The 116,031-nt window shown below is 42.0% G+C and overlaps 1 protein-coding gene and 1 pseudogene across 2 annotated transcripts; both read left to right on the top strand.

The window, feature by feature from the left end:
• The first annotated feature begins 5,237 nt into the window (after window positions 1–5,237).
• Window positions 5,238–5,894, top strand: LOC307194383 (E3 ubiquitin-protein ligase RNF114-like; annotated as a pseudogene). The gene has a single exon. The product of its transcript is annotated as an E3 ubiquitin-protein ligase RNF114-like (transcript).
• A 4,900-nt stretch (window positions 5,895–10,794) lies between these two features.
• Window positions 10,795–101,436, top strand: TPH2 (tryptophan hydroxylase 2). Its single transcript, XM_079937610.1, has 11 exons — window positions 10,795–10,917; window positions 13,254–13,406; window positions 15,967–16,150; window positions 16,261–16,361; window positions 21,145–21,212; window positions 40,289–40,485; window positions 46,129–46,264; window positions 62,066–62,192; window positions 90,353–90,448; window positions 99,318–99,451; window positions 99,566–101,436. The coding sequence occupies exons 1-11, from the start codon at window positions 10,813–10,815 to the stop codon at window positions 99,738–99,740; spliced, it is 1,476 nt and encodes a 491-aa protein (XP_079793736.1). The 5' UTR covers window positions 10,795–10,812; the 3' UTR covers window positions 99,741–101,436.
• The last annotated feature ends 14,595 nt before the right edge of the window (window positions 101,437–116,031 follow it).

Raw genomic sequence — 116,031 nt, 5'->3', positions numbered from 1 at the left:
TGTTTTTTCAGTAGTTGATATTTGAATTACTAGGAATTTTGTTTTTTTGATTATTATGAATAATGTTGCTATGAACATTTATGTACAAGTTTTTGTGTGGACATATGTTTTCATTTTAGGTGTATACTGAAGAGTAAAATTGCTGAGTCATGGTAACTCTAGGGTTAACTTTTTGAGGAAATGCCAAATGTTTTTCCAAAGTGCCCACACCGTAGTAACATACATCTAGGAGTAAGATTGCTGGGTCATATGGTAACTTGATAGTTAACATGTTGAAGGACTACCAAACAAAGTGGCTGTATCATTTTTCAATCCTGCCTACAATGTATGAAGCTTGCAATTTTTCCACTTCCTTCCAGTACTTGTCTGTCCTTTTTATCTTAGCCATCCTAGTGGTTTATAAAGTGGTATCTCTTTTTGTGTTTGATTTGCATTTTTCTAATGACTAATGATGTTGAACATCTTTCCATGTGCTTATTGTCTATGTAGTCTTTGGAGAAATGTCTGTTCAAATGCTTTGTCCATTTAAAAATTGGTTTACTTGTTTTTTCATTGTTGAGTTGGTAGAGTTCCTTATATATTCTGGATACTGTCTTCTTTCAGATACATGACTTATAAATATTTTCTCCAATACTGTGGGTTGTCTTTTAATTTTCTTGATGATGTCCTTGGAGGCACAAAGTTTTTAATTTTGATGAAATCAGACTTTACATTTGGTTGCTTATGCTTTTATCATATCTAAGAAAGAATTGCCTAATCCAAGGTCGTGAAGATACTCCTATGTTTTCTTACGAGTGTTACAGTTTTAACTCTTAAATTTAGGTCAGTGATCCATTTTGAGTTAATTTTTGTGTATGAAGTAAGGTAGCGTAACCGAAAGCGGGGCCCGGCTGCCTGCCGACTGCTCGCTGCTCAAAAGCCAATAAAGAGGCAATCTTCAATAAGTGGTGCCGGGAAAACTGGACGGCTACATGTAAAAGAATGAAATTAGAACCCTCCCTAACACCATACACAAAAATAAACTCAAAATGGATTAAAGACCTAAATGTAAGGCCAGACACTATCAAACTCTTAGAGGAAAACATAGGCAGAACACTCCATGACATAAATCACAGCAAGATCCTTTTTGACCCACCTCCTAGAGAAATGGAAATAAAAACAAAAATAAACAAATGGGACCTAATGAGACTTAAAAGCTTTTGCACAGCAAAGGAAACCATAAACAAGACAAAAAGACAGCCCTCAGAATGGGAGAAAATATTTGCAAATGAAGCAACTGACAAAGGATTAATCTCCAAAATATACAAGCAACTCATGCCGCTCAATATCAAGAAAACAAACAACCCAATCCAAAAATGGGCAGAAGACCTAAACAGACATTTCTCCATAGAAGATATACAGATTGCCAACAAACACATGAAAGGATGCTCAACATCTCTAATCAGAGAAATGCAAATCAAAGCTACAATGAGGTATCACCTCACACCAGTCAGAATGGCTGTCATCAAAAAATCTAGAAACAATAAATGCTGGAGAGGGTGTGGAGAAAAGGGAACCCTCTTGCACTGTTGGTGGGAATGTAAATTGATACAGCCACTGTGGAGAACAGTATGGAGGTTCCTTATAAAACTAAAAATAGAACTACTATACGACCCAGAAATCCCAGTACTGGGCATATACCCTGAGAAAACCATAATTCAAAAAGAGTCATGTACTACAATGTTCATTGCAGCACTATTTACAATAGCCAGGACATGGAAGCAAGCTAAGTGTCCACTGACAGATGAATGGATAAAGAAGATGTGGCACATATATACAATGGAATATTACTCAGCCATAAAAAGAAACGAAATTGAGTTATTTGTAGTGAGGTGGATGGACCTAGAGTCTGTCATACAGAGTAAAGTAAGTCAGAAAGAGAAAAACAAATACTGTATGCTGACACATATATATGGAATCTAAAAACAAAAAACAAAAAAATGGTTCTGAAGAACCTAGGGGCAGGCCAGGAATAAAGATGCAGACATAGAGAATGGACTTGAGGACATGGGGAGGGGGAAGGGTAAGCTGGGACGAAGTGAGAGAGTGGCATGGACATATATACACTACCAAATGTAAAATAGCTAGTGGGAAGCAGCCGCATAGCACAGGGAGATGAGCTCTGTGCTTTGTGACCACCTAGAGGGGTGGGATAGGGAGGGTGGGAGGGAGACGCAAGAGGGAGGGGATATGGGGATGTTTGTATATGTATAGCTGATTCACTTTGTTATACAGCAGAAATTAACACACCATTGTGAAGCAATTATACTCCAATAAAGGTGTTTAAAAAAAAAAGACAGTAAAAAAATTAAAAAATAAAAATAAAGAGGCAAGATCAGTGGAGAGCAAACTGCTTTATTTTGGATGCCGGCAACTGGGGGATGGGGATGGGGTGTAGGATGGACGTCTGTCCAAAGGCCAACTCCCCCCTACTGACAGTCAGTGGGGAAGAGCTGTTATAGGTGGAGGGAGGGGCTCCATGCAGAAACAGCACAGTGGGCTCAGACAGTCATCTTGAAATTGGTCATTGGTGGTCTGACCAGCATCATCTTGATTGTTTTAGGTACAGTTAATCTTCAGTTCCAGGGTTGGTTGGTTCCCATTTCCTTGAGGCCAATTCTCGGAATTGTGGCAGCTTACGTCATGGCTGCAGCCTGGTCATCATGTAGTTAACTTCTTCCAACTGCTGGAGGTTTCAGTATCTTTAAGACAGCTCACAGGATATGGCTCAGAATATTATCTACAGCCCTTGAGGAGGAACTAAACGTCCTTGACTGTGCTTAATGACTGGACTATTATTGTTTGATCTCCTTTGACTGTTTTCCTTTGTTTCTGCATTTTCTCACTTCTCTGATTAAACTTATACTTTGGCTAAAGTTTTTCCACAGACAAAAGGCAGGTTGAGGATGTGGGGGGCAAGGACCGTAGGGTCCTGCTCTGCTTCAGTAGGAGTCTAACTTCATTGTTTTTCATGGGGATATCCAAAGTTATTCTTTGGCTATTGAATTGCCTTAGCACTTTTGTTGAAAATCAATTGACCATAAATGTAAGAGTTTATTTCCGAACTCTAAATTCTATTCCGTTTACCTGTATGTTGATCGTCTTGTAGTACCACACTGTTTTGATTAGTCTAACTGTTGTTAAGTCTTGACATTTTTTCACAGCTTCTTAAACAGTCTTTGAACCATTCTTTTTCGGTCTCCTCCATTTACCTCCACTTCTAGAGGTATTTGATCCTTTAGGGGATTCGACAGTGTTAACTGAGTTGCTTCTCAGTCTTCTTCATTGATAGCTTCGGGTTCAGCTTTCTCATGTCTGCAGAGTCTTTGATCATTTGTTCATCTCCTTTTAAGCTCTCAGTTTTTTGTTGCTGTTGTTTCTCCAATTTATGCTACTCTTCTGTGCCTTAAAAAGGAAAGGAAGTCTTTTACTGTTGCTTTAGTAGGATTTCTGGAGGAAGCAAAAATAGTGAAATCTACACTCAGTTAGAAAGAGTCCTTTAAAATCTCATACGAATGATCTAGACCTATTGCCTACACTTCGGCACCCACACCCTTTAACTCCTGTAATTTGGGTTTTATTTCCTCTCTCTTGTTAAAACTGCACTCTTTAAGGTCACCAGTGACAGTTTCATCACCAAATCTAATGGTCTTTCTGTAGTTCTCATTCTTTTCCTCTTCTCTGTTCTAGTTGAAACCGTTTACCACAAGTTTTATCTTATCTCCTTTCTATGTATCACCTCCTTTAATCATCTTTTTACTTTGATGACTTCTCTTTTTCATTCTACCTTTAATTGTGAGCATCTTTCGTGGTTTAGTTCCTGGGTTCTCTATTTATATATTTATTATTAAAAAAATTTTAGATTGTGGTAAAATGCACATAACATAAAATTTACCTTCTTAACCAATTTTAAGTGCATGGTTCAGTGGTGTTAAGTACATTCACATTGTTGTGCAACCAACCTCCAGAACTTTTTATCTTGCAAAACAAACTCTGTACCCCATTTTCCACTCCCCCCAGCCCCTGGCAAGCTCCATTTTGCTTGTGAGTTCAACTACTCTAGATACTTCATATAAATGGAATCATACAGTATTTGTCTTTTTGTGACTGACTTATTTCACTTAGCATAATGTCCTCAAGGTTCATCCATGTGACAACATTTGTCAGAATTTCCTTCCTCTTTATGGCTGAATAACATTCCATTGTATGTATATACCATGTTTTGTTTATCCCTTCATTCATTGATAGACACTTGTGTTGCTTCAGCCTTTTAGCTCTTGTGAATAACAATGCTATTAACATGGGTGCAGAAATATCTCTTTGAGGCCTTGCTTTCAGTTCTTTCAGAAGTGGGATTGCTAAATCGTATGGTAATTCTGCTTTTACTTTTTTTTTTAATAGATTAATTTATTTATAGGCTGCATTGGGTCTTCGTTGCTGTGCGCAGGCTTTCTCTAGTTGTGGCGAACTGGGGGGCTACTCTTCGTTGTCTTGCAAGGGCTTCTCATTGTGGTGGCTTCTCTTGTTGCAGAGCACAGGCTTCAGTAGTTGTGGCTGGCGGGGCTCTAGAGTGCAGGCTCAGTAGTTGTAGCACACGGGCTTAGTTGCTCTGCAGCATGTGGGATCTTCCTGGACCAGGGCTATGAACCCGTGTCCCCTGCATTGGCAGGTGGATTCTTAACCACTGCGCCACCAGGGAAGCCCCATGCTTTTACTTTTTTGAGGAGGCGCTTTACTGTTTTCCGCAGTGGCTGTACTATTTTATGTTTCCCTCAATAGTGCAAAAGGCTTCCAATCTCTCTAGAGAGGGTTTTTCTCTATATATATTATTTTATTTGGAGAGTTCATGTCCTGCATCAGCAAACATCACTGAATTACTCTCAAATTACTGTTCCCAGCTCTAATCTATTTCCCAAATTCCAGTCTCACATTTATAATTGCATGCTGTTTAAAGTCACTTGATAGTACTGCAGTCAACTGAAATTCACTGTCCCTAAAACTCCTGTTTTTTCCCCAAAACGTATTCCTTCTTCAGAAATAGTGGAAATACTACTATTTACAACATGAAAGCTTGATAATTTAGTCTGTTTCCTATATGGGAATTCACCTATTTCAGAAGTAATACGTCCTTGCCCCGCTCCCTCCCGCTTCGCCCACCCCCCACCTCCTGCCTTTGCCCTGCGCCCCCGGGCGGCAAAATGGTGGCGCAGCCGCAGGACCGAGATAGGGTAGTGTGTTGCTGGCCAGGCCCGGGCCCGTGGCGGAGGCCAAGCCCCTGGGCCGCTTCCAGTGTCCCATGTGGCTAGAATACAGTTCAGGTGCCGCATGGACACGTGCTTTGCTCTGCATGCCTGCAGGAATGTCTGAAACCAAAGAAGTCTGGAGTGTGTCACAGCACTCTAGCACCTGGCTTCGGAGCCCTGGAGCTCCAGCGATAGATTGACAGCACAAGCACAGAGACTTCTTGCCATGACTGCTCTAAGATCCAAGATCTGGGCACACGTGGCTACATGTTCCAAATACCAGAATTACATCGTGGAATGTGTGAAGACCACCGCCAAGGATGCATCGCTTCAGCCAGGGAATGTCCCAAACCGTTATACTCTCCTTGTCCTTACTGCCCCGAGAAGAATTCTGATCAAAAAGGACTTGTGGAACACTGCAAGTTATCCCATAGCACAGACACCAAATCTGTGGTTTGTCCAATATGTGCCTCGATGCCCTGGGGAGACCCTTTTGTTCCACTACCTTCTGCCATTTTTTTCAGGCAACTTCATAATTCCCTTTTCCCAAAACTTTTTATCTTTTTGAGCAAAGAACTTTTCCAGGTGCTATTTAGTCTTCCAGGAAATTGAAATTTTTTCCATTAAGAGAATTTTCTAAAGACCGAAATAAATGGAAATCCGAAGGTGCAATGTCTGGTGAATACGGCGGATGAATCAGAACTTCCCAGCCAAGCTGTGACAGTTTTTGCCTGGTCATCAAAGAAACATGTGGTCTTGCGTTATCCTGACAGAAGATTATGTGTTTTCTGTTGACTAATTCTGGATGCTTTTCGTCGAGTACTGCTTTCAGTTGGTCTAACTGGGAGCAGTACTTGTTGAAATTAATGGTTTGGTTCTCCGGAAGGAGCTCATAATAGAGGACTCCCTTCCAATCCCACCATATACACAACATCACCTTCTTTGTATGAAGACCGGCCTTTGGTGTGTTTGCTGGTGGTTCATTTTGCTTGCCCCACGACCTCTTCCATGCCATATTATTGTACAGTACCCACTTTTCATCACCCATCACAATTTGTTTTAAAAACAGAATGTTTTCATTACATTTATTCGTTTTGGTCTTTTAAAATTTATTTATTTTATTTATTTTTGGCTGCATTGGGTCTTTGTTGCTGTGTGCAGGCTTTCTCTAGTTGCAGCGAGCGGGAGCTACTCTTCGTTGTGGTGTGCGGGCTTCTCATTGCAGTGGCTTCTCTTGTTGTGGAGCACAGGCTCTAGGCACGTGGGCTTCAGTAGTTGTGGGACGCAGGCTCAGTAGTTGTGGCTCGCGGGCTCTAGAGCGCAAGCTCAGTAGCTGTGGTTCACGGGCTTAGTTGCTCTGCGGCCTGTGGGCTCTTCCCAGACCAGGGCTTGAACCCGTGTCCCCTGCATTGGCAGGTTCTTAACAGCTGCGCCACCAGGGAAGCCCTCATTATATCTAAGTAGAGAATCACATGCGAAAATATGGTCAAGGAGGGTTTTTTTTTTGCTTAACTTATGTGGAACCCAAACATCAAAGCGATTAAAATACCCAAGCTGGTGCAAATGATTTTCAATGCTTGATTTGGATATTTTGAGTATTTTGCAGGTTATCTCCTGCGTGGTATAATGTTGATTGTTCTCAGTTAATGTCTCAATTTGATCACTACCAACTTCAGCTGGTCTACCTGACCGTGGAGCATCGTCCAGTGAGAAATCTCCAGCACAAAACTTTGCAAAGCACTTTTGACACATTCAGTCAAGTCACAGCACCTTCTCCATACACTGCACAAATCTTTTTTTGCATTTTGATTGTGTTTTTACCTTTCTTGAAATAATAAAGCATAATATGCCAAATATGTTGCTTTTCTTCTTCCATCTTCAATATTAAAATGACTACACAAAAATTCACCAATTTTGATGTCTTTTTTAAAATACATGCTGATGTGACAGCTGTCACATACAATCTAACAAAATTGTTTTAAATGAAGTTAAAGACACCTAAGTGCTACTACAGCCATCGTATAGAAAAAAACCGAATGAAACTTTCGGCCAACCCAATACCTTAGGGGAGTTGAAAGAGGCTTCTAGGAGGTGTTGCCTGAGCTGAATATTTAAAAATAAGTTTGTATTTGTTAACTGGAATGGAATGGGAGATAGTAAGGAGATGATTCCAGGTAGAGAGAATTAATATAAGAAAATATATAGAGAACTGTTGTTGCTCAACAATGATGGAGTGTGGGTTTGGGGCAAGGGTGCCAGTGAAAGACAGACTGAAGAGGAAAGTGGGATCCAAATCCTGATAAACCTTGAATGGCATTCAGTGGGCTTTTCACTTTATCACCTTATCCTGTAGGGGAAAGAGATCAATGGGAAGGGCTTTGTGCAAAGCAATAGCATAACCATACTGGTATTTTAGAAAAGTAGCAGCTCAGAGGAGGACTTTAAGACTGAAGGCCTAAACCACTTAGGAGTTGAAATATAGCCAGGAGATTATGACCTGGATGAAGGCAATAGCGTTAAGCATGCAGTGAGAAGAAAAAGAGATGTTAAGGTGTAAAATCCATAGGACAACATGTCTACTTGGATGTGGGAGCAGATAAAAAGGTGCCAGAATAACTCCCAAGTTTCTGACTTGGGGGACTGGTTAAATTATTGTGTCATTCATTGAACCAGACCACACATAAATAATAGCAATTTAAGGAAAAAAAAAACTCTTCGAAGTTAGATCTTATACATATTGCATGTGAATGGCCAAGTGAAGCTGTCCAACAAGCATTTGAGTATATGGGTTTAAAACTTGATGAGACCTAAGCTGGTTATAGAGATTCAGGTATTGTCAGATAACTGAATCTATGTGATATAGCTTCACTCACAATATATTGTTTGAGAAGAGAGTCAAGAATAAAACCCTGGGGAACACCAAATTTAAGAAGCAATTTAAAAAGAAAAACACAAAGAAAATAAGAAAAAAAATTGTCAGAGAGGTAGAAAAAGGAACACTAAGGGAAGATAAGTTTTTGGAAGACAAATATTAAACTTGAAAGACAGATTGAAGGACTGATTATTTGGAAATTTGAATGCCAGGATAAAAAATTTATATCTACAAAGGAAGCATTTATTATTTTTGTATTGGGACTATAGCCTAATGAAAATGATGCCTTAGTAAGATGTAGTCTAGGCAGGACAGTCTGTTAGAGGGAAGAAAATTGATAAAGTCTTCAACTAGAGTGGTGGCAGTTATGACTAGAAAAAGGAATGTCAAAATAAAAATCAACAAGTAGTTGGTGACTCGCTGAATATTATTTCTTTTTTTGGATAAATTATGAAATTTATTTATAAAATTTTTCCTTTTAAAAGCCAGAACATAACAAATATCACTTTCTGGAAACTCATCTTATTAGAAATATCAATAACATTGAGCAGTCTGTCCTCTGTGCTTCTAATGTCTTCTGCAGAGAATTCAGTGTATTTTATTTCACTTATTTATTTGCACGTATATTTCTTTCAGCTAGTCTGTGATTGCTTGAGGGTAGGTACTGTATCTCATTTATCTTTGCATCCCCAGGACTCAGTTTCAGTGGCTAACAGAGTGAGTGCTTAGCAAATCTTTACAGCTTCCCAAAATTACACAGCTTCCCAAATCCTGTTCTAGCTGAAGTAATCCATGTATGGTTTCTTGAGCCTACCTTGAGGGACCTTGTTACCTACTTTCTTGAAAGTTACCTACTTTCTTGAGTTACCTTGTTTGGAATACTCAAGGGGCTGTGTAATGTAATAGTTGAGAGCGTGGATTTTGGAGCCAGACTGCCTGAACTTAAATCCTGCCTCAGCCACTTTTTAATTGTGTAAACCTTTGGCAAGTTACCTAAATTCTTTGTGCCCCAGTTTCTCCTTATATAAAATGGAAACAGTAGTTACTGCATTGTAAGTGTGGTTGTGATGATGAATCACATTTTTATCTAAAAAAGTGTTTAGAATAGGAATTGGCAAATACTAAGCACTCAGTAATATTAACTATTATTATTATTACTTCAATCAGTGTATTTATTTAATGTTTATTTATTTATTTTATCTATTTTTGGCTGCATCGGGTTTTCTTAGTTGCGGCACGTGGGCTCTTCATTGAGGTGTGTGGGATGTTTCGTTGCGGCATGAGCTCTTTGTTGTGGTGTGCGGGCTTCTCTCTAGTTGTGGCGTGCCTCTTCTCTAGTTGTGGTGTGTGGGTTCCAGAGCACGTGGGCTCAGTAGTTGTGGCACGCGGGCTTAGTTGCCCTGCGGCATGTGGGATTTTAGTTCCCTGACCAGGGATCAAACCCACATCCCCTTCATTGTAAGGTGGATTCTTTACCACTGGACCACCAGGGAAGTCCCAACCAAAATATTTAAACTTCACTTTCCTATTAGGTTATCAGAGCTGATTTTTAGAGGAAATTCAAGCCAAATATTTAATATTTCAAAAATTAGATCAAGTAATAATTATGTCCCCTCCAGACTCCGGAAACAATTAAAATCCAGTTAATTTTTGCTCAGCCATTCCTGTTTTGAAAAATTTTCATCCTGTTTTCTATGTAGACAAGTAGTGCCAGTCCTAGGTTTTGTTTAGTTTTACAGTCAAACAAGTCCATTTGGTCAAGAGTCTTCCATCCTTCAGGAGGCTGGTAATATTTTCCATGGTTATTTTGTGGCTTACTGAAGTTTCAATAGTAAGTACATCAACTGATATGTGCATTTCAAATTGTTGGACTTGTTCTAGTTTCAAGTCATCAAAGGAATGACTATATGGGCATTTCATTTCCTTTTCCTTCCCACTTAGGAAGATTCTAGGGTTAGTGTCTCAACTATATCTATATGTGGCTAAATCACAGCCTCACATTTCCTTTACAATACAGTTGCCTGAACATCATTGCATAGTGGCATCACATGATTGGAAAGCAGTGTATTTTATGAACGCCATCACACACACAAGTGCACACACACAGTCATAACACATCAGATCAGAAAAAGCTTATTAACATAAAGTACAATGGCTTAGGGATTCTGCATTTGCTGATCTTTCTTGAATTATTTTCCTTGGAAAACTTTGAATTCATAGTTACCTAAAGGCTGAGGTTAACTTGCCAGTAGCAGATTTGAGAGATGAGAGCTAATGTCAGGGGATAGATGTTTTCTTTTACAAATAACACCGTTAGATATTGTTCTCCACCACCCATGCCCAAACTGCTACTCGACCTATGAAACAAATAGCACCACAAACACAGATAACCCCAGGCTTCAGGTCTGTAATCTGACTGTGGCCATCAGCAGCCAGAAATGAGTTTCTTTCTAATCAGCCTTCCATCAGTCCCCAGTCACTCATATAAAGGAGCCTGGGGAGGGGAAGATTCACATTGCTTTTTCTTCAGCACCAGGGTTCTGGGCAGCGCCCTGAGAGGTCCACTGCTCGCACGCCTCTTCTCTCAATCTCCACCAGCGCTGCTACTGCCTCTCTAGTCCCCCCCTGCTGCAGAGAGAGAAAATTACATCGGAATCCATGCAGCCGGCAATGATGATGTTTTCTAGTAAATACTGGGCAAGGAGAGGGCTTTCTCTGGATTCAGCAGTGCCCGAAGAGCATCAGCTGCTTGGCAGCATAACAGTGAGTACTGAGTAGCTGGCACTCTCTAGAGGAGTGTTTTCTAGGGTAGCGATAGTTATCCTTGCCATTTGGACACCTGCTGTAAACACCTCAATTCTTTCCTCTATCGTCTGTCTACCCTGCCTCCACTCTTCCTTCTCTCTCCATAAAGTAAAGTGGGTGTCCTGATCGCTACGTGCTAAACTTCCTTTCCTCAAAGTTTATAAGTTGAAAGTAAAGAAGTTCCCGAACATTATGAATGAGAGGTTGTATAAACCAATGTCTTATATCAAAACCAAAAAAAGTGTGCAGAATTTTGAAAGACCATTTATTATGAGTTGGAACAGGGAGAAGAAATTAAATAGATTTCTGTGGTTCCTGCAAGGTTATTGTGTCTTCTGTACCCTCTTCCATCTACAAAACCTGGTCTTTAAACACAAAGTAATATTTTCTGTTTTTGTCTATAGGTGCTGGTTGTTGGAATAAGAGAAAGATCAGATTCCTCTCAAAAGTTTTCCTGTGTTCCTTATTACTCCATTATTTTTCAGTTTAACTGATGGAGTAATGAAAGCAATACACCACTTATTTCAATGTTTAAGGCAGTTTCTGTGTTTAAATAATAACAGAATAAAAAAGTAATATTTTGCAGGATTTTAGATCCTGATATGGGGTAATAGTCATAGGATTTAATAAAAAAGATAGTGAAAGAAAAATGTATTCAGATTTCTAGTTATTAAAAATATTAAATGATATTTCATTACTGTCTACCAGAGTTTATCAACCAATTGAAATTTAGTCTGTATCATAGAAAAATCTGTTTTAGTATTGTAGCTCCGAATATGTGCCAGAGGGTTGTATTGTACTGGTATATTATTACTCCTAAAAATGTTGAAAAGTAATCAGGGCAAGTTTTGGAGAACTGTTTAAATCAATTTGCAAAAATGAGTCTAAAAACGTACATAGGTTTTCTAACATTTAAATAACATGTATATTTGAATGCGATATTACAATGAGGAATTCTGAAGCCACAATGAACTGCTAGAAGGAAAACAAGGAAAACTCAGAGTTATGGTTAATGTATAATAATACTTTCATATAAAAAATGCTACTTAAATATATAAGATCTGTGGCAGATGTTGAGAGTACTACAACATTTGAGCTTTTAATGACTAAACAGACTGTCAAATGCCAATGCCTATATAAACTTCTTCTCTCCCTCAAGTCATAAATTATAAAATATTTATTTCTATGACATATAAACCTAGTGAGTGAGGCAGTAGAGACTGTGTGAAAATAAAGCCAGTAGAGAAATCAGAGGAAGAAAATAGCAAAGCACTATTCACTGGGTTCCATATCAAATGTACATTTTTCAGTTTCATGAGGAAGTAATAGATTGGAATGACTGCATTCTGTTACTCTCTGCCAGGGAGAAAGTTCTGTTTGCCCAGTTCTTCATTTGCATATAAAGAACACGAAAAAGTACACTCTAATTTGATTTGTCTGTTAAGTAAAAGTTTCCAGCTTTTTAATTGTGTATTTCTGGCAATATGATCTGAGTTTCTGGAATCTGCCATTTTTGTCTTTAGCTAATAGACTAAGAGTCATTACTTAGTCATGTATTATAGTATTTGACTGGCCAATAAAGTGGTAATCTTTTCCAGTTTCTCAGATTCTACTCTTGGCTCCTGATGATGAGCTAGTTCTTTCTTTTCTTTACTTTTTTCTTGTGGCTGAATTTTAATAGCCACTTTTCAGATATCATCTGCTGACACAGATGGCCTTAACTGAATACACTCTGTGGCGAACTTCTGCAGATAGATTCACATTGACAGTGTGGATCTAATTACAGAATGTAAGGTGATCAATTTTAGTGCCTGTCCTGACATATTTCAGAACAAAATGAATATTTTATTTTTAAGATTTAATCGAAACAAAAATTATATGTTTAGTCTTAATTTTGTTACGTTTAGTAATTAATATAGCTTCTATATGATTCAGCTAGGCTAACAGATCAGATTTCATCCTGTAAAATAAACCTAGAAAGAAAGACAGGAATTATTCATACATGATACTTTATACTTTATGATGATCAGATTTTTGTTGCTATTAAAGTGAAGCAAGTATGATTCCCCTTTAATTTCAACCACTGGTGATATCTTTGAGCATTGGAAAATAGTGTCCCTGAGTAAATTAGACTTGTACGAAAGTTATGAGTGACTTGGCAACTTCTCCTCAAGCTTGTGTGATTGCTGGGGCTTCCAGCGTATAAGTGGAATGTCTGAAAAAGAATCTAGTTGTAGAGAACTCTGGAATCCTAACTAATATTTGTGTGTGTGTGTGTTTCTACATTCTTGAAGCTAAATAAAACTAACACTGGCAAAAATGATGATAAAAAAGGCAACAAGGGAAGCAGCAAAAGTGACACTGCTACCGAGAGCAGCAAGATGGCAGTTGTATTCTCCTTGAAAAATGAAGTTGGTGGATTGGTCAAAGCACTGAAACTCTTTCAGGTGAATGTAAAATATCATTATCTAACTTTAAAACCATCTGTGTGCCGGGTTACAAACTTGTCATCTGTTATGAAATATTACTGAACCATTTCTGGGTAATGTGTTGCAAATTTCAAAGAAACCAACCTTCATGAGGCTTTACAAGACAAGTTGGTCTGTCAAACAAAGAAATAAGCAGATTCGTGGAAATCGTGTTTTATTAATTCAGCGTCAGCCTATTAGTAATTCTGCACACTGTTGCCAGGTGAGGAAGTCGGTAATTAAAAAGTGTGAGCCTCACACCTGGAAATGCAAACACAAAAGCGGTCAAAGAGGGTATCTTTAAACATCAAGAGCCTGCAGCCTGATCTGATTTGTTCATATTTGAATCGTGCACATGTCCTAGAGCACATTTATTGCATAAAATGAGATCTATTAGTATAGGTACTCGATATTCCCCGAAGCCCCATTGTTTCAAGAACTTAATGTGTCTTTTGTAAAGATGAGTCATTCTCCTTATATATGAGCTAGGGCTAGCTCTCTTTTTATCTTGTAGAAATGTAGTAGCCTTTTCCTAAGCCCAGGTGGGTGGTTTGTAACCTCAAGAAAGAGCCCCGTTGAGGGGGAGGTTATAAAAGGCCAGAGAACTGTTGCCTTTTGGCCAGGGCACACCTGATGGCTCCCCTACCCTTCAGCAAGCACCTCCTCTGCCAGTGCATTTTGTTTGGGGGCACAGGCTGTGATTAGAGCTGTAGGATAGGGAGCCTAGCTCTGCATGGTGCCTTGGGCTGCTGGTGCAGTGGAAAGAGGGTTGGAATTGCAGTCAGAGGATTCAGACCTGTGTTCTCCTGGCTTGGCTAATCACTAGCTGCTTCCTAGGTTCAATTGCTTCATTTGTAAAATAGCAGTAATAATTCCCACCTAACAGGGTTGTTGTGATGAAATAATATGAGTGGAGGTGCTTTGTAAAGGGTACAGATATGAGGCATTATTGTGATGCTTCTCTGATGACCATAGAGGGGGAATTAGCAGCCTGTTTTTGCAAATATTTCCTTGTTCTCTTTTGACCTTGAAGAAAGGATCAGGCACCATAAACAGTGGTAAAGGAAATCTGGGGAAATATTTTACGCATAATTATATCATCCAGCATTGTCTCCATACAGTTCCCAAAGGCAGGGCAATTCAATTAGACAGCTGGGTGCAGTGGAAAAAATCACTGGAGAAGGAGTGAGCAGCCATGAGTTTTCACTCGGCCATCAGCTAGTCATGGGGTCTTAGTTAAATCACTTAACCCATCTGGACCTCAGTTTCCTTGTCTAAAAATATCCACTTTGCTTCAACCAAAGGACATTAAGAGCCCAAAGTGACACAGTGTGTGAGAAGACTCTTGAACTTTGAACCTAATGTTAGTCTTACCTTTATTATCTGCTGATTTAGAAAATAGGGCATTATTGCAAAAGTTATTAAAAACAGAAATAGAGCATTTAGCGTCCTGGTCAAAAGACTAGTTTCTTTATACAGAAAAGGATGCCATCAGATTTTATCTTAGTCTGGTACCGGAAACTGCCTATCTGCTGCTGTGCTGAAAATTCTGAGGTCATCCAGGATTGGATGTGGAATTATGCTGATAATCAGAGTGTATCATGGAGTGATGGGGAGGGATCCGCTTATTTGGGGGTAGGTTAGGGTGGAGAGGAGAACTTAGTCTTCAGTTAACTCAGGACAAAGGAAGACTGTATCACTGGGAAAATTTAAACCTGAGATTTAAGTATTAAATTTCTGCCCTTCTACGAACACCTTATTGTAAGGAGATTTTAGCCATGAAATCCATCATGATAGTTGCAGCAACATATCCTTGGATGAAGCTAGCCTGGAGGTTGCTGAAAGAGACCAGTTACTAAGTGGTCCCATTAAGGATTCTTCTTTTTCTTCTTCTTTTTTTTGCCTGCAGAGATCCTTTTTTAGCTACTTTTCTTGCTTCCTTTTTTTTGTTCCACAATGGGGCCACGCCTTGGCCAGTGGTTCCCCAACTTCAGTCATTTTCATATCACCTTCCCAGTTTCTGTCTCATTTGCCTGCTATTCATACGATTAATTATTTTTTCCAAGATTTTAAGCTTTATTTCAAAAAGAGATGTTATACTACCAGAAAATCAGTAGTTTGAGTTTTAGGTTTTTTTGGAATATATATAAAAATAAATAAATAAATCTGGGGATTATATGACAATAAACTAATTTCCTCCCAAACAATCATGCATACCACCAGTGGGATGTGGATTGATCTGGGAAATGATAAAGTTCATAATTATCACACATTTTATAGGGCCCTTTATATATATTAATGTCCTCCCCTTGTTAAAAATGAGACAGGAAATCCTACACATAGTTACTATTCTTATTAATAGAGACAATGGTTGGAAAACATTTCCATGTTTTAGTCAAGCAAACGGTGAGAAGGTTGTCTTTTCCTCTTTTGTGGGCACTTGGTACCTTTTTGCTTACAAGTTGGACAAGAGCAGCCCATGGCATCCCTTTTATTGTGCCCTGAAGGTGATTAAGAGATGTTGCTTATATTTCCACAGGAAAAACATGTCAACATGGTTCATATTGAGTCCAGGAAATCCCGGCGAAGAAGTTCGGAAGTTGAAATCTTTGTGGACTGTGAGTGTGGCAAAACAGAATTCAATGAGCTCATTCAGTCACTGAAATTTCAAACCACGATTGTGACGCTGAATCCACCAGAGAACATTTGGACAGAGGAAGAAGGCAAGGCCAGTTTTTGCTTGTCGGGTGATTTTGCAAATCTGACAGATGTTGCAAAGGGGAAAATACAATCTGTGAGCTAATATTTTGAACCTGCACTGTGTTTCCAGCAGAGCTAGAGGATGTGCCCTGGTTTCCCCGGAAGATCTCTGAGTTAGACAAATGTTCTCACAGAGTTCTCATGTATGGTTCTGAGCTGGATGCCGATCACCCAGTAAGTGTGCAGTAAAATCCATTCCACATGTGCTCTTCCAGCTCTGCCCGTCTGCCAGGCAGTGTGCCATCTTCTGTGCTGTAATGCTGTATTATAGAGCAGTTTATTATTTATTCCCCAGAACTGAGAGCAGACTTTAAAATGATAGTTTCCCTGTACATAGGCGTTGGCTGGAAGCAGGTTAGAAGGATGGCATTTCCACCTAGCATTTATTTTTAAAAGGGTTGGAGAGAGGAGGAGGGTATAAACCTTGGAGAATATTTCAACAGAATTAGACAGCCTGAAAAATACTTGAAGATGGTGACCCTTGGAAAAACAATGAACTGAAATTGATCACCTCGTTGGGAAACTGGGAAGGACTGTAGGCATTAAGGGGCTCAGTGAGAGAGTAAAATTCTCCTTGCTATTTTCCTTGATTGGAGGTAGTAAGGGGTAGAGTAATGTGGTGGACTTCAGTCTCAGTGGAAAGGCAGAGGGTGATAGAATAAGACCATAATGGAAGATGCCTCTCTTTCCCCATCTACCCTGAATCTATTTATCGCCATCTCTCCTCTACTCCAATAAAAATGACCACCTTTAAAGAAATATGATATGTAGTAAGCATTTCCCATTATTCCCTCTCTCCCCCTTTACATCAGTTTTTATTTAATACAAGAGGCCTGGAGCTTCTTTATGGTCGGAATGAAGTACAGTTAATAGTCTGGGAGAAGCAATCAATATACTCATTTGTTACAAGCAGCTCCTCCCCCCCCCCCACCCGGTGCCCCTTCTTTAAAAATGAGCATATTAAAGGGTGAAACCCAAGCAGATTGGTCATGCTTATAGGAGACTTTGTGGTCTGAGGGTAATGGTTTTCAGATACTCATTTTATTTAAATGGAGGATATCTGGAAATCTGATAGTGAGACTGTAGGCAGTGGTTCTCTAAGTGTGGTCCTGGGACCAACCACATCAGTATCACCTGGGAGCTGGTTTGAACAAGCCCACACTTCAGTTTGAGAACCATTGCTTTAAAGGAAACTGACAACTTCAGCAAGAGGGAATTTCTCAGTGGAACCAGTCTTTTGGCAAAAATACAAATTCAAACCAATTCATAGCATACCATTCAAACAAATGGTCAAAAAAACCTAATTCAATTTCATGATTTTCAAAAAGCTGAATTCACTCAAAGACACAGTGTGTTATATTTGCCAGCATAATTCCCAGCAGTTCACTTGTAAGCTCCTGAACTTTAGAAAAATACTCAGAAGTGTTTTTAATAATCGTCCATTTGTTTATCTTCCCCTTCTCCACCTCAGAGGAGTCAGAATTAGCACAGAAGCCTGATTTAAGAGCTTAGCAGTAACAGGACTGCCCAGACACCAGCTGTTAATTTGGAGGATGACCTTGGGCAAGTTCCTTTACTTCTGCAACTCAAATTCTTTATGTAAAAAGGGGAAATAAAATGCTTATTGAGCTCAAAGGGGGTGTTTGAAAAGCCTAGTTAATAAAACAACTGGAAAGCATTTTGGCAAGAGTGAATGCTTAATTCCAGGACAGGAAATGCTGTATTAAATCATCCTGATCAATGCCTGAACAGTAAAGGATTTTTTGCTAACCTCTTATTTCCAAATGCTCCCCTTAGTCTAGTTTGGAAATTACTCAGCCTGGAGAAGGGGGTCAGAACAACCACAGGAACCACTGACCTTGCTGTGAAAAAATTTATTCTAATACCCAGCATAAATTTTCCTGGGCTTAATTTTGTTCCATTACTCCTAATTACACCCACCTTATGATACCTTCTCTTATTTTCTATGCAGCCATTTGAAATAATTGCAAGTACTTAGCAATCTCCTACCTCACTCATCATTTTTTTTTTACCGTATGTATTTCTTTTATAAGCACACCAAATATTCATTATGCACAATTTGATATTGGTAAGTTGGTGGTTTTTTATAAGTTATTATTTGATGAAGATAGAAAAAAGTTTCTAAGGAATTTTTGTGCTTGGGAATAATTCCAGTCCTAAGGCAGGGATGATTACGTTAGGATGGCACTCGTGCTGAGATGGCTCAGAAGGGGCTTGGAATGTGTCAGGCTGCTGAGGCTCCCTAGAAAGGGTTAAATATGTAGGTCCAGCCATCTTAAACTTTAATGGACAAACAAATCACGTGGAGGATCTTTGCAAAATGCAGATGGGTGCACCGGAGATTCTGCATTTCTAGTGAGCTCCCAGTTGAGGCTTACAGTGGAGATCTGCGGACCACACTTTGAGTAGCAAGGATCTACACTGAGAGGGTCTTTCAAAGTGTGAGTCAACGTCCCTGCATAAGGTGCTTATTAAAAATGCAATATGTTGAGGCTCATCTGAAGCCTACTGAATGAGAACTTCCAGGGACAGACCCTGGAATCTGCATTTAAACAGATTTGCCAGAGATTCTGATGAACTCTAAAGTTTGAGAACTAATGTCCTAACTCAGTGATTTTCGGCCCTAGCTTTCCATTCAGATAATCTCTGGAGAACTAAAAAATTTCCTGTGCCAGGATCTCACCTCAGAGTGCTTAAATCAGAACCTCTGGGAATGTGTCCAGGTTTGGAGTGCTATTTAAAGCTCCACAAACGATTCCAGTATTCCCCCAGGTTGACTTTTTGGGATAGCCAACGTACATTCAGCTGAGCACTTTTGGGTACCAGCTGGGTCTTGATTTAAATCAAGTTCCTCTTGATTTAAATTGAGAGAGGAAGGGTGCAGCAGATACTCTCTGGGTGCTAGTGTTGCCAGATTTAGCAAATAAAAATATACGATGCCTAGTTAAATTTGCATTTCACATAAACAACAAATTTTTTTTTGTATAAGTATGCCCCAAATATTGCATGGGTGTTCTCTATTTTTATCTGGTAACCTTATCCCTGGCATCAATTTAGAATGGCTGGCCAAGGAATGCTGTGTCTCTGTAATCGCTAGTGTAGCTAGCATCCCTGTCTTGTTTTGCCAGTCCACAGTTCAATGCTGGAAGCTCTGGTTCACCCATAACACTTGTGTAATCACCGCCACACTAGGCTGATGAGGCATGATGAGTAAATCACTCTCTTTCATGCCTGGAAAAGGTGCAGGTGTTTGCCAAGGAGAGATACTCGAGATTCTCTGGGAAGCCCAGCAGATTACGGTGCTGTTACCATGGTGTCCGGTTGGGCAGGAACCAGGGAACAGATGCTGAGCTTTTCACATAACTCTTTTCCTTTTGTCATGGGCTGCTTTCTTTTTGAGTAATCAAGGTGCTTGGAATTCTTGTTTACCACCACCAGGTTGCTTGGTGTGACTAGTGAGTGTTGAAATTCATACTTTCTAGCGACCATGTATACCCTCTATGGCATAAGACCTTTTCTTAGCTCACATACCCATTTGTAAAGGTGGTCACACATTTTGTAACTATGGTCACGAATTTTGCATATACACATTTGAAGGCTCCGCAAGCCTGCCTATGAACTCCTGTTTAAAAACTCCCAATTTGTAGCAGAAGAAAGAAAGTTCTAGCTTTAAGGGCGGGGGTACTTCACTTCTGCAGGGCCTTTGGGTGACCTCAGGGCACTCGCTGTCTCCCTCTGTTAGTGACCTTTTGTCTTTCCTGAGAGAAAGGCTGTTGGCAATGGACGTTCTTTGTTTCTGTTCAGCATACGGTCCTGTGAAGATTTCTGACCGCAAGGCCAGTTCTCCTTCAGCTGGAAGAGAGAACAGAACGAGTTTCTCTGAGTTGAGGTTCCTCTTGAGTAGCCCCCTTGCGTAAGTGTCTGAGTGGACACTGGGTGAGCAGAGGTAGTCCAGGCCTTTGTAGGCCTGTCCCAGTTCTCCTTCCAGAGCCCACGACCCCTGCAGCTTGTCTCCTTGCCTGGCCTCCCTTCTCAGACTGGTCAGCACGTCCTGGTTTCCCTTTGGGTTTTCAGGGTTGAGCAGGTAAGAAGTTAGATTGAAACAACTCCTGCTGGGCTTCCAGCTGTCTGAACAAACAACCCTGGAAAGAACTGATTGTCTGAAACTACCTGAAGGAAAAGAAAATGGAAAGTCTGTTGACTAGAGGAGATGATTGAGTAAACCAGGAAGTCCTCTTAGAAGGATTCCACTTGATGGGAGAATGGCAGACAGGATGTTTAATTTCCCAAGTGCATGATGATGGGTAAAATCTTGAACTTGGCTGAAGACTAGTCAGAGCTATAGGAACTCAGGGGAATGGAGCTAGCCTGCTATCGTGCGTGGATCCCTTGTAATCGATTTTGCATTTGTGTGGCTGTACTCATAACATACAGCAAAACCTCTTTATTCATCCTAATTTGGGGTGTTGATGATTATTCTGAATGATAGAATTTTAATACATGTACACTTATTGGTAATTTACACAAAGCAATTAAATTTAGGTTCTTAGTGAAAAATCCATGTTAAAGGGACCTATTTTAATGAACAGATAAGATTAATTTGTAATTAAGATCAATTACATGTAAATGATACTTGAAAACCAAAGGATATTTTTCACAATATCAGTTTGCTTAACTAAGCCGTTCTGCCTACTTCATGGAAAGGTTAACTTTAGTCTGAATTCCCACACATCCCAAATTAAGACAGCCCAAATTTAATGAGGTTTTACTGTAAGTACAATTCGCTTCTGCCTGTGTCATCAAGGTGGTTATCCAAGGGGAAAAAAATTACATTTGAATTGGACACTCAATAAACATCACAGTGATTTTTTTTAGGTCTTCTGCAGCTAATTTTTTTGGCAGTCTGTTAAATAACTTAATCTCTTTTCTGTTTAAGGGATTTAAAGACAATGTCTATCGACAGAGAAGGAAGTATTTTGTGGATGTAGCCATGGGTTATAAATAGTAAGTACCTGTGTAACTCTTTCCTGTGACTTGTTGCTGGTGAGTTAGGAAAAACACATGCTGCGTTAAACAGACCTGTCTTCTCTTCACTTTAACTTTTGCAGAAAGTAGACATGAACCATTTTAAACACTCACCAGCTCTGTAGCCAACACGGACATTTGACATCCGGGATATAATTGTAAAATAATGAGAGCTGCGGGCCACATACCAAGTGCTACGTTTTCACCATTGTACTCATAGCTCAGCTAAGGCAAGGAGCCATCTTTGTACACTCTTCAGGGCCTGGAAAGTGTTTTCATTTTACTTTTTTTTTTTTTTTTTTTTTTTTTGCGGTACGCAGGCCTCCCACCGTCGCGGCCCCTCCCGCCGCGGAGCACAGGCTCCGGACGCGCAGGCTCAGCGGCCATGGCTCACGGGCCCAGCCGCTCCGCGGCATGTGGGATCTTCCCGGATCGGGGCACGAACCCGCGCTCCCCGCACCGGTAGGTGGACTCCCAACCACTGTGCCACCAGGGAAGCCCTAATTTTACCTGTGTTTTTTTTTACTTTCTTATTTTTTTTTTGCGGTACGCGGGCCTCCCACCGTCATGGCCCCTCCCGCCGCGGAGCACAGGCTCCGGACGCGCAGGCTCAGCGGCCATGGCTCACGGGCCCAGCCACTCCGCGGCACGTGGGATCTTCCCGGACCGGGGCACGAACACGTGTCCCCTGCATCGGCAGGCGGACTCTCAACCACTGTGCCACCAGGGAAGCCTCCTAATTTTACTTTTGACTTGACTTTTCAGTAACGCCCTTCCATGTCCAGCTTCCCCAGTGAAAGTAGAGGATTCAGCAAGAATGGTGAAAAGACTCATGTAAGAAGCCATAATAGAAATGTCTTTGCTTTACAGGAAAAGGAAAGCTTCCCATAAACTGGAGGGTTTATGGAAGAGTTTCATATCCAGTCCGGGATCAGTGTTGGGGTGGAACTGGAGAGCCTCAGGACTGGGCTGAGGACTGTGCATAGTGCACGGTGCTAAGTGGCAGTGACAGGAGGTTTGTGACCGGCAACAATGCAGTGGTCGTGACCGCAGGCCACACATAGAAAGCTGGAATGGATGTTAGGCCTCTATTTATTCTGCTCACACTAATAAAGCTTACAGACGGTTGTAGCACAGTCACTGTCTTTCCTTTGGTATGTGATCACCTACATGAATCTTCTGATCAGAACAAAACGTAAATCCATACCTGGTAGGGAAGTGCCTTTCTTATTCTAGTTGAGACTAGTGAGAATCTTGACTGTCCTGTAGGGCAGGTTTGTCTTTGGTGAGAATTTAGGACATTACACGTGTTACAGCCGGTACCAGTGTTTGCTTTTTTTTTTTTTAAAGGAATCTGACATATAGGTGCTTAAAGCAAAGTGAGAGGATTCCCAACCACACCTTTGATTGACAGTCATTTGCTCATTTCTAACCTCCTCTGATGCTTTGTTGCTCTTCTCTTCCTTCTCCCAGACATCCTTCATTCTTTCTCCACCATGCTTATTAGCATGAAAACCAAGATTCTTTGGCAGACGCTTTTCCATGTGTGTCTACTCCAGCCCCATCTTCTCTGTTCCAAGCAGGCTCTCGACCCTCTTTAGACAACTGTGACTTTCTGCCCCCTCACAACGTCAGCATGCTCACGGCTTGTCCTGGCCCGAGCCCAACCTCATGCCCCCTTTTTACCCTCAGCACCATCACTCACTAGATCCATCTCCCAGTGTTTCCCAGGCAAATGCCAAGAGAGGACTCTGATTGGCCACATTCACTTTTTCACATCAGGCCCTGATAAATGGAGCTTTAATACTAGTACCCCTTGGATCACAGATCCTCCCTGTGGAATCAGGTCATATCTGCATAGATGAGTGTAGGCGGGACAGGCCTTTGGGGCATGACCTGCCTAGGACTTGAAAAGCTCAGTTCTTGGCAGAGACTTTCTCTTTAGATAAAACAGATAGATAAAAATGTATTTTGTACATAGATGCTATATGTAATGTATCATATATATAAGAACAAAATATGTATGTATGTACATAAAAGATTTTGTTAGCATGGTGACCAAGGGACTACCTCAAATATTAGTTATTTCTTCTTACTAGAGCCAAGAAACTGGACAAGGACAAGCTGGTAATGTGGTGGCTCTAATAAAACTGGTATGTATGAGTCAACCAGTTTCAAGGAACATTGATAATGGGGGGTCTTACGGTTTTAAAGAAAACATACTTATGTGGAGAGGAGAGGAAAAGAGCATATAGTTAAAACAATGGAGGGTGAGGCCCTCAAAGTGTTAACAAGAGTTTGCATTTGCCATTATCCCTTAGTTAAAGCGTGAAATTGAGGTGTGGTGTCTATGGAAGACAAAAGTAAGAACTGGAGGTTGGATGTGGTGGAGGTTTTATACAAAGGAGGGCTGCATGCAGGTAGAGCATTCCAGGATCTGGTCCCGGTTTGGAGGGACCTGACTCTTAGTTCAGGAGGCTGAGGTAGGCAGGGCACCACCAATTCATCATTACACAGGGAGAAACCACTCTCACAGCATGCACAAGACTCCCCCAGTCATGACCCCAGAGAGGCCAAATTACACTATTCGGTGGATACAGAGTCAAAGCAAAGGGTGTTTAGCTAAGGGAGTTTGGAATCCAGGGACATTAACCCTCTCCCCTGGACAATGCTGGCTGCGTAGAGTAACAAAGTGATTAAAACCTAGGGTTTTGGAGTCAGGCAATGTGGGGTTCAAGCTGTAGCTCCACTGCTTCCTAGCTGGGTGAGCAGCCTCACTCTGCCTCTCAGGTCCTCCATCTGGGACGTATGTCAGGATCACGAAAGAGAACGCATGTGCTGTGTTGGGCACGGAGATGGCACATGATTTGTGATCATAAGTGCCTGTTACTGCTACTACATCCTCCCTCTCCCTTTCCTCAGGCTGTCTTCAGTTTCCTGTTGATCTACTGGTTTATTCTTTAGCTATGTTAACGCCATTGTTTATGCTCCACCTTAGCAAATACTATAGCTCAAACATCCGTAGAAGTAATCCTTGAAAGGAAACTCCTCCAGTTTCTCATTTAAAGGCTGCTCATATACTGATACTTTTCGTGCTGACCAACCTCGCTCTTTATGGAGAGATTTCATAGAAAGCGATCGTATTCCCATTTGTGTGTGCGGGAAGCTGCCAAGATAGTGAGAACAGATCGCCCGTTGCCTTAGGTGTTTCTTGTACGTGGACAGTGTGAGCAAAGTGCCTGCCAGGAGTGGTTAATCCTGGAAAACACAAACCTAAGACTTGAGGGAAGTAGAGAGAAAAGGATCATTCCTTAGTGCCTCTCATGCCATCATTGCTGTGGCTTCTCTGAGTATGACCTTGAGAATGGATAAGGGCTAGCCATTGTGTGTGTGTGTGTGTGTGTGTGTGTGTGTGCGCGCGCGCAAGCTCATGCAATAGTGCTGGTGGGGTGGGGCACAGGTGCTCACAAAACCCAAGTGGGTCTGAGCCACGGTCTCCAGTGTGCCGTGCAGTAAGGAAGGTTTCCTTTTGGTTTAACAGAAAATAAAGATGCAATTTCTAATTGCAATACGTATTTTTCTAGTGCTGATGGCTTTCCGAGTGAGCAAAGGAAAAAGACGTCAATACAATAATTACTTAAAATCAGCTCATTTGTGTGGCTTCTGGCAGCGTGCTGCGATCTGATTTTCCAAACCAAAGCTTGGAACCACGCTGGCTTGAAGAGAAGATTATCTGAAATTGGGGTGGTCCTGAAAAATCCAGCATGCGCCGTCTCTGCAAATATAGTTTGGTAATACTAAAATTAGGGACTGTTTGGACATGGGGAGAATAACTCAATTCCCTGTTGGTAATTCGCTCGGGTTTATGGGCACTGAGAAGAAGTCCAATATATGGTGGTGTATTTGGTGGTGGTGTTGTAGCAATTGGCAGGATGGAGTCTGAGGTGTCAAAAGATCAAGAGAAGGAAAAGAAGAGAAATACAGAATAATGTATATTGAAACCACGGCCAAGAAGCCCTCTGGGGAATTCATGTTGAGTACTGTATTTTCTATGATAGTCTTGAGAGGATAAAGCAGGGGGAAAGAATCAACACAAGCAGAGAAAAATGAAAACAAATTCCACTCCATGATGGGACAACAGCAGGCTCAAAGTCTGTGTTACCATGAAACCTAAAGGGGAGAGGGAGTGGGGACGTTCAGCCTGCTGGGAACTGTTGATAGGTGCCACTCAGGGGAGTTTCTGATTGACAGCGTTGCCAAGAAACAGGATTGATTACCCAGAGGCCTGCAGACAGACCTGAGCTGCGGGGCCACGAGGGTCTGGAAGGCCTAACTGCCTGACCAGTAACAGCAGAGGAAACATTCATTAATGTAAATATCATTCTCCATAGCAGACCTGAGAAGGAAGGCTGTGGATGGGGAGGGCACTGTTTCTAAAATAATCGGTGAAACAACGGGCAGATCACACCCCGTCCTCCTCCACCCAAATAAAAGAAATCCTAGTATAAACAGAAAAAGAAGCCCCTGGTGATTAGACAGTGTGAAGAGCCTATAGATGTGCAGTTCAGATGAAATGGAAGTGCTTGGGGGAGGGGGACTGTGATAGTGTAGCTGTTAGGTTTGTCTGAAACCCTCCAGTTCTCTGCCATTGGCACCTTCAATTTTAAGCCTGGCATTAGCTTTGCTACATTTCTGTATGTAGGTTTCACCATTGCTGTATTGTTGGGGAAGAAAACTCAGTAATATATATTTTTTCAACTGACTAGATATAAACACCTTTTTCTTTGGGAGCTACTGTAATGATTATTCCTCAGCAATGGGCATGCATATTTAATTTAATTATATCTTTGGTGGGGGTAGCCGTAGTTATTTCAATCCATCTTACTGTCTTGGAAAGAGGCCCCGAGCTCTGACTTTAATTTTGCCACTCTTGTTTGCTTAAATTGAATACTACTGTGATTATGTTTTGTTATGAATGTGTTTTCTTCTGGTTGAAATCGAGGTGGTATATGAATCTCATGTTCTTTTCATGGGGTTGCTTCCTCTTTGATTTATTATTTTGTTAGCCCATGGAATCTGAAATGTAAACAGGTAAATGCAAATATCAATGAGTAAGGTAAACAAGGGAGTTCCAACATATCAGAATTTGCTTAAAGTTGAAAAATTCCCTAATTTGCCAAGAAAACTCATTTGGTTTCAGGTTAAGGGATCCAAGTGATTCCTTAACATCGCTCAGCCTCAGTAAAATAGAGACAATAGTATCTCCTCTGTAAAATGGAGATAATAGTATCTCTTCTGCCTCTCTCCCGGGAGTGTTTTAAGGGTAAAATGAAATCAATGGAACATTGCTCTATGGTGTACTTTATTATTACCTTTATCAAAACAATAGTGAAGGAATCTAGACCAAAAGCTTGGGGTTTACTCAGACCCCTGATCCACTTGGAGGGCTTTTGTTGCTTTCTCCAGTTTCTCTTTTGATCTGAGAGACAGTGTGTGGAGTGGTTAAGAGTGCAGAAATTGGAGCTGGACTGCCTGGGGTGAATTCCAGCTTCACCACTTACCAGCTGAATGACGCCTGCAAATTATTTGTCTTCTGTGCCTCAGTTTCCTTATCTGTAAAGTGGGGATAACTCTACCACTGCTCTGTAGGATTGTTGTAAGGATTAAATGAGCTAATATATCAACAACACTTTGAACACTGCTCAGGAACTGATGTATAAGTATTTGCTACTACTGTTACAATATTTTTCTCACTTCAAACCATGTCTCCTTTTTGTCTATCCTCATGCACCAGATCTTTTTATTACCCTTTGGTGAATACTCTTCTTCACTCCCCTTGGCCAAGGCTTTCTTTAAGCCCTGACTTCCGTCTGATTTTTGTACTGTATCATTCATTGCTGTGTAACAAATGACCCCCAAATTGGGCAGCTTAAAACAACAAAGTTATTATCTCACAAAGTTTCTGAGGGTCAGGAATTAAAGAGCAGCTTGGCTGGGTGGTTCTGCATCAGGGTTTCTCATGAGGCTAGAGTCAAAGTGTTGACCAGGGAAGCAGTCATCTGAAGGCTGGACGGGGGCTGGAAGATCTGCTCCCAGTATGGTTATTCACATGGCTGTTGGCAGGAGGTCATAGTTTCTTGCCTGAGTGTCCTTAAGATATGGCAGCTGGCTTCCTCCAAATCAAGTGGTCCAAAAGAGAACAGGGCAGAATCTACCATGCTTTTTATAACCTAGCCTCAGAAGTGACTTACCATCACTCCTGATATACTCTGTTGGTTTCATAGCCCAACTCTGATACACTGCAGGAGGGGACTACGCACAGGCATTGATACCAGGAGGTAGGGTTCATTGGGGACTGTCTTGGAGGCTGGCTACCAAATACATTTAAATTGTGTTTAATTTTATTTCTTTAAGACCCTCCCTAACTGCTCTACCACAGTGGGTACTAATGCATTTTCTGCAGAACTAATTCTCATGAAAGCAGAGGTAGCATGGTGTAGTGGAACATGTGGCAGAATGTATAGGCTTTGGAGCTAAACAGAACTGGGTTTGAATTCCTGCTCCATCACTTACAAGCTCTGTGGCTGTGAGCACTGACCTAGTCTCTGGGTCTCAGTGCCCTCATCTTAAAATAGGCACAATATCTACCTTGTATGGTTGGCAGGATTATGAATGATTACAGGGCTGATTGGTACAAACTGGTGTTGAATCTGTGATAGATATGATTATTATTATCAAGTGTTAAGTAGCTGATGGTTCCTCAATTCCATGTAATCGTCTGTTAAGCTCACCTAAAATGAACAAAGTATCTTAAGGAGTGAACGAGTTAGGGAATTTCAGGCTCCATGATGGACTGGGTTAAAGGAGCTTTTAAAAAAATATGTGTGGGGTGTGTGTGTGTGTGTGTGTGTGTGTGTGTGTGTGTGTGTGTGTGTGTGTGTGTGTGTACACTACAGTTTCAGGTAACTCATGCACACAGCTTGCTTCTTCAGTCTGAAAAATTGACTCTCTCGAATGCCTTCGCAGGCCAGTGAGTCTCAGCTAAGGTTAAAGGGAGCAGATGGTGGCTGGGCTGTGTTGGACTCATTTCTGAATGGCTGATGGTGGTAGAAATGTTCACCAAAGCTGGACTTCTCAGCCGTCAGGCTCAGGCAGTTTTAGCTTCCTTTTGTTAAATTCCTGCTGCATGCTGGACATTGTGTTAAACACGTTGCTTATGGTCTCTCATTAGCCTCACAATAAGCCTTTGAGATAGGTGCCATTACTGCTCTCATTTTGAAGATAAGGAAACTGAGGTTCAGAGACATTAAGAAACTTACTAAAGGTGACACAGCAGATTGTGTCACCTGCATAAACACCAGTTGTTGATGCTTTAATTTCTCTGAAATTGAGTAGTAAATTGAAGAGTAGAATGAAAGTAAATATTTTGTAGTTCTAGTTTTATTTCCCAGTGACCAGAATAGTTTCTGAATAAGATCACTTTCACGGGTACCTCTCTTATAGAATCTAAATGTCTTTCTTTGCTCAAGAAGGCACATCTTTTCTTTCCTTCTCCTTTTTGGTCTGGAAGTGGCCATAGCACTTCCCTTTGACATAGGTGGCATCATACACAGGTTGACTATAACAGTGACAGAACGAAGGGACTTGGCATTTTAAAAAGTCATTCTTCTCTTTACAGAATTCAGCATATTTGAAATGCACATTTCTTGTGTGTACTTAATACACTTCAGACTCTATGGAGCCTGTCTGACTTCAAGGCTGCGCTGTCTCTCTGAGGCGCCCAGGAGAGGCGCCCAGGACATCTGCCTGGCCCTGGCGTGTTAGAGCCACGTGCTCGCCCTGCACAGCGACTTTGCTCTGCTCTCTCAGGCCCTGTGCTCATCTCCTCCCACCCGAAGCCTGACCCTCGTGGGATATATATCAGCTGGAAATAAACACAGCTGGGCTGAGGCTTGAAAAACAATTGCCAGGGCTTTGTCCCTCTCTGGCTTTTTCTAGTTGCTAGCCTATTTATTTCTTGATTTTTTGATTTACAAAATTGCACCCTTTGTGATTCATTTGCTTGGAGTGTAAGTACACAGCTAAACAGAGACTCTAAAACAAAATAGCCCCAAATGGGGACTAGCATATTTGAAAAGTGCAGTCACCCAGCCCAGCAGGCTCATTCAATTTGGGCGAGCTTGTGAATTTTCTACTCAGCCCCATCGGGGAGAGAGAGAGGGAAAATTCTCTCATTCAACATGGAATAGTGATGATTCTAACCTCCTCTCCCCATCAAAGCAGAGAGGGGCATTTTCTTACCACCTTCTTTCCTCCCACCCACAGCCCCAAATACCACGTGTTGTCAAGTGAAACCCTCTGGGGCTAAGATTCAGTAATATGCGGTGCATTCTAAGATGTTGAATAGATACATAATTGTGGAATGGATTTGCCTTGGAATAAACATATTGGGCTTCCAAGCCAACATCTCACTTCTCAGGAGGTCTCCTCAGTTTTCCCTTCACTAGGTGGCTCAGCAGGAGTCAGCCATAGGTTTGTACAGAAAAGGAAGGTAATGGATGATAGAGACAAAGGCTCCAGACAGATACGGGGTAGAGCTGTTTGCTGCCCCTCCTCTTACCTCCGGATGCCCAATGCTGTGCATACTGGGGTTTCCCTGCTCATAGGTAGCTGTGATGATTTAGTTTACGTGTGAGCTGGAGGATTACTGATGCTGAGTTTTTCCTAGGAGGCATTTGCAATTATTGCAAATTGCAGAAAAATAACTGGGGTGGCTCCACCTCTCCACCTTTCTAGAAATTTCAGTTGACCGTAGCATTTCTCATTTCATGCAAGAAGAGGCATGGTTTATGGATCCTGCTTGGTTTTAGAACGTAGCTTAGAGGAATACATTACTAACAGGGCTCGTGAGTGCCACATTACCGATTTTTAGACAGACAGATCTTAATTGGAAGCATAAATAGAAGGTAGAGGAAGAATGAAAGGGAAAAGTTATGCTTCCTTAGTGGGAAAAGAACTTAACGGAGGTTGCAAGTTTTATCCTTAATAACATTTTCCTTATCAGTTTCATTGGCAGATGGTCACCTTGATGAATTGTAGGCTTTATCGTGATGGGGGACCAAGTTTTAATTTTTTCTCTTCTCTGCCCGTTTGAGAAGAGGCACCCGAGAAGGCAAATCTGTTTTCTCCCCGACTGAGCTAATTTTATCCCGTTCCATTATCCTCCATTGATTTGCTTTCCCAGCTTTTGAACGAAGCTGAGATGTATGCGGCTGTTGAGGTACTTTGTGAGTCCTGCATAAGCACCAGTTGTTGATGCTTTAATTTCTTTGAAATGGAGCGATAAATTGCAAAGCAGAACAAACCCAAATGTTCATCGTGCTAGGGTCATTTCCCAGATGACTTGAATAGTTTCTGAGGAAGGTCACATGAGGGATTTCAGGAGTCCCTCTCTTGCAGAATCTAAGTATTTTTTCTGCCCAAGAGGCAACACTTTTTTCTTTTGGTTTTCTTAAAAGAAAATCTGCATAGCTACTTCCATTTGACATAAGTGGTATTATACACAAGTTGAAAACAAGAGCAACAGAATTAAATGACATGGGTTTCTAGAAAGTTATTCTCTGTATAGAATTCTCTGCATATTTGAAGTGCACAGTGCTTGTAAGTATTTAAAAGACATCAGGCTTTATGGGAGAATCATTTTCATGCCAAATGTTTCTCTCTACCTGGAGTTTGACTCAATGGCTGAAAAGGAAGGGAGCCTGAGAGTCGCAAAGAAAGACAAAAGGGAAAATTGATTTGGAAAAGGTTTCTCCGTTCCATTTTCGGGGCTTGGTGGGTTTTTTAGATGTGCGTCAGTGCCTCAGTAGGATGTTGTCTGATTATAGCACGGCTCCCACAGCTGTGGAAGACATTAACACAGTATGGCTTACTGACAAGGACAGAAGTTGCACCAAATTCTAATGTCTTTCACGGAGAATGAGGTATGAGTATTTTTACCTTGAAATGATTTCCACAAACATGAAGGATTAAAATTACTTTCACAAGTAATGTCTCAGAGGTGAATGGATTTATACGGAAGAATGTGGTTTTTTATCTCCAGACCTATTCCCGACCCTGCAGGGAAGTGATGACATTTTTTTTTTTTCGTTTCTATATACCTGGAGGAAGTGAACCAACTATATCGAGTACCTGTTAGGTACTAGGCATTGGCCCTGGCACTTGGCTGATGATGTCTCATCTGATACTCTGTTGTGTGGTTGTCTTACTTCCCTCAGTTTCAAATGAGGAAACAGAGGCCAAACTCAATGCTAGGTACTCAAGACCTTGCTCTGAGGTGTGTTGGTTTAGAGTGGGGTCTCTAGAGCTAGGCTTCCTGAATCCAAGTACCTGCTATGCCACTTACTAGCTGTTTCATCTTGGATAGATGACTATGTCTATAAGCCTCAGTCGCAACCATAAACAGTCATTTAATTGCTGTATAAGGTGAGCACTATATGACAAAATCCATGTCATGTGCTATTATATTATTGTTATTGCTACAGTTAGATGGATGGATGGATGGATGCTATTATTAGGCCTGTGAACTGTAGGAAAACTGCATTCCCTCATCTGCTACCGAAAGAGGGAGGTCAGGGCCCAGTGGTCAGCAACATTTGGTCCCTGTTGATCAAGATGCAAGATACATGGGATTGAACTTGGAGTTCTTGGAGACCCTAGCCTGTGTCTCTTCATCCTAGTGGCCTGAGATTGTTGGCTGCTCTTAACGCTTAGTTCTTTTCTGGATTGCATTCCCCGAGTTCCCCTTGTATATGTTGAGCATGCACGTGTTGGTGAATGTTAGACCCACTGTTGCTGCTGTTCATATTTAATTTCATGGTAGTTTTGGCAGAAGAAAATCACTCCTCTAGAATGTGACAAGGGCTTTCTGCAAGGTGAGAAGATGGTGAGAAGCCCTATCCTGGGGTGCACAGGACAAATAAAAACAAATAATTTCCAGGAGTTAAATCTTCCCTCTCCCTGAGGCTCCTAGGTGCAGTAGTTTATTTTCATTTTGTCTCTTGTAAAGGCAGCACCAATATTAACAATGTGACCAAAACAAACTAACGTTTCTGTTTGCTACCATCTGAAAGTTCCTTAGGGCCCATAGACTCATTTACGAAAATTCAGGTGCGCAAAACTCATTTGCAAAAGCAAATAAAATATGTGATCATAAATGCTCTTTACCTGACTAGCCTAGGGGACTTGCTGAAAATGAGTTTGTGCCTTTACGTTTTCTTTCTGGTGTAATTTAGCTGTCCCAGTCTGCCCAATCTCCTCATCAAATGAACCCCTTATCAAGCCACTTAATGTCAGATAACTTGAATGGTTTCAAATCTTGGTATAGCTCAAGATTTGGTTTGTGAGTTTCCTTTTTGAAAAATAGCATTTAATCATCGTGCCTGTGGCTTTGAGAGTTCATTCATTAATATATCTAGCCAAGGAAACATCTCTGTGTTTATTTATGTCCCTTTGGGTTTGCATAGACTGCTTTCTTTCCAGGTGAAAATTTTGGCTATAAGTGTGATGGGTGACAATACCTAGAAAACCTGAATGAGAAAATTAGAAAAGAGAAACCCCTACCTGTAAAGTAAGCAGGACATAAGGTTAATCGGAAGGTACCAGAAAACTTCTTAAAATCTTAGTCTTTTAAGAGTTGCTTTTTCCATAGCAATTAAAATACATGAGGTAGGGATGAGGTAAGACAAATGCCTATCTGCCAGACTTCCTGATAAACAATTATACTTTTTTCTCAAACTTTAAGTGCGTGGCTTGTTTTGGTCTTATCGGTTGATTTACATATTCAACGAATATTATTTATTGAACACCTATCTGTTCTAGGCTTAATTCTGCGGGGCAGGGATATGAAAATGAACAAAGCAAACAAAAATCCCTGTCTTCAAGGAGTGTACATGGTAATGGGGGGATAGATTTAGCAGAATAGTAATTTTGGACATTTTACTTGTTCTTTTCCCCTGAGTATTACTGATAGTATTTTATCATAAAGTTATTGAGTGTCCTCTGTGGCCTGAATTCTGAAGTGTAATTTTATCAAATTCGAGAGCCTTAGACTTTTCTCACTGACTCTTAAAAATCAGTAGATAAAAATGGCATTTGCTTTCTGGTTAAACTTTAATGGAATTCATCCACTCTACTGGGGATTTTTTTTTCTGGCTTGTAGCAACATTTTTTTCCAGTCTCAAAGGCGTAAGCCATCGTCTTGTGGAACACTTACTGACTATATGGCTCCACTCTGGTGACACCTGGCTGCAGATGATACTGTTTATGAAGGGGGTACCAGCCAGCATAGTACTAGGTGACATTACGTCACTGGCTATGGGTGAGAGTCAGTACTCAGTACTGATTGAAATTTCTACACGTTGGTGTGTCACCTCCGTTGTTAGAAGTATAACAAATGCTGGGTAATAATTAAGTTTTGTGAATGATGAATGTTTCCTTTTTAAAATTACATTAGATCAAAATCCAGATTATTTTTAGAATAATGTTGGAATCATGTCAGTCTCACTTTTCTGTATTCTTATGTGCTTTCTAGAATGAGGAGAGAGGGTGAATTATAGATCGCTCCCTGGAAATGATGCAGAATTCAGGGTATGCCCATTGAGGAGTGCAGCACACACCTCTCATAATTCGAGGAAGGACAGAGACCTCCTGCCTTCATGTTCCAATAATCGTTCTCCAAAGTCTTTGTCCAAACCCTTAGAGGAGCCACTAATTGCTAATGAGTTGCGAAGATGGTGGATTTTTACATATTTCCTGTTTTCATTTCCCTTCGGCACCCCAGGTAGAAGTGTCAATCACAAGAGAAATGCCTAAGGTGGGGAAGGAGAGAAAAGATGAGGCGGAGATGAAAGGGACGGTTTATTCCAGGCAGATAAACAGGTCTTGAATAAGTGAGGCATCTCCAGCCCGGAGGAACATGTAATGAAATAAAATAGAAAATGAGTTCATTCCTAACTGTTTCTACGAGATTCACTGGTCCCCCCTCAACCAATTCTCAGTTTCCCTTCTGCTCTGTTTAGTCCTTGCCACTGAGGAAATCCAACTGTTTCCAAAGAACACAGTCTGCACTGTGATTCAGTCAGTCTTGCCATTTTGATGTAAATACTATCAACTTCAGCCTGTCTCGTCTTCCTCCACTGAATAGGGGACTTGCTTCCCCGCACTGGAGTTCCTTTAAAGATAACACAAGCAGAGAAACTGCATCTCACATTAGGAATTCTAGCAGCAAGGACTCCAGGAGGTAGCCAGGCTGTACCACCATAATCAAAGGTTTTCCAGTTCCCCAAATTAAAAAAAAAATATGTATAAGAAAAGGAGCTTGCTGTTGGACCTGCTGGAGGAGAAGATCAAACAAATAATTAAAACAAAAGCATTATTGCTTATTCATCTGGCTGGAGAGAGAACTCCCATAATTTCAGCCCCAGTGGGGTTTATGTCCCTGGATTTCAGTGTAAAAATGTGTTTGTTACACAGCATTGTTCTAACAAGCTCAGGACTTAACATAGAGTAACTCTATCGGTACCTGCCCCCAGTTAGGTTTGTCTATGCACTTTCTACTTTCTCCTCTCTGCAGGGAATGCGCAGGTTTTTCAGAATCATCGCCCTACCTCTAGGAAGAGTGGGATTTAACCTTACAGGCAGAAAGATGCCTCCCACAGTCTTCAGTATTTCCAGAGAAAGTTCTTAGTCATCTCTTAGTCACATATTGCACCGGGAAGCTTTTCCTATTGTCGAGCTAAATCCTGACAGTGAAGGTTTCAGCCCTTTTCCTTGTACTGTCTTCACTGAGCAATGGTTCCCTGTCGTGTTTGTAAAGTCTTAGTTTGCCATTCTTTGGCAAGAGGGCAGAATCTGTGCTGAGTGGAAACTGCTGAAAGTCACATCTGTTTTTCTCCAGTAAATTAGGAATCTGTGAATAATAATTTTGGTGGGTGTTAAGAATTCTGGAAGCCCAACTAATTCCATGTAAGTGGAGGAGATTCCCTAGAGATCTAATGATAATATTCACTTGTAATTAGTTTGTTGAGGAGTCTCATCTTGTTGGGGTTTATACCAACGTAAAATGGTTTTATTTTCCCTACTCACTGCTTTCCACTATATTGTGTTGAATCCTACTTTCCTGCTGGGAAGCAAGTTCCTTAGCAACAACTAATTTCCTTTCATTTTCAATTATTAGTAGAGTCTCATTGGGGTATTTAAGACCTAGTCCCATTCATTTAAAAAAAGATTAATCTTAAATTTGATTCAAAGTGTATTCTCTTCCTCCTCAGTTCTTTGGAGTGTGTGTGTGTGTGTGTGTGTGTGTGTACGGTTCTGAGCTACCTTTCCTTCTCTCTTCTAGGACCTAGTTCCTCTGGAGTTGGGAGCTGAGAGGAGGCTGAGGGCTTTTGGCAGGATCGTGAGAATGTCAGGGGTGGGCAGGCCTCTGGCCACTCTCACCCTGGTTTGGACAGGTTCTTTCTGATGCGGTGGTCTCTGTTGAAATGGTCTCTGCATAGTGTTGTGTGTAGTCTTCTTGGGGTAAGACCATTTCCTCCACTTCCACCCCTGCAGATAAGCTTCCTGTCCTCCCTTGGCCTTTCAGTGCTCACAACATCATCCTTTTCTCCAGGTTGGCCACATCGTAACTTGGGTACCCCTCATGCACCTGGCCTTTAGTACTTCCTCGCCAGGGATGAGGGGAGCCCCTGGAGCATTCTTCTGTCTCCTGAGAACTGAGCAGACCTGGATGGGGTGGGGCCTCCCCATCTTCCTACCAGGCACACCACATTGGGTCCCGTGGGAATTTCTAGATTTCACTGGGCATCAGGCTCCATGTTCACACAAACCTCAAGTTTCAGAGGACACCTGTCAAGGGTCCCCTCATCTCCCCCATAGCACGCCGTACTCCTGGGCTTCCAGACGCTCTCCCAGGGCCTGTCTCTATTGCTCCAGTCTGGTGACAGCACCAGGGGGAGCAGGGCGTCCTGCTGCTACGCAAGCCTCCAGATGGGAAAGGAGAGGCCAGACCCTACTTCTTGAGGGCGCCTGCAGTCCTTACAAGTGATTCTTGTGGCGCAGCCTTCCCTCCTCCAAGGAGAAGGAACGGGGCCTTTGCTTCTCACCCCAGCCTTCCCCACAGTCCTGCATGTCTGATTCCCTGTTGGACTGGTAGGTGAAGTTTGGGGATGGGGTGGGAAGGGTAGTACGAGGGGGGTTTGTTGGTGGTAGAGCCATTTCTGCCGTTTCTTCACAAGCCCTGCAGGGAGATGGTTGGCTCCAACTGCTGAGAGCTTTCTCTAGAATGTGGAGTACTTAAGTGACTTTAGTTGTAGGCCAGAGCAGTTTTAGGACACTGGGATATGATGCTTATTACATACATGTTATGGCATGTACTCAGAGATAGATGCATAATGATATGTGGGTATATGTCCTAGGCCCTAGAAAGATCAGGACACGCCTCTGTCATTCTTCTCATGTATAATTCACAAAAAGCCCGCTAACCCACAACAAGGACAGAGAAGTGCAACACAGTTTGATTTTTCCCATGACAATTTTTATTTTTCCAAATGTCACATCTCAAAGTTTTAAAAAAAATAGGTGTCCCTGCATTCCTGGTACCCCAAGCACTACCTACCGGTCTTACTGAGAAGGTTAAAGGAGTGAAGAAATATGAAAGTATTTTATGAGATCTATACAAATACATGCGAGTATCATAATTACATGATTGTATACGAGATTTTCTGTATATAAGTACATATACCTATAAGCCTTATTTTAATTTGGTATGTGAAAATTAGCTGGTGCCTGGGATACATTTTTTATTTCATTGGTGTACACTAATCAGTTAGGACCACAGCTGGTCCTGAGCCTGACAGACTGGGTTTTAAGCTTGGCACCATGAGTTTAGTCAAATGGCTTAGTTTCTCTGAGCCTTAAAATCCTTATCTGTAAAATGGGGGGGGGGGGGGTCTACCTCAATGGAGTTGTGAGAATCAAATGGGCTAAGTTATATAAAAACACTTAACTTTAAAAAAGTGTCTGGCCAATAGTAAGTTCTCAAAGATGAGCTATTATTATATACCTTGATTAACTACATGGAAAAGTGGGAAATTTCTTATTTTTTCTGTATTTGGGATATTTTTTTAACAGAAATTAAATGGATAAAAGTAGCCTTTACTTTGTGTGAAGTTGATTTTTAAACATTTACCTTAAATAGTTACCCGGGATATGGGGGTCAGAGCGGTGTGAGAAATCTCTTGGCGTGACCAGTCAGACCCGTTCAGGGTAGCTGCAGGGCACTGCACCAGCTATTAACTTAAAGAGCAGGCTCATTAGTTACCCAGGCAGGACAGACAAGTGGAAACAGATGAGACTGTATGCGTGGTCATTTGTATTCCCAAGGTTGTGATGCTAGGAATTCATTATTAAGTAACAGATACGTACTGACAGGCCCGTCTTAGGATGATTCCGCTTCGCCATGGTGTGAAAGTGAAATGCGTTCAGTAGAAACGTACTTCGAATTTGGATCTTTTTTTTCAGTGCACTATGCGGTGTAATTCTCTCTTGTGATGCTGAACCGCGGCAGGGAGCCATGGTCAGCCCCCCCTCGATCGCCAGGGTGAACAACTGATACACCTACAATCATTCTGTAGCTAGGCAACCATTCTGTTTTTCACTTTCAGTACAGTATTCCATAAAGTACACGAGATATTCAACACTTTATTATAAAATAGGCTTTGTGTTAGATGAGTCTGCCCAGCTGTAGGCTAATGTAAGTGTTCTGGGTACGTTTAAGGTAGGCTAGGCTGAGCCATGATGTTTGGTATGTTAGGTGTATTAAAGGCATTTTCGACTGATGATATTTTCAACTTACGTTGGGTTTATCACAAGGTAACCCCATTGTAAGTGGAGGAAGGTCTGTATAACTCCTTCTTCCTACCCAGACTCACACTCGTCTTTCTTCTGCAGCTTCCTGTTGTCTACAGTCAGTTCCCCTTTGAAACGCTGCATGTTTGCAGACTGATATCGAAGGGGAAGGTTTGACCTAATGATTCTTTTCAAATGGCTTCTCAGTATTTCATTTATTGTTTCAGCCTCATCGCTTTCCACCTTCTGATTGTGCACAGCCCTTATCAGCTTTATTGGCTTCCCCAACTCAAATTGATTTTGTTGAATTTTCTGGTACCAGAGGCAGACCGTTCATGTTTTTATTTCCTTACATCCTTTCTATTTTTATCTTTCCATTTCCAGCTTTCTTCTAAATTCATCACAGAGGCTAAGCCTTAGCGGTCTTGATCTTCTCAGCAAATATTTGTCGGGTTGTAATTTTTTATTTGTTATCAACAGCCATATTTAAACAAGGCTAATCTTGTTCTAATTCGGTTTGTCATAAGCCCTAGTCTTGATACGTAGAGAAAATAAATGTTAATTTGTTTTTTTCTTCAGTACGTGTTGTTCCCTCATCCCTCATGTACTGCAGTTAATTTTTTTCGGTAAAAATAATTTGAGGCAGTAGGAATCACATTTGGACCTGAACCTTCAACAGAAAAGATTTCGGTAAGAATACTTTGAAGTGTGCAGAGGGCTGGGGACAGGGCTCTGCTTATGAGCCTGATCTTGTTACTGTCCTCCTGCCCTTTTTTCTACCTAAGGGGGCACTTCTGAATGACCCCAGCTTGCTGAAGGTGCCTGAGGCTGCAGCAGCCCTGAGGGCCAGTTGCTGCCTATGCAGGCTGGGTTACTGGATTACATAGCTCACAGGGGCAGAATCCCTAGGTTTATGTGTATATATTGGACTTCCATTTGTCGTGTGGGTCTTTGCTGACTGCAGGGGCAGACTCTGTGACAAGTGGCCAGGGAGGGCAGTGGGGGACTACTGCAGGTTACTGTTGAGCGGGTCATGAGAAGTTTTCACTTTCAGGATAGGTTTCTTAATCAGAGGCTAAATTCAGATTCTGGCTCTTCAAGCCATAGTTTGCAAAAGCACGTGTACATATTCTCTCCTTTCTCCTGACCTCACGTGGCCTCAGGAGCTATGGTCCCTGCTCATGGCTGCTGGCTGCTGTTAGAAGAGCATTTTTAAACTCACCTTTCCTTCTGTCAGGGCACCTGCAGATCCTGCCTGGCCAACAAGTCTCAGCTTAAGTTGTACCTTCTCCAAGGAAGCTCTCCCTGACCACCCCAGTCCAGGGCTGCCTCTCAATATTCCAAACCAGGCACTGGCTCCCTATGACTTACAGGCTGAATCTGGTCTGTTTTTGTAATGCAAGTTTTATTAGAACATAGCTATGTTCATGTGTTTACATATTATCTGTGGCTGTTTTCAAGATGTAGTGGCAGACGTGGGCAGTTTTGATAGAGACTGTATGGCGCACAAGCTTAAAATATTTACCTTTTAGACCTTTATGGAAAAAGTTTGCTGACCTCTCTCCTAACTGACAGGGCTTAATGTGTGCACCTCTCAGCATGATGTATAATAAATGTTCCAATTTTGCACTTTGCAAAACTCTCACTTAAGTTTGGCATAGGCTTTTAGTATTTCTCAGACATTTCTCTCACTGAACAAATAACCTCAAAATTACACTAGGAGATTGGGGTGAGTTCCCTACAAAGGACAAAGGGGACCCACAGGCAATTTTATTTTCAAAAGACAACATCCATTTATTACTGTTGTCAGGTGATTGCAGAAAAGGTTCTCAGAGCACAGCTTTGGACCTAAACCAGTTCCTTCCAACCCAGAACTCTTGTTACTGATCCCAGTGTCAGAACAAGAATCTTATCAAATGTCCATAAGGATGTGTGAAGATGTAACTTAAATCATTTATATGAAAGTTTAAACACATACACAAAATTAGGTTAGCATTTTCTTCAAAAAATAACACTTCGTGGGATCCTTTTGGACACTCAGGCATCCCACTTTACAGGAATCTGACTCACATAGGTATGAAGGTGAGAAAACACTTAGCCCGGTGACCCAGAGCCAGATTCATTCATTTCTCTTCTCTCCTGCCTAGTGGTCAGCCCATCCCCAGAGTGGAGTACACAGAGGAAGAAACTAAAACTTGGGGTGTTGTGTTCCGAGAGCTCTCCAAACTCTATCCTACTCATGCTTGCCGGGAGTATTTGAAAAACTTCCCTCTGCTGACTAAATACTGTGGCTACAGGGAGGACAACGTGCCCCAACTTGAAGACGTCTCAGTTTTTCTGAAAGGTAAGCTTCACACGGGCTCTCTCTTCCTACCGCACATCCTCATGGGCCGTCTAAGGACACACGTGGCAGCAACCGCCCTTTTTCCAATTAAGAGCTCCCTTTGATTTAAAAAGAGGAGCACTGCACCAACAGTTACCTGGGCCACCTGTGGGAAGCAGAGCAGGGCCTCTGGGCGGGGAGATGGACTCAGCTCTTCACCCAGCCCAGGGCCTTGGTGAGGTCTCTCCGGTGGGCTGTTTTATACAGCGAACCCCAACCGACACTTGCAAGTTCAGCTTTGAGCTTTTTCTGATCCGGGAACGACTCTGTTGGGCTACATAGGCATGGAATGATCTCAAAGGTAGCTTTGTATTTGCTTTGCTAAGAATTATGTACTGGATGAAGAAATATCACGGATAATGTTGAGCATGGTGACTTTCCTCTGGGGAGGAGGGCAGTCAGTTAATCAGATCGCTATTGTAAAGTATAAATCGTGCCGGGAACGGTAGTGCTGGTGTGAGAGCAGGGAGCGAGGTGAAGCAGAGTCCCTTGGCGTCCACGTTCTCTGTGTGGTCACTCTCCTCAGTGACCCTCCTGGGATAGCAACTGGGAAAACTTCAGTCTCTTGCGAGGATGGGGGTGGAGGTGAAGTTTTACAGCGGCCACCCTTCCTTCTGTGTCCTTCACGGCGGGTAAGTCCTCGGGTTCTCCTCTTTTCTCTCTCTTCCCCATTTCAAGCATAACAGTTCTAAAAGCTAAAGCCTTGCCACCTACCTCTTTCCCTGGAACTCCTTTCCTCACCTGTCTTCCCTGTTTCTATCGGTGATGATAGATTCTCTAGACTCATCAGGCTCTAGGGATTCCTGTTGCCGAAACTTGGCCTCTGTTCACTGGTGCCGAATAGAAACACGGAGACAGAGTTCGAGGTGAAGTAGAAAAGAAGAGGTTTATTGCTTTGCCGGGTAAAGGGGGCCACAGCGGGCTAACGCCCTCAAGACTGTGTGCCCGCCCTGGAGGGGGTAGCGAGCAGTCTTACAGTGTTCAAGGAGCAGGGCGTGGTCGGCTCGTGGACGTTCTTCTGATTGGTCGGTGGGGACTTAATTGGGAGCCAGCATCATCAACCTTCTGGCTCCAGCCGGTCTGGGGTCTAGAGCTTGTGGACAGCATACAGTTAACTTCTTCCACCTGGTGTGGGTTTCAGTATCTGCAAAACAGCTCAAAGGACGTGGCTCAGAATATTATCTATATAGTCCTTGAGGAAGAACTAAATGTCCTTGACTTTGTTTAATGGCTAAAGTATTATTATTTTGTCTTGCTTGACTGTTTTCCTTTCTTTCTGCATTTTCTCACTTCTGATTAAATTTATTCTTTTTTTAAAATTTAATTTAATTAATTTATTTTTGGCTGCGTTGGGTCTTCGTTGCTGTGCGTGGGCTTTTCTCTAGTTGCGGCGAGCGGGGGCTACTCTTCGTTGCGGTGCGCGGGCTTCTCACTGCGGTGGCTTCTCTTGTTGCGGAGCACGGGCTCTAGGTGCGTGGGCTTCAGTAGTTGTGGCTCGCGGGCTCTAGAGTGCAGGCTCAGTAGTTGTGGTGCATGGGCTTAGTTGCTCTGCGGCATGTGGGATCTTCCCGGACCAGGGCTCGAACCCGTGTCCCCTGCATTGGCAGGCGGATTCCCAACCACTGCGCCACCAGGGAAGCCCCCTCCTAGGGTTCTGCTCGGTTACACTCCTCCTCTGAAGTCCTACCCCCACTCCCCTCCCTGCCACACTTAATCAGCCTTTGTATAAGCTTCTTATTCAGCTGTAACACATTACCGCAAACTTAGTGACTTAACATGAATGTATTATCTTACAGTTCTGGAGATTAGAAGTCTAAAATCAAGGAGTTGGCAAGGCTGTGTTCCTTCTGAAGGCTTCTGTTCCCTTGCCTTTTCAGCTTCTAGAGTCTCTACCCACAATGCCTTGCCTCGTGGCTCCTTTCTTACCTCACTCCAGCCTTTGCTTCCATTGTCACAAGTCCTCTGACTCTGACCCTCCTGCCTCCCTCTTATAAGAATGCTTGTGATTATATCAGCCCCACCGAGATAATCTGGGATGATCTCCCCAGCTCAAGACCCTTAACTTAATCACATCTGTAAAGTCCATTTTGCCATCTAAAGGAACATATTCCCAGGTTCAGGGCATTAGGGTAGGGGCTTATTAGGAGGGCCTAATTAGGACTGCGCTTACCCCAGTCTCCAGGTATTGCCACTTGTAGCTTTGTGACCCATGGTGAACCTGTCCTTTTCTTTCCATTCCGCTGCTACCATCCACATTGAGGTCCCCATCACTGCATCCTTGACACCTGTTTCTTCTCCTCTCTACTCGCCTGCCCACTGTTTCCAGATGAAGCTTCCTAAAGCATCTCTTCGTTCCTGACATCTCTGCTCAGAAGCTATCAGTGGCTCCCCTTTGATTTTACTGGGGTTGGCGAACTTTTTATTTTTTTGTAAAAGGCCAGATAGATAGTCAATATTTTAGACTTTGTGGGCCAAGAGGCAAAATCGAGGCTATTAGGTCGGTACTTATTATAACCGTTTAAATGTGACCATTAAAAAATGTAAAGGGAGGGCTTCCCTGGTGGCGCAGTGGTTGAGAGTCCGCCTGCCGATGCAGAGGACACGGGTTCGTGCCCCGGTCCAGGAGGATCCCACGTGCCGTGGAGCGGCTGGGCCCGTGAGCCATGGCCGCTGGGCCTGTGCGTCCGGAGAGAAGCCAGAGCAGTGAGAGGCCTGCGTACCGCAAAAAAAAAAAAAATTAAAGGGAGTTCCTTGGTGGCCTAGTAGTTAGGATTCCGGGCTTTCATTGCCATGGCCCTGGATGAAATCCCTGGTCGGGGAACTGAGATCCCACCAGCCGTGCGGCGTGGCCAAAAAAAATGTAAAAACTATTCTTAGCTCACAGGTTTACACAAACAGGCGGCAACCCGGATTTGGACTACAGGCCATAGTTTGCTGGCCTCTGGTTTGTACGCGCAAGTTCTGAACTGCTCAGCCTCAACTCACGGCCCTGACTCAGCTTTCCAAGTGTGTCTGCTGCTGTGACTGCACCGCACAAACCCTCTGTTCTAGCTGTGGGTCTTCATACCACTGCTTAGGCTCTGTGCCTTGCTAGAAAAGCCATTCCTTCACCTGCTCAGATTCTACCTGTTCTTCAAGGCTCAGAGCAAGTCCTGCCTTCTTTATGAATCCTCATCATAGGAGCCACCACAGTTTCATCCTAGCTCATGTGTGTATCAGGAGAGAGGTAGCCATGGCCTGACAGCTGGTCCACTGAGACCCACACTTAGCATGATGGGAGGGCCCCATGCATGGATGTCATCCATGATACTTGTTACCGAGAGAAAGAGATTGAGGACCACTGATCAGTGTCATTTAATTAGCGCCTAAATGCATAATGCCTTATGCTGTTGTTTAACTAGATTATATTCTCCCTAACGGCCCTGCCTCTGGCATGTCCCTCTTTGTTTCCCATGGAGTTATGTGCGTATTACATATTTACCATGGTCTTGATTATTCCTATGTGGGGATGCTTTTTACTGCTTTGTTTCTCAAACCCCAGGAATTAGATTACCGTCTCATAAGTTTTGCTGTATCTGTCACCCAACTTAATATTTTTATGAGGGATACAGTACAGTACAGTACAGTTTCTGGATGCAGAATGCCTGGGGTTGAGTCATGGCTCTGCCGGTTCCTGGCTGTGTGACCTGAGATAGATGAATTACCTTAACTTCTTTGTGCCTCAGTTTCCTCTCTGCAAACAGAGATAATAATTTTATCTACCTTATGGGGTTGGGAGGGGAAACTAATTGATATACCTTAAAGCCCTAAAGTTATTGCTTGACACACATTAAGCATAGCAGAGTTTTAGTTACTATTACTACTATTATTGTTATTGATATTCACACCTTTGATGAACTGGGTACTGGGCACTCAGTTTGCATCATTCATTGGTACACAGCAAGCACAATGTAAATGTGTGTATTTTTATTTCTTTTAATTGACTCACTTTTAAAATACCAAATTTATTTTAATAGGAAACTTTTAAGCAATGGTAGTCACAAATTCAAATTTCTTGATGTGATAGATACATATATTTTTAAATTTATAAGAAAATAAAATACATAACTATTAAACTAAAGGATGCTTCCCCTGTACCCCACATGTGGGATACTGGCTTAATTGACATAAAATTCAAAAAGAAAAAAATACACTTATCTTTTTGATTTTCAGTGGAGAGCAATCAATCCACCTGAGAACTTTTGGAATGAACTGAACGCTGTTAGAATTACAGGTCTGAGGAGGCCTGAGAACAGGGTTATTTCCTTGTAGGTACCCAGAATCCCAGAGTGGACTTGTTTTATATGCTTAATTGGTTTTTATCTTTCAAAACCATTTCTAATCATTCTGAGATGCTCTTCTAATGAGCTGAGGTTTTCAGAATGGGAGCCTTTACAGTGCTGATATCAGAAGACGAGCCCCTCCTGTTGAAATTTTCTGGGCCTTAACTGGGTTAGCAGTCTAGGCTGATTTCATAGATTTTATTGTATTCTGGTTATTTTGTTTTCTTCCTCTTACCATAAACCAACAAAGCATGCAGAGCCTTCGAGTACCTTTTCAAACTGCGGTAATAAATATAATTGTTTTCATAATATCACAGAAATGGGATATTGCAATGTGGAATGAAGGGGTTAGGTGGTTTTGACAATAGAAAGCTGTGGTGTGAACTGATTCCAGGATGCCCGTCAAGGGGGTGAATTAGGTTTGTGTTCACTGACCACATACACGCAGAAAGAATCCCTATCTAGGTGTGTCTTTAGAAAGATATCAGGTAATCTGTAGTAAGCATCACTTTATTTATTTATTTATTTATATTTTTTAGCAGCTTCATTCATTGAGGTATAGTTGACATAACATAAAATTTACCCACTGTAACTGTACAATTCAGTGATGGTAGTAAATTTATAGAGTTGTGTAACCATCACAGCAATTCAGTTTTACAACATTTCCATCACTGCAAAAAGTTTTCTTTTGCCCCTTTATGGTCAATCCTTGTTCCTACCCCTAGCCCTGGGCAACCACTGATTTACTTTCTATCTATAGATATTCCTCTTCTGGACATCGTATAAATGGAATCACAACATGTGTAGTCTTTTGCATCTGATGTATTTAAAAAAAATTATTTCTTATTGAGGTCACATTGGTTTAGAATATTATATAAGTTTCACATGTACAACCTTATATTTCTACTTCTATGTACACTACCTTGCGCTCACCACCAAAAATTTAGTTTACATCACTTTAGATTGTAATCTTCTCCTGTGTATTTGAGCTTTCTTATCCTAATTCAAACTCTGAATTTAAATCCTTAAAGGTTTTTTTTGCTTTTCTTTCCATTTTAATGAATGTCTTATGCCCCTGGAAACCATCATTCGTGAGTGTATTTTAGTCATCCGAAGCCACAAACACGATAGCTGTTAACAGTGTATGTCATTCAATTGTCAAGAGTTTCAGGACGTTGATTACTTTGTTTCTAAAACAGCCTTATAATAATAGGAAGCCCTGCTTGGGCCATCAAGTCCTGTCGGGTTAATATTTAGTTGAGTCTTTCTGTTGCCTCTTTAGAAAGGTCTGGCTTCACAGTGAGACCAGTGGCTGGATACCTGAGTCCTCGAGACTTTCTGGCAGGACTGGCCTACAGAGTGTTCCACTGTACTCAGTACATCCGCCATGGCTCGGACCCCCTCTACACCCCAGAACCGTGAGTACCCACACTGTAAAGCTGGGCTGGATGGAGACCGCCACATTGGAAAGTGGTCAGGGCTCACTTCACTTGAGAGTAAATTGGGTCCAGGAACGCTAAAGACCACTGTTCCTTAGGCCACCGAGGTTATCACTTTGCTTATGATGCTGTTTTACCTGAATAGTCTTATGATTAATGGGCTGCCAGGGTCTTCACTGGGGAGCAGAGAGCAATAAAGTAGCTGATGGTGACAGAAGTGGGCGGGGATTAGAGCTGAGTCTCTGAAGCCCCCTCCTCTTCCTAGGGGACAGAGGCTCACTGACCAGCTGGGTACCCGGCAGGGTCACTACATTGTTCTTTTCTTTTTTTAGCTCCTTTCAGCATCCCTGAAAGTGTTTTCAGGGTAAACAAAGGTTACTTATAGGACTCCAGACACTGGGAGAGAAATGCTTCTTAGAGTGGATGAATGCTCAAAGGAGAGCTGTCAGAGCTAAGAAAGGCAATCTCTAAATCTAGCCCAGAGGGTTTACAAATAGCAGGCACTTTGTTAGTTGCCTTTGAATAACTGGCCCTCCTGAGACCCGTGGTAGCTGCCAAAATGTATGCAAAGAGAGAGGGCAAAGAGATGAGATTTTAGCCACAGAGGTCTATAAAATTGGGGGAATAATGTGTTACATTTTTACCAAAGTACTTTCAACCAATTCATTCAGCAAACATTTATGTGCAGTGCTAGCACGGAGGTACAGCGGATTCAAAGATGAATAAAATGTAGCAGCTGTTTTCTTAAAGCCTCTCGCATTCTGGCAGGGGAGATAGAAACATAAATAATTATGAAAGAATGTGTTTAGGCCTGTAAGGGTGTGTGTGTGTGCAGAGTATCAGAGGAGCAAAGGGGAGGGAACAGTCCCGAAAGGCATTTCAGAGAAAGTGAAAAATTAGTGGGGGTCTAGAAGGGTGGGTAGGAATTTCTTTTTTGGATAAAGCCGAGTGGGGAGGGAGGGGAAAGCTTTCAAGTCAAGGAAAACAACCAGTACAAAGATGTGGAGGCACAAAAGAGGCATAAATGAACAAGGCTTGTTACTTCAGAGGGGCGAGAACGTAGGTATGTGTTAGGGATGAAATGACTCTTCTGTCCACAATGTAAGCAGTCATTTGTCAAAACGGGACCTTTGGGCTTAATTCTGTAGGCAGCAGGGAGCTGTCCAAGGCTCCTAAGCATGATCAGATAATCGTCTTTGAGAAGGATGATGAGGGTGGGGACTTGGAAGTATGGAGAATGAACCAGCTGGAAAACCAGCAGGAGCTCCCATTCCAGTGAAGGAATACAGTTTATAAGCCATCAGTGGGATAGGACGAGAGGTCACCTCTGAGAAAGATCATCATTCCATCAAGATGGAATTAACAGTATTTGGTGACTATAATGAGGGCCAGGAGATGAGAGGGTCCCTAAGGCAATGCTAAGGTTTTTTTTGTTTGTTTGTTTTTGCGGTACTCGGGCCTCTCACTGTTGGGACCTCTCCCGTTGTGGAGCACAGGCTCCGGCGCAGGCTCAGTGGCCATGACTCACGGGCCCAGCCGCTCCGCGGCACGTGGGATCTTCCCAGACCGGGGCACGAACCCGCATCCCCTGCATAGGCAGGCGGACTCTCAACCACTGCGCCACCAGGGAAGCCCAATGCTAAGGTTTTTATCAATAGATTGGGAAGCTGAATGGGTAGTTTTTTTCTCAAATATTGGAGGGGGATTAGGCTTGGAGGCAAGAGGGAATAAAAGAGGGAGCAAAGAGGAGGATTTGGGTTTGGAGCATCCTGTCTTTGAGGGGCCCATGGGTGGGACCTCCAGTTGGAGAAGCCCCTGGCAGTTGGAAATAAGGGCTGAGAGTTCAGAAGTGAATTAGAGCTCCTGCTAGCAATATGAGTGTTTTCTTCTTCCCTGACTCCTCTGACCACACAGGCAAGAGGAAGCTAAGTCAGAGCATGGAAACTCGGGATTCACTACCTTGGGGTTGTTTTGGCAGGCTCCTTTTTGTGGGTTTTATATCATTCATTTGATTCTTAAATTATTGTTATGATTTTATGAGTAGGTAACACGTGCACATGATTTAGCATTCAAAGCTTACGAAAGGGCACAGTCTGAACAGTGACTTTTTTCCCTCCTCTGCTCCCTTGACACCTGTTGCATCCTCCCCAGGGGCAACCACCGCTTTACCGGTTTCCACTGCGTCCTTCCAGATATACACTGTGCAAACACAATTCTCTGTAAAGATCCCTTTAATCTGTATGTATAACAAAGTCCGAAGTCTCTTCCCAGCCACATGCTGTAGTTTGAATCTATGAAACACTAGATCGGGAGTGCTGTTTCCTGCCCAAGCACTTTCGCAGGCATTGTCTTTGAAATGCAGTCCCATTTCCTCTACTGAGAGCCAAGAGGGCAGCTTCTCCAATTGGTGAAGTTCAGCTTGGCTCCTGTGTTTGGTGCTTGTACGCTGCTTCCAAGTAACTGCTTCTAATTGCTGAACTGTTGTAGTTGAGGCAGCACTAATGAGACAGAGGCGGGCCCTGAAGAGGCAGCTAGAAATGGGAGTGAAAGCAGCGAAAATACATTATCCGAAAAAAGAATTTTGTTATTTTCCTCTTCAGTCTGGGAAGAATGTATTTTGATAGCCTAGCTCTCAACACATATGGGGTGTTAAACATAGGTTGTTTTTACCATTTTACATTTTAAAACTGGTCAGGTACTGGGGCTTGAATTTAAAAAGCAGTGGTAGATTGGGTCGCTTCCCTGGGGAGGTGCTGGCCTGGAGGACAGTAGAGAAAGTCCTGGAGAATCAGTGACTCCTGATTTTCTTGGTGGGAAGAGTTGCTTTTCCATGTGTTTCTACCTGGATTGAAAGGTCACTGATTCTGCTAGAAGTGAGGCTCTTTCTCCCTTGGAGCACTGCCTGAGGCAGGGATTCTGCACACTGTTGTCGCATAGCTACTTATTTTGATCAGCTGTGATCGCAAGCGACTTTGTCACTAATCGAGTATTGAAGTTTACAAATGATTTCTTAAAAAAAAAATCAGTTGGGTCAAATTCAAGGTTATTCCAGTAAGAGCATCCCTCTCACTCAGTGGAATGACAGGGAAAGAGACAGAGCTCTAAGTTACATGGGTGTGCGAGCATCACCTGGCATGCGAATAGTGGCAGGACAAAAATTTGAGAAGCCATCCCCCCAATCTCCTGCTCTCCTCTTTGCTTCTCTGAGAAGTCCATTGTGGTCTGTGTCATATTGCACCCTCTGGCCACTTTATCTTTCAGAACAGGGTTTCTCAACCTTGGCACTGTTGATATTTTGAGCCAAATAGTGCTTTGTTGTGGTAGGATGTTTAGCAGCATCCCTGGCCTCTACCTGCTAGACGTCAAGAGTACACTCCCACCCGTGCCAGGTGTGACAACCAAAGATGTCTCCAGAAACTGCCAGATGTCCCCAAGGGGACACATCTTCCCCAGTGAGAACCACTGTTTGAGAAGAAGCAATTTGGCAGGTCATTGTTGTTCTGTCTGACAATTATTTTTCTCTTAGAAGCAATCTGTAGACTTTGTTTCCTTTCTAAAACACCAATCTGACTGTAGCCTTCCCTGGTTTGACCTCTGTTGGTTCCCTGTTACATACAAGGAAAAAGTCAAAAATGTTTGATATCATCAAATCACATCTTCTGTCTCTCTTTCTATCCCCTCCAAAACCTTATGCTCCAGCCATACTGGACTTCTCACCATCCCCATGAGCCTGTTGGTTCATGCCTTTGCACAGGCATGAGCCAGCGCAGGTGGTTCATTTGGCCTGGAATGACTCTTGTGAAATCATTTTAATTCTCAGGATTACAGCTCAGTAGCAACCTTTTCTGTGAAGACTTTCCCAGGCAGAGCTAGATATTCCTGTAGTACTTTTCCTTACTTGTATTTTAACACTTACAACACTGCATGGTAATTATTTGTTCATGTGTCAGTCTCCTTCATCAGACTGTGATTAACTCAAGGCCAGCTGGCAAAGGCAATACGGGAACAAGAAGATCCAGACTGAGGTTGGAGTGGATCCCCGAACCTGGCATATAAAGTAAAAACTGAGTACACAGTGGGCTGAAGCCGTGAATGCCACTGCCACCAGAAGGTGCCAGGTTTTGAGACATGCGCAGAGTCCCAGGCTCAGTCTGAGATCTGTGGAGTGAAGGGAACAGGGGAAGTCCCGGCTGCACCCTGTGTGGTGGTAACACCTCCATCTGCAGGGCTGCAGCCCCTCCACGGCTTCCTGCAGCTCTACTTTGATTTCAAGAACTGCTGCTGGACACCCCTCCATCAATAAGGCATTTTTATATATTCAGTGTCTTCAGGCAAAGTCATGAACCATTAATGGTGGGATTTTAGACACCAGTTGAGGCTGTGAGGATAGGTCACTTGGACCAGAATAAATCACACCCAGGAGGGGCAACCTGTTTTGCTCATCTGTTTTGCTTTGGGAATGAAGATCATTTCAAAAGAAAAACGTGGTTGTGCACTGTGAAGCTGAAGGAGAGGAGGGAAAGGAAATGTGAAGCTTGTCCCCACCTCCCCCTTATGCAAATAAGAGAGAGAGAGAGAGAGAGAGAGAGAGAGAGAGAGACAGAGGCAGAGGGAGGGAAGGAAAAAGAGAGAGACCCAACTGCACTTCACATGGTGCTAAGAAGACATTTTCCCCCTTTGGGTAACAAACCCTGAGTATAGTCTCACCTTAACGGTAGCAAAGCTCATTGCCCTCTCTTAAAAAACAGTGTCAGTCTGTGATGTGTTCTGAGTTATATTTGAACTTCTTAAATGTGACATCAAGAAGATACACTCTGAAATTGGCAAGCAGTGGTGCAGGTCCCTGCAGGACTGTCCTGTGTGTGGGTGTGCTGTGCATGTCTGAAGTGAGGGGGAGGACAGTGCACCAGAACAGTGGTAGGAGCATCTCTGGATTTGCCTCTAGAAGATTCTTGCTGGAGAGGGGCGGTGGAGATCCAGTGTGCTTCCTAAACTGGTCTTGGGCACACTGCAGGGAGAAGAGAGTTGGAGGGAGGTATCTTTCCCTCACTCCTTGGTCTTGTCTGGCCTGGTCTCGTCTCTGATGTCAGCCTTCTGGTGTTCAGAGGGCGCTTTGGATTTTCAGCTGTCATATGCATCCTACCCGCCCACCCCCAGTTCCTCTTTAGTTCGTTTGGCTTTTCCTCCCTGGACACTTCCTTCTAGGGGATCTGTGGTCTCTATTCTTCACAGTTTCAACAGACTTCTTGAATGTGTTTTGTGCAAGGTGGATGTTAAATACTTGCTCACTGAATTTGCATGCGCACATGTACTTGTGTATATGACTTTCAATTTTATCTGTAGTCCTGACAGCCAGTGGTATCTTAGAAATGCAGAGCTCTTTAATAAGAAATACGGTTTAATCAAACCATATTTTCCTGGGGCCAAATCTCATGCTTTTCTTCAGAAGCTGTGTGGACTGACAGAGGTCTTGGAAATGAAGGAGGGTAAGGCAAGAAGGTCCTATTTTCTAAGGTATTATAATCCAGTCTTGCTCTCTCCAGTATAGGCCAAACCCACCCATCCCATCTAGATTTCTGGATGAAGACCAGAGGTGGCCAGATGCCTCAAGGTTCTGTACCTTTGGAACATAAAACATTGCCCAGAGCAGTGTTGAAACACACATCCATAGCACAACCCTCTTACCCCTTGTCCTCTGCTCAGGGAGAAGCAACCAGGCATTTTCAATATAAACATACGTTCTTCAACATCAGTTCTTGGAGGTCAAGTCAGTACAATATCTGTCTTTCCAGTAGAGCTATCGCCAAAGTAATAGTGCCGTTTTGCACCAGAAATCCCTTTAAAAAATGTTTTAATGAAAACATTTAAAAATATGCTTTCTGTTTTGTTTTTCAGATGTTGTGCTTAATATACTGGTAACAGAAATATCCTTTGCACAGCATAGCATAAGCTTATTCAGTCAGGGAGTTTCGGATTCAGGGCAGCATTGGGATGATTGATGATTCAGTACAGACTGATGCAGATCTGTCTTCTTCTGCTCTTTCCCGCTGTGTCACTTCTCAAATCAGAGGGCAAACTTTCACCACTAGGAAAAAAGTCATGTCACCGTTAACTCATACTGCAGTGTTTACTGCCATAATGCAACTAAATGCATCTGCGTTAAGGAAAATCTTTCTTGTCATAGTTGGACACTTTAGGGGCAATTAATGTTATTTTTAACTATAACTGTTTTAAAGTTTAAAAAAGGTTTTACAGTCAGGTGATTTTTCTTATCATTGCTGCTGTGTTCCACTTTTACAAGAAAAATAAAAGTGAATTATTTCTAAATTTAGTTTTCATCTATTTCTAAGCTAAGCAAGTGAATTTGATGCTTAGCCCTTGCTTATTAGAACAGAACCCGCTCTAAAACTGGCAGATGTCATTCATTTCCTTTTCCTGTGGCTCAGTCATTAATCCTGACATTATCTGTTAAATAACAATACCAGCAGGTGAAGACACAGGCTTTCAAATTTATAAGAAACATTGACTGCCCCTCTCTTGATCGAAGAGATGCCTTTCACTAGGTCTGTCATGAGAGGGAAGATAGGACCTTTCCTTCTCCGACTTTCCCTCCTTGCTGCCGTCTGAGGGATTCTGGGTCTGTGAACTTGTCTGATTTAAGCCCTGACCGTGATGGGTGTTTTTAATATTGGGCCTTGCTAAAGTCACATCTGGGCAAGGTCTTACTGAAGAGCCAGGAAGATAAGCCAGAGCTTTATAGAGTTTCACCTTCATTCGTATGAGCTCTGGCTTAGCTTAAACTTGCTCTTTCCCACAGATCACCCTCATCCCTGCCAAGCACAGCGCCGAGCTTCCTGCCCAGCCAACTGGCTTCCTCCACAGTTCTATCATCATTTTGCTGTTCAGGAGAGCAGAGCAGCATCGTACCAGCGATTCTTAGAAAATGGCATGTTCTCAGAAAGCTGATCCCACCTGGCCTCCCTTTCCTGAGTTTTAACCTGGAGCTCACACTCCAAGCTTAGCAGCCGTCGTCTCCCTCGGGAGAAACTTGGTTTGGGCTACACCCAGGGTCAGTTAAGACGTTAGAGGCCCTAAGCCGAGAATATTTTCACCCCTTCCATTCTCCAACATAGATAAGTTCAACAACAACAACAGCAGCAGAAGCAGTAATAATATATTTTTTACTACTAATAGCCAGCATGTATATATCAATATGTGCAGGCACTATTTTAAGTGTTGTATGTGGATGAACTCAATAATCGCAACAACCCTCTGGCTTGTGAGTTACTATTATTATTCTGAATTTATGGATGAGGAAATTGAGACACAGAACGTTTAACTAACTTGCTCAAGGTCACACAGCTGGTAAATAGGGGAGTCGGGATTTGAACTCAGAGAGCAGTGCCAGCATCTTTTGGATTAACCACTCTTCTATATTCAAAAGTAATACTATAGAGGAAAACTCAAACTTGTATATGTGCTGAAGTTGAATAGCTTCTTTCTTGCTTTTCCAATTATAAATCTTATGTAAGATAGTTGAGAGTGACACTTTCTTTCTTGAATTTGGTGGCCCTGCTTTGCCACAACCCTAAGTACCGGATGTGCTTATTGGATGGTCTAGTGCTGTGCTGTCCCATCCAGCGTTCGGTCCAACTACCAGGTTTTGTTAGAAGCCTGCTCTCCCCTTTGATCTTCACAGGGCCACCATTAGTCTGCCCCTTTATCAAGAGGAGGCATCTTTTTGTTTGTTTGTTTGTTTTTGTTTTTCCGCGGGGGGGGGGGGGGGGGGCCCTCACCGGCCACGGCCCCTCCCGTTGCGGAGCACAGGCTCCGGACGCGTAGGCTCAGCGGCCATGGCCCACGGGCCTAGTCGCTCCGCAGCATGTGGGATCCCCCCAGACCAGGACACGAACCCGCGTCCCCTGCACCGGCAGGCGGACCGCCAACCACTGCGCCACCAGGGAAGCCCTAGAGGAGGCATCTTTTATTTCACTGGGAAAAAGAAGGGGAAAGTGCCTCACTACAGAGCAGTGATGCATGCTTCTGTCTGCATCCTCAGGCAGAAGGCCCTATGGACCACATGCCCAAACTCCAGGCCCCACTATCAGCTCTCAGTGTGACTGTTGGTAAGCCACTTAACCTCCCTGTGTGAGGGCTGATGAAATAATGCTTTGATCTTTGCAGAGAAAAAGGCTTTATATAAATACCAAATAGGTTTACTCTTCCTTGCCACCTCTTACATTCACGTGGAGGCTGAGGTGCCTTGTAACATTCCAGAGCATCCTTAGTTACAAGTCCCACGTTCCTAGACCTGGACTCCCAAGTTTTCAATCATAATACTGTGTCTAGTTTTGTGAGGTGCCTCAAAGCAGAAATAACCCCTAGGACTTTTTATGGGAGCCTTTTGTCTCCAAAGCTCCGAGCACTCTAACAATAGACATTCTATAAAAACCGCCCCCCCGCACACAACCCTATACATTATTTAAAACCTGTGCATTTTGAAACCAAATTTGTACCTAAGTGCCTGCTAGAGCCCTGTTGTTCTCTTAGGCTGTAATGGTAGTGACTTGGGATACAGCTTTCAGCTTGTGTATGTATATATTTTAGCAGACTCAAAGCAGGATCCCTTTTTTTCCCCACCGCTCCACCCTCGCCAAGGTTTGCCTTCCTTGTGTGGTGCCTGTAACCCAAAATTAGCACTCATAAGCATCCACACCTGAGTCACAATTCATAGTCCCTCAGTGCCATGTCCTCGGGGAGAAGCTCACTTAGGTACTTTCAGGTGTGGAAGACGGAGGTGACCTGGGAAAAAAATTATTTTAGGAATATTTGCTTTTTAAAATTGCAAGTTCAGAAGAAATTCAAAGTGAATTTTAGGCAAGGAAGAGGTAACCACTGGCTGTACCTCTTCACCACCATGTCAAGAATTATATCTATTGACAGGCAGAGAAGCCACCACAGGAGAGAAGGAAAAATGTCCTTTCTGACGTTTCCCACATGTGCTCTGTTCGGCTGACGTCATTCCACTCATGGCTACGAGGTAGGCAGGACTGTCACCATTTTACAGATGGCAATTCCGAAGATCAGTGAAGTCAGGTCATTTCCCTATGGACACACAACTAGAAAATACCAAAACCGAGATCTAGTCCAAGCCCTTATGCTACACTGGAAATTAGGAAAACTGTGCTTGGGATTCCTTTAGATTCACCTCTGTATGGTACAGTAGAACCCCACCATCTCTGTTTGATTCTGTTGAGTTCAGAAAGCAGTTACTGAACATCTATTGCGTGCCAGGCTTTCCTAAGCACCAGGAACCCAGAGATGAACATGGCATGGCCTGTGTCCTGGAGAAACTTACTGCTGCTTATTGAAGTGATAAAATATCTTCCAAAAGGGCAAAACCTACTGAAGTACAATAGACTTAGCTGTAAGTATAATTTAATGTGTGATAATACCTAACTTGTTGGGAATTTATGTTTCTAATGCATTATCTTACGATACTGTTTAAGAACTCCATGAGATAAGGACCCTTATAATCTCCAGTTTACAGACGAAAAAACAATATATCCGTGCTGTCCAATATGGTAGAGATGTGACTATTTAAATGTATTAAGTAAAATGAAATAAAACCATAAATTTAGTTCCTCAGTAGTGCTGGTCACATTTAAGACGTTCAATAATCACCTGAACCAAGTGGCTTACCATATTGGACGATGCAGATACAGAATATTTCCATCATTGCAGGAAGCCCTATTGCACATCACTGCGCGAAGTAACTTGCCTACACAGGAATGTGCAACGTGGACTTAGGGCTGACTCCTGACTATATACAGTTCTTATAACCCTTATGTGATATTACCTCCTTAACATCTAGTGAAAATTTGGGGAGGGGGAGCACACGGGGAAAGAGTTAAAAAATCTCTTATTTATTCAAGAGATAAGAAATATCTGAGACGAAGGGGAACTGGAGACCTATGGACAGTTTCCCTTGAAGCCCTTTTGTGGTACTTGTAAGAACTGGAAACTATTTCTTTCACCAGATCAGGAAAGTTAGTACTTGCTGTTTGCTCTTTTATGGAACCATGAGGTAACTTTTGCTAAGGGTTATTCTAGGATTATGTCTTATTTGCTTTTAAGTCTCAGTTCCTAACATAGCACTTGGTATGTAACAGGTACACAAAAATGCTTCTTGAACTAAATTCCAAAAAAAAATAAGTGTAATATCTTCTGCTAGTCTTAATAGAGTTGTACTGAAGAAGAGTAGCATTGATGGCCTTCGTTATGATTCCTAGGGGGAAAAAAAGAAAGAAGATTTCCACCAGGGCAATATCCAGGTGCTTGGCTTCATAAAAAGAGGGCCACATATGTATTTATCTATAACCTGACAGGGACATAAGGCGGAGTGACCCTCAGAACTGCCTAAAACCTTATCTTATGGGCCAGATTTTACAGTATGCTATTTTAAATCTAAAGAAACTCTGTATATGGCCCTAAAACAAGCGCTGAAAACAATTGCCTCAGAACCAAATTAATTCCTGTTATTATCTCCTCAGTGAAGTGAAAACAAACCAAGTCACCCCCTTTTCAATGCGTCCCAGTGTGTTATCCCAGATTACTCGCACTTGCCCACCAAAGGTTGCGTGAAAGCTGAAAAAATACCCTATTTTGGCTTCCAGGTCCTCCTCCAGCTTCTTTTCATCAGTGCAACCTCCACCCCCCCATCCCCCAACCCCATCTTCCTTTTCCTCTCTTCATGATTTAGCTAAAGTGTTGGCTTCCCTGTTATTTAGAACAAACAAAACCTATAGCAATAGGGTTTCAAAGACAGCTGTGCTGATTTGGGATGGGAAGCAAAGGCTGCATGCCCACTCACTGCTTCTTAAAAGCTTTAATTTACAGCAAAAATAAAAAGTTGTTCAACGCGGATGAGTCAGCTTTGAAAACTGATAAGAGGAGAAGAATGCCAGACCCATTTTGAATTTGAACTGAACAACTAGGACCCTTCTTTTCCCAGCAGCAAAGTGATTGCAGCTTCCTTAGAATGATTTAAGAATTCCCTGGAGGCATTTTGCCCGGGTCCCTTTGTAAGCTTTAGAATCCTCTTAACAGGGCTTATCAGAGAAGATTCCAATTTAGAGCAGCAAAAAGTTTAGTGTCTGATATCAGCTCTAGCTTTTCTTTTTCTTGCTTTCTATTTTTTTTTTCAAAAGGAGACATGATGTTTTACAGTGTTAACAGTTTTGAAAGGTCCTACATTTCCAGTGAACACAGTGCTTCTGTGAAAAGGGCTCTGAGAAGCATTATTCAGGCGAAAATGCATCAAAGGGATGTGAGTTAAAAAGAGAAAAGTTTGCCGTTGTGGATGGAGATTGGAGGCAGCGTGTGCTGACAGGTGCAATTATAGCCAAATAATTGAATCTTTTAAGAGAGATCTGGTGAGATAAGGCAGTAGTTGTGGACTCACATCGGAAACCTGTTCATAATTAGATATTCAGGGTTCCAGCTGTGGATGAACCACCAGCATAGGGATCGTGAACTACTTTACAGACAGGACATAATAGCTATTGCACTTTGTGAAGCGGTGTGAGACAGCATGACTTCAGTCCCACGGAAATTAATTGATACAAAGTTTGGAGAGGAGGCTCAGGCTTCTCCTGCAGATTCCCAACAGTCTGGAATCTCTTTCAGCCCCTGAAAGCTAGTCACCCCAGCTTCCAAGTCCTTTGGTCTCAAAGAAGCTAAAAAAAAATGTCAACTTTTCAAAGTTAATTAATTGCTTTAATTAGCAACATTAAACATCTTTCTTTGTTGTCTGAAGAGTTTCCAGGGACTTCAGTTTCGTTTGTCTATACCACGTGTCTTAGCCAAAGACACTGGGATGAGAACAACCCAGTGTTTATTTCTGAGAATGTTCCACCAAAGTCATAAATGATAATAACGTTATTTATGGTCTTGAAATATAGGTGCTTGAGCCTTGACTCAGTGAGAAGTGGGGTTCCTGTAGGAACTGCATCTTTACTTGCTCAGAGATCTGAACAGCAGTTCCTTCTTAGGGTCTCTACGTGGAGACAGAGCGGAGAAGAAGGTACAAAGTAGCGCAATCATTTCTACTTAGAACAGGGCAAAGGCATCCCGAGCATTCCATTAGTAATTCTGTTAGAATTCTTGCTTCAGGCTTTCATTCTTAATGAAACAATATAACTTATTCTGCTGTGTTGTATGATTTTTTTCTTTCAAATTTATAATTTCTCTTCTGTGTATGGTTGGATTACCTTGTAATGCTATTAAAGGTTCTTAAGTTGGCTGTGGGCTATAGGTTTCTGATAATTACACCCTAACTTAAATTTCAGGTGATAGCTCCTTTTCTACCACAAAGAATGGACTCCAAGTCTTTGGATCTCTCGTATTTTCCTTCTTTTTTCCTTTTTAACTGCTAACTTTTCGCTTTCCCTTCTACCTATAAGCCTTTGGACTCCATTGGTACTTAGGCAGGTAGAAGACCGTCTTCTTCAAGTATTTAACAAGCTCAAGAGTAAACCCAGTTTTGCAACAAGAATCCACCACTGTAACCATGATCTGTCCCATTCTCACACTGGGAAGCACCCAGCACTGTGCCTGGCCCATCGGAAGCATTCAATACCTGTTGGCCACAATAGTTGTTCCTTTAGCTACTGTTTTATTTATTTATTCATACCGTGAGCTAATACTCACCATCTTTAGTATTTCCCTGGAGTTTGACATCTGGTCTAATTTTGAAATTATTGTTGTCATATTTTCTGCCTGGTTCAGTAGGAGTGTTTTAGTACTTCATCATAAGCTACAGTGGGGGTACTCAGATTTATCCATGGTGGGCCTCTCAATTCCAACATTGGTGCAGACTGCATGACCTTTAAAAAACTGATCACAGGAGTGCGTCTACAGGGTCCACTCTCAGCATAGAAGTATGCTGAATCAAACACCTTTAACTGATCGCTAACTGAGTCAAGTGCATGTGGAGGAGTAACTTGCTACCTAGTGAGCTTTCCTTACCACCTTTTGTTGTTCCTCAGTATGTATGTATGTTTGTATGATGTAATTTTAGTGACATTAAATTTGGGCAGCTCAAAATTACATAATCACATTTAGCTTTAGTTTTAAGTACTAGTTGCTTGAAGCCTGTTCAGGGTGTTCTGAGCATCGTCTGTTACGACAGAGGATCTCCACCCTGCCTGTGTCTTATACCTGCTCAGGCCTGTTCCAGAGAGTCTGACTGCATTGCTCTTATGTAGCGCCCAGTCATTGTTTTATTGTTTTTTGCGGTACGCGGGCCTCTCACTGTTGTGGCCTCTCCTGTTGCAGAGCACAGGCTCCGGACTTGCAGGCTCAGCGGCCATGGCTCACGGGCCCAGCCGCTTCGCGGCACAAGGGATCCCCCCAGACCGGGGCACGAACCCACGTCCCCCGTGTCGGCAGGCGGACCCCCAACCACTGCGCCACCAGGGAAGCCCCATTGGTATTTTTAAAATGGCTCCTCGGGTAATCTGGAGGGTTGAGGACTGAGTGGCAGGAAAAGAGACTTAGGACACACTGGCTACATTTTTACCTGTGCTAACCAGCTTGGTTAAACGTTCTCCACAACTGAACCTGTGCCCCGCCCAGCCCTTCTCATTTACTCCACCTTGTAAGTTAATAGAACAGAAGGAGCACAGCTTTGAGTCAGAGGAATTTGATTTCAAATCTTGTCTCTGTCTCTTATTAACAGTGTGTCCTTGGAAAAAAAATGCTTAAATTTACTGAATGTTCGTTTCCCCATTTGTCAAATGGGAATAATAAGACTTCTGTGTAAGTGAAGATGAAATTACTAATGGGATATGAAAACATTTAGCCCAGTACCCAGCACATAATAGGAGCTCAGTATATGTTAGCTTTCTTTTTTAATAAATTTATTTATTTTTGGCTGCGTTGGGTCTTCGTTGCTGTGCACGGGTTTTCTCTAGTTGCAGCGAGCGGTGGCTTCTCTTGTTGCGGAGCACGGGCTCTATGCACACAGACTTCAGTAGCTGTGGCTCGAAGGCTCTAGAGTGCAGGCTCAGTAGTTGTGGCGCACAGGCTTAGTTGCTCCGTGGCACATGGGATCTTCCAGGACCAGGGCTTGAACCCATGTCCCCTGCATTGGCAGGCGGATTCTTAACCACTGCGCCACCAGGGAAGGCACTATGTTAGCTTTCTTTTTTTCCTCCTCCTGTCTTTAATTTCTTCATAGGTAAAATGAAGGACTCTGATAACATTTAAATTCTCCTTATGCCCTAAAATCCAATGAGTCTGATTCACCACCTTAAGGAGTGTGACTGGAGAGTAACCACCACATATGCTTTTCCACAAATTCAATTTCTGTACAAAAAGGAGGCTGTTGGCACACAGTTGATAGAGAATGAATTTGGAGTTTCTTTCAGTATCATGTCCACGTATTCATTTGGCTGCTTTTTCAACCTGATGTGTCTGGGAAGTGGCTGGCCAGGGTTGGGCATGTGGTTTGAGCTGTGGGAACAGAACTTTTTGACCAAGTAATGCCATATGTCTTACGTTGGCACCCATCGTCTGCCCTTGACCACCATTCCCTTGCTTCAGCCTCATGACCATCCAACTTACTTTATACTTGTGATATTGGTGGTAGTACCTGGCATTTATGTTATAGCATCTATTTGAAGTGATACACTTACGAGGAACTCAGGTGAAATTAGGAAACATCTTTCAGTTACTACCTGGCTCATTAGTTTTTGTCAAGAAAATAAAATATTGTTGCCTTTTGATTCATTTCCAGTCATATATTCCAGGATAGCTTGGTATCAGGAAACGGTTTGTGATTCATGGCAATGACTCAGGAAGGCATCCGCCTTGCTTCATGGTGACACATACCTGCCTTTGCCTGGTCTCTGGCTCCAAGTGAAAGCACAGGCAAATGAGAGAGGATGTAAACTTCTATTATTACCTAGTTCAGGCTAGTCAAAGCAGGGGACTGGGAGGGTCTTCCAGTGGGAAGGCTCAGAAGAGTTGCTTGTGTTATAGACAGATAAATGGTCCACGGGAAAAGACATCTGTTGATGACAATAGGATCTTCTGCTGTTTCCCAGTGCCCTGCAAAGTGTAACATGGGATGCAGTGTAACTTAAGGGTTGAGAACAAGAGTTTAGAAATCATGATAAGCTGGATTCAAGTTTTGGCTTTATCATTATCTGTAGCAAGAATTGGCAAAGTTTTTCAGTAAAGGTCCAGCTAGTAAATGTTTTAGGCTTTGTGGGCCATATGGTCTCAGTCACAACTACTCAACTCTGCTGTTTTAGGCAAAAGGAGCCATAGACAATACATTAATGAACGGGCATGGCTGTGTTCCAATAAAACTTTATTTACAGAAACAGGCAGTAGGCCAGATTTGACCTGCAGCTGTAGTTTGCACACCCCTGGTCTATAGAATATTGCACCAATAAGTTACTTTAATTCAAGTTTCTCTTGAGTATTCAAAGAGACAGTGCATGTAATAAAACACTTAACACATGTTTGGCATATGATACGCTCTTGAAAATAGTAGTCACTATTATTTTGTTAACATATTATATATCACATAATTTAAGATGCCATGGTTGTAAGATGTATCTGGATTTCAGAGTTGATAAAAAATCTTAGGATTGGTGAAATTTGGTAACATTAATTACAGTAGCAAGGTTATAATTAGAATTTTAGGTCTTGTTCTGCCAGTGATAGCTTAACTTGTCTAACATTTCTCTGTGATGTTTTTCTTTTCAGAGACACATGTCACGAACTCCTGGGACATGTCCCTCTACTCGCGGATCCTAAGTTTGCTCAGTTTTCTCAAGAAATAGGCCTGGCATCTCTGGGAGCATCAGATGAAGACGTTCAGAAACTAGCCACAGTGAGTTCATTTTCAACCTGAAAACCCATTCTGTTTATGTCCATTCGTAAGGCTAAGAAAGTTTTAGAGTTACTGACTATGAGTGATAAGGCAAACACTCTGGAGAGGGCATGGCGTCTTTACTTTTCCCCATGTGTGTTCCTTTGAAGCGCAATGTGTTCTTGGCCTATTAACTGTCAAAATCTTTGTATTTTATCCTTCTCATTCAGGGATTGGCTAGATTGTAAATATTTGAGGCTTGCAGGTCATGAGGTCTCTGTCATAACTACTTAGCTCAGCCAGTGTGGTGTAAAAGCAGCCACAGACAGTACATAAATGAATAAGTGTGGCTGTGTTCTGATAAAACTTTATTTATAAAAGCTGGCAGTGGGCCAGATTTGGCCTGTGTGCTGCAATTTGCCAACTCTTGTTCTAGTTCAACGTTTATTTCCTAGAAACATTTGTAATAATGAAAATTATGCATTTATGGTAAAGTAGAGGCTGTACTCAGGATTATTTCTGATTAGTCAGTATGGGTTTGGTCAGACACAATTTGAGCCAGCAATAAGCAGCTCATGCTAAACAATTATTATAAGTGCAAAACCAGAAAAAGAGTTAATAGATACTATGGTCTCAGCAAGGTTCTTCTCAAAACAATCAGTATGAGAGGAAAGGTGTCATGTTGGCGGCTACCTTTAAGCTGCTGAAGAGCCAGCTCTAGCAAGCTCATATGCCACATCCTAGCCCCATTTCAAGGAGCCCCGAGCAAGAAAGAGCAGGTTTAGCAAGCTCACTTAGCTACAGGGTCCAGTCTGTTAGCCTCAATGAGCAAAGGTACTGGAGGAAGAAAATATAGGATCCTAAATTGTGTGTATTTGACACAGACACACATTGATGGCATATTAGGCATGTAGGAATATTCGTCACTCCCACCAAGAAACAAGTGTTCTCCTAGATTTCTTAAGATGCAGAGCCCTTTCAGTATACCTTTGGTTTCCTAATTTTGATAGAGATACAGGAACTGAGAAATATTTTTCTACTAAAAGAGAAATAGCAGTGCAAAAGCCATGCTGTTGGCGTCAGTGTGGAGATGAGCAGGGTTGAATGGGGACTGCGGTGGACTCAGGAGAGCATGCCTCTTCTACAGCACGAGGCTGCCAGATGGGAATGTGGGCCTTTGTGTGGCTGGACCTCCAAAATTTTGAGAGAGGCTGGAAATCTAGATTTCTAAGCGAAATTTAATGATTTAAAAATGTTGGCTCTTGGGCTTCCCCGGTGGCGCAGTGGTTGAGGGTCCACCTGCCGATGCAGGGGACACGGGTTCGTGCCCCGGTCCGGGAGGATCCCACATGCCGCGGAACAACTAGGCCCGTGAGCCATGGCCGCTGAGCCTGCGTGTCCGGAGCCTGTGCTCCGCAGCGGGAGAGGCTGCAGCGGTGAGAGGCCCACGTACTGCAAGGAAAAAAAAAATGTTGGCTCTTAAAAAGAAATCTATCACTACAAGCTGAGGAAAATATATTTGTAGACTGAATTAGGAGCTAGGCTTCCAATCTGTAACCTGTACTCCAGGGATTGTATCTCACCTATATTGGCTATTACTGCGTAACAAGTAATTCCAAAATTTAGTGGCTTAAAACAATAAACATTTATTATCTCATAGTTTCTGTGTTCGGAGATTTGGGAGTAGCTTAGCTGAGTGGTTTTGGCTTAGGGACTTTCCTGTGGTTGGTGTTAAGATGTGGGCTGGGCCCATAGAGGTCTTCAGGTTTGGGAAAGTTCTCCCAAGATGGCTCAGTCATGTGGCTGTTGGCAACAGGCTTCCTTCAGAAGAGAGAGAGAGAGAGACAGAGACAGAGAGAAAGAAAGACAAGGGAAGAGACAGGCAGACAGAGATTGTTACTGAGGGAGGAAGTTGTAATGCCTTTTGTGGCTTGATCATATGCTGATCACATCAGCCACATTTTATTCATTAGAAGGGATTCACTTCAGCCCATACTCTAGGGGAGGAGAATTCGTCTCCACTGTTTGGAGAAAGGAGCATCAAAATATTTGTAGATGTATTTTAAAACCACCACAACATAAGTCCTGTTATTTAATTCTCAAATCTAAGCTCCGGCTTTAGACTCCACATTTTGGAACTTTTCTGTGCCTTTCAAATTTCTCTTGAAATGTTCTGGTTTCAGCCTTTGATCCCTACAGTTTATACTCTTGATCAGAGATGAATGTTTTGCTTACTAGTCTTATTCTGAACAGCTACAAACTGGGATTCAACCCTGCCAGGCTGTGTGTGTGTGTGTGTGTGTGTGTGTGCGTGTGCGTGTGCGCATGCCCATGTGTCCAAAGAGAGGAGAAGGAATGAGGTAGAACTTCATGGATGTGAATGTAGGTAGATCCTAGTGAGTGATCTAATTTCTTTCTTAGAAAGAAAGCAGTTTTATTGTCCCTTTCATTAAATGATGATTGATTAATTGCATCATTCAAACTAACATTTACAAAGAATATGACAGGGTCCTCACTTTTCAGAAATTCATAGTCTATATAGATAAAACTAAGATTTGTCAGAGGAGAGGAACTTTGTGCTGAGTCTTGAAAGATGAGAAAAAGCCAGCCAAGTGAAGGAGGAAAGGAAGAGTAGAGAATTCATTTCTTATTCATTTCTTATTCATTTAGAATAAGAAATCTTTCTGGTTTGGGGGCTACACAGGGAATGCCAGTTCACCAGTTTAGAGGGCAATGCTGAAGCCAAGGATTGCCTTTTGTGTTCATTTTCTATCATTACAATGAACAAATTACTCCTGACTTAAAACAATATAAATCTGTTATCTTACAGTTTCATAAAGTTACAAGTCTGACACACTTCTCACTGGGCTAAGATTAAGGTGTCAGCAGGACTGTGTTCCTCTCTGGAAGCTCTGGGGGAGAATCTATTTCCTTGCTTTTTCCAGCTGCTAAGGGCTGCCTGCATTCCTTGGCTTGTGGCCCCCTTCCTCCATCTTCAGAACAGTAATGCTGCATCTCTCTGACCTTCCTACTATTGTCACATCTGTCTCACTCTCTCACTGACCATTGCTTTTTTTTTTTTTGCTTTTTTTTTTTTTGCGGTACACGGGCCTCTCACTATTGTGGCCTCTCCCATTGTGGAGCACAGGCTCTGGACGTGCAGGCTCAGCGGCCACGGCTCACGGGCCCAGCCGCTCCGCGGCATGTGGGATCTTCCCAGACCAGGGCACGAACCCGTATCCCCTGCATTGGCAGGCGGACTCTAAACCACTGCGCCACCAGGGCAGCCCCTGACCGTTGCTTTTAAGGACTGATGTGGGGTCTACCTGGATAATTCAAAGGTATTCATTCAAAGTCCATGTCTGCAAAGGTGACATATTCACAAGTTCTGGAGAGTAAGACATGGATATCTTTGGGGAGCCATTATTGTTTCTATTTTTACACTTGCAAGATAAAACTAATAATTGAACCTTGAAACCTGTTTTACTAGGGCCAGTGAATTTGGAGAATGAGTAGGTTTTCTTTTGGAATTTATATTCTTTAGTATGGTTCCAACACCCCTGGCCATGGATTGCCCTAGCCCCGTAGCCAAAACCACTTCCATCTATTAGAGATCATTAGATCATTAATCTTGTTTCTCTCACTTTCTTTTGTCCTCTTTTTCAGTTGTTCTTTGCCTAGAATGTACCTGCGTTTCTGTAGAAGCCAGTTCAAGTCAACAGATATTCTTTAAGTGGCTAAAGAATCCTAGGTACCATGAGGTAGGAATAGGGAAAAGACAAAGAAGTTGTACTTACTTCAAAGAACTCACGATCTAGTACACAAAAATACAGAAAACCCAGAGTCAGTGTTAACTTTTATTTACGTCCATAAGCAGATATGTAGGAGAAGTGGATTTAAGGTCAGTCTTCTAAGTGCGTGTGAATTCTGAGTTCATTGTTGGAGACTGGGGCTCAGAATCGGGCAGGGACCAGCAGAGAGGTTCTTCTCTGTACAGAAATAATTGGTGACAGGTTAGGGAGGATGGAGGGTCTCCCAAGGGAGCCAACATGTCTGGAACCTCATAGTAGCTTTGACTTTAAGTCTTTTGAAAGTTTATACCAAAGAGAGTGTAAACTTTCAAAAGACTGAAAAGATTTTGAGTCTCTTCTAAATGCAGTGGAGAAGTTCGGGCTGGGGGTGGTGCCTCACCAAGGTCTTGCCTGATCTGCTCATTTCTCTTTTCCTGATGTTGCATGTTGCCCCTACCTCAGCTCTCTTTGATTTTCTGTCTCTCACAAGCCTTGCAGGTCCAATATTTTCCAATGTTATAGACTGCCCACTTACTTGGAAAAGCGTTTTGCAGACCAAAGAGAAATTTGGAAAGCTTTTTCCATGTGATGGGGAGAATATGGAGGAAGATGGGCTCAGTGTGAGGAAGCTAGGGAGGTTTTTCTCTGAAATGATACTGTAGCTGCCATTGACTTCTAGAACCACGTCCCAGTCCTCAGTTAAAAACAAAGTGAATATAAAACTGCTGGAAGTTGGTTTTAAAAGAAAACACAGGGCTTCCCTGGTGGCGCAGTGGTTGAGAGTCCGCCTGCTGATGCAGGGGACACGGGTTCATGCCCTGGTCCGGGAGGATCCCACATGCCGCAGAGCGGCTGGGCCCGTGAGCCATGGCTGCTGAGCCTGCGCATCCGGAGCCTGTGCTCCGCAACGGGAGAGGCCACAACAGTGAGAGGCCCGCGTACCGCAAAAAAAAAAAAAAAAAGAAAAGAAAACACAGATTCCAGCCAGGCAGTTTCACAGTAAACCCAGGAATAAATAACCTACTGGATGGCATGCATATTAAGGACTGTCAAGCCATATACTGAAGCTAGAAGACCAATTTAAGGACCCCATTGCAAGCACTAAGAGATTAAGAGATAAGCCCTCACTGGGAGGGGTAAAAAGGTCCAATGGTAGGGGAAGCGTGGTGGTTAGCGAGGCCTCTTGGCTGACCAGATGAGAAATGGAGGTATTATTAGCTGATTTCCTCCAAGTTGTGTTCATTAAGTCCCCTGAAAAAGTACTTGAACAAAATGAGAGATGAGATGCACCAAAGGAGAAAAATCCATAGAGGGGACAAATGGAAAACCACAGAAATCACTATTTATGCAGAACAATGAGACAGCCCATATTATTCTTTTACTCTAGGTGAGATTTATATTATTAATGACTCTGTTTGTATAGTGCCTGCTTTTCCTTGTTTAGTGAATTTAAGCACTTTTGAAAAAGAAAGTCATGCCTGGTGAAAGTAGACACTTAATAACTGTCTGTGATGTGCTGTCAACCAATCCATCTAAGACAGAAAACAGCCTCCCCCAAACGTAATGGGCGCCGCCAAAGTCTTGTTTCGTTCAAAGCTGCTTCTGAACTTCTGGGTCTGATTTCAGAGGGACCAGGTGATTGCCTATACCCACTGCCTCTTCTTGCTATATTTCTGCATGATATTTATTTTGACATTTTAATAATGCTCATTTTTGAGAATGAAGCTATCTCTGTTGTTTTATGTGGGCATGGTGCCTACTCCCTGAGAACCGTTTAGATGAAACTCTTTTGTATCTGAAGAAATTGATGATGATGCTTGGTAACTGTATGTGAAATGCATTGTTATCCACGTAAACAATTTGCCCTCTGGTGGATAATGAATAAGGCCGCTGGATTTGGCAGCTGCACCCTTTTCATACTCATCATAGCTGTCCAGGTTCTGTGCATGATAGATCTGCAAAAGGATGCCCCAGAAGGGTTGCACAGCGCGTGCTGTAATTTCCAGACCAGCCATTTCCCACTGTAGTACTGGCTTACATGGATTTAATAGATGAGTGTCTTCTTTAAGGACGCTAATCGTAAGTGCCTTCAGGGGCCAGACAGGTAGCCAGTATGTGTGAAATAGCCTGGTAGAAGATAACAAGGAGTACTGGAGCCTGTGGAGAACTAGAGAATACGCATTACCTTACACCTAAAGGCCTTCAAATTCAAAAGTGAAAATAAAACAAAATGTTCTTTGGCTGCAAATCATGTTTGCAAGCTGAACCAGAACTCTAGGCTCTCAGTTGCCAGCCCTTGTATTTAAAGTTAGATTATACATCATACTATACCATGCTGAGTGACCAGCCCATGCTAGATTCATCTTTATATCATATCGGAGGTTCTCAATGACTGCTTACTGGACAACTGACTATTTTTCCCAAGAAAGGATGGCTATTACCATCTTCATTAGAAATAAGTATCTTATTGCTATTGAGAGGTGACTGGTTTTGCTTTAAACCGTCACAAGCATGACTGTCATACATGTATGCTGAGCATGTGTCAAAGGTTTATTTAACTCAGTCATGAGGGAGAAGCAAGATGGTAGATGTAGCTCCAAGAAGAATTTGAGAGACAGACCATCTAGTCACTGGAAGAAAGAATCCTGGAACAAGGTGCAAAATGTTTTATGTTCTGCAGGGCAAAGAACTGTAACCTTGAAGTTATCTTTTCTACCAGGCAGAAATCATTTGCATGTCTAGTGGACAAAAATAACTTGCAATTTATCAGTCTTCATAAAATTAACAGCATCTGGGCCTCAATCAATATAAATAGGAAGTCAGACAAAGGGTATATTCCCTAGACCAGTGTTTTTCAAACGGTAATGTGTATAAAATAACCTAGGGATCTTGTTACGAGTCAGATTCTGGCCAAGTAGGTCTGGAATGGGGCCTGAGATCTGGCATTTCTGATAAGATCCCAGGTAAAGCTGATGCTCCTCGTTCAAGAGAAGCGGGTGACCGTTACAGGTGCACCTGTTAGACAGTGCTTGAGTATGTCTTTCAAAAGGCATGTGGGGCTTCCCTGGTGGCACAGTGGTTGAGAGTCCGCCTGCCGATGCAGGGGACACGGGTTCGTGCCCCGGTCCGGGAAGATCCCACATGCCGCGGAGCGGCTGGGCCCGTGAGCCATGGCCGCTGAGCCTGCGCGTCCGGAGCCTGTGCTCCACAATGGGAGAGGCCACAACAGTGAGAGGCCCGTGTACCGCAAAAAAAAAAAAAAAAAAAAAGGCATGTGGTAAGCTTTTAGCTTTATTTCCATATTCAATACTTTTGCTAAAAACTAAGCTAATATGGTATTGCCAGGTAAATATTGTGCAGTGTGACATGAGTTTATTTAGGACTTATTCTGGGCCTGAAAATGGACCCTTGTGTCTCTGAGTGCCACGTCACTGCTTCCATTTCGTGTGTCTGCTCTCACACTCTCCTGCCACCTGCTATTTTGCCATCTGACTTATATCATTCAATTTTACAGGAATGCACAAACAGAAACTTGCTGATCAGGTAAATTTAGGAACTAGTCCTAGAAAATTATTGATTTCTCTTTCCCCACATGTTAGGAAATGTAAAGGGACGCCTTTCACCAAACACTGTGTGCCATCCTATGATGCAGATGGCTTCAATTCAGTCTATTCACTTGTCACATCATAAAGGCATTTGAAACAGACAAAGCTGTGCATCATTTGTTGGAGAAAGCAATCAGTAGGAATACACCACAGATGTTTCCCAAGCAGAATAAATCGGCCTCTGGCCCATTTGGAATTTTCCCTCTGCAGAGAGTTTTAGGTTATCCATTCAGTTCTGTCAACCCCAAAACATGTTTACCTTCACTTCCTGATGAAGGGCTTCTGTCACTGGGTCTTGGTAAAGCTGATGAGCAAAGCGTCTTGGCCGAGGGTGATGAAGGAGTAACCAGAATGTGTTACCAGAACATTAGTCTCATGAAATGTTACAATGAGTTTTATGCCAGAAGGGATCAATGGGCAAATATATTTGGGAAAAACTGGGTTAAGTGAAGTAAACAGCTTTGTTTTCAAAGTATAGGATCTTCAGGCCCTTTAATAAGATAATGTGCAGAGCGAATCGTATAAGTGATAAAAATTTTATTTTTACAAACTGACCATGTTCCCTCCATTTTAAGGTGCCATTAAATTAATTTAATAGTTTTTTTTTAAAGGGGAAAAAGATTCAACTAGCAAAATTTTTTGACATTGTTTGTGAGAAGCTCCATTTTAGAAACGTTAAAATGTGAACTTGAAAATTAAGAAAGTACGTTATATGGTCGCCGAAGTCTCTTTTTATGGAAGACATATTAACATCCCAAGCTATTAATATTCCGAGGAGCACAGTTTAAGAGATACGAGTCTAGAATGTTTTTTGAAAGGGTGAAATTCACTGTGAGCAGAGACCTGATCACCAGCTAATTTTTTTGTAGGAAAGGGCTGTCAAAAAATTAGTAATATAGGGTTCTGTTTGTACTTTATCAAAGCAAATAATTTATTAGTTCCAAGTAAAAAGTTTGCATTGTTTGGAGTTTTTGATGGCCATGAATCAAGTGTGTTTGAATTTCCAGGTATAACGAGAACTTTTTTCATGCTGAGAGCAGTAATGAAATATACAGTCAGCCTTAAACTAACAATTGACTATAATTCACATTAGAAGTATAATTGTAAAGGTAACCTTAGTTTATGAATTCCTAATTAATGTTTTCCTGTCTGTGGAGGACCTTAGCTTGTTTCCCGGTCTCTCATGACCTTGCCTACCTGGCTGGGGGTGGGGAACTTTCGGCTTTTAAAAGACTTATGCCCAGCTCTACTTCTTTCTGAAGATGGATGACATTCAAAATGACCATTTTAGGGCTTCCCTGGTGGCACAGTGGTTGAGAGTCCGCCTGCCGATGTTGGGGACACGGGTTCGTGCCCAGGTCCAGGAAGATCCCACGTGCCGCGGAGCGGCTGGGCCCGTGAGCCATGGCCGCTGAGCCTGCGCATCCAGAGCCTGTGCTTCGCAACGGGAGAGGGCATAACAGTGAGAGGCCCGCGTACCACAAAAAAAAAAAAAAAAAGAAGACCATTTTAGTATCTCTACAGAAAGCTCAAAATAAGCCCCAGGCTTATTTATTGCATGTAGCGTCTTTGAACTAGTTCAGCTATTTGGACCATTTGAGACAAAGCTGACAAAAAGCTGGAAGGAGTGCACGTTTATACATTCTTAATTGAGATGTTTGGGTGGATGGTGAGTTTGTGTGTTATTTGCAAGAATAACTTAATTAAAAGTTAATAATATCTATTCCAACTCATTACTTTCACTTTTATGTCTTCTGTGCATGTAGAAAAGTGGTCTTGCCTTGCAAGGAGCCCTGTATTTCTTTAACTAGCCCCTTAGAACTTCACTTCTGTCCTTTGTCATTGTTTTCACTACCCCCTCCCTTGGTCTTTTTCTACCTGAGTGCTCCAAGGCCACACTTCCTTCTGACTATACTCCTTCTGACTATACTCTGACTATACCACACTTCCTTCTGACTATACTACAATATCTTTGATATTGGAGCTAAGGGTATTTTGCTCTAGCTGTATGTTTCACTTACAATATTCATCGTTGACATTACAGGTGTTTGTCATCTATTTATATTATGATGAGAATACCACCGTTATTTGGAATTAAAAAGTGAGCTCTCCATTGCTCGCTATGTTTAGAAACAAATCTATTTGCAATCCGGAATAGTTGTACATTTTTTGCAACTCAACTCTTTCTTCATCATTTGTAACTGTATCCTAGGGGCCTCAGAGAGCTATCATAATATTGCAGATGAAAAAAAAAGACCCCCAACAACCTATTTTAGATATTTAGAAACTCATAAAAATAGAGCTGCTTTGGTACTGTTCATTCTCTGTGTGCTAAGCTCTGTGCCCACTTGATTTTATCCTTACAGTAGCATTGCAAGTCAGCAGTTGGAGTCTCAGAACTTGATGAAGATGCTAGTAGGATGTTTTGATGGAGAGTATGGGGTATGGTGTGGTGTGATGTGGTAGGAAGGGTCTGAACCTCAAGTGAGCCCAGCAGGGTTTGAGTGCCAGCTTTGTTTTTTTTCTAGCTTTATTGAGAGATAACTGACTTATTTAAGTTTAAGGTGTACAATATGTTCATTTGATATACTTATCTATTTTAGAATGACTACCACGATAGCGTTAGCTAACACTTGCATCACCTCATATAATTACCATTTCTTTTTTGGGGTGAGAACATTTAAGATCTACTCTTTCAGCAACTTTCAAATATATAATACAGTGTTATTAACTATTGTCAGCATGCTGTACGTTAGAGCCCCAGAACTTATTTATCTTTTAACTGGAGGTTTCTGTCCTTTGACCAATATCTCCCCTTTCCCCCCAACCCCCATCTCCTGGTAACCACCATTCTAATGTGTGTTTGTATGAGTTCAGCTTTTTTTATAAATTTATTTATTTCTTTGTTTGTTTATTCATGGCTGCGTTGCGTCTTTGTTGCTGCGCATGGGCTTTCTCTAGTTGCAGAGAGCGGGGGCTACTCTTTGTTGCGGTGCGAGGGCTTCTTACTGCGGTGGCTTCTGTTGTGGAGCACGGGCTCTAGGCACGCGGGCTTCAATAGTTGCAGCACGCAGGCTCATTAGCTGTGGCTCATGGGTTCTAGAGCGCAGGCTCAGTAGCTGTGGCACACGGGCTTAGTTGCTAGGTGGCCTGTGGGATTTTCCCGGACCAGGGCTCGAACCTGTGTCCCCTGCATTGGCAGGCAGATTCTTAACCACTGCGCGTACTGCAAAAAAAACCAGGGAAGTCCGAGTTCAGCTTTTTTTAGATTCCACATATAAGTGATATCAAACAGTATTTGTCTTTCTCTGTCTGACTTATTTTACTTAGTATAATACCTTCAAGGTCTATCCGTGTTGTCGCAAATGGCAGGATTTCCTTCTTTCTCATGGCTGAATAATATTCCATATATATATATATATATATATATATATATATATATATATATATATATACACACACACCAGGTTTTTATCCGTTCACCCACTGATGGACACATAGGTTGTTTTCATATTTCAGCTATTTTGAATAATGCTGCAATAAACATGGGAGTGCAGATATCTCTTAGAAATAGTGTTTTCATTTCCTTTGGTTATATACCCAGAAGTAGAATTGTTGGATCATATGCTAGTGCTGTTTTCAAGTGGGGTTTTTTTGGTGGGTTTTTTTGCGGTACGCGGGCCTCTCACTGCTGTGGCCTCTCCTGTTACGGAGCACAGGCTCCGGACGCGCAGGCTCAGCGGCCATGGCTCATGGGCCCAGCCGCTCTGCGGCATGTGGGATCTTCCCGGACCAGAGCACGAACCCATGTCCCCTGCACCGGCAGGCGGACTCCCAACCACTGCGCCACCAGGGAAGCCCTGTTTTCAAGTTTTTGAGGAACCTCCATACTGTTTTCCTGAGTGGCTGCAATAATTTACATTCCCACCAGTAGTAAACAAGGATTCTCTTTTCTCTGCATCCTTGCCAACTCTTGTTGTCTCTTGTATTTTGATGATCTGAGTGCCAGCTTTGTTACTTCTTGATCTTGTACTCAGGGACAAATTACCTTCCTTATTTGTGCTTCAAATATCTTCTTTAAAATGGAGATGTTCTTCTACCACTTGATGCTGAATGAGGAGCAAATAAGATGAAATACTTTTATGCTGTGTGCTGTGCCATTATCATTCCCACGTATGAGACCTACTCGATCTCACCATCACCCCTCAAATCCTAACTGCACTAAAGGCGTTATATTGTTGATTAAATAATTTCAAACTCATTTCAAGCCCCTAAATCCTCTGGATCCTCATCCAGAGCTAACTTCTTCCTGTGATTCAAAAGCCCTGACATTGAATCCTCCTTACTTTCTCTAATCAAAGTAAGAGGGATTGCATTCTTCAAGCACAGAAGATCTGTGCAGTCATTTTAATTTCCATAAAGATGTACAAAAGAAGGAATTTTCTGGTTTAACTACAATAAATTAGGTTTTCAAAATCTTAGACTTGTATTAACAGAAATATCTGTGGTGTAATTCCATTTCTAGCAGAAGCAGAGAGAGATGGTTGAAATATTTTTTATGAAGAAGAATAGCTGAGGTAATGTTATATCGAACTATAGGAATTTAATTACCCCATTCCACAAATGTAGTTTTCAAATAAAGGAGTCGAAAGGATTTCCAAAGCTATTCTTCTGAACTGTGATATAACAACCCAGAACACATTTAGTAGATGTAAAATGTATTACTGTACATTATGAGCCACAGTGAATGAAAAAATAATAAGAAAAGCGACGTGAGATTGAACACACAGTGATTAAAAATCTCTTTGCTGCCTTTGTAGAAATATTGTAATTTGCTTAGAATTTCATGTATTTGTCACTGTAAGGATGGGCATTTCTGGAATATTTCTGATGGGTGGATATCATACTGGGGAAAGGTCTCCCGGAAAATGGAAATGCTCTCATTTGAGGGCTTCGGTACAGACTAGGTGTAAATAAGAAATGCTGGGGGTGGGGGGGAATACATCACCTCAGGCCCTCATCATTCTTTTCAGAGTCTGAAAGTCTGTCCTTTATAGTGTCCATATAAAATCATGAAAGTTGTTAAGAGAGTAAATCCTAAGAATTCTCACCACAAGGAAACACATTTTTTTTTTTGCTTTTTCTTTTTTAATTGTATCTATATGAGATGATAGATGTTAACTAAACTTCTTGCGATTATCATTTCACAGTATATGTAAGTCAAACCATTATGCTGTACACCTTAAATTTATACAGTGAATTATGTCGATTATACCTCAATAAAACTGGAAGAAAAACTATTCCCTTAGCAATGAAGAGACGGCAGGGTGAATTAGGGACTCCTTTACTGAGAAGTCTTTACAAATCTTTACAAAAACCTTCATTTCTCTTCTTTATTACAAAAATGACACATATTCATTGTAGAAAATTTTTAAAAATGGATAAGCAAGGAAAAGAGTCTAAAGATCATTTGTAACATCACAGCAGAAATAACCAGTGTTAATATTTTGGTATAGAGCCTCCTAGTTTTTCTGAAAGGTCATTTTGCCACGTCAAATAAGAACTTAGTAAAGGGGAGTCTTGGCTTCGGAAAAAGAAGCAGCAAGATGTTCATCCATTTATCAAACACTTGTGCTGTCAGGAGGGACTTTATCTTTTACACCAACAGAAGAGAGAATAAATTGGAAGTACTCTAGAAATATGGGGTTTATGACTTTTCACTCAGGTAAGTTGCAAAGTGTTTTAGTGAACATCAGATGTAGCTAATGAGTTTTGTTTGCTTTTCCTTTTATTGTTTTGAGAAAAACGTTAGCACATAGCACTTTTTAAAATTGAAATTTGGTTTTCATATATATTTTAATCTTCAGTCTTCAAATTTTGCATTTTTCTTGTCCCCATTAGTGAGTGCTACTTTTGTCTAATGAATATTCACCCCTCTTCCTGTTCTTTTTTTGGGTAGGATCATGAACCTCCTTCCCCATAGTACTTGATCTCAGATAATCATACAGGTAGGGAGGAAAAGGGAGAGCTGGAATGAAATAGAGTGAACCCTCCTATATATGACGACACTAGGTGGTTTTCCTTGAGCCTGTGCACTTTAGGGACTTGCTAGCGAGGCAGTATAGTGTCGTAGGTATTCAGAGTGCAGGCTTTAGAGTCAAATTACGTGGCTTCACATCCAGCTCTATCACTTACTGGTTGGGTAGCCTTGGATAAGTTAGTTAACCTCTCTGTGCCTTAGTTTCTTCATCTTTAAAATGAGAAAAATAAGATATCAACTCTTGTAGCTCTATTGGGGATTAATGAAATAATGCATTGTAAAGCTGCTTAGCACAGAGATGTGTTCAATAAATGTGAGCTAGTGTATTTGACATGATCGCACTCATAGGCATCGAGGTGGCCACATCAGTAAGACTCAAGTGCAGGAAAGGTCCCTGGAGGGTATTTCTACTCTTCGGGTGACACTGGTTAGTTCTGTAACTTTCAACAACTCAGGTTTTCCCTTCTGAAATGCAGACTCTGCAGTTTATATTACAAAGGGGTTTTAGATGGAGCCATCATGCTGCTTTGCAATGTAAAGTGTTTTAACCATAAATAATAAGGGCAAGGCCTCATCTAAATGATGTCAAGCTTCTGCCTGGAGATGGAGGAGGCCTCCCCTGAGTTAATAGCATACCTCCCCTGAGTGCACATAGAGAAAGGCAGGTTGCAGGAGACCGCCGGGGAGAACAAATGAATAAATATTGTTTGTGCCAGTGAGAGCACGTGAAATAGGAATTCCTGACTAAACTTTTCAAGCAGATCAGGAGTGATGCTGTTCATTGGTACATGCAGCACTCCCTGAATAACTCAAGAAAGCCATAAATTTGGGGTTTCAAATCTTGGCTGCCCACTCCTTATGAGTTCAAGTTCCTGAGAATTTAAGACAGGTGTTTGCAGTTTGGCTGTAAGATGGCTGCATTAACACAAAAGTATGTAAGGAAGTTATTGGAAGAATTCCAGAAGATGTTGTTTGCTCTAGTTTTGAATGTGTCTCCATATTTATACACAGAGGTCCTAGGTTGGTGTCTAACTAGCAAGGCTTGAAAGTTCTCTGTAATAAAACAAGGGGAGATACCTTAAAATAACATACTTCAGAAACGTTTAAACGTTTAGCTCTCATAAACACTGTTTTTGCACTGTTCACCTTTTCTTCTCTCAAATCTAATTAAGAAGAGTTCTTCCCAAGATAAAAGATAAAAGTCATGGCTATAACTGGCTAGAAAGGGGCATTGGACTCTGCTTCTTTGTACAGATGTTTAGCAAAGGCATGACTTTGCTGGATTTCTACTGCATATCTTTTCCATAGCTCTGATAGAATGAATTATGGCCCGTTCATTTATTCATTCAGTGAATGAGCATCTACTATGTGTCAGGCGTCAGGAATTCAACTGTAAAACAGGTAGGCATGGTCCTGCTTCTTGGGGACTTGCAGTTTAGTGAGGGATACAGATAAGGATTTATTTATTTATTAAGTTTTTTTTTTTTTTTTTGATGTGAACCATTTTTAAAGTCTTTACTGAATTTGTTACAATAGTGCTTCTGTTTCATGTTTTGTTTTTTTGGCCCTGAGGCATGTGGGATCTTGGTTCCCCTACCAGGGATCGAACTTATACCCCCTACGTTGGAAGGCGAAGTCTCAACCATTGGACCACCAGGGAAATCCCACAGATAAGGATTTAAATATAACTTAAGTGCAAAGACAGGGAAAGGAAGGCGCTTGGGTCAGGTCAGGTTCAGGGAGAGGAATGCATGATCAAAAGTGGTTTCCTGGGGGAATACTTTCTCAGCAGTCAAGTTATTATTTTTTAATTTGCTGTTATATATGCTTACTGAGAGAATAGATGTTAATACTTCAGGGAACATTTGCATCTCAACAGGCTTTCTTCATATTGCAAAGTGCCTTAAATTGGGTTTCAGGAACTGTTGACCTGTAATTAAGCCTGCCATCGCCTATCCAGAAGGGGACTCTCTGTAGCATCAGAGTCCTGAGACAAGGGATGAGTCAGCCATGAACATGGCTATGGTCTTAGTCACCTCAGAGCAGGGAACCTTCACCTAAATCTCAGCTCTTGCGTTGATTTAGCATTTGACACATGTTTATTCATTTGAGTCTCACAATGGCGCTTCAAGATAGGCAGGACTCATATTATTCTCCCCTGGCACACTCCTTGGTATCCACATGGTGCTATACACAAAATTGGTGCCCAGTAAAAATTTGGCAAGGAAAGGAATCTCCATTTTATAAATGAATAAAGGGAGGCTTAGACAAGTGAAGTGACTTGCCCCAAACCGTACAGTACAATAACGGCAGAGACTGAGCTGCTGGATTTTCTGCATCCTGACCTCGTGCACCAACCCACTTCTCAGGAGTTTAGGATGTCAAGGCAACGTGTGATCCGCTGAGGCAGCAGAGACATGTGCTTGGTGTCCTGGAGGCAAGTTATTGTGACAGCAGTGGGATTCGGGCTCTTTAAATCATGCTACCCTCTAAAGGGATTACAGAGGCTTCTGCTCTGGTTAATGTCTGTGAGGAAAAAAAAAATAGAGTCTACACCTTGATTAAACTTAAAAAATGGCCTGCATTTCCAATTCAGAGGCCATCACGTGACCATCTAGATTCCTAGCGTCTCTTGAAAAGACCAGCGCCTCTGGCAGTCAGACTGCCTTTACCCAAGGACACTCTTGGCAAGCGCTGAGTTGCTGTCCCCATTAAGTGGGATACATGATACTGAGTTGGGAAGTGAAGTTTCATCTCCAATCACCTGCCCTTTACTGCTCAGGGGACTCTGTTGACCAGGGGACGGTAGAGAGAACAGAGGGAATGGCATTCTAGGCAGCAGCAAACATACCAGTTCTCTTGGTGGCCAGAGCTAGAGGGTAAGTTTGGTTAAATAGCTTCTCACGAGACACCAAAATATTTCAAGTTTACTGTCTCATGAATTCTCACTATCCTTTAGCAAATCTTTTTTGTGCCCATCAAATAATGCATCTGTATCCAATGTAAGTAGATTGCTGTAGTTTAAAGCAATACTATGTAGTATTTGGTTTTGTGCTGTGTAATATCTTTTTTTTTTTTTTAAGATGTTGGGGGTAGGAGTTTATTAATGTTATTATTTATTTTTGCTGTGTTGGGTCTTCGTTTCTGTGCGAGGGCTTTCTCTAGTTGTGGCAAGCGGGGGCCACTCTACATCGCGGTGCGCGGGCCTCTCACTGTCGCGGACTCGCTTGTTGCGGAGCACAGGCTCCAGACGCGCAGGCTCAGTAGTTGTGGCTCACGGGCCTAGTTGCTCCGCGGCATGTGGGATCCGCCCAGACCAGGGCTCGAGCCCGTGTCCCCTGCATCGTCAGGCAGATTCTCAACCACTGTGCCACCAGGGGAGCCCTGTAATATGTCTTTTCAGCATAAACATGATGTATTTAATTTTCAACCCAGCCTCATTTATTGTAGTCTCAGCTCTCCTGAGCTGGGTTAGTTGCAGTACTGTTGCTCACTGGCAAGGCTCAGAAGACTGGGCTTCCTGTTATGGCTGGTTTCTAGTGTGTGTTCCCCACTGGCCCCGGGTAGGTCTCTGATGTGCTACTTGACTGATCTAGGGTCCACACCCTAGATTGAAGGCACCTAACCCAGTGCAAGCCAGGCCAGGATGACCGTAGGCAAGCTAGACAGGCCCCTATCTTTCCTGACACACACCAAGCTCAGCTGTCACAAAGGTGACATAAACATCAATTCTAGGGCCTGCAGTCACCGAGAACAGAGGCAGACCGGATGGTGTAGTACAAACAACATGGACATTGGGGGTCAGGCACAACTGATTCCAGTCCAGCTCTGTTGCCCCCAAACTTACCCAAGTAGCTCAGCCTAAGCCTCAGTCTTCCCATTGGTAAAATGGGGGGTGTGATTTAGCGCTGGGACATAATAAGAATTCAATGAATGTTAGTTATTCATTTATTTTTCTCCATTTTGCAGACAAGGAACCTAAGACTCAGAAAGGCTAGGTAACTTCCCTAAGGTCAGGGAAATGGCAGAGCCTGTCTTTGAACCTCGGTCTTCTGCTCCAAAGTCAAGCTCTCAAACCACCATATCATGTTACCTTCACATCGCCTGCCTCTGGGGGTTGTGGTGAGCATGATGTAAGGTGTTTAGCTCAGTGGTAGAGTGTAGGTTTCAGTCATTGGCAGTGATGATTAGAGGTAGGGGAGCTCAACTGAGCTGAAACTCTATCTAGAGCTTCAGTTACCTATAGACCCTTGTTGTCACAGGGACCCCAGTTCATAGGTAAGTCTTTCCAACCCCATTTACCCATATAGATGGTTAGTGTTGACTCTGAGTGTGAGAGATGATGATGGTAGTGGTGTTGGTTAGTGAATGGAAAAGAAACATGACTTCATTAATAAAAGCTTAATATAGAGGACAGCTTAGTGCAATGTAGTGGTGAAAATGGCTCTCCCTGTTAAACGTACTTTTCTCTCCAGTTTTCAGACATACAATCATTTTGCAAGATTCTTGGTCTTGCCTGGAAATAAATAGGTAAGCAAATGCCAGCTCTTTAGTCCTAGTGTCTGGGAGGGCGTTGCTTTTCCTAACACAGGAATAAAAATAAAACGACCCTCTAAAAGTGGTGGTGACGACCCTCAGCTTACTTGGGAGTCAATGAGAACCTCATTTTTCATACAGGCATTCGAGAGCTGACCTTTAAAATCACCACATCTGGGGAGAATGTGTGATTTGATGCAGAACATTTTAAAACGTGCCAAAGGATGAATGGATGAGAATGTGTTCATCAGTTTTCTTCTCCTTCAAGGAGCTCAGAGTTGCTTAGGTTATAAAAGTCAGTTCTTGGGCACTTCCAAACCTATAGCATTTGCTTCAGTAGGTCTTCTGTGCAAAGTAGATTAAAGCACATCTATACACGGAACGCTGATCCATGCACCTGGTACGAAAATGATGGGGGTGTGTGTGTCTGTGTCCTCAGAGTGAAGGTAGCCATTTCAAGGTAGCTAGTTATACAGTAAGTTCAACAAAGGGTCGTTTGGAAAAAAGATGGAATTTCTCTAAAAGAAGAGCCAAACTCTGTGAATCGCTTTGTTATGGAGGCTCACGCACTACATCTAGGGTCCAAGCAGTAATTCTGAATATAAGACCAGCTTTTGATTTGTGAACCCAAATACCTGCAGGCCCAGAAGACATTAAAAAGAAGCTTATTTGTATTCCTAAAGCCCTTTTTTAAAGAGCCACAGACTTTTGTGGAAAACAAAAGTGATGATGACGGGTGGTCATCTCCCAAATTCTTCTCCAGGAGAAAATAGCATCTGTCTGATCTCATGTGTCATCAACTGCTACATGAAGGTCCAGGCAGGGTTGCTGATAGAAATTCCTCGTGGGTGCTAATTCTGAAGTCTGGGCAGTGAGGCACTTCGAGGGCGGGATTGATCACAAACTCCCCCATACCCCGACCAAGCATAGTTAGCATTTTTCTTGACTCGTTTCCAGTCTTAGAAACAGCAAACTGAAAAACTTTCCCCCTTATGTTTTTGGATGAGGATCCAGATGTCAGAATTGGCGAATTTTCAGAGTTGTTCCTTGTCACGAAGCCACTTAACCACAAGATTGCTGAGCTTCCGCAGGAGATACCTGCCCATCAGCCGTCATCCTGGCTCCTGAAGGCCTGCGAGAAGGCTGGTTCCTCCCTTCCTTACTGGCTCAGAGGCCCATTGGCTTTTGTCGAATGGGGCATAGAGAGAGGTCAAGGGACTGATCTATTTCTGAAGCTATAAGTAAAAAATGATCTGATGGCTACAGTAGAGGGGTTTTCATCTTTTCAAAATGTCTGTAATGTTGGAAAATGTGCTGAGGGTAGTAGTTACTGATCTGGAAGATTGGCATGGACACTGCTGGCTTAGCCTGCTGGGAAATTCTTCTTGCTTCACTATTTCCTCCCTTCCTTCAATATTTGCTAAGCACCTGCTACATGTCAGGCAGGGGGCTAGAGACCAGCCATGAAACAACAACGAAAACAAGTCAGACCCTGTCCCTGACCTCAGAGTCTGGTGGAGGGAGAGGCAAGAAGACTGGAGATTTCTTTCTGGATCTGAAAGTACAACACTGATGGTAGAAGAAGGGCACCTCATCTGGCAGACCAGCAGGAATTCGGCAAAGGGGCCGAGTGATGACAAGAGCATCGCAGGCAGAGCAAGGGTGGTGTGCGAAGGCCTAGATGGGAAGCTGAAAAGAGCGTGTCCGTCTGCACAATTGCAAATTGTGCAATTCCCTGGGCGGGGGGCGGGGGGGCGCTGGGGGGTGGGCAATAGCGAGGGAGGGGGCTGGAGGAGGCAGGGGCCCTAAGGTCCCTGAGGGTCTTTTCTGTCATATGAACTATGGACCTGTACTCTAGGCTGGTGGCGACAGCGAACGTTTGTAATTGGGCCACCATATGGCCATGGTGACCTGACATTACGCCCTGGGAGTGGAGTGTCTTAGAGTGGATCCTGTCGGAGTTTTAGGGGTGGACCAACGGCTCAGGTGGCCCTGATATTAAGTGAATGCTTGTCATTCTGCTAGTCCATAAGCAGGGGGCAAGGGATGAGAGATGTTTCTTTTTTCTTTGTCTTTTTTTAAATTAAAAAATACCATTAAAGCCTGATGTAAAAACTAGTAAGTGTTACATGATACTAAGGTAGGTGGTCTCCTTTGAAGTTGAAAATGCTCTTGGATAAGCTGAAGAAGGGGCAATAAAACTGAAATGGCCAGAGGGCACTTAAACAAATCATCCATTTGTTCTTGAAAGCAACCAAAAAAGATATAGGAAAGGGTAGTTAAGAAACACACAGAAAAATCCTGCCTAAAACAGTGCTGCTGAAAATTGCCTATGTCAATGTGTTCTTCACTAAAAGCTGTCTTCTGCTGACGCTTCTTTTTCTCCCTACGGGTGTGCCTTTTATATATGATGATCAATTTTCCACAAGGATTGCCGTAATGTTTCCTTAGAGCTTAGGTTTTTACATTTTAATTCATTCCATGGCTGTTCTTAATTGCTCTTTTCACAATTCAGGGTCATTGTTTTCTAGCAGACAGAACATACTCAAATCCCAACCCTCTTCTTTTTCTCAACTTGTTTTTGTCTGTCTCGGCTTGAGGAGAACCCCTGAAGAAGGAGGCGATCTCTACCGTTCAAGTGGAGCCTGTGATCTGGTCCATTCTATACTTTGATTTACCTTTAACTTCCTACGATTTGCATTTTGGGTTCCCAGAAATCACTCCCCTCCCCCAGCCCCTCAATATTACTCTTTCCAACAACTTCCTCTCTTCCTGAAATCCCTCTGAGATCCCACTTATCCTTCAAAAAGTCCAACATAAACTTCATATTCCTCATCTTCTGAGACAGATAAGCACACTGCAATTTGACAGAAATTTATGGTAGGATTAAAACAGCAGGACATTATTATTACTGTTGTTGCTGTTATTTTTATACTTGTCTTGTCTACCCGTTTGTATAGTACCTTTCTTGAGCATAGAGACCATATCTTTAGCTACTTTTGTAATCTCAGGTAGAGCTTGGCACAGTAGAATTGAACAAGTATAAATTTTAAAAGTGTATTGATTAAGTTGTGACCTGCCAAGAGCTATAGTGGTTTTCATTTAGAGGCTCGTGGAAAATATGAGTGTGGAGACAATCCTGCAAGGCATCTGAACAATAATCCCTAGGATCTAGACAGTGACTGGCCCTTGAATCTGTGAACACAGAGCGAGTGGCTTCCTTTGGCCAAGGGGAGGCTTCGAGATGGGGTGCGAGGGGCCGGTGGTTACAGAGCGGCTATAGCCCAGGACTGCAAAAAACCAATGTCTTCCAGCTCTAAGTTTCTAGCATTTCTTACATTTTTGTTTCACACAGGAGTAGCCCAGAGTAAACTAATGAAGCCTGCAAAATCCCCCTTTCTGCTGTCTTTTGAAGCCCAGTTCCAGAGGATGTCTCTAGCCAGTAACCCTTGCTCTGCAAACAAAGCCCAGCGGGTAATCGTTGCACCCGAGTGTGATTTGGCTTTATGTGTGACTCCTGGCAGTTTAAATGGTCAAAGAAACAACAGCAAAAATTGACGTCTGGTGAGAAGTTTTCTATCTTGTGACATTTGAGTGGTGACCTCCATGGCTTAAGGAGGGCAGCCTCCATTTTCACTTTCGTTTCCCAGTGTGGATTTGTACAGTATTGCCTTAGCAGTTCTATTTCAAAGTTTCCCCCTTAGCTATCAAGCCTCATTTCTGTTCCAATCCTATTATTATTTGCAGTTTAATCAAGATTAGGGGAATTGTGGCCAGAGGTGGGAAGGTACTTGCTGCTTGTAAGCTGAAATTTGATGTGGCTAAAATCCAAACTCTAATAGCTGGGGATTCATGGTAGAGGAGTGAGTGGGTTGGGATCTTGGACCCTCTTCACTGGTTCAACAATTTTTCAAGTGTATTCTTTGACATGCTAGTTGTTTGATGGAAAGATGTTAGAGAAAGGAAGGCTGTGAGACACATGGCTCTTTTTCTGTGTTTTTATCTGCACTTACTGAGGTGCAGATCCCTGGTGTAAGAACATCTTTGCATAGCATTCTTCCTTTCTGGGACTGATCCTCTTGTTATGACATGGGTACCAAATAGAACGATACTCGTCACGCTTGTGTGGGAGCCGGGTCCTCTAGGCCCCAGCTTCATGGATGTTGAGACCTTATTTTCTCGATCATGAAGAAGTGGTGGTGCTGGGGAGGGTAGGGGGAACAGAACCCAGGAGAGGGCTGGGGCAGCGTGGCTGGCTGAGGGCACTTGGGGAGTGTGGAGTCATAGCTATTTATACCCATTCTGGAAGTAGTTCAGTATTTCAGCAACAGGACTGTTGTGCTAGTTTGACGGGCTGGTAGTGGCTCTGCACCTGTACGTGCACTTTGCTGGTGAGGAAACAAGGCGGGATCTGAAGTTAGGAAGCTGGAGTTTGACTCCTAGCTCTGCCAACCATGGGTCAAGGAATCTGGACCGATCCCTTGATCGTTGAGACTCAGCTTTCCCATCAGTACAATGGAAAAAATAGTAACTACTCTATCAAGTTAGTAGGAAGGGAGCAGACGTGCAGTAAGATGACCTATGTGCGAACACTTTGTTAAACTGCAGCTCTACTGGCTAAGTTTTCCTATTATTTTGATGTCTTACTGTCGTGATTGAATTCTGTTGTTTAGTGAAAACTTCAAGTATGGAAGTGTTTAGGGTTGTTTAGTCAAACACCAAATATTGTATTTCTGTGCTTTTTGAGTTGTTGGATCTGCTTTTGGTCTATTTTTCTTGTTCCCCTCTCATGTTAGGGTGTGGGCTTAGAAGCTACATAACTGAAGTTTATTTGAACTGCGTACTAGATAAGGATAAATGGGGTCTGCGTGAGGGCCTGAGGGATTCTTTTCCCTGTAAAGCAAATCAAATTTAGTGCATAACCTTTTGTTATGTTCAGCGCATCTCAGTTAGGGCCGTTTCCGACGTTCTTTGCTAACTTCTTGGTTCCTGTCTGTCCTGCCTATGTGGATGATGGAATTCTAGATGTGGAATGATGTATGTGTGCAATTACTTAGAAGTATATATTATCAGTTTGAAAAGATCATATTTTTAGTGAAGGCAGTATAGAATATACATCACTCACTGACTCACTCAGGCATTTATTAAATGATGTGTATAGACCACTTTCCCAGACAAAGTAAAAGAAGTAGGATACCTGGCTGTCTTCCTAGGACTTTGCGCACCATTTTAATCCAATTTAAGAATACAGACTGACTCTCAGGAAGAGGTGATATAATTATTTCAAAGGATTCAGAGAGTTGGGGAACTGGGAGGCAACAGGACCCTTCCAGAGGAAAATTGGAACAATAAATTTCTTTTTCACCAAGAATTTGAAAAAGGTATACATCTCTTTAATTGGAGTATGGTATGTGCCTTAGCAAGAGCTTCAGGTACCTAACACCAAACGTAAAAAGGATGTTGCATCGTGTCCTTTTGTAAATCACTATGTGGGACCAGGTGGATTTTGTTGGTGTGTTCAGTGTCTCTGGACGATGTTCCTTCCCGCTCTCACAATGTCCATTTGGCTAGGCCAGAACTGTTGCGAGAGTGGTGCACTACCAGTAGTGATCGGAAGATGGCAGCATTGGGCGACCTATCTCATTTTCTTAAGCACGCTCCCTGCTAGCTCATCCCGTGGCTGTGTTCCACAGCCGTGTTTGGATCTCAGATCGTCACTCAGACCTTCTTCTGCTTCATGACTATGTGTATGTAAATGACTCTGCTTTTCTTCTAGGGAAGAGGTCCGATATATAATTCCTGTTTTGGTTTTCAGTTAATGATTATATGTAATTATAGTCGAATAAAATATTTATAAATAATTACTTATAATTAGTGGTATGTAGAACTTGGAATTCATGAACATCAGCTTTGCTGAAAGGTACCCTTCAATTTGGCAGGTGTTAATCTTAGTATTATTGTTTGTTTCTGTTTAAAAGACATTAGTGACCAAGACTCTGCAATCCTCTACAGGAATTCTTATAGGGCTCAGGTTTTTTATTTTTTGTGGGGTTTTTTTTTTTTTTTGGATAATAGGTAGGATATTTATTTGGTAAATCTCTTGGGAATATATTACAGATCCACATATGGCAAGTGCTCTGAGGAAAACAAATTATATTTTCTTAAAATTTCAAGAAGCAGTTAGCTACCCTTGAATTTTGAAGGGTCTCCAGGGGTCATCCAGTCCAACTCTAAGTAGGCTTTGCACTTAAAAACCAGGCAGAAAACACGTGCAATTGCCCCCTCCTCCCCACTAGTGATCGTGCCCAGGGTCTTCTGCATTTTGAGGTCTATACCTTATGCATTTTGAGGCATTAGAAGCAGAAAGAGAAAAATTATCCTGAGCAAGTCCATAATTCAAATTTTGCCAACACGTGAGCTTCAGGTACATTTTATCATCCCTCTTTATCTGTTAGCCACACATGGAGCCGCAAATGGAAAGCTATCTCAAGGTGAAAGGTCTAATCCTCTGGTGAGAGGAGGCTGTAGAAGCAGCATCTAGGCTCATTCCTTGGTCGAGGACAGCAGGAAACCAGAGGGAAAGGCAGCTAGGGAATGAGCAGATGGAACTGTGTAAGGTCAGAGTTTCTGGAAGGATTCCCAGATGAGGGATGGGGCCAGAGAGCATTCTAAGCAACGGGAAGGAAGACACCCAGTGGCTCTTCCCTCTGAGGTTACCCTGATTCTAGAAGCACAAGGATCGAAGACACACTGATAGATTTACCTTGGAATTTTTAGCCGAGTTGATGCAGACCTTTTAATTCCTGCCTCACACTAGGACGGGATGCCAGATCTAGGGGAAGCCCGTGAGAATGGTGCACCAGGTTTTCTCAGGGACTCTCTCAGCCTGCTTTGATTTGGATCATAACCATGACCGTGCATTATGTGCGCGTTGATACAACGTAAGCAAAATTAAAAATGCACACAATAGGCTGACCTAAGTGCTCCTGTAGCTGGCTCCATATGTGTACTATTCTGGAGGCTTTCGAACACGAGAGCACATTTTTTCACAAACTCTTCTGTATTCAATGTTAAGACTCCAAGGATTTCACATCCTGTGCTATAAATGCAGTACAAATTAGAGAAATCAGCCGAAGACACACTAAGAAGATGTCGTGAGATTCTGGTTTTCCTGATTTAGCCTTACATTTCCCCATTTTTTTGGTGGTAAGGAAAAAATCATGCATCTATTAATCTTTTACCTGGAAACTTTAAAATGTGACAGATGTTGAGCTCATAAAACACTGAGCTCTAGATCTCTTAAATATCACCATCTAGACCCGTCCTGGGTAAATCACTTCATCCCCTTAAACTTGAGTTTTCCTTTTGGTAAAGTAAGAGGCTGAACTTCCAGGCTTCCTGTTCTATGACTGTATGATCACTTCTCCACCATGCCCAGGACTGTGCAAAATTTTTTGGAGGACAGACTTGAGGGCTGTATTTTAACATTTCTTTCTTTTTTGTAATTGAAGTGTATTTGACTTACAATATTATGTTAGTTTCATGTGTACAACGTAATGATTCATTGTTTCTATACGTTACAAAATAATCACCATGATAAGTCTAGTTACCATCTGTCACCATACAAAGTTATTACAATATTATTGACTGTATTCCCTATGCTGTACATTTCATCCTCTGTATTTTAACTTTTCAACACATCTTCACATCTCTTATTTTGGTTCTTCTCATGAGGCCTCTGTGATACTGAGTTCTCCCAACCCCCTGCTACCCCTGGCCCAAGTCATCCTCTAAGTCGCTCATCACCCTTGTCTTGACTGCCACTACCTTCCAACTGGTCTCTCTGCTTCCACCCTTGCCCCCTATAATCTATTCTTTACCGAGCACCAGCGTGATCTTTTGGAAATGAAATCAGAACACATGTCTCTCCAGCCTAAAACCTTCCAATAGCTTCCCAGACACCCTTGGAAATACACATCTATCCGTGCCTCAGGGCCTTTGCATTTGCTGTTTCCTTTGCTGGGAACACTCTTTCTCCTAGGTCTTTGTACAACTGGCTTGTTCATTTTCTAAAAGAAAGGGCCATTTTCAAGTAGGTTGCAGCTTAAAGGTAACTCCTGCAGAGAGGCTTTCCCTGATCCCTCCATCTAAAACAGCCGTATCCTCTGCTTGCTCTCTGACACTTACATGATATTATTATTTATATAGCAGATTTGTATAGCAGATTTCGCCTGACATTCATCCTGTATGTTGATTTTTGTTGTTGTTACTTGTCTCATCCCAGGAGCATACCTGCTTCATGGGTTGGGGAACTTTGTTCCCTTGTTCTCTGCTAGAGCGGAGTCTGGCATATGATAGGTTTGTAGGAGTGTCTGTAGAATAAGTAGATGAATGAATAGACGTCATAGGCAGGAAAACTACAAGAGTAGTTGGGCCCAGAGAGGTTGTGGTCACAGAGCTAATTAGAAGCAGGGGTAAGACTAGGACTCAGGCCTCCTTGTGTGTGTCTTTCCTCCATGTCCTGCTGTCACACAAAAAGCCTAATCTAGAAATACTTCATTCACTGTTTATTTGTTCACCGGATATTTATTGAGCTCTTATTATGTTTCTGGCACTAGTCTGTGTCAGTTGTTCTCAGCCAGAAGTGATGTTTCCCCTCTGGGGACATTTTTCAATGTCTGGTCGCTGCACATGGGGTCGGGGGGTGCTACTGGCATCTAGGGGACAGAGCCAGGGACGCTGCTAGACATCCTCCAGTGTACAGGATAGCCCCCTGCAGCAAAGAGTTATCCAGCCCAGCGTGTCAACACTGCTGAGATTGGGGAACTCTGTTCTAGATGAACAGACCGTGATACTGCTCTCATGGAGTTGATGGTTTTGTGGGGGGAGACAGATGACAAACAGTATATTTCATACATAAAGACCATGTCAAAAAAGTGATGGGACAGAAAAGAAAGACAAGTCAGAACAGAGTAAGAGGGGGTGCCGGCGGGTGCTGTGGGTGGTGACAGGGTAGGAAGGGCTGTAATTTTCGCCTCTTTGGGAGATGAATCGAGAAAGGAAATTTTGCCTCTGGAGGCTCAGCTCCATGACCTGGAATGACGAGGCCTTCGGGTCCAGCCCAGGGCTACAGAGCATTGACCACTCAACGTCAGAGATCATCCACACATAATAAAAATATAAAACCCTCCAGAACCAAGGGATATCTTGACCTCCAGATAAGAATAGAGTAAATAGCCATGGGCTAGAAATAATCAGTATTTTCTGCTCCTTTTCAGGGATGTTTTCATTCTCTTTCTTAACCCCTTCATTGCTCCATCATCACTAATGCAGGACAGTGTTAATTTGATGAAATTTTTTATTGCTCATTGTCAGCTTCTCACTTTCCTCTCCGAGCACAAACAGTGTAATTTCAGCCCCTCTCAAGAGCATTGTGAGTTTTTTGGTTGTACGGAGATTTCTGTCTGTCTAGGTTGATTTCCTAGGAACTCAACAGAAGCAAGTGTAGATTTTAATATCTTGGGGAAGCTGTAGTAGTTGATGATGGTAAAACTCGGCCCAATGAAATCATTCTTACTATATGTATTTAATGTATATGCATATAAGTATGTATACATGTAAGTGCATACATAGGTATCCATTTAAGATTTCGCTAAGAAAATGGTAATTTGGTAGGTATATACTTGTTTTCTTGCTGTTTCCTGGTTTCTTCACCACAATTCTTTACCAAGCATTGGTGCATAGCAGGTACTCAACAAATGTTTGTTGAATGAATAAACAAACTGCAAAAATCAGTTTAGGATTACTGAATTCCAAGTTATTTTTCCACATTTACACGGTGCTACTGAACCACAACTTATTAAATATAGTAGCATATTCTTCTGGCATTATCACCGTGACATATTCATTCTTTCTAAATCTGTGTTTTTTTAAATTTTAGAGTCATTGCAAGGACTATGATTTGACTCATAGGGTTTCTGAATCCAGGAAGCATAAGACTCTTAGTAGTTAATACTTTTTCCATTTACCTTTAAACTAGGGAGGGATTATTAGGCAATAAATGTCAATAAATCTTCTTGACTTAAATGCGTTTTAATGGACAGTGCTGAAGAAATTATGCAGAGTGCACCATTTTATTTTGGGTGCCATTTTATTTTACAGAAGAACGTATTACCCATTTCACTGGCTGTGCGTCCACTTCTTTTGCAGTGCTATTTCTTCACTATTGAGTTTGGCCTTTGCAAGCAAGAAGGGCAGCTGCGGGCATACGGGGCTGGACTGCTTTCCTCCATTGGAGAATTAAAGGTATGAAGCTGTAAAGGCAAATATCCTTCCCGAGCAAACTGGTTCAAGGTCATGGAAGATATTGATTTGTCTGTCTGAGTCTCTCTACTCGCAGATACCGCATGAATATTTAGCGCAGGGGATTTGGTACCTCACATGTGGGTGCTGACCTAACTCTTTGCACCTCTGAAAATGGGCCATGCCTTTCTGGGTTTGTGGTGTGACTCAAATGGATGAGCAGCCATGTGCACGGACCAACAGGAGTGACAAGTGTATGCTCAGATGTTGGGTAACAAACGACTGGCCTAAATGTAGTGCTGAAAACTGGGCACTGAGCTAGCAGTGATCCTACTGATTGAAATTCCCTTGTAAGGGTGGCCTGGCCTCTCTCATTTCTGTCATCACCATGGCTCCCATGGATTCCCCAGCATCTGCTTCCCAAAGGAGAATTAGAGGTTATTTTAGCTTCTTCAGAATTAATGTAAAGTAAAACATTTATGGGCATATACAATAAAAAAAAATAACACTGAAATAAATATGTGGTCCAAGAGGTATCTAATATGTGTAGTGATGCCTAAGGGATGCTATTTTTTTTTTTTTTTTGCCTTAACATACAGTTAAAAAATCATTTATTCACAAATGTTGGAGTCTGGGGCATTCTGATCATTTAAATATTCTGGTTACTTAAGAATTGCTATCTGTATACCACTGGGGGATAGCAAGTTTTGATGAATTTAGAATGCATTGTGATATCTAATCTGGAAACGGTACTGAAAATAATTTAATCTTTCTTTGATTATTCAGACTAAGGTCAGGATTATGGACGATCCTAGGGTTTTTATTTTGAGTATTTATTATCCTTGCATAATGTGACTGGGATATATATGATGACTGGCACTTTTTAGATGTTCGTACTTTTGAAAGATGCAATTTAACTGTAGTTTCATTGAGTCCATTCACTTTATGACTTCATTCATTCATTCATTCCACAAATATTTGGTTGAGCATCTACTATGCACCATGTACTATGCCAGGCACTGAGGATACAAGGACAAATGATGATGAAGAATAAGAATATGAAGAAGATAACAACTGCCTCAAAAGACACTTAAATAGACTTTAGTATTTTAGGGGCTTTAAACATATTAACCCACTTAATTCTCATAACAACCCAATGGGATAAGTAACACCATTATCACAGATGAGAAAACTGAGGTATAAAGACATTAAGGAGCTTGTTCAAGGTCACACAGCTAATAAGTGTTGGAGGTGGTCCCAAGTCCAGGCAGTCTAGGCTCCAGGATCCAAGCCCTTGACCATTAGGCCCTATTGCCTGGGATCCCTGTTATCAAGGAGGTTACATTCTAGTGCAGGAGATAAATGACCAAGATAATACAGACAGTGTGACAGATGTGCCTGGCACATTTTAGCCCATGCCTGGGGAGGCTTCCTGATGAGGGTCCTGCTGCCCACGCTGATGCTGGAGGAGTGGGAAGGATGAATAAGGGACGGATGAGATGCTGGATCAATCAGCACGTAGCAGTGTGTGTGCTCTACTCAAAGCCTGGCCCATTAAGGGAGCTGCCTGAGGCCCTGTCTGGCTGGAATAGATGATAATATTTAATGTAACAAAAGCCTGATGTAATGTGTTAAAATTTTTTTTTCTTTTCTTTTTTTTTTTTTTTTTTACTAAATTCTCAACAACAAAAAAATCCATTTGGGGTTAATCTCAAAGCCCACAGCAATAGCATGACGTCATATGTCTGTAAGACCCGTGTCTTCCATAGATTGTTTCCTGATTTCCCTGAAAAAAGAATTAGTCAGAAAATTATGTAGCTCTTGAGCTACATCTATTTACATTCTCTTCAGAGGGCTTATAAATGATACCAGGAACAAAAGAAACAAGTCTCTCTTATTGCCCCAACTTTCAGCAGGGTCCTCTGGTCTGGTTAATGAGGCGTGTGTAGGCAGCACTGGGGTGAATCTGTTGTTTTTGTTCCTATTGGTATGGACCGAATTGTCTGGAAATGGAAATCAGCCAGAAACATGTGAAGGGCATTGTCTGCCGTGAATCTTCTTGTTCTGGTCCACCACCTCTGGTCATTAGCATTCTTCCATTCCCAAATTTCAACACTCCTATGATTGCTACTTTAGACCATTTTTACAACTCAGAAATTCCTTCTATATGAAATGTCTTCTGACTGTTCACAGAGAATATGTAACATGAGACCTTTCCTTAGAGTCTTAGCTTTACCCTCACCCCATCCCTGCCCCGCTCGGTGTCAGCGTCCAGAGCCTTCCCCCAGCGCTTGTGAATACATCTGTCCAACTTTTATTTGGAAGAACAAATGATAGTTCTGAGCCCAGGTGGGGATAACTTTATTATTATTTTTTGCGGTACGCGGGCCTCTCACTGTTGTGGCCTCTCCCGTTGCGGAGCACAGGCTCCGGACGCGCAGGCTCAGCGGCCATGGCTCACGGGCCCAGCCACTCCGCGGCATGTGGGATCTTCCTGGACCGGAGCACGAACCCATGTCCCCTGCATCGGTAGGCGGACTCTCAACCACTGCACCACCAGGGAAGCCCGGGGGATAACTTTATTAATAGCATTATAATAATTCCTGTGCAAACCCACTTACAGTTTTGAACGCAGTTACCTTTTGTGGTAAAATGTGTTTTTGCTGTTCCAATTACAGGCCATATGTAGGTCTCGGGTAAGTTGTTGGAGGTTTTGGTGTAGTCCTTATAATTTTTACATAACTATGCACAGTTCATCTTCTTTCCTTGAACTGAACACATTTTAAAATGTGTGCTTTAAGAGGCTAAGTTTCCAGAGTGTAAATGTTGCACGTCAGAGCTGGCCAAGCACTTCCAAGTACTGTATCTGTAGTTTGAAGGATAGCTTTCATTTTTCCCTCTTATTTTTTGACAGTGCTTATTTTTTATCTTTGAAGAGAGAAAAAAATAAATATGGAAATGCTTATAAAATCTAACATAAATCTGGTAACTATAAAGACAGTTTTTAAAAAATCTCAACAATGATTGCTCTCTCTCTTGTTCTAATTATTTTTTCGGTGATGTACTTTTATGAATTCCAAAAATGTATTTGGGAAGGGCCTTTCCATACCTTCATCACTGTGGGGAGCAGTTAATAATGAGCTAGATCATCTAGAAAACTGACTTTAAAAAAAGGTTGAGAATAGAATAATTGCTTGCTGTTCACCCACAGTCTAGTGTGTGTCTTTCCATTAATGTTCTTTTTCTATCTCAGAGTCGACCTAACTATGTAAGTCTCTCATTAAAAAAATTTTATTCACTCATTCATTCATTTATTTGATTCAACAAACTCAAACTTGAAAGTTCAGATTTCAAGAAACTTGGGAGTCTCTAGAAGGGAAGGTCTAAGAAAGTGATGAATATGGGTCTTTGCTGAATCCAGTTCCCTTGGAGAAGCAACAGTGAGGAGATCTTGTTCACACGAGGTGGTAAGCAACTGATTACTAATCGATGAGTTGGCTGAGTCTTATCTCAAAAAGTTAATCCATCTCAAAGCAAAAGGCAATCTCTCCTTCTTTTTCATGGGTGAGGGTAAAGTCTAGTTCTTTGTTTCCTTAAGGGCAGAGATTAGATTGTTTTGGTAAATGGCCTTAGCACCTACCCCATAGGAGTTGCTGGAATATTACATACAAACACACGTGTTCTGCTTTTCAGGTTTTGACAAAGCTGGTGGTTTTTAAAATTTTAATTATTGTTATGTTTTGGCTTTAGTTTTAGGATGTCCTTGTATGGTGAATTTATTGTACTGCTTTTATAGAGCTATTCATCAGCCTTCACAGAACAGCCTTATATTTATTACAATCATTTGCATTTACAACCACTTGCAGCAACTCTGTGAGGCGGTGAGAATTACTGCCAGGCTGTAGAGAAGAGGCCCAAGGCCCCCGTGGGTTCCCTGAGGTCATCCAGTATGTCAGCGGGTGGCTGGAGTTGGGACTCTGAGAGCGTCTGAGCTCTCACACCTTTCCTGGGTTCCAGTGGCTCACAGCTCCCTTCCTCTTGCTTCTTCCTTTCCTGCAGTAGCACTGTTAGTAATAACAGAGCAAATGCCGGACACTGGGAGCTGGAGAAGGGTCTTTGGCTTTTACACAGGGATTTCTTGAAGAGGGAGTTTGTTCCCTCCCTCCTGCAGCTTATTCAAACTGCTGAAACTTTCAACATCACTGATGAAAAGAAGTGTGATGCCATCATCACCCAGTTTGGCAATAGGGATGTTGCTACCACATTGTGCTCGGTTAGCAGGAAGAACATTCGAGGAAGGTTCAAAAATTTCATAGACACACATACGTACATACATATACAAACGTATATATTTGTTGTTCTGACGTGGGAAAGGATGATTGTACTGTGAGTGTATGCAAATTTTTATTCAGAATCTAGGGCCCAAACTATCTAGACTTCACACTTGAGTTTTTTCCTGACTTTAACCAGTCCTAATATAGAGGGTGAGGATCACAGGTTTACATCTAGAAGAGGTGCGATAATAACTCTGTGTCATTGCAAAGGCAGGTGGCTGGAAGGAAGGAAGATTTTTGAGCTGATGAACTCGGGACAGGAACTGTTGCGGTCTAGGACCTGGCAGCCTCATAGCTAGGGCCATGCTTCTTTTCTCGATGGGTTCCAGAGGAGCTGTACCAATGGTGGAAGGTGTGGCTGGTTGCATATGTACACCAAGCATCATCTGGAGACCGAAGTAGCAAGGATAACATAATTTACTGAACACTTCCCATGTGCCAGGCTCTTTGCATGTGTTGCCTCCTTTAATTCTCACCATATTCCTGGATTATAGATAACTGTAAGTATTTCCGTTTTCCAGATTAACACAGGAATAGGCTGACAGAGGTGAAATAATTTGCCCCAGATCATGTAGAAGCTAATTGGGTTCTGGGAAATTTTTGATGTTGAAAGAGATTTTTTATTTAAAAGACTGGAACTGGCAAATAAGTCTTAATTTTTGCGCTAAAGCCAGTTAATTGGTAACGTCCATCTCTGTTGGGAAAGGTGAGAAAGCCATGCCCAGGCCCAGTGGGAAAGGCTGCTATGGTGAATTTACGCTGGTTGGGGTGGAGGGAGGGGATGGTGGTATGAGAACTGTGTATTTGCAGGCCCTGTTCAAATCGTATTGCAAGAAGAGCTTTAGAATTCATGCAGATATAACCTTTTCAGTTTATCAAAGAGGAAACTGCATCTTAACCTGTGGAATTTTCACTCATTTGATAAACCTGTGGGACAGCTATGTTTAGAACTTAGGTCTCCTGGCTCCAAGTCCTGGGTTGTTGTCTTTGGCCCTATGGGTAAATGCAAAACAGTCCTTTTAGAGAGCATGTAGACGAGAGGTGATTCTCAAGTATTCCTGCACTTTAAAAATGGCTTGAGAGTAAAAGACTGTCAGCCAGATTCTCTCAGCATTATAAAGCCTCTCTCTGCAGGAAGTTGGATTAATTCTTGCAGACTTCAGGATATCAGACTGTTAACACTTTGGAAAGGATTCACCGTGGAGCTCTCTGGGGACATCAGGCAGTTTGGCTCTATGTTTACAGAGAAGCTACTCTGGACACGGAGGAGAGGGCATGAGAGCTGCTCCCCAAAACCAAGGTCGCTTAGAGAGAGACATGGATAGGAGCTGAGAAGAAAACTCAGTAGGACTTTGCTCCACTGGACAGTGGAATCAATAAAGACGTGAATGCTATTTTATGGCCCTTGAGCTATGCTTCAGTGTTCAGAAACAGGGGCCCTCATGGGCTGCATGCATGTTCCTGGCATTCGTCACACAAGAGAGCTCCCCATCAGTAAATGAGACCACTCGTAGGTGTGGTCACCACCTCATTTGTTGGCCTCACTCCGTGGCGGCTCCCCCAGCTCTGGGCTCTCTCCAGGCTAATCCTTGGGTGCCATTATCATTTCCATATTTGTAACAGCCAAGGGAGAGAACTGGTCGCATGCTCCATGGATGGAGAGGCCCCCAGCACGTAACCAGGTATGGGACGCAGCAGGAGCTTGAGGGTAGACTGCATTGTTGAGAGCTTAGAACAGTGAGCTTCCCGTTTTCCTTTTGATTAGTACATTAGGCAAGTGTGAGATATATTACCTGATGGTCTTTGCTTCAAATCATATGCTGTGAGTCCACTGACTTTTCTTGAAGTCTGGGGCAGAGCACCCTGCCCTCTGGGCTTTTTCTTGATCCACTCTCATCCCATTTACCTGTTAAAAAGATGAAATGAGCTCATTTGAGTATCCAGTAGAATCATAACATGATACATTTTTCTGAAACTACACTGATTTCGGTCTCTGTTATTACATACACATCTTCTGGAGGCATCCTCTACACAGGGTGACTGCTGAGGGTGCTAATGTCCTACCACAGCATTCCAGACCTAAGCAGACAAGTTTCACCTTCTTCCTGTGCTTGTCCTTGACCTAGTGAAAAGCCTGGCTCAGCAGGAAAGCCCTGAGGGAGCCATGGCTTAAATGTTCGTATAGTCTATATTGCTCCCACTCTGCCATGCCCCTGAATGCGGGGGTGAGAACATGGAAACATCTAGGACTCTGGGTCAGTCACTGTCCTCCTTTTCATATGTACTGATGGATAAATGGACAATTAGAGCAACATACTAAATAAAACGCACCCAGAGTGTATGGCTGCGAAGAAAGGAACTTCTAGCTCTGAAAGCCAATAGGGGGCCTATTCTTTGCAGAGGAGCAACAGCTCTCATCAAAGCACATTTTGTTTCTTGAAACTGTGAAATTGTTTTAAAAATGTGGACAGAATTATTTGTCATGTGGAACCCCAAATCCCTTGATGTTCACTGCACTGCATTGAACCTAGCACAAATGCATTTGCTGGTGTAGTGACCTTCCGCTTACAGTGAAGTTGTTCTGTGGGCCAAAAACTATGAGTCCACTCCAAGGGGCCCTCTGCATTCCCTGATTCACATATGCATTGATCTGGACAACAGAACTTTGTGGGAAAGCAAATCAAACACAGGGTAGGACCATGTGCCCTTTCTCTTGCCCGTCAGTCCTTGGGTTCACCATTACATTTTGAAACTTAGGGAACTATGTAGCCTTCTTCATGGAAGGCTGTAAATCATTCCATGCATTTTGAAATTGTTGGGGGAATGTACCAAGAATACTGAACAGGAAAGGTTTTTCAGCGTTTCTCCAGGAAATCTTAGCAGTTAGAGATTGAAAAGTACTTTGGGTGGAATCCAGAGACTGGAGTAGAGTGTCTTCAGAAATCACCCAGCCCAAACCTCTCGCTTACACTTGAGGAAACGGAGGCCTAGAGAGGTGAAATCATTTGCCAAGGTTATCCAGTTAATAGCAACGCCAGGACTAGAGCCCGAGTTTTCTAATTCTCAGTTCAAGGCTGTTTCTGCTACCCCTTTCTCTCTTTGCCTCTCTCTCCCAACTAATTTACCCTTTAAATTAAGAAAGAGAGAATCTAGAGGGGTATTTCTCAAAATATAGTTCACAACCATCTGTGTGTGAATCACTTTGGATGCCTTTAAAATGCAGATTTCTGGGATTTATCCAGACCTACCAAATAATATTGAGGCCTGGGTATCTGCATTTTCTTTCTTTCTTTCTTTTCTTTTTTCTTTTCTTTTTTTTTTTTTTGCTGCATTGGGTCTTCATTACTGTGCACAGGCTTTCTCTAGTTGTGGTGAACAGGGGCTACTCTTTGTTGTGGTGCTTGGGCTTCTCATTGCGGTGGCTTCTCTTGTTGTGGAGCACGGGCTCTAGGCGTGCAGGCTTCAGTAGTTGTGGCTCGCGGGCTCAGTAGTTGTGGCTCGCGGGCTCTAGAGCGCAGGCTCAGTAGTTATGGCTCACGGGATTAGTTGCTCCACGGCATCTTCCCGGACCAGGGCTTGAACCCACGTCCCCTGCATTGGCAGGCAGATTCTTAACCACTGAGCCACGAGGGAAGTCCTATATCTGCATTTTCTACAAGCTCCTCAGTGATTCTTAGGCATATTCTGTGTGAGAACCGTCAATCCAGGGGCTATAAATAGGCAGGTGGCACCTGGCAGGAAATGAGCGCTAACTTTTAGCATCCCTGAATTTATCTTGAGAATAAAATCATTCATTGTTCCTTGCTCTTCTTAGTGCCAGTCATGTAGTGAGCTGAACGGGGCTAATGATGGTTCAAAGAGTAATTACATTGGCTTTCCTGTTTCCCTAATGCCTGCTGTGGGCATAACTATAACTACTAATACTAGCTCTTTTTTTTCCCCACCTGGCAATATTTATTTGCTGTATATTTCTCTGCTGTGCTTGGGGGAAGGTAAACGAATGCTTCGCACATATCCTTGAATATACAGGCCTACTCCAGCCTCTGTTGGTACACAGTACCTGGCCTCAAAATGTCTCGCAGTGAGTCCACAAATAGTTCAGTCAGAGTCCGCATCACCTCTCCATGCAGGTAATTATTACTTTTGCCATTTAAGGGAAATTTCAGTACATTGCTTATAGCAATAAATTTAGGACCATATTTGTGCTCTCCTGCTTCTATCCATAGCATAGATCTAAAATTCCATTTCTATGGGGTTACAGCTCTGAACTGTCCTTCAGTATGAATTTTGTTGATAATAAATAAAATAATACCATGTCTCATTTTTTTCCCTCAGCAACTAACAGACTTACAAACAAACAAACAAAAAACCCCTTAACACTCAATTTCCCCTGCATGTGGGAGAGTTCCATATTTCATGGTAGATGAGTAGCTGAATAGTTCTGTAAAATGATTGAGCTGTGCTGTAGGAATGCGACATGGTGGCACTTTGGAAAGTCTCATCCTGGAGTTTAACGGGTTTTGCGGTATGTTTTGCAGCATGCTCTTTCTGACAAGGCATGTGTGAAAGCCTTTGACCCAAAGACAACTTGCTTACAGGAATGCCTTATCACCACCTTCCAGGAAGCCTACTTTGTTTCAGAAAGTTTTGAAGAAGCCAAAGAAAAGATGAGGTAAATTTATTTTTCTTCCATCTAGAGAAAATAACTTTTAATTTTTCTGGCTCTGTTCTTTCCTTCTGTCTCTTGAACCAGTGAGGATTGATCTCTTTGCTGTTTATTTTGCAGGGACTTTGCAAAGTCAATTACCCGTCCCTTCTCAGTCTACTTCAATCCCTACACACAGAGTATTGAAATTCTGAAAGACACCAGGAGCATTGAAAACGTGGTGCAGGACCTCCGCAGCGATTTGAACACCGTGTGTGATGCCTTGAACAAAATGAACCAATATCTGGGAATTTGATGTCTGGGACCTGTGTCATTGCCAGCCTGATCTTTTGGGGGCTTAGCAGCAATTCAGTCCATGTCATATAACACCAATAGCTTTCTGTGTCTTGGCTTGGCTAGTAAGCATGCAATTCTGTATATTTCTACCTACTTGCAACTTACTGTGATAATGTATGAAACACCATAAAGAACCCGATGACAGATAACCACTCATTGTATGAAAGATCGTAATACATTTAAATGTCTTAAATAGATTTGACATTCCAGCTTAGTGTCCTTAACCAAGCTGCAGCTATTGAAAATTGGTAACAAATAGCCCTCTTATGATTCTAGCTCGTGACCTTTCCTTTCTCAGACCTGAGCCTTTCCTCTGTGTTCATTAGATAACATGAAAATAGCAGTGAAACTGTTTCTATTTTCTCTAGTATCAGTGTTTTCACAGCACTATTTGAGATAAACCCAGAATTGTATGAAACTTCCCATCACATTAACAAAAGATTCAGTGTTCTGTTTCAAAAATTGAAAGTAGCGAGCACACTAGTTGGAATGGTTTTTAGGTTGATTATTTATACAATGTAAGAAAAGAGAAATTTCCACAAATAGAAAATATATGTTGCATTGACCTTGTAGAAACTGAGTTGTGACATGCTTCCCAAAGTATTTTGGAAGAAAACACTTCGAGAAAGGACATTAGGAAAGACTAAACAATGGGGAAAAATCTTGGGACTATGAATTTTATGCTGGAATAAAGAGATTATCATTCTCAGCTGGTTAACCCATTTCTCCTGGAGAATAATTATATCATAGAGCTTTGATTTCAATGACATAGAAATTGAGTCTCAGAGAGCTTAAGTGATCTGCTTAAAGTAGCACAGTTAGTGGTGCACCAACATTTACAGCCCATCACATCTCACTTTTGGATTGCTAAGACATTCAACTTGGTGTATGTATGTATTTATGATGTGTAGTCATAGAAGGGAAACTAATGCTTGTCAAAACTAATGTTTATCACTAAATAGGACTTGGTTTGTGATCAAGCGTTGACAGCAGTACAGAAATTTCCTCTCACACCCCCCAACCAAGCTAGGTCTCTGGGAGTCTGTCCACTTGGCTAAAGTTTGGGCAAATTTGGGTAAACAATAGTGATATACCACAAATTTCAGTCATCTTTGCTATAAGAGGTATAATCAGGTGATTAAGTGAACAAATAAAAAATTGCTGAATGAGCGAATGAATTTTAGCTTCTGATTCCCTTAACAAATGCAATCACTGTTCCTCTAATTCTGCTTTAGTAGCACAGAATACTGGGTGGAGGAAAGAGGGGACACGAAAAAGTAGAGAAGAATAAGATGATGAAATGACTTTTAAGTTAGCAATTCTAAAATATTTACTTGAGCAATTTCTAAGGATGTTCTTTAAATAGGAAACTACATGTGATTTCAAACTAATTTATACAGTTGTATGGCCCGTTGTGAGTCAGAAATTTTTGGACTAAATGTATTCAGGAAGAATATGAGAAAGAGTTAAAATATATATCAGGGCTTCCCTGGTGGCGCAGTGGTTGACAGTCCGCCTGCCGATGCAGGGGACGCGGATTCGTGCCCCGGTCTGGGAAGATCCCACATGCCGCGGAGCAGCAGGGCCCGTGAGCCGTGACCGCTGAGCCTGCGCGTCCGGAGCCTGTGCTCCGCAACAGGAGAGGCCACAACAGTGAGAGGCCCGCGTAACGCAAAAAAAAAAAAAAAAAAAATATATATATATACATATATGTATGTATATATATATATATATATATCAGAGAGAGGTGAAATTACAATGAAAAATCAGAGGCTTGACTATCGGCTATCTTAATGATTGAGGCTCTTTCATTTCTGAAAGATTCTCAGAACAATGGACTTTTTGAGAAGGCATCTGGTGCATAGAATGTGAGAGTCATGCAGTTTAAATGCTACGTTACGTGAATGAGACAGTGCCTTGAAGAATTATCAGTGGTAGAGAAATGATGAGCAAGCTGAACCCAAATAAAAGGATCTAGAATGATCAAGTCGTTGTCAAATCCAATCATTTAATAAATCCATAAATACATAGTTTCTTACATCTTGCTTTGCTAGATCTAGATGACCCTGAGTAATTAGCTATTTATAAATATTAACCTAGAAAAATAACCCAGAAAAATGAATCCAGAAATTTCCAATGAAAAATAACAAGAGACTAAGAACAATAATTTAGAAATTTCCAGAACTAGTTGCTGAATTTTCTCAAAGGAGAAAATGGGCTGAGAAACTCTTAATGTCTGCTTTTTCTGTTGTTCCCATAATTTAGTGTTGCTTTAGATAACATTTTGTCTTTTGTGACAACATGGACAGACTTGGAGGGCTTTATGCTAAGTGAAATAAGCCAGATGGAGAAAGACAAATACTATATGATATCACTTATATGTGGAATAAAAAAATACATCAGACTAGTAAATACAACAAAAAAGAAGTAGACTCACATAGAGAACAAACTAGTGATTACCAGTGGAGAGAGGGAAGAGGGGGACGGGCAAGATAGGGGTAGGGGATTAAGAAGTACAAACAGGTATAAAATAAGCTACAGGATACAGGGACAACATGGGGAATATAGCCAATGTTTTATAATACCTATAAATGGAGTATAACCTTTAAAAGTTATGAATAACTATACTGTACACCTGTAACATATAATATTACAGCCACTATAATTCAATAAAAAAGGAAAAAACCCATATGTAGCCATCAAGCTTCCCCCTTCTAACCCCAGTGAAAGAGGAGCTTCTTAGTTAAATGTACTGAAGGAGAACTATATTTAATTGTAGACAAATTTCCTCAACAAAAAATAACATTTGAGCTATCTTCTGATTGACTATAGAGGCATCTTTAGTGTTCTTACATGTGCAAAATCTATGTTGTTTCAAAAATAGAAGTGCTGCAAAGTAAATAGGCTTTCCCGCAGAGCTTATATAGGTATCATACAAGGAGGAGGAATTATTTGATTCTTCTTAGATTTGTTCTCCATTTGGAATAGCATGGTTTTTGCCATATGAAACAGTAGAATCATGGTTTTCATTTGTTGTGAGCATTTAACACGCAAATGCCATTACAACTAATAGTGGGAAAAGTCCTATAAAATTTAACAGCCATCATAGGAAAAGTGTTAGCAGAAAAAGTCCCCAAATGGAAGTAGTACAACAAAATAATCACAGCCAGCTTCTTGTCATATCTGATACCTGCTCAGTGTAACCATTTGTCTCAGTTATGCCTCCTGACTTAAAGCTAAATTAAATAGATCCAAGGGCAATTATAAATTTAAAGACACTTGCTCACTGTCATCTCGCTGTGAATCGCTACTTTATTTTGGCTTTGCTGCTGTCTTCTGTAATCTGCTAATCAGAAGTCAACCCAAGGTTCTTAGCAAGACCAGGTTTCTTATGTATCACACCTTGCAAAAAACAGCCGGAATCTGATTCGTCCAGTGTTTTTCTTAAAGCATCCTTGTCCGTTATGAGTTGGGGTCAGGCAACCAGTATATTCTTGGATGATCAGTTTGTTTGGCATAGTGGATTGTTCATAAATTGCATGTTTTAAGAGTAGGGAACTCTGACCCAGAGTGGTTAAAAACATTTTTTTTTTTTTTTACATTAGTGTTAAGGGTTGTGAAACTTGGGTGTCTGACTTAGTCTCAGTTATTTACTGTGTAATTTAGAAATGATGCTTTATGGGGATGATATATCTGTGCTTGTCTTGCTTGCATAGTAAACGGGGCTGAGCCTGACGAATGTAATGTATTGCAACATTTACCAACATGAAAAGTTCTCAAATGAAAAACAGTATGCTTTAACATAAAAGCAAATAGAAAGTTTCATTTTCAAATGGAGTCATGGCTCACATCATTTTCTTCATTTGAGGAGGAAAACATTAACACAAGATGTAGTTGTCCTCCAATTCATTTGATCTAATTTTCAACTTCTAAAGAATCGAGTGCTGATGCGTACTTTCATGAACCTTGTCTTACTTATAATGAAAAAGAAAGCAGCCCAGAGCTTTCCAGTGTGTCTTGAGTTCTTTTTTTTTTTCTTCTTCAATTTCCAAAGACATTCTCTTATTTCGGGAAATGATTGTTAATGCAGATTGACTTTTTCTGGGAAGAGGCAAGGGAATTAATAGTAACATATTCCTTCTTCTCATATTAGATTTGCATGTGTTCAAAATAAAACAGTTCTGAAACATTGAATGGTGAGTCTTTATAATGTGACTTGAGGTCTCAAAACATTCATTCAATGGCTTAGACCATATCAGGGACTGTACCAGGCACTGTTCTAAAAACTGAGGATATAGTGGTGAATAAGGCAGAGGAAGTTTATGCCCACTTTGAACTTACATTCTAGTAGACAGATACCAGCAAAAAAAAAAAAAAAAAAAAAAAACATTATTTGAGATTGTGGCAATTTTATGAAGAAAATAGTTGGGGTGATGTGATAAAGAGCAGTGGAGAGGGAAGAGATTAAGGTGGGCAGGGAAAACCTTTCTGAGCAGATAGCCTTTGACTAAGAACCATGGGATGAGCAGAAGCCAGGCATGAAGAGAGCCATGGAAAGAGTGTTTCTGGAAGAGGGGACAGCAAGATCAAAGTCTCTAAGGCAGAAGATTGATGTGTTCGAGGAAGACAGATTGATTGCTAGTGGGCTGGAGAGGAAGGCTAAGATGGCAGCATGGGAGGCAAGGATGAGATAATACAGGGTTCCAGAGGGGGTCAGGTGGACCCTAAATGCAGTGGAGTCACTGGAGGGCTGTAAACAAGATCTGATTTACATTTTCAAAGGTTACTCAGGCTGCTGTGTGGAAACGAATTGTAGGGGGATTGGAGAGTGCTGTAAAACCAATTAGGAGACCATTGCAATATTGAGACTCTATAAAGTCAATATCTTACTGGATCATGGTGGACATCACTAAAAATAGTTGTAATTAAATAAGTTACAAAGCTAAGTAGGTGGCTCAGCACTGTCAGATGAAACACCAGGGAAAACTGGAATAACCAGTACCTGTGTTGATTATCATTGGGCTGGAGAAGCAGACATCCAATGATATCCTGTGTCTTTTGCAAATACGTAAAGCTTCCTTTGACAAAACAACATCATGTGAAACGTTTCCTGGACAGCTTTTAAGGATAAAAAGCCAGACTGGAAAGCAAATGCAATTTTTTTTCTCTAGAGACGCACAGATATTCACTGCATAAGCAATAATGAAATAGAGAATGGGACATTATTGGTGAACATTGGTAGTGCTGACAAGGTGATTCAGGACAACAAAACTCCCTCACCTTCAGGCAAACTGAATAGTTGTGTTCACTGACTCTCTGGCCATTTCTATAGTAATAGGTCATATAAATGTAAGTGAATTCGTTAAGTCTATTTCCACTCTTCTCGCTGCTGTCATCTCCCCAAAGGTATATTTGAGAGATATACCACCAGCAAGGTTCACTTGCTGTGATTTCTTCCTCTCTCTAAGAAGGATGGGTCTGGTGCAGCAGCTGGAAGTCTATTTCCTTCTTTGGGAGGATCGTGGTGAGCCTGCTCTTCAACCCAAGGGCACCTGTGGTTATGGTGCCTGCAAACAGCATTCTCATAATCCAGTCTGGATACAGTTTTTATAATTGAACAACAAAAACATCTGACAGATGTGGGCAGGGTAATTTGAAAGCCAGTGGCACAAAGAAATCAAGTTCGTTTTCTGTCAAAATCAAATCTTTAAAAACACTGCAAAGCTAACCCTCATTTTATAGGTTGAGAAAGCTAATATTAATTCTAAGAAGTTGGTAGGACTTTCCTGGTGTCTCCTTCACTCCTTCCCGATCCTTTGCAGTCTCCTTACTTTTTAGCTTGTTAATTTTCATGGAACCCACAAGATGCTGATTCAGTGGGTCTAATATTTCCAAAGGTTTGCAAATCACTGGACACATCTGATGTACAGCTCGCTCGATTTTAGTGAACAGCTAACTCCACAGACGTTAATGAGGCCAATTATTGGCAAGTGAATTTGAAGTGAAGAGCACATGAGGTTTGCAACTATAGTTATTTGTTTATCGGGATTGATTGAGGCAAACTTCCTTTTGATCATTACATCTGATTGATCACTGCACGTGGCATTATGAAAGAATGAGGTTCCCAAATCAGATAACTTGGAAGAAAACTCTCTGCCTTGCCAGGGTAGAACATGTCCCCCTATCCATTTCAGTGTGAAAGCCCAGCCATTAAGTTGGAATAGATCCTAATTAGCCGCCTTACAAATCTCCAAAACTTTTTGGTCTTTCCTGTTGAGCAGAACTTAAAAGAAGCCTAAATTCCTCCCTTGCCCACGTATAGTCAGTATCAAAGAAAATAACTTGCAGGGTTATACTTACTGCTGAAAACAAGTGCAGACATAGCAATCCTGATTTGAAGTGGCATTGGAAAGTATAATTTGATTCACCCAGCCAAATGATTACTGCAAGCACAGATCATCAGCACAGCCCACTCCAGCACATTTGAATCGGTGATCAGCTGACAGCTAATTGCCAGACTGAGTCTGCCTCTTGAGCTTCTGCCTGGGAACAGAGGGAAAAAATCACCACGACTCCTACCTAGCCTGGATGGAGGTATTTTTCGCATGTTGGAAATATGCCTTGGAGGGTGGTTGTCCCTCTGCTTATACTACCAGCTGTTGTTTGCCCAGCATCCGTACCCTTTTTTGTCCAATAACTGCACCCTCTTTTTTCTTTTGTGAACACTCTCCTACTTTTAATCCATACCTGGGATGAGGCTGACTCCCCCTCCCAGTTCCAAGGGTTGGGCTTCTGACCAAGGCTTCGATGAGATACAGATATATTCCCCTGCCCTAAATGATTGGTGCCGGGCTGGGTCATGCTCTGAGGTGGGCCAATGAAGGTCAACCCCTGGACTTTTCTGGAACCATTGAGAAAGAGGTGTGCTTTCTTCTGTGGTTGGAAAGTGTAGCATGTGAGTCTGGAACTTCTGGGGGGCCTCTGGGTGGGGAATGCAGGACCAAGAGTAAGAGATGGGCCAGAGTCTTAATGTCATTGTCAAACTCGTGGATTTAGCTGTGCTGAAGCAACATGTATCTTTGGACTTTCCAGGTCTGGGAGCTAATAAGTGGCCCCTCCTCCCTTGCTGTCATTTTCCTTTACTGTCCCTGGCACCAAAAAAGTGCTAATACCCAGGACAAAACACAAGAGGAGAGGCAGGAGATTTTACGTTTGCTTTTTTTCACATTTTTCCTCTTGGTTTTAGAAATCACAGCTTCCTAAAGAAGTACTATTTATGTCCTTTTGGCTTAGCCCAAGCCATAGAAATTTGGGATGCCTGATCTCTTTATCCTCCTCTAATTCTGGTAATGGTAGGACTTCTTCCAGTGAGATGTAGCCAGCAGAACTGCTCAGTAGAAGGTGCTAATTGGGTTCTAGGTGACCATCCGAAATTCAATCTCTAAGCCACTGATTTCGTCCGTGGGAAAAGGATATCAAAGCAAATTAAACTTAAGATAACTGGATAAAAGTTTTTCTGTTCCAGCTTTTAACTGTAACTAGCATTAGGAGGATCTGATTTTCATTAGAATTGGGCACTTTTAAACATAAATTCTCAGAGTATAGCAAAGAGAACATGGGCTTTGAAATCAGGTAAACAGAGGTACGAATTCTCATTTTTCTGCTTACAAAGCTGGGTGATTTTTACAGAGTTACTGACATTTTCTGAGTTTTAGTTTTGTTTTCTGTAAAATGGGAATGAAAATACTTCATTAACATAATTATCATGAAAATTAAACATGATACATGCCTAATCATAAAAATTGCTTAACAAATGTTAATTTCCTCCTCTTTTTGTTTTTAAATCTAAATGCTCTTAACCATCTCCAGCTTTTCCCACACTTTTAAATGATAAAATCATTGTACCTTAATGGCCCAAAGAAGTGTTATACCATGTTACGGGCCATTGTTTTTATCTCTATGACTTTTCATATTTTTATTTGACCAGATTTTAGTAGCACTGACTGAATCTCATTGAGCTGTGAATCTGTAGGACTGTGGTCATCTGCACTATGGCCTTAAATCATCACCTGGAAATTCAAAAGCAGTGGATACTAACTGATTCAGTGACCTCAGAGATGGTTTGCATTTCTATCTGGACATCAAAATTTATATCTATGAAATGGGAATAAAAATATAAAAACCTGTTCAAATTAATGAAACAATATAAAGGTTGGAACTTTCTAGGAGAATGACACTAAGCAAATAGAACTATTATTCATAGTTCATTGGATTGTGGCAAGCTGACTCTGAGCCGTTCCCCAACTGTCCAGCTCAGAAAAACTGGAATAGAAGGCAGAGTGGTTGGTAGGTATATGTTCCAGTCACCAGTCCAGGTACTGAAAGGCAGGTCCAGCCAAGCCCCTCCGTGACAGAGGTACTGCACTCCCAAGGCTCCCTTTCAGAGAGCAATTGAGCTTAGGGTTGTCTCTGATGAAAATAAAGTCCTGGTCAGAGGGAACAAATTACATCCAGAATATAAACGCATTTTATTTGCAGAGCAGGAAAGGACAGTGCTAAGTGAAAATAGGAAATTGGAGTATTATGTGTTGGGAGAGCAATTCCTTTTATCCCTGCAGCTAATGAACTGAACAAAAAGTGAACAATTTGTTTCATGTGGTAATTCACTAACTAACTGACAAGGCTTCCATTTCTGAGTCCCTTTCCACATTCAGCTGCTTGTTTTGTAGTGCAGTACTACAATTATCTGCCTATCTCTTGCATTGCATAAACGGGATGGCTGAAATATATGTGAGGAATAACCATAACTGCTTAAGCTCTTCCTGTTAAAGGAAGGAGGGAAGGAAAGGCAATATGGCGCGTCTTCTCCTTGCCTTAAAGTAGCCATCTGTTTCCTTTGTGATGTTCTCTTCTCTGGAGAGAAGACTTTTAGAGAAATACTGTATTCTAAAATGGGAAGGAGAACAGTAGCTGGGTTTAATTTCACTTTGCCTCCTTTTCAACTTTGTTGTAAATTGACCAACCTTGAATGGAGGGCTGGTTCTAACCACCAGCCTAGACACCGAGCAGTTACCCCCTTGTCGTGCCTTTATGTGGGGACCTGGATGGGGAGAACTCACGTGATAGCCCACCCTCACTTCAGTAAAGATTATCATCAAAGATCGATCAACTATTAGCTTTATTTTCTATTCCTAAACATTACTTTGTTGACTTTTATTTGTGTATCTTTCGTATATTTTGGGTTTGCTTAGGAGCGTCATTACTTAGGACTCATGAACCAACAGGCAGTGATGTAGAGGGCTTTCAAAGAGACTGGAGCTGATAAGCAGAAGGGCTTCAGTTTCTGCTGTCACTTCTGCTTCTCTGCACATCTGTTCATTCTACTCTCTGGAACTCTGTTTTATTCTTCCTTTTTCTCTGCAGATGGGATTTTTCTACTTATGCATCTGCATGGTGGAATATGGTTGGCTCTAAAACTCAGGAGTTTTATGTGTTATAGTTTTAGCCAAAGACAGACTCACTGCCTCTGAATTCAAATTTCAAATTCTTGGGAAAGAGAATCTGATTGATCCAGTGTGGTTCAGCTGTTCATTCCTGGTCTGATTGACTGAGGTCAGAGTGGAAGGGTAAGGTGGTTTAAATATGGCTGCAGACATCCCGTCCTGTGGGTGGGGAGGCAGTTCTGGGAGAAGACGGGCTGGGCAGAAATCCAAATTATAGCCCAGGGACTTCCCTCTGGTCCGGTGGCTAAGACTCCGCACTCCCAATGCGGGGGGCCCGGGTTCCATCCCTGGTCAGGGAACTAGATCCCGCATGCATGTCACAACTAAAATCCCGCATGCCCCAATGAAGATCCTGCGTGCTGCAACAAAGACCCCGCGCAATCAAATAAATAAACATTGAAACAAACAAACAGAAAACAAATTACAGTCCAGACTACAACTCTTGTCCCATTTAAAGAAATCATGTTTAATGGATACTCCTATGCTTGTCCTTGGATCCTAAATGGTCAGACTTGGGGTGGGCCTTTACCTGCTGTGTTTCGTTCTTGTCACTCTTTTTTGGACTTGTTGGCTTCTCATCCAAATGTCCCGGTTTGCGGAGTGCATGAAGTGAACTCATGTTAGTGGTAAACACCACCTTTGGTAAGTCCATTCTCCCCCAGCTCTGCCCCCTGACAGCTTTGTACCTGATGTCATCTCACATGCAGGCTGGAAGGCCCCTTGGGAGGCTCTTACAGAGAAGTGGTGGGCAGAGAGGAGAGACCATGAAACAGAGGACGAGCATCAAGAGAGATAGGAGGGTCAGGAATGTGTGGTTTCAGAGCTGAAGGACAAGAGCTTTAAGGGTTAAGGAGCTGTGGACTCCAAAGGGCTGAGCCTCAAACTCCCCCCTCCCTCCCTCCCTCCCTCCCTCCCTCCCTCCCAGCCCAGTCCTCCAGTATGGATGGAGCACCTGTGCACTGAAGAAAATCACTGGCAAAGCCAGAGAAGTTCTATGCACGTGGACTATATGTTCCTCCTGTGACCCCTGCCTCATTCTGACAGTGGTATTTTTCTTTCTTTGGGAAGCGAGGTGAATGTTACTGTGGCCTAGTTTCTATCAAGTATCAAGATACTACCTGAAAGGCAGGCTGACATAGCAGATCAAATCCCATTTGACAACCGAGATGCCACGTATGTGAGAGGTTGTGGTATCCACTATGGGAAAATTTGGTCCTGCATCCTTTTTTCTGTCTCAAACTTTCCCAGGATTTTTTTTTAAATTTGTATACTGTGACCTGTGATGCTTTGGGTTATATAACCTAGAAAAATAAGGAGCAGAGGGTCAAGCCTAACAGGTCTATAAGTGTCAAGTGCCTCCTTCAATCATAGAAAGAAGTTGACTGTTAGCTTCACTCATGCTTCAGAGTGGCAGACTTTACCTTTACTTAAAATGTTGCCTTTGAATGACCACACTCGGTTTTTAACGATATTTATAGCTTCCCTCTCTTTCTTTTGAGATATATGATATATTTAAAAAATGAGTCCATGTTTCACTAGCTAATCATAGTTTATCATTTAGAATTACCTATCTCAACCCAGGGAAAATTAGATAACTGTGCACTATTATGAACCAGCGCTTTTTGTCAGTTTAATAGCCATTATTTTTAGTATAATTGTTGTGCATAAAATGAAATCAAAGAGAACGTAATGGTGGATTTGTCTGAACATGACATCACATCGCCCTATTTTTTAGAGGCACATATGAAAAACTTTAAAAGGTCTCTCTTTTATCTTATAGACTCATTTTCCTGGTTCTTTGTCCTGAATCGTTTGAAAGCTTGTAAGACAGTCAGTATTCTTCAAATGTGGATGAGGGGGCTTCCCTGGTGGCGCAGTGGTTGAGAGTCCGCCTGCCGATGCAGGGGACACGGGTTCGTGCCCCAGTCGGGGAAGATCCCACGTGCCGCGGAGCGGCTGGGCCCGTGAGCCATGGCCGCTGAGCCTGCGCGTCCGGAGCCTGTGCTCCGCAACGGGAGAGGCCACAACAGTGAGAGGTCCACGTACCACAAAAAAAAAAAAAAAAAAAAAAAAATGTGGATGAGGAAACCGGTTTGCTTAGGCCTAGCAGCTATATAGATTTACTTTCCTCTGTGTAGTGGTTCAGAGTGTAGAGGCTGTGATCAGATAATCTAATTGTGTACCCAGTTTTGCTACTAATGAGGATAATTGACTTAATCACACTAGTGTACCTGTGATATGGGAAATAACAATAGTGCTGATCTCATAGCATGACTGTGGACATTACATGAGATGATACATTTAAAGGCCACAGAACAGCATCTATCACCCATCTCACAGAGTTCCTCCGAATTGAAAGATGTATGAAAAGCATTTGGCTCAATGACTGCCACATGACATTTGTAAACACCCAATAAACGTGAACTATTATTATTTTACAATTGTTCCTTTTAAACCATCTGGTTCTATCTTCATAACCTTTATTATAGAATAAATATAATACATCAGTACATTAAAACAATTGGTTTAGAGTCTAGAATACAAAGGAGCGAAGAACAAAATATAAACATTCCGCTTTGCTCACCACCCCCATGCCTGCCCTCCACAAACTCAATTGTCAAGCTTTCGTTTAGGGAGATTTTGGTCCTCTCATAATCTTGGTCAATCCTCCACACCATACTTTGATAGTGACACTTTCTATTTTTTCAGTTTGTGCAAAGTTCCAAGCAAACAAAGCTGGGAGCTCAATAATACTTTTTGATGGAAGGTCGGGATAATGCAGGTTTGGAAACTAGTGTCACAGGAGCAGTACCTGAAGGAACAGGGAGATTTACCCAAAAGAACATCTACTGGTGGGTAGAACTGTCTTCAGCCATCTGTAACACCCACTGAGGGAACAAGATTAGTTCCAGGGTCTCAAAGAGGCTGTCCTTCCTTCCCCAAAGGTAGGTATATGAAGGGACTTCATTTGGGAATATTACTTCGTGTTTTCGTGGTGCTTAGCTACCAAGATTCTGAAATAGTTGCTTTTCTCCCAAGGGTGTGGTGCTTTTCATTCTTAGAGTGTCTCCTTCTTGACCAATATTAATATCCCATTTTGGCTGGGATTTAGAGTAATTTAAGTTTTCTCATTATCCAGAGACTATTTTGCTCCTATAGTTTACTTTTAGAGCTTATCAAGAAATAGGATAACTGTGGAGTTGTAGCCAGATCCTATACTTTTTAGGCAAATCTGCTGATTTGGAGGGCTGTGTTCTTGTATTGGCTGTGGCATTAACTACTTTGGGCAAGCCATTTCATCTCACTGAGCCTCAGTTTCTTTCTAAGTATAAAAGGAGAATTGAAAGGGTTGGCGAGGATGTGGACAAATTGGACCCCCTGTACACTGTTGGTGGGACTGTAAAGTGATGCAGCCACCATGAACCATTTCTTTTTTTTTTTTTTTTTTTTTTTTTTTTTGCGGTACGTGGGCCTCTCACTGTTGTGGCCTCTCCTGTTGCAGAGCACAGGCTCCGGACGCGCAGGCCCAGCAGCCACGGCTCACGGTCCCAGCCGCTCCGCGGCATGCGGGACCCTCCCGGACCGGGGCACAAACCCGCGTCCCCCGCATCGGCAGGCGGACCCTCAACCACTGCACCACCAGGGAAGCCCTGGACCATTTCTTTAAGATTCAAGGGTGAAGTTCGTTGAACTCATTCATTTAACATATTTATTGAAATATTTCCATACACACGGAAAACAGAGTTTCCTCAGAAAATTAAAAATAGAACTACCATATGATCTAGCAATCCTACTTCTGGGTATGTATTCAAAAGAATTGGGATCAGGATATCAAAGAGATATTTGCACTCCTATGTTCATTGCAGCATTATTCACAATAGCCAAGGTCCACTGATGGATGAATGGATAAAGAAAATGTGGTATATACATACAGTGGGATATTATTCAGCATTATAAAAGAAGGAAATCTTGCAATAGGCAACAACAGTGTTGAACCTGGAGGACTTATGTTAAGTGAAATAAGCCAGTTGCAGAAAGACAGATACTACGTGCTTCTACTTATATGAGGTATCTAAAATAATCGAATTCATAGACGCAGAGAGTAGAACGGTGGTTGCCAGGGGCTGGGGGGAGGGGAAAATAGGAAGTTGTTCAATGGGTATAAGGTTTCAGTTATGCAAAGTGAATAACTTCCAAAAATCTGCGTATGCCGTACTGCCTATATTTAACAATACTGTATTATGCACTTAAAAAAATTTGTTAAGAGGGTCGATCTCATGTTAAGTGTTATTACCAGAAAACAAAAACAAAAACAAAGGGGCATAAGGAAACTTTTGGAGGTGACGGATATCTTTATTACCCTGGTGGTGATGATTTTGTTTCACAGGTGTTTGCATATGTACAACCTCATCAAATTATATATATTAAATATGTGCAGTTTTTTGTATATCAATTATACCTCAATAAAATTGTTAAAAAGTAAAAAATAAATAGGAAAAAAGGAGGATTGGATTATATAATTTCTAAAGCAACGTGCATTTCCAACATTCATTTAACATATGATTCTGTGATTCTGTTTCTGGGCCAGTGACTAGAGGGCAGACTTTCCCCAGATTCCACAAATCTTCTCTACCTCTCTGTTATATGGCTATAAATGTTTTCAGAGCTGATTAATCTTCCAGAAAGTGTACTGAACACTTCTCAGTATCCTGCCACCATATTATATCAATCCTTTCCCTTGTATATCTCAATCACTCATTGCAACTTCCTCCCTCTAATCACCTTCAGGAAACTTCCAGAGGCCAGTTTGAGCCACAGAGGCAGAGAGATTTTCTTTCACCTCAGTCTCTTTTAAATTTTTGCTTTCTCATCTACCCATGTCCACAAGGAGCTCTCTCACATTAATAGTACATTCTTTTTCCATTGCTGCTGTAACATATCATCACAAATTTAGTGGCTAAAACAACCCAATTTTATTATCTTAAGTCTCTAGGCTAGAAGTCTGACACCACTCTCCCTGAGATAAAATCAAGGTGCCAGTAGGGCTGTGTCCTTAATGGAGGCTCTAGGGGAGAAGTTGCTTCCTTGCCTTTTCCAGCTTCTAGAGACTGGGGCATTTTTAGCTCGTGCCCCCTTCCTCTATCTTCAAAGCCAACAATGGCAGGCTGACTCCTACCTTGCATCACTCTCACCACGCTTCTATGGTCTTATCTGCTTCTCTGACCCGTCTGCTTTCATTTTCCCCTTTTAAGGACTCCTGTGAACACACTGGGTCCCCCTGCATAATCCAGGATACTCGCCATAATTGGAGGCCAGCTGATTAGCAACCTTCATTCCATCTGCAGACTTAGTTCTTTTTTGTTATGTAACCTAAAATATTCACAGATTCCGCAGATTAAAGTAAGGACATATTTTGGGGGGCATTATTTTGCTTACCACAAGAAGACATCTTCTCAAACTATAGACTTTCTACACAGCTTCACCCACATCTTGCCCTTCCTTACAAGACCGAATAGTGAAGAGGTTTGAAGGAATCAACAGCGGCACTGGCTGAGTTGCTAACAGTTCCAGGTGGGTGGTGTTAGGTTTAGATATAGGGGAAAGCCTTCCCAATATTGCCTATAACTTACAAGATGAACACATTTCCAGTAAGACTCCCTTGCTTTCTGATCACCTACTCCCTCCTAGAATACAAAGTCTATTTGAGCAACGTTTCTCTTTTGTAATGGCCTTAGAGATTGCAGAGTCCTCATTAGTTAATTTAAAAAACCTTTATTTGAGTATCTCTGGGCTTACTCAGGTTGATGTTCAGTTTCCTCCTCACTAATGCTGACTAAAGGAGTACTAAATATGCATGCCCTCACATTATTAACTACAGCGCTAAGCACGGATAATGAAAAAATATCCCCACATCACCTCCTAAAGTCATTCCTTCTTGGCCAGGTGCGTTCTACAGGCCTGACGTTCAGAGAAAGATCAGACAACTCTCCGCTTTCCAGGTGCCCTATGCTAATGGGAGGACTACAGGCAAGTAATGTCTTTAGTCCCCTTGTCAATCACAAGGCTTCCAGTAGGAGCAAAGTAGTTCTTTGCTGAAAAGAAAACTGGGTGGGCTCCTAGCATGTAATTTTCTTCCCTTCTTTAAAATGTTGTTTATTTATTGCCTGGTGACAAGAGATGGGCTTTGGAGTTAGACAAACCTAAGTCTGAATTTTATCTCTATGAATCACCTTGGGACCTTGGGAAAGTTACTTAATCTCTCAGAGCCTCAAATTCTTTATCCTTAAAATGGGGATAATATTATTTTTCTTATATTTTGGTACAAAGATTCAATGAAATAACATTGAATTCAATTACAATGCCTTGCACATGATAGATGTTTGATCAAGAGTATTATTATTCATGTAATATCTGGCACACCCAGACAAGAAATATGGCTAATAGAGAATTCTATTGGATTATTTTTCTGATTTGCTCTATCTTGCACTAGAAACTTTTTTCAGTATAAACTTTGAGAAAGTTTAGAAGACTTTCTATTAGAAAAGTAATGTCCTTGCATTATATGAAGTTTGGAAAATTAAAACAAAGTAAATAAAATGGCATGTATACCTACCTCATGGACATAGACGCTTTCGACATTTTGGTGTATTTCTTCCTGTCACTAGTGTTGTCTTACAGTCTTAGTTGGAGGTTTACAGCTGTAAGCAACAGAAACTCAAACCAGCTCAAGCAAAAATGGACATTTAT

Source organism: Stenella coeruleoalba (genome assembly GCF_951394435.1).
Source record: "Stenella coeruleoalba genome assembly, chromosome: 11".
Lineage (NCBI taxonomy): Eukaryota > Metazoa > Chordata > Mammalia > Artiodactyla > Delphinidae > Stenella > Stenella coeruleoalba.
The sequence above is the reverse complement of the archived record's forward strand: the minus strand, read 5'-3'. Positions and strand labels throughout refer to the sequence as shown.

Coding starts and splice junctions, on each gene's coding strand:
- TPH2 (XM_079937610.1), top strand. CDS start 10,813: ATGCAGCCGGCAATGATGATGTTTTCTAGTAAATACTGGGCAAGGAGA. Junction 62,193..90,352: donor ACGTTCAGAAACTAGCCACA/GTGAGTTCATTT, acceptor CTTCTTTTGCAG/TGCTATTTCTTCACTATTGA. Junction 90,449..99,317: donor CCTCCATTGGAGAATTAAAG/GTATGAAGCTGT, acceptor TATGTTTTGCAG/CATGCTCTTTCTGACAAGGC.